The 144,179-nt window shown below is 39.7% G+C and overlaps 6 protein-coding genes across 8 annotated transcripts; 3 read left to right on the top strand and 3 right to left on the bottom strand.

Annotated features, from left to right (window-relative positions):
- Positions 1-13,306: 13,306 nt before the first annotated feature.
- On the bottom strand, positions 13,307-14,445 carry LOC106089996 (uncharacterized). 2 transcript variants are annotated; one of them, XM_013256024.2, is made up of 4 exons: positions 14,366-14,445; positions 13,915-14,298; positions 13,673-13,848; positions 13,307-13,608 (listed from the first exon to the last, which is right to left on the bottom strand). In XM_013256024.2, the coding sequence occupies exons 1-4, from the start codon at positions 14,384-14,386 to the stop codon at positions 13,443-13,445; spliced, it is 747 nt and encodes a 248-aa protein (XP_013111478.2). In that variant the 5' UTR covers positions 14,387-14,445; the 3' UTR covers positions 13,307-13,442. The 2 variants fall into 2 exon arrangements, with proteins under 2 accessions (XP_013111478.2, XP_013111477.2); XM_013256023.2 differs by having other exon boundaries at positions 13,915-14,307; positions 14,366-14,444.
- An 8,682-nt stretch (positions 14,446-23,127) lies between these two features.
- LOC106089995 (uncharacterized) lies at positions 23,128-50,405 on the top strand. 2 transcript variants are annotated; one of them, XM_013256021.2, is made up of 4 exons: positions 23,128-23,236; positions 23,290-23,679; positions 23,753-23,919; positions 50,219-50,405. In XM_013256021.2, the coding sequence occupies exons 1-4, from the start codon at positions 23,210-23,212 to the stop codon at positions 50,340-50,342; spliced, it is 708 nt and encodes a 235-aa protein (XP_013111475.2). In that variant the 5' UTR covers positions 23,128-23,209; the 3' UTR covers positions 50,343-50,405. The 2 variants fall into 2 exon arrangements, with proteins under 2 accessions (XP_013111475.2, XP_013111476.2); XM_013256022.2 differs by lacking the exon at positions 50,219-50,405 and adding an exon at positions 33,898-34,072.
- Positions 50,406-53,373: 2,968 nt separating this feature from the next.
- LOC106089997 (uncharacterized) lies at positions 53,374-62,375 on the bottom strand. Its single transcript, XM_013256025.2, has 4 exons — positions 62,153-62,375; positions 61,898-62,009; positions 61,301-61,826; positions 53,374-53,522 (listed from the first exon to the last, which is right to left on the bottom strand). Exons 1-4 carry the CDS (start codon positions 62,198-62,200, stop codon positions 53,399-53,401), a joined length of 810 nt encoding a protein of 269 aa, XP_013111479.2. The 5' UTR covers positions 62,201-62,375; the 3' UTR covers positions 53,374-53,398.
- An 11,685-nt stretch (positions 62,376-74,060) lies between these two features.
- LOC106089992 (integumentary mucin C.1-like) lies at positions 74,061-88,832 on the bottom strand. Its single transcript, XM_059368161.1, has 4 exons — positions 88,818-88,832; positions 88,634-88,754; positions 81,037-82,252; positions 74,061-74,316 (listed from the first exon to the last, which is right to left on the bottom strand). The coding sequence occupies exons 1-4, from the start codon at positions 88,830-88,832 to the stop codon at positions 74,061-74,063; spliced, it is 1,608 nt and encodes a 535-aa protein (XP_059224144.1).
- Positions 88,833-100,569: 11,737 nt separating this feature from the next.
- LOC106089998 (uncharacterized) lies at positions 100,570-101,305 on the top strand. Its single transcript, XM_013256026.2, has 2 exons — positions 100,570-100,608; positions 100,685-101,305. Exons 1-2 carry the CDS (start codon positions 100,582-100,584, stop codon positions 101,123-101,125), a joined length of 468 nt encoding a protein of 155 aa, XP_013111480.1. The 5' UTR covers positions 100,570-100,581; the 3' UTR covers positions 101,126-101,305.
- A 19,778-nt stretch (positions 101,306-121,083) lies between these two features.
- Positions 121,084-138,133, top strand: LOC106094245 (uncharacterized). The gene is made up of 3 exons (XM_059368163.1): positions 121,084-121,318; positions 137,531-137,625; positions 137,684-138,133. The coding sequence occupies exons 1-3, from the start codon at positions 121,084-121,086 to the stop codon at positions 138,131-138,133; spliced, it is 780 nt and encodes a 259-aa protein (XP_059224146.1).
- Positions 138,134-144,179: the final 6,046 nt, after the last annotated feature.

Here is a 144,179-nt window from a genome sequence, read left to right on the forward strand (position 1 = left end):
TGACATTTTACACAGGTCTCCAACATATAATTTGATTGTGGTCCAAACCGGACCATATCTTGATATCGCTCTAATAGCAGAGCAAATCTTTTCTTACATCCTTTTTTTGCCTAAGAAGAGATGCCGGGAAAAGAACTCGACATATGCGATCCATGGTGGAGGGTATATAAGATTCGGCCCGGCCGAACTTAGCACGCTTTTACTTGTTTTAGACTTATATTGTCGCTTGTTATCATTTCTTGCTTCCGCTGGGCATGTGGTCACATCAAAAGTTGTGTGCTGACTATTAATACACAACGACACTAAATTGCATGTTGCCTCTATCATGAATTCATTGATAAGCTATTGTGTCTGGAACATGTTTGATACCCCAAGCTTTAATGCCCCCCATCGAACACGTTGTGTACAGTTGTAGACAGAAGAATGAAACCACTGGATACAGTAATTGAAATGTATACGGCAGCTTGCCTAACATTTGGTCTGTTTTTGTTTTTGGCTAACTGACAACAAGTCAAGCTAGCTTATGAACAAATAAAACGCACCTCCCGCTAAATGCTTTGGAGTCGAGTGTTGACCAACACTAACACTCATTCAAGTGAAAGCGTGCCGGCCTGAATTTTGGGAACGCACCACCATGGATTCTGCTAAAAATTTATATATTGGGTTGCCCAAAAAGTAATTGCGGATTTTTTAAAAGAAAGTAAATGTATTTTTAATAAAACTTAGAATGAACTTTAATCAAATATACTTTTTGCACACTTTTTTTCTAAAGCAAGCTAAAAGTAACAGCTGATAACTGACAGAAGAAAGAATGCAATTACAGAGTCACAAGCTGTGAAAAAATTTGTCAACGCCGACTATATGAAAAATCCGCAATTACTTTTTGGGCAACCAAAATAAATTTAGTTGAGGGTCATAATTGTACCCTCCACCTTAATTTCGTCAATCCCTTTGTAACACCTCGAAATAGGCGCCCAAGACCCCATAAAGTGTATATATTCTAGATCTTCATGACATTTTAAGTCGATCTAACCATGTCCGTCAGTCCGTCCATCCGTCTGTCGAAAGCACGCTAACTTTCGAAGGAGTAAAGCTAGGCTCTTGAAATTTTGCACAAATATTTCTTATTAGTGTAGGTCGGTTGGAATTGTAAATAGGCCAAATCGGTCTATGTTTTGATATAGCTGCCATATAAACCGATCTTGGATCTTGACTTCTTGAGCCACTAGAGGTCGCAATTCTTATCCGATTTGGCTGAAATTAAGTACGTGGTGTTTCGATGTCACTTCCAACAATTGTGCTAAGTAGAGTCTTAATCGGTTGATAACCTGATATAGATGGGTCTTGAGCGCTTCTATAGAGCGCAATTCATATCCGATTTGGCTGATTGGCGATTTGGCCGTCATATAAACCGATATTTCGATTAGATTTCTAGAGCCTCTAGAGGGTGTTATTCCTTTCCGATTTGGCTGAAATTTTGCATGACGTGTTTCGTTATGACTTCCAATAACTGTGCTTAGTATTGTTCAAATCGGTTCAAAACCTGATATTGCTGTCATTGTAACTGATCTTGGGTCTTGACTTCTGTAGCTTTTAGAGCGCGCAATTCTTACCCGATTTGGTCGAAATTTTGCATGAAGTGTTCTATTTTCCCTACCAACAACTGTGTTAAGTATGGTCCAAATCAGTCAAAAACATGATATAGCCGCCATATAAACCGATCTCCCGATTAGACTTCTTGGGCTTCTAGAGCGCGAAATTCTTATCCAATATGGTTGAAATTTTGCATATGTCATTTTAGTATGACTTCCAACAATTGTTCCAAGCATGGTCTAAATCGGTATATAACCAGATATAGCTGCCATATAAACCGATCTCCCAGTTTGACTTTTTGACCCTCTGGATTGCGCCATTATTACTTGATTTGCCTGTAATTTCGGAGGTGGTGTTTTTCTATTTGAAAAAATCATTCAAAGTCCTTGACAAATGCTAACCATGGTGGGGGGTATATAAGGGTATCATGGTGGGGGATATGAACAAAATTTGTCAAAATTTTGTCGCTGAACAAAATTTGTCAAAATTTGAACACATTTCGAACCGAACACTGATTTCGGTAATAAAATTCAATGATTTGCAAGCGTTGCTCGTTAGTAAGTCTATTCATGATGAAATGTCAAAGCATACTGAGCATCTTTCTCTTTGACACCATGTCTGAAATCCCACGTGATCTGTCAAATACTAATGCATGAAAATCCTAACCTCAAAAAAATCACCCTTTATAAGATTCGGCCTGGCCGAATTTAGCACGCTTTTACTGGTTGCCCAAAAAGTAATTGCGGATTTTTTAAAAGAAAGTAAATGCATTTTTAATAAAACTTAGAATGAACTTTAATCAAATATACTTTTTTTACACTTTTTTTTCTAAAGCAACCTAAAGGAAACAGCTGATAACTGACAGAAGAAAGAATGGAATTACAGAGTCACAAGCTGTAAAAAAATTTGTCAACGCCGACTATATGAAAAATCCGCAATTGCTTTTTGGGCAACCCAATAGTTTTATTGTTCATACAAAACTTCTGTCTATCCAGCAAAAATTAAGGCTTCTAGGAACCGAACAAGGCTAATCGAGAGACCGGTTTATAAAAAAGCTTTACCAGGTTGTAGCCCGTTTTGGACCGTACATGGCACGGATGTTGGAAGTCACAACTTAAGAATATGTGCAAAATTTCAGCCAAATCGGACAAAAATTGAGGTTTGTAAGGGCCCAAGAAGTCAAATCCGGAGAACGGTTTATGTGAAGCTATATCAGGGTATAGACCAATTTGGACCGTACTTGGCACAGTTGTCGCAAGTCTTAACACAACACTATATGCAAAATTTCAATTAAAATGTGGCAAAAATTGAGGCTTGGTTTATATGAAGCTATATCAGGTTATAGACCGATTCGGACCGTACTTGGCACAGTTGGTGGTAGTCATAATAGAACAACCATTACAACTAGAGTAAGTTGTAAAGCACACATGTGGTGTAGGTCACTGCCTATACACAAAACAAGTAAAAGCGTGCTAAGTTCGGCCAGGCCGAATCTTATATACCCTCTACCATGGATCGCATTTGTCGAGTTCTTTTCCCGGCATCTCTTCTTAGGCAAAAAAAGGATATAAGAAAAGATTTGCTCTGCTATTAGAGCGATATCAAGATATGGTCCGGTTTGGACCACAATTAAATTATATGTTGGAGACCTGTGTAAAATGTCAGCCAATTCGAATAAGAATTGCGCCCTTTGTGGGCTCAAGAAGTAAAATAGAGAGATCGATTTATATGGGAGCTGTATCGGCCTATATACCGATTCAGACCATAATAAACACGTTTGTTAATGATCATAAGAGAATCCGTCGTACAAAATTTCAGGCAAATCGGATAATAATTGCGACCTCTAGAGGGTCAAGAAGCCAAGATCCCAGATCGGTTTATATGGCAGCTATATCAGGTTATGAACCGATTTGAACCATATTTGGCACAGTTGTTGGATATCGTAGCAAAATACTACGTGCCAAAATTCAATCAAATTGGATAAGAATTGCGCCCTCTAGAGGCTCAAGAAGTCAAGACCCAAGATCGGTTTATATGGCAGCTATATCAGGTTATGGACCGATTTTAACCATACTTGGCGCAGTTGTTGGATATCATAACAAAACACGTCGTGCAAAATTTCATTCCAATCGGATAAGAATTGCGCACTCTAGAGGCTCAAGAAGTCAAGACCCAAGATCGGTGTATATGGCAGCTATATCAGGTTATGGACCGATTTGGACCATACTTGGCACAGTTGTTGAATATCATAACAAAACACGTCGTGCAAAATTTCATTCCAATCGGATAAGAATTGCGCACTCTAGAGTCTCAAGAAGTCAAGACCCAAGATCGGTTTATATGGCAGCTATATCAGGTTATGGACCGATTTGAACCATACTTGGAACAGTTGTTGGATATCATAACAAAACACGTCGTGCAAAATTTCATCCCAATCGGATAAGAATTGCGCACTTTAGAGGCTCAAGAAGTCAAGACCCAAGATCGGTTTATATGGCAGCTATATCAAAACATGGACCAATATGACCCATTTACAATACCAACCGACCTACACTAATAAGAAGTATTTGTGCAAAAGTTCAAGCGGCTAGCTTTACTCCTTCGGAAGTTAGCGTGCTTTCGACAGACAGACGGACGGACATGCCTAGATCGACATAAAATTTCACGACGATCAAGAATATATATACTTTATGGGGTCTCAGACGAATATTTCGAGTAGTTACAATCAGAATGACGAAATTAGTATACCCCCCATCTTATGGTGGAGGGTATAAAAAGCACTGGCAGCATCAATAGTTCGGCGATCGCCGTGCGAAGAACAAAAATGTTTTGCAAAAGATGTTTGTGTTTGTTGCTATTGGCATCGTTGGATTTAAATAAGGGAGTAAGATTTGAATTTTTTTTCTATTGCGCTTATGAATCAAGTCGTCTTAGAGAGTCCTTTTAGAATTCCGAAGTGTGCTTTACAACTTACTCTAGTTGGAATGGTTGTAAAGCACCATGATCCACTTGACCCCTCCCGCTGATGATATTTCTTGGTTGAAATTGAAATCGCCATACGGGAAACCAGTCATATGCGTCTAGCAACAACATACTTTTACTGACTTTAAATGTTTTTTTGCTATACTATTCTTTGAATAGAAAGCATTAAACAATGATATTAAGCCGGACAATATCCTGCAATAGAATCTCAAAAAGATTTTAAGACCAAAAAAAGAGAGCGCAAACAGGTTTAAAAAATCGGCAATTTCTCCGGTTCAAGAAACCCATCACTTCAACGGTTTGAAAAAACTAGTCTTTACTCCCGTTAAGACAAACATATCACTTCACATGTTTGGACAATTTTTATACCCATCACCATAGGATGGGGGTATACTAATCTAATCATTGCGTTTGTAGCACCTCGAAATATTCGTCTAGGACCCCATAAACGATATAAATATTCTTGAACGTCTCGACACTCTGAATCGATCGATCTGTCCGTCAGTCGAAATCACGATAGCGGTCGAACGCGAAAAGCTAGCCGCTTGAAATTTTGCACAGATACTTAATATTAAATGTAGGTCGTTGGGGATTGCAGATGGGTCTTATCGGTTCAGATTTAGATATAGCTCCCATAGAAACCGATCTCCAGATTTGAATTCTTGAGCCCCTGGAAGCCTAAATTTTCATCCCATTTGCCTGAAATTTTGCATTTTATGTTCTGTTATATCTTCCAACAACTGTGCTAAGTACGTTGCAAATCGGTCTATAACCTGATATAGCAACCGATCTCCCGATTTAACATCTTGAGCCCTTACATGGCGCAATTTTTGTCTGCTTTGGTTAAAATGTTGCATGTGATGTTCTCTTATGACTTCCAACCACAGTGCCAAGTACGGTCTAAATCGATTTATAACCTGATATAGATCCCATACAAACCTCTCTTCCGATTTGACTTCTTGAGCCCTTACTAACCGCAATTTCTGTCCTATATGTCTGAAATTTTACACGTGGTGTTTCGTTGTGACTTACAACAACTGTGGCAAGTACGGTTGAAATCGGTTTTTAACCTGATATATTGTAGCTCCGATATGAGCCGCTCTCCCAGATTTGACTTCTTGAGTCCTTACAAGCCTCAACTTTTGTCTGTGCCAATTACCGCCAAAATCAGCCTATAATCTGGTATAGCTTCCATGTATACCGGTCTCTCGGTCATCCTTGTTCGGTTTCTTTAAGCTTTAATTGTTGCTGGTTTGACAGAAGTTTGGTATGTAGAATAAAATTATGCCCTTCTACTAAATTTATTTTGTAAAAATTTTTAGCACTATCCATGGTGGTGGATATCCAAGATTCGGCCCGGCCGAATTTAGCACCCTTTTACTTGCTTATTAATTGATTATACAGATCATATATTATACCCTATAGCACTACTGTGGTACAGGGCATTATAACTTAGTGCATTTGTTTAAAACACCCAGAAGGAAGGGAGATAGACCCATTATTAAGCATAGCGATCGACTCAGAATCAATTTCTGATTCGATTTAGCTATGTCCGTCTCTCTGTCCGTCTGTCTGCCCGTCTGTCTATCCGTGTGTTTGTCCGTCTGCCTGTCTGTCTGACTGTCCGTCTGGCTGTCTGTCCGTCTGGCTGTCTGCCCGTCTGGCTGTCCGTCTGTCTGTTTGTGTACAAAGTACAGTTCGCAGTTTTCATCCTATCGTCTTAAAATTTGGTACAGGCATGTTATTCGGCCTAGAGACGAAACCAGTTGATGTTGAAAAAAATCGGTTCAGATTTGGATGTACCTCCCATATATAAGTTGTAATTTGTTAACCGATTGTTTTTTTTTTTTTTTTTTTTTATTTATCACTATCCGTGTTACAAAGTTAAAATATAAGATTTTCAATATAACATATTATGAGATTTTACATATAGTATTGCATCAAGTAAGGCTTATAATATAATAGAAAAATAAATACCTAGTAAAAGAGCCATGTAAGGAAAAAGATAGGCAAAACCTTTGATAATCTACAAAATTTAAAGAAATTTTCAGTCAACCACTTTAATCATCTTTTTGTTATAAAAGATGTAAATATGGTTAACCGTACAAATGTCTTATTAAATGGATATGTGAAGATCTGCATCTATCTTCAAATCTTTGTGAAATTTCATTAAATATTTCAGATAACAACTTAAAATTAAATCTTGAATGTAATGTATTCGTTGGAAATCTTCTTGGTAGATTTAAGATACATTTTAGGTTTTTGTTTTGAATGACTTGAAGTTTTTTGAGATTCGTTTGTGTCATCTGTGTTGACCAAATTGGGCAACCGTAAGTAATGATCGGCCGGATACACATTTTATAAATTAGTGTTTTATTTTTGACATTTAGTTTTGATTTTCTGTTTAACAGCGGAAACAATGCTCGTCCGCATTTTATAGCTTTCCCAGAAATATAAGATATGTGGGCATTAAAGTTGAGTTTTTTGTCGAATAACACGCCTAAATATTTCACCGAATCCTCCAGGGGAATGATCTCATTATTCACCGACAACTGAATACTAGGAATTCTTTTTGGCGATTTGTTATAAGGAAAAATTATTGCTTTTGTTTTGGCGGAGTTGATCTTGATTTTCCATCTGTCAAAATATTTTTGAGAAACAGTTATCGCCTTTTTCATGTTCTTGACTAAAGCATTCGAAACTTTTCCTGAAGTGATTAGGGCAGAGTCATCCGCATAAAACGCTGCCTTTTGATTTCTTGGGATACTAAAGTCCGCAGTAAAGATGGAGTATAAGTGGGGCGAGAGAATTGAGCCCTGGGGGACACCTGCTGGAATTGAACGTTCTGTGGATATTCCTTCACCTACTGTTACAATAAATGATCTTCCCAATAGAAAACTTTGTATCATTTTTTGCAAATAAATAGGATATCCAAACTGGTTCATCTTAAAAATAAGTCCATTATGCCAAATAGAATCAAATGCCTTTTCTATATCAAGAAAAACAACACCCGTTGATTTCCGATTTTCCTTGTTAGTTTTAATATAATTTGAAACTCGTTTAAGTTGGTGAATAGTAGAATGATCTCTTCTAAATCCGAATTGCTCCTTATTAATAATACGATTGTTCTCCGAATACTCTACAATTCTGGAGTGTATAACATTCTCAAATACTTTATCTAGACCACATAAAATGCTGATTGGTCTGTAGCTAGCTGCTTGCTTTGCGTCTTTGCCAGCCTTTAAGACTGGAACAATTTTCGCCTTTTTAAATTGCATTGGGAAATAACCGTTTAAAATACACCAGTTGAAAATGATGGCCAGTTTATGAAAAAATATTTCAGGCATTTTTTTCAAAAATATTGCTTTTATGCCATCGACTCCAGCGGCTTTGTTATTTTTTAATTGGCTAACTATTAATTTGATTTCATTACTAGTCGTAAGTGCTTCATTTGCAGTGTTTGGAATTCGTTGTGAATTTAACCATTGAATATGTTTTTCAACCTTACCTTCAACAGAGGAATGTGAACTCAAAGTGGTTTTATGTGCATTTTCAAACGAGTCAGCTATAAGGTTTGCTTTATCTGTGTTGCATAAGACATCAGTTCCGTTTGATTTTAAATTTCCAACTGAGCATTTTTTCCCTTTTATGGCCTTCGTTATTGCCCAAAACTTTTTCCTACCAGGTGGCAACCCTTGTAGAAAATTATTCCAGCTGTTATTTCTGTCTTGACAAGTGTGCCAGCTGATCAGTTTCGACAGCTGTTTCAAGACACATGTAAGGTAGATTCTTTCTTGAACATTATTGGATCTTTGTAACTTTCTGGTATATCTTCGTCTTTGCCCGATTAAATATATAGTTAATCGAGACAATCGTTGCTGCCAAGCTTGTTTTTCGACTTTTGGAACCTTTTCTGCGGCGCCTTGGACAATTTTCGTTATTCGGGATAAGGTAATTTCAATATTTGTTAATGAGATATTTAAAGGCTCTATGCTAAGGTTTTGTATTTTATTTTCAGCCCAGTTTTGTATGGCATTCCAGTCAGCAAGTTTTAGTTGTGGTACTAAAATTCGTCTTTCAGAAACTTGGCCGTATATTTGGCATGTGATGGGAACATGATCCGATTGGAGCTCACCTGGATGTGTCTCAAGCGGTGAAATATTAATGCTGGAATTTGTTAATAAAATGTCAACAACTGAAGGGCGCTTCGCCAATGTTCCCTGTGGATATCTGGTGAATTCTGTAGGCGCATAGATGTAAAAATTCGATTGAAGTTGATTATTGAATAAACAGTTTCCGGCAGAATTGTTGTGGAAACAATTCCAGCTTTTATGATGCGCGTTTAAATCTCCAAAAATTAAATAATCTTCTGATATAGACGTCATTTTATCTATGTCATGAGCAAAATTGGCTGAATATTTCGGGCTATAAGCTGCAATTAATCTTATTGGTCTATGGTCAATGTTAATTAGTATCGAAATGTTTTCCAATTCGTATGTTGGGATATGAGGCAATATTTGATGTGGTATTTTGTTTTTAATTGCAATTAGTACGCCTCCACCGTGCGTTGGTCTGTCGGCTCTGTATATTTTATAGTTGGTTATTTTGAATTTATGATGCTCTTTTAAAAAAGTCTCATTAATTAAGGCTATGTGGATTTGCTTTTGGTGCAAGAAGTGTTCCAATTCAATAACAGAATTTCTATTCGTTATGCCTTGTGAGTTCCAGTGCATAACATTTAATCGATTTATTATATTAGGATTATATGACATGACGAAGCATATTTCCTAGTACTCTCATTTTATCAAATTTATTTGTGCATTTTTCCAATGCATCTATTGCTTCGAAAAATATTTCCATAATTTTATCGTTTGACAAATCGTCATTAGTTCTATTGTTCGAGTTCGATAATGGAACATTTTTACTGTTGTGGTCATTCTTGGGCCAGGAAGGCACTTGAAATTGCGCAGCTTGACGACTTGTAGATGGAAAGTCGTCATTTGACATGCTAAAGTCTTGAGACGGAATAAATTTGTTATATTTTCGGTTTGCAGTTACCTTTTGTCGAATTTCCATATACTCCTTTCGAGAAGGGCAACGTGGGTCATCCGCACGATGGTTTACATGTTTTAAATTCCTCTTAGCACAATTAAAACATTTGTACACAACAGCATCATCCTTGGGGGCTTTTTGTAATTGACATACTGAATAGTCGTGGGGCCCACCACAACCCAAGCACGCATTATCTCTAAAACAGTTTGAGGAACCATGGCCAAACATGGCACATTTGGAGCATTGTGTGGGGCCCCTGGATCTTTTTTGTGGGTTTCGCCAGTAAACGACGATTCCACAAACGTAGCGTATTTTACGAACTTCTCTCTTCGAAATTTTAGTGCGATCAAACTCAAGCATGTATAATGCGTCGTCGACGTTGGAACGAGCGGTTTTAACCTCTGTAACCTTCGTTGGTTGAATGTTGTACTTCGTGTTGAACTCTTCAATTATGAAAGCAGTCTCCAGCTGTGGAAGCCCAAATAAGGCCAGTTTAAAAGCTTTTCTATCCAATACTGGATGAGTATAAAATTTCATTTTCTTTTCTTTCAGATATTTTATGATTTCATCATAATATGCTAGGGTACTCGGCACAAGTTTTGTTCCAATTGACATCCTCTTATAATTGCATTTGGTACCAAAAAGTTTGATAACTGAACTGAAGCTATGGCAATTATCTACAATAATTGGTGGAATCTTATCTTCAATAGAAATGTTTTGGTTTGCATCCATTATGGAACTGTCGTCGTCACTTTCGTCGAGATCAGATAAACAACTGAAACGATTAGAGTTTCTATCCATAGTCTTAGGAACTTTGAATCGTGGGTTGTTTCCCCAATATTGTTTACGTTTATTGTTCATTTTAATGGAAATAAATTCCAACAAATTGGTTTGTTTTATTTATTTTCCTTTTTGTATCAGCTGTTTAATTAACTACCGCACACGTTGATAGTCAATAGTAAACTCTGTTAACCGATTGTCTCAGATTCAGTTCTCATATTTTACCTTCTATAGCCGATTTTACCTTCTAGAGCCACAGCAAGCGCATTTATCGACCAATGTTGCCAAAATTTTCCAAAACGCTTTCCTCGACGACTACCACAATACCTGCGAAATCGGTTCAGATTTAGATATAGCTCCCATATGTATGTTCGTCCAATATTGGGAAATATTGCAATAATGTGGTCATTTGTTAACCGATTCTCTTGAAATTTGGCAGGAAGAATTTTTTAATGACTCATAATATTGTATTGGGTTGCCCAAAAAGTAATTGCGGACTTTTTAAAAGAAAGTAAATGCATTTTTAACAAAACTTAGAATGAACTTTAATCAAATATACTTTTTTTACACTTTTTTTCTAAAGCAAGCTAAAACTAACAGCTGATAACTGACAGAAGAAAGAATGCAATTACAGAGTCACAATCCGTTGAAAAAATTTGTCAACGCCGACTATATGAAAAATCTGCAATTACTTTTTGGGCAACCCAATATTACTATCAAAGAAATCGGTTCATTTCATAAAAACCGATCTCCCGATTATACTTCTTGAGTCCCTATAGAGTTAAATTTTAACCGACTTGGTTGAAATTTTTCACATGGCATGTACTATGGTCACCAACATCCAAGTCAAGTATAGCTCCAAACGGTTCATAACCTGATATAGCGCCAATATCATAGCAGTTGTCATCCATTATCCTTTGTTTGCCTTTAAGGAGATACCGGGCAAAGGATTTGACATGTTTTCAGTTTCAGTTGTTTTCCCGGTAACAACAGTGTTCCCTTATCTTATACATAAAATTCAAATTGTGTTTGCTTGTTTGTTGGTTCCGTATAGAGACTCAAAAACGGCTAAACCGATTACCTTGAAATGTTCACAGATTGTGTAGGTTGGTCTGGAAGGAAACATACGCTATATTATTTTTTGATATCGAGAGGGGGGCGTACCCTCCCCCTTACCCCAAAAGTACTACCCAAAAATAAGAGTGGACCGATCGGGACAATATGTTATTCAAATGAAATGTATTCAAGAGTAGAGTACGAATTTTATAGTAAAAGTTGGGTCCAAGTACTTGGGGGGTCGCCCCAGCCGCAAAACCCCTAAAAATAGGTTTATTTGACGATCATGACAATATGGGACTCAAATGAAAGGTATTCGGGAGTAGATTACGAATATGGTCAGGAATTATGAATAGTGAAATATGAATAATTTGTTGATAACGGAAGCCGGCGGACCCTCCACCCTTACCCCAAAAACACCACCCAAAATCGGACGGACCCTTCTCTTTATGCCGAAAACACGACCAAACCAAAATCTAAAGTGGACCGATCGGGACAATATAGGTATCAAATGAGAGGTATTGAAGAGTAGAATACGAATATGGTATTATAATTTGAGTCTCAGTAATCATGGGTCCGCCCCGAACCCAAAACTCCCCCAAACAGACATATTGCACGTTCATTTCAATATGGGGCTCAAATGGGAGTATATTTCGAATCTGGCATACAAAATCAGATCAAATTATAGGGGGTCACGCCATTTCTCAAAAACGCCATTAGACCCATTATGGCTATAAGATACTTGTCTGAACCGATTTTCATAGATTGTGTACGTTTGTCTGGAAGGAAACATTGGCTATATAATTTTTAGATAGCGAGTGGAGGCGGACCCTCCCCCTAAACCCAAAAATGCCACCCATATCCGAAAGTGGTCCGATGGCCACAATAAGGGTATCAAATGAAAGGTATTGGAGACCAGAAAACGAATTAAAATTTAGGTCCACGTACCCAGCGGCCCCCCCCCCCCCCCCGTCTCCAAAACTCCTCTTAGCAGATATCTTCGAAGTTCATGTCAATATGGGACTCAAATGAAAAGTATTAGGCAGTAGATTACAAATATGGCATAAAACATTAGGTCCAAGTAATGGAAGGTCGCCCAACCCCAAATATCCCCAAGTGAGTCCCATATAGCCGACCACGGCTATATGGGACTCACATGAAAGGTATTAGAGAGTAGATTACGAATATGACATCAAAATTTGCGTTCAAGTCAAGGTGGCGCTTTTCCTCCTAAAGATACATCAAATGGGTTATTTGATCCATTATGACAATATGGGACTCAAATGAAAAGAATTTGAGAGTAGAAGACAAATTTGATATCCAATTTTGGAGCCAAGTGTTTTGGGGTACGCCCTAAAGCACCCCCTAAACTGAACTTCATTTCCGTTGGGAATAAAGAACGAATTTGATATCCATATTAGGGTCGAAATGTCTGAGGTGCCATCCCTCCCCTAAAGAGAACATTACCCTGAAGAAGAAGAAGAGGCAAATTCTCATACATCAATGAGTGCTTTCCGATTCAAGTATAAACTCAATGATAAGGAACCTTTTTTTTATAGCCAAGTCCGAACGGCGTCCCGCCGTGCGACACTTCTTTGGGGAACAATTTTTAAATGACCATGCATGGCATTGTACCTTGCGAATGTCGCTTACAGTAAGAGGAGATAAACACCGCTTTGTACGATGTTCCCGCCAGGATTCGAAAGCGTTCAGCGTCATAGCCTACAATAACACGAATTCGATATCGGGCGAAGTGTCCCCACCCAAAAAAGATATTAGAGAGTTAAAGAAGGCACAGCGGAGCGGGCCCGGTTCGACTAGATCAAAATATTTTTAAGGCAAGTTTTAAAATTTGCTGCATATCTTTTATTTTCAATATATTTTTGAATACTCATAGTAGGCGAAAAAATATTTTAATACTTTAAAATAAGCCCTTACTAGAATGATGAATGAGCTACCCAATCCACCGAATATGCTATCTATTCTAGTAAAATATGACGGAAAGCTAAATGCTTCACTTTTGTGTTGCAAAGTGGTGGTAATGCCGTAACGCAAGTGCGTTTGGCGCTATCATAATAGGTTTGGCCGGGACAATTGTAGAGAGGGCCATACCAATCATCTCCGACTTTAATGCAATTAATGTACCTGGGAATATTTTTGAAAGTTAGTAAAGCCTTATGTGGTTTAACTCATTTTCTTTTAATCTCACTGATGGCAAGTGGTTGCGGGATCTGTTCCAACTGGATAACGGCCCTCTTCTTGAATGTTGCTGCAGAATCCACTGGGGTCTTCCAGAGGTGAGGGGGTGGTGGTCGTAGTCGTAGTTGTTTCCGGAGCTGCGGTAGTGGTTGGTGGATCATCCCTTATGGAACATGTTGGAGGATCCTATGACATAAACATAAGCAGGAAACCTATATTTTGGCATTGCTTAGCCACGGGGGCCATACTTACTTCACCACAAATATAGGGATTATTGATGTTACACTTTGCGTTCTCGGAACATTGGGCCCTTACTTCGGACGGCCGACTATTACCAAGACAAAGCGCAAATTCTGTTGTGCTAATGCAGGCGAAAGTTTTTGTCGCATCACACATTCCACATTCTTTACACTCAGCTAGAGCTTCAACTTCTTCGCAAGCTCCTGTTATGGAACAATATTGACCCTCAGAGCAATTGAATACCTCATTGCCAAAAGGAACATTGTTGAAACAGGGCTTATATTCGGTTTTGGATATGCATGCCGTTCCAGTGCGTGCATTGCAGACATTGCAATCGGCATTGATTGATATGATGAGACCACAGATGAGGAAAACCAAACCCACTGTGGCATGGAGCTGGAAAGGCTTAACAAGGGATTTATTATCCTTTTGACATTCGAACTGTTCAAAAGCGTTGCCTTACCGCTCTTAAGGTAGATGTCATTGTTCCTCTTGGTGTTCTGTATAGCAAAAGTGGACTTACTATTGTTGTTTGGTGTAATTTCACTTACATTTAAATAAGATCCACTATTGCACTAATAGCACTCTATCTAATCTTCATTTGGTTATGTGAACTAATAAAACAAGGTCTGTTGTATGGAAAAGATATTTTTACTTGGAACTGAGGTTGTAACTTGCAGGCAAACATTATTAACCCTTCTCTCAAATATTTGAACTAAACAGAAAGTTGTAAAATTATAAATGACCATAATTGCACTCAAAAAAAATAGGTCCAATAAAAGAAATGGAAAAATCCAATCGCTAATTTTCAATGTTTTAACTAATGTAGAACAAGTGAAATGCTTAGATCGGCCGGGCCGAATCTTGGGTACTCACCACCATGGATTCTGCGCCTTCTTTAGCTCTCTAATATCTTTTTAGGGTGCGGACACTTCGCCCTAAATGTGGATATCGTCCTACTGTAGCCTATGTCCGCCTATGACCTTGCACGCCGGTGTTCGAATCCTGGCGGAACTTCCAACAAAATTTAAAGCGTTGGTTATCCCCTGTAAAAGTTTGCGAAAATTGCGAAATACCATGCCATGTATGGTCATTTGAAAAATCCGTTCGAACTCGGCTATGAAAAAGGTCCCTTATCGTTGATGAACTCAACTTGAATCGAAAAGCACTCATTGATGTATGAAAAGTTTGCCCCAGCTAGGTTCCTGGGCAAACTTTTACTCTACTCCCAAATGACTTTCTTTTGAGTCCCGTATTACCGTATTGTGTAAATCTTTCGGGTTTAGGGGGTATTTCGGGGGTGGTCACTTGGCCACTACTCTGAATATAAGATTTTTGTCCTACTTTCAGAAACATTACGTATGAGTCCCATAATGGCATGATCGGTAAATAAGTTGTGTTTGGACGTGGGGTGGACCCCAGGGTCTTTGTCCCGAAAATGAATATTAATTTCCCGAAAATCAATAAATTTCCACCCCAAATAACTAATAGGCAGGTATTTTGGGGTGGGGCGGCCTCCCAAACACATGGCTCTATATTGTCGTGATTGGTCTATATATCCGGTATGGGCGGTTCCCACTGCACCCGTCTCCAACAATAGAACCCATGTGTTTTTTGGTAACTGTTAGAGTGCAAAAAATTTCGAACTAATCGCATAACTAATCTCCGAGATTTCGTATTTTTGAAATTGAGGTATGAGAAGTGCTTTTAGGGGAGACATTTCGACTAAAATATGGATATAAAATTCGTGTCCACTCCCAAATCTCGTTACTTTGAGCCCCATATTAACATGGTCGGTAAGTATGAACCGTTTGGAGGGTGTTTTGGGGCTGGGGCGACCACCGGCACTTTGCCCTGAAAATAGATATCAAATTCGTTCTTTACTCCCGAATAACGTTGATTTAAGCTCCATATTGCTATAGTCGGAAATAAAGTTCAGTTTAAGGGGTGATTTAGGGCGTACCCCCAAAATTGAATATCAAATTCTTTTTCTACTCTCAAATACCTTTCATTTCAGTCCCATGTTGCCTTAATGGGTCAATTAACCTATTCGACGTATTTCTAGGAGGAAAGCGCCACCTTGACTTGAACGCCAATTTTAATGTCATATTATTAATCTACTCCCAAATGTCTTTTATTTGAATCCTATATAGCCATGGTGGGCTGACATATCCATTTGGGGATATTTGGAGGTGGGGCGACCTCCCATTACTTGGATCTAATTTTTTAGGCCATATTTGTAATCTACTGTCAGATACTTTGCATTTGAGTCCCATATTGATAGGAAGGACGAATATATCTGTTTCGAGGAGTTTTGGGTTCGGGGCGGCCCGCTGGGTACTTGAACCCAAAATTTAATACGATATTCATTTTCTAGTCTCCAATATCTTTCATTTGATACCCTTATTGTGCCTATCAGTTTGTGCCTTTTGGTTTTGGGTGGCGTTTTTGGTGAAAGGGGGAGGGTCAGCCACCATCCGATCTCTAAAAATTATATAACCTATGTTTCCTTTTTTTTGATTATACTTAACAAAATAAAAAAACCCAGTCTCATATAGTCATGATGGGTCATGTGCCCATTTGGGTCGTTTTTGGGGGGTGGTGTGACCCCCTACACTTCGATCGGATTTTGTATACCAGATTCGTAATCTACTCTCAAATACCTTTCATTTAAGCCTCATATTGATATGGACGACCAATTTATCTGCTTTAAGACATTTTGTGGTTAAGGCGACTTCTTGGGTACTTAGACCCAATTTTTAGTGCCATATTCGTATTCTACTCTTCAATACCTTTCATTTGATATCCACATTGTCTTTATTGGCCCACTTGTGATTTTGGGTGGTATTTTTGTGGTAACGGGGGAGGGTCCGCCCCCTTCCGATAACAACAAATTCTAAAGCATATTTCTTCTTCCAGACCATATTCGTAATCTACTCCTGAATACCTTTCATTTGAGTCCCATATGGTCATGCTCGTCCAATAAACCTATTTTAGGGGGCTTTGGAGATGGGGCGGCCCCCCCCCAGTTACTTGGACCCAATTTTGAATATGAAATTCGTATTCTACTCCCGAATACCTTTCAGTTGAGTCCCATATTGTCCTGATCGGTACACTTTTATTTTTGGGTGGTACTTTCGGGGTAAGGGGGAGGATCAGCCCACTTTCAGTTATCAAAAAATTATAAAGCCTATGTTTGCTTCCAGTCCAACCTATACAATATGAGAAAATTTCAAAATAATCGGTTCAGCCGTTTTTGAGTCTATACGGAACAAACAAACAAACCGACAAACAAACACAAATTCATTTTTATACTCCATAGGATGGGGGTATACTAATTTCGTCATTCTGTTTGTAACACCTCGAAATATACGTCTGAGACCCCATAAAGTATATATATTCTTGATCGTCATGTCATTTTAAGTCGATCTAGCCATGTCCGTCCGTCCGTCCGTTTGTCTGTCGAAAGCAAGCTAACTTTCAAATGAGTAAAGCTGGCCACTTGAAATTTTGCAGAAATACTTTTTATTAGTGTAGGTCGGTTGGGATTGAAAATAGGCCAAATTGGTCCATGTTTTGATATTGCTGCCATATAAACCGATCTTGGGTCTTGACTTCTTAAGCCTCTAGAGGGCGCAATTCTCATCCGATTTGGCTGAAATTTTGTAAAACGGCTTCTCTCATGACCTTCAACATACTTGGCTAATATGGTCTGTATCGACCAATAGCTTGATACAGCTCCCATATAAACATTTCTCCCGATTTTGCTTTTTGAGCCCCTACAAGGCGCAATTCTTATCCCAATGAACTGAAATATTACACAATGAATTTTACAATGTTCAGCATTCATTTATGGTCCGAATCGGACTATAACTTGATGTAGCTCCAATAGCATAACGGTTCTTATACAATATTCTTTGTTTGTCTAAGAAGAGATACCGCGCATAGAACTCAACAAATGCTATCCATGGTGCAGGGGAATATAAGATTCGGCCCGGCCGAATTTAGCACGCTCTTACTTGTTATATGTAAGATCTGTACAAAATTTCAAGCGGCTAGCTTCGACAGATGGACGGACGGACATGGCTAGATCGACTCAGAGTGTCGAGACGATCAAGTATATATACACTCTGTGGGGTCTTAGACAAATATTTCGAGGTGTTACGAACGGAAATGTGGGCAATGACCCTAAAGTCTCATAATCTTTCCCACATGCCCTACATAGGCTATCACTTGCTGCACCGATTTTGCGTATGTGTCCCTTTATGATACCGAAAGCTATAGTGACCTTCTTCTACTTCCTTTCAGTAATAGCCTCGTTTTCTCACGATCCGGATTCCCCAAAAGATTTTCCTCATCCTACAACAGCGTTACATCCGTGTTTTTCGACCACGCACTTAACCTATTAACACCTGATCCTTGATTCCCTTGTCCGTTTTTATACCCTCCACCATAAGATGGGGGGTATACTAATTTCGTCATTCTGTTTGTAACTACTCGAAATATTCGTCTGAGACCCCATAAAGTATATATATTCTTGATCGTCGTGACATTTTATGTCGATCTAGCCATGTCCGTCCGTCTGTCCGTCCGTCCGTCCGTCCGTCCGTCCGTCCGTCCGTCCGTCCGTCCGTCCGTCCGTCCGTCCGTCTGTCTGTCGAAAGCACGCTAACTTCCGAAGGAGTAAAGCTAGTCGCTTGAAATTTTGCACAAATACTTCTTATTAGTGTAGGTCGGTTGGTATTGTAAATGGGCCATATCGGTCCATGTTTTGATATAGCTGCCATATAAACCGATCTTGGGTCTTGACTTCTTGAGCCTCTAGAGTGCGCAATTCTTATCCGATTGGAATGAAATTTTGCACGACGTGTTTTGATATGATATCCAACAGCTGTGCCAAGTATGGTTCAAATCGGTTCATAACCTGATATAGCTGCCATATAAACCGATCTTGGGTCTTGACTTCTTGAGCCTCTAGAGTGCGCAATTCTTATCCGATTGAAATGAAATTTTGCACGACGTGTTTTGTTATTATACCCAACAACTGTGCCAAGTATGGTTCAAATCGGCCCATAACCTGATATAGCTGCCATATAAACCGATCTTGGGTCTTGATTTCTTGAGCCTCTAGAGGGCGCAATTCTTATCCGAATGGAATGGAATTTCGCACGAAGTGTTTTGTTATGATACCCAACAACTGTGCCAAGTATGGTTTACATCGGTCCATAACCTGATATAGCTGCCATATAAACCGATCTTGGGTCTTGACTTCTTGAGCCTCTAGAGGGCACAATTCTTATCCGATTTGAATGAATTTTTGCACGAAGTATTTCGTTATGATATCCAACAACTGTGCCAAGTATGGTTGAAATCGGTCCATATCCTGATATAGCTGTCATATAAACAGATCTGGGGATTTGACTTCTTGAGCTTTTAGAGGGCGCAATTCCTATCCGATTTGGCTGAAATTTTGCATGACGTATTTTATTTTTACTTTCAACATCTGTGTCAAATAAGGTTCAAATCGGTTCATAACCTGATATAGCTGCCATATAAACCGATCTGGGATCTTGACTTCTTGACCCCTAGAGGTCGCAATTATTATCCTATATGCCTGAAATTTTGTACGACGTATCCTCTCATGACCATCAACAAACGTGTTTATTATGGTCTGAATCGGTCTATAGTCCGATACAGATCCCATATAAATCGTTCTCTCTATTTTACTTCGTGAGCCCCAATGGGCGCAATTCTTATACGAATTGGCTGAAATTTTACACAGGTCTCCAACATATAATTTAATTGTGGTCCGAACCGGACCATATCTTGATATCGTTTTAATAGCAGAGCAACTCTTTTCTTATATCCTTTTTTGCCTAAGAAGAGATGCCGGGAAAAGAACTCGACAAATGCGATCCATGGTGGAGGGTATATAAGATTCGGCCCGGCCGAACTTAGCACGCTTTTACTTGTTTTTTTTGAAATTTCTCATTTTTATACCCACCACCATAGGACAGGGATAATATTGATCTGCGACCCCATTAAGTATATGTATTTTGAATCGTCTCTACATTCTGAGTTGATTTAGCCATGTCCGCACGTCCGTCTGTCGAAATCACGATCAGGCTCCTAGTGGCTCAAGAAGTCGGATCGGAGGATCAGTCGGATCGGGGGATTGTTTGTATAGACTGACTAGAATCTGACTTGGAATGGATGTTCGAAGTCATAACACAAGTCTTTATTCCAAATTTCAGCCAAATCGGATGAAAATTTAGGCATATAGGGGCTCAATTAGTCAAAACCGGCGGTGAGTTTATATAGGGGCTATATCTGTTTAAAGACGTTTCGGATCATACTTGACATGAATGCTGGAAGTCATAACACAAGTCTTGGTTCCAAAGTTCAGCCAAATCGGATGAGAATGAAGGCTCCCAGGGGCTCAAGAAGTCAAATCGAGGGATCGGTTTATATGGGAGCTATATTCAAGACTGAACCGATATGGCCCATTTGAAATTCCAAACGACCTACATTAGTAGTTAGTATCTGTGCAAACTTCCAAGCTGCTAGTTTTGCGCGTTCGACCGCTATAGTGATTTCGACAGGCGGACGGACGGACAAGGCTAGATCGATTTAGGAGGTTGAGAAGATCCAGAATATATATACTTTATTGAGTCCAAGATCAAAATATCGAGGTGTTACAAACAGAATGACGAAATTATTATACCCCCGTCCTATGGTGGATGGTATAAAAATAAAAGTGTACCGTTTGGGACAATATGGGATTCAAAGGTATTCAAGAGTAGAGTTCGAATTTCATATTAAAGGCCAGTATGGGTATCAAATGAACGGTATTGGAGAGTAGAATACGAATATGGTATTAAAACTTGAGGCTAAGTAGCCATCGGGCCGCCCCAACCCCAAAACTCCCACAAATAGACATATTGGACGTTCATGTCAATATGGGGCTCAAATGAAAGGTATTCGGGAGTAGACTACAAATCTGGCATATAACATCAGATCGAAATGTAGGGGGTCACCCCATCCTCCAAAAATCGCCACAAATGGGCATATAACCCATCATGACTATATGGAACTCGGTTTGTTTGTTCCGTAGAATCTAAAACGGCTGAACCAATTTTCTCAAAATTTTAACAGATTGTGTGCGTTTGACTGGAAGGAAAGATATAGTTTTAGATTTCGGATGGACGCGGACACTCCCTCTTACCCCAAAATCGCCACCCAAAACCAAAAATGGACCGATAGACACAATATGGGTATCAAACGAAAGGTAATGGAGACTACAAAACGAATATCGTATTAAAGCTGTGATACAAGTACCCAGCGGGTCGCCCAAAACTCCTTTAAACAGCTATATTCGACGTTCATGTCAATATGGACTCAAATGAAAAGTATTCGGCAGTATGGCATACAAATATGGCATTAGAAATTAGGTCCAAGTAATGGGAAATCGCTTTACCCCCAAATACCTTCAAATGGGTATATTGGCCGACTATGGCTATATGGGACTCAAATGAATGGTATTTGGGAGTAGATTACGAATATGACATTAACATTTGCGTTCAAGTCTAGGTGGCGCTTTTCTCCTTTCCCCATTATGACAATATGGGACTCAAATGAAAGGTATTTGAGATTAGAAAAGCAATTTGGAGCCAAGTGCTTAAGCAAACTGAACTTAATTTCCGAATATGGCAATATGGAGCTTAAATCAACGGTATCTGGGAGTAAAGAACGAATTTGATATCTATTTTCAGGGCAAAGTGCCGGTGTCCGCCCCAGCCCCAAAACACCCTACAAAAGGTTCATATTTACCGAACATGGCAATATGGGGCTCAAACTAAAGGGATTTGAGAGTGGAACACGATTTGGGAGTGGAACACTTCTCATTGCCCTAATTTTCAAAAACACCAAAATTTGATTGGTTCGAAATATTTTTCCACTCGCTGGGGGTCGGCTGCCCAGGGAGCCGTCCGAAATCCGGCAAATCTATAGACCGATCACGACAATATAGAGCTCAACGGAAACGTGCTTGAGATAAAAAATAAAGAATTTGATATCTAATTGAAGAGTCATGTGTTTGGGGAGTTGCGCCATTCCAAAATATCTCCCAATTATATAAAAACTATTTGGGGTTGCAATTTATTGATTTTCGGGAAATTGATACTGATTTTAGGGACAAAGACCCTGGGGTCCATCACACCCTCAAACTGAATTTATTTACCGATCATGCCACTACGGGGCTCATATAAAATATATATGAAAGTAGAGCACGACTTTTATATTAACTTAAAGGGCCAAGCGTCTGGGCGGCCATACCACCCCCGAAATACCCCCTAAACCGGAAATATTTACCAACACGGTCATATAGGACTCAAAAGAAAGTCATTTTGGGAGTAGAATGAAAATTTTCTCAGACACCGAGAAGCGGCAAACTTCTCACACATCACCCACCTCAGCCCCGAAATACCCCCTAGACCGGAAATATTTACCAATACGGTCATATAGGACTCAAAAGAAAGTCATTTGGGAGTGGAATGGAAATTTCCCCAGGAACCGCGTGCCTCAGTGAGGACACCTCTTTGGGAAAACTTTTTTACATGACCATGCATAGCATGGTACCTCGTAAATGTCGCCAGTATTTAGAGGGGATAACCACGGATTTAAATTTTGTCCGATGGTCTCGCCAGGATTCGAACGCAGGCGAACAGCGTAGTAGGCAGACATAGGCTACAGTTGCACGAATTCGATATCTACATTCAGTGTCCCTACCCTAAAAAGATATTAAAGAGCTAAAAAAGGCGCAGCGACCGCTAAGGCAAGTGTTTTTATACACATAAATTGACATGATTTAGGTGGACATAAATTTTTGCATAAAAATTAGCTTATCTTGGATTCTGATTTTCTGTGTGTAAAAATGTTTGCATGAATTGTTAAAATTTATTGTAGAAGGCTGTTAAACGACCCTTTAAGTTTACAGTTTCGTTCCAAGAAGCTTCAGATTCAAAACTACAAAACTGTTTAATGGTACTAGCTAAGAACTTCGCTTCGAAGAAAAAGGTTTGGCTGATTTAAAGGTTCGATGAAAAGTGTGCTTACACAAATTCTAAGAAGTAGTTCTAATTTATCACAAACAAACAGCAAACTCAAGTTAAATAAATCATAAATGCAAGAAAATTTGTAACTATCCTATTAGAGATTAGATAAAACTTTTTAAAAAAACACATTGCATTAGCAACAATCAAAAGTGCAGTGTGATAGTTAGTTGCAAATTACTTAGCTGGAAAGCAAGATGAGCAATTACATGCGGCTAGCGTTTGTGAGTATCATTTTCTATCAAAAATTCCTAATCTGGTTAATTTTTGTTGGCAGATTTCTGTTCTATTTGCTCTCAATATTGACTCCTTGCGAGCCAATTGCAATGTCTGCTCAGCTGTGACTCAAATGGCATGCGTTTCGGAGACTGAATTTCAAGTTTGTGTAAACAATGTCCCTACAGGAGCGGTGAATAGCTGCCCATCAGGCTTCATTTGCTCTACAGCAACAGCTGTCACATGTCAAGCCAGCGATGCAGGATTTGAGCCCACTTGCAATGAGTGCAACAAGTGCAATGCTGATATGACATTTGCTTGTACCGAAACCAACACCTATGCCCTGTGCTTGGGTACGAATACTCCATCTCCCATTGCTACAGGCAGTTGTGGCGATGGTTTGGTTTGCAACTTTAATTTGCCCGAAATTTGTGCTGATCCTGCTGATGGTGTATGTAGACAAATGAAATTTTAAGGGAAAGAGAATGCTAGCATATTTTTTTTATTTTTTTACAATTCTAAAGACTGCCGCCACATGTCCTACGGCTAATGCAGAGACTACAACCACCACCACAACTACCACTGTTGCCCCAACCTTGGATCCCCCTTCATTTGCCCAGAATCTGTGCGAAACAGTGAAAATAAATGCAAGAATGTCCTTGCCAGCGGATATGAATATGGATTGCAAAAAGTAAGAAAACTATTGAGACAGTGAGTAGAATAATGATCTATAGAGAGCTCAGAAGAAATTTTCTCAAAAGACCAGATTTGAATGAAAGATCATTTAAAGACACAATAACTATACAATATTTTGAAAGATATGATATGATATGATATGATATGATATGATATGATATGATATGAAATGATATGATATGATATGATATGATATGATATGATATGATATGATATGATATGATATGATATGATATGATATGATATGATATGATATGATATGATATGATATGATATGATATGATATGATATGATATGATATGATATGATATGATATGATATGATATGATATGATATGATATGATATGATATGATATGATATGATATGATATGATATGATATGATATGATATGATATGATATGATATGATATGATATGATATGATATGATATGATATGATATGATATGATATGATATGATATGATATGATATGATATGATAGATATGATATGATATGATATGATATGATATGATATGATATGATATGATATGATATGATATGATATGATATGATATGATATGATATGATATGATATGATATGATATGATATGATATGATATGATATGATATATGATATGATATGATATGATATGATATGATATGATATGATATGATATGATAATGATATGATATGATATGATATGATATGATATGATATGATATGATATGATATGATATGATATGATATGATATGATATATATGATATGATATGATATGATATGATATGATATGATATGATATGATATGATATGATATGATATGATATGATATGATATGATATGATATGATATGATATGATATGATATGATATGATATGATATGATATGATATGATATGATATGATATGATATGATATGATATGATATGATATGATATGATATGATATGATATGATATGATATGATATGATATGATATGATATGATATGAATATGATATGATATGATATGATATGATATGATATGATATGATATGATATGATATGATATGATATGATATGATATGATATGATATGATATGATATGATATGATATGATATGATATGATATGATATGATATGATATGATATGATATGATATGATATGATATGATATGATATGATATGATATGATATGATATGATATGATATGATATGATATGATATGATATGATATGATATGATATGATATGATATGATATGATATGATATGATATGATATGATATGATATGATGATATGATATGATTATGATATGATATGATATGATATGATATGATATGATATGATATGATATGATATGATATGATATGATATGATATGATATGATATGATATGATATGATATGATATGATATGATATGATATGATATGATATGATATGATATGATATGATATGATATGATATGATATGATATGATATGATATGATATGATATGATATGATATGATATGATATGATATGATATGATATGATATGATATGATATGATATGATATGATATGATATGATATGATATGATATGATATGATATGATATGATATGATATGATATGATATGATATGATATGATATGATATGATATGATATGATATGATATGATATGATATGATATGATATGATATGATATGATATGATATGATATGATATGATATGATATGATATGATATGATATGATATGATATGATATGATATGATATGATATGATATGATATGATATGATATGATATGATATGATATGATATGATATGATATGATATGATATGATATGATATGATATGATATGATATGATATGATATGATATGATATGATATGATATGATATGATATGATATGATATGATATGATATGATATGATATGATATGATATGATATGATATGATATGATATGATATGATATGATATGATATGATATGATATGATATGATATGATATGATATGATATGATATGATATGATATGATATGATATGATATGATATGATATGATATGATATGATATGATATGATATGATATGATATGATATGATATGATATGATATGATATGATATGATATGATATGATATGATATGATATGATATGATATGATATGATATGATATGATATGATATGATATGATATGATATGATATGATATGATATGATATGATATGATATGATATGATATGATATGATATGATATGATATGATATGATATGATATGATATGATATGATATGATATGATATGATATGATATGATATGATATGATATGATATGATATGATATGATATGATATGATATGATATGATATGATATGATATGATATGATATGATATGATATGATATGATATGATATGATATGATATGATATGATATGATATGATATGATATGATATGATATGATATGATATGATATGATATGATATGATATGATATGATATGATATGATATGATATGATATGATATGATATGATATGATATGATATGATATGATATGATATGATATGATATGATATGATATGATATGATATGATATGATATGATATGATATGATATGATATGATATGATATGATATGATATGATATGATATGATATGATATGATATGATATGATATGATATGATATGATATGATATGATATGATATGATATGATATGATATGATATGATATGATATGATATGATATGATATGATATGATATGATATGATATGATATGATATGATATGATATGATATGATATGATATGATATGATATGATATGATATGATATGATATGATATGATATGATATGATATGATATGATATGATATGATATGATATGATATGATATGATATGATATGATATGATATGATATGATATGATATGATATGATATGATATGATATGATATGATATGATATGATATGATATGATATGATATGATATGATATGATATGATATGATATGATATGATATGATATGATATGATATGATATGATATGATATGATATGATATGATATGATATGATATGATATGATATGATATGATATGATATGATATGATATGATATGATATGATATGATATGATATGATATGATATGATATGATATGATATGATATGATATGATATGATATGATATGATATGATATGATATGATATGATATGATATGATATGATATGATATGATATGATATGATATGATATGATATGATATGATATGATATGATATGATATGATATGATATGATATGATATGATATGATATGATATGATATGATATGATATGATATGATATGATATGATATGATATGATATGATATGATATGATATGATATGATATGATATGATATGATATGATATGATATGATATGATATGATATGATATGATATGATATGATATGATATGATATGATATGATATGATATGATATGATATGATATGATATGATATGATATGATATGATATGATATGATATGATATGATATGATATGATATGATATGATATGATATGATATGATATGATATGATATGATATGATATGATATGATATGATATGATATGATATGATATGATATGATATGATATGATATGATATGATATGATATGATATGATATGATATGATATGATATGATATGATATGATATGATATGATATGATATGATATGATATGATATGATATGATATGATATGATATGATATGATATGATATGATATGATATGATATGATATGATATGATATGATATGATATGATATGATATGATATGATATGATATGATATGATATGATATGATATGATATGATATGATATGATATGATATGATATGATATGATATGATATGATATGATATGATATGATATGATATGATATGATATGATATGATATGATATGATATGATATGATATGATATGATATGATATGATATGATATGATATGATATGATATGATATGATATGATATGATATGATATGATATGATATGATATGATATGATATGATATGATATGATATGATATGATATGATATGATATGATATGATATGATATGATATGATATGATATGATATGATATGATATGATATGATATGATATGATATGATATGATATGATATGATATGATATGATATGATATGATATGATATGATATGATATGATATGATATGATATGATATGATATGATATGATATGATATGATATGATATGATATGATATGATATGATATGATATGATATGATATGATATGATATGATATGATATGATATGATATGATATGATATGATATGATATGATATGATATGATATGATATGATATGATATGATATGATATGATATGATATGATATGATATGATATGATATGATATGATATGATATGATATGATATGATATGATATGATATGATATGATATGATATGATATGATATGATATGATATGATATGATATGATATGATATGATATGATATGATATGATATGATATGATATGATATGATATGATATGATATGATATGATATGATATGATATGATATGATATGATATGATATGATATGATATGATATGATATGATATGAATATGATATGATATGATATGATATGATATGATATGATATGATATGATATGATATGATATGATATGATTGATATGATATGATATGATATGATATGATATGATATGATATGATATGATATGATATGATATGATATGATATGATATGATATGATATGATATGATATGATATGATATGATATGATATGATATGATATGATATGATATGATATGATATGATATGATATGATATGATATGATATGATATGATATGATATGATATGATATGATATGATATGATATGATATGATATGATATGATATGATATGATATGATATGATATGATATGATATGATATGATATGATATGATATGATATGATATGATATGATATGATATGATATGATATGATATGATATGATATGATATGATATGATATGATATGATATGATATGATATGATATGATATGATATGATATGATATGATATGATATGATATGATATGATATGATATGATATGATATGATATGATATGATATGATATGATATGATATGATATGATATGATATGATATGATATGATATGATATGATATGATATGATATGATATGATATGATATGATATGATATGATATGATATGATATGATATGATATGATATGATATGATATGATATGATATGATATGATATGATATGATATGATATGATATGATATGATATGATATGATATGATATGATATGATATGATATGATATGATATGATATGATATGATATGATATGATATGATATGATATGATATGATATGATATGATATGATATGATATGATATGATATGATATGATATGATATGATATGATATGATATGATATGATATGATATGATATGATATGATATGATATGATATGATATGATATGATATGATATGATATGATATGATATGATATGATATGATATGATATGATATGATATGATATGATATGATATGATATGATATGATATGATATGATATGATATGATATGATATGATATGATATGATATGATATGATATGATATGATATGATATGATATGATATGATATGATATGATATGATATGATATGATATGATATGATATGATATGATATGATATGATATGATATGATATGATATGATATGATATGATATGATATGATATGATATGATATGATATGATATGATATGATATGATATGATATGATATGATATGATATGATATGATATGATATGATATGATATGATATGATATATGATATGATATGATATGATATGATATGATATGATATGATATGATATGATATGATATGATATGATATGATATGATATGATATGATATGATATGATATGATATGATATGATATGATATGATATGATATGATATGATATGATATGATATGATATGATATGATATGATATGATATGATATGATATGATATGATATGATATGATATGATATGATATGATATGATATGATATGATATGATATGATATGATATGATATGATATGATATGATATGATATGATATGATATGATATGATATGATATGATATGATATGATATGATATGATATGATATGATATGATATGATATGATATGATATGATATGATATGATATGATATGATATGATATGATATGATATGATATGATATGATATGATATGATATGATATGATATGATATGATATGATATGATATGATATGATATGATATGATATGATATGATATGATATGATATGATATGATATGATATGATATGATATGATATGATATGATATGATATGATATGATATGATATGATATGATATGATATGATATGATATGATATGATATGATATGATATGATATGATATGATATGATATGATATGATATGATATGATATGATATGATATGATATGATATGATATGATATGATATGATATGATATGATATGATATGATATGATATGATATGATATGATATGATATGATATGATATGATATGATATGATATGATATGATATGATATGATATGATATGATATGATATGATATGATATGATATGATATGATATGATATGATATGATATGATATGATATGATATGATATGATATGATATGATATGATATGATATGATATGATATGATATGATATGATATGATATGATATGATATGATATGATATGTTCAAAAATTCCCAATAGCTTCACAAGTTTCACCTTCAAAAGACCGACTTTTATTGTAGCGGTAAAATAGCTAAGTGAATACCTTAAATCTTCCACTATAGACCAAGGTAGTACTAACTCTACTCCAATTAGTCTGCCATTGATTCCAACTTGATAGACGTGTGCCTTGATTATAACCAGGGACCACACATCACAAGTGTCAAACGCATGACTACAGTGGACATGAGGATTACTACTGAATTGATTCATACGATGTTGATGGGTAGTATAATTAGCATACCACTAGCAAAGCGCTTAAATAGGAACATTGTGACTAGAGCTCAATCACCATAAACAGGGGTTTTGTACCCCTTTTTAAGGCTCTTGGATATTTGTGGGATTTTTGGGTCATTTGAAAAGCAAGGGGTCGAAGTTTGTTGGCTACGAGGATGATATTTTTGTCTTGGTGTGTCTTGGCCGTTTAGAGTGCGTATAGATTGGCTTGACGATGTAGCCGAAGTTTGTGACAGTAAGTTATGTTAGGCCCATTTACATTTTTCTTTAATTTGGCTCAGATCGGTCCAGATTTGGATATAGCTGCCATATAGACCGATCTCTATGTTTTAGGTCTTGGGCCCATAAAAGGCGCATTTATTGTCCGATTTCGCCGAGAAAATTGTTCTGCAACTTGGTCCAAATCGGTTCAGATTTGGATATAGCTGCCATATAGACCGATATAAATTTAACACACAGAGGCTTATGTTAGGCTTTTCGACATCCGTGTCGTATATATTGTAGTTCAGATCGGTCTATTTTTAGATATAGCTACTAAAAAGATCAAAATTTTGTTATACACAATTACACAATGACTTGTACTTATTAATATTTGGTTCAAATCGGAACTTATTTCGCTATAGCTGCTATGAGGCATTAGGTATGCATTTTTCATGGGATTTTAACGAAAGGTGGTTTACATACATACCCAAGGTGGTGGGTATCCCTGGCGAACTTAATGCCTTTTTATTTGTTTTGTTTTTTGATACCCCCCACCATCATAGGATGGGGGTATACTAATCTAGTCACTCCGTTTGTAACACCTCGAAGTAGTGATCTAAGACCGTCCCGTCTATTCTTGATCTTCTCGAGATTCTGAGTCGATCGAGCCGTGTCCTTTTATCTGTCGAAATCATATTAGCGGTCAAACGCGTAAAGCTAGCAACTTGGAATTCTGCACAGATACTAAATATTGATGTAGGTCGTTAAAGATTACAAATGGGCAATATCGGTTCAGATTTGGATATAGCTCCCATGTAAACCGATCTCTCGATTTAACTTCTTGAGCCCCTGGAATCCGTAATTTCTGTCCGTTTTGGTTGAAATTGGTAAAGTAAAGTCCAAATCAGTGTATAACCTGGTATGCCTTTGTATACCCTTGTATTGCAATCTGCCAACTGACAGCTCTATCGTAAAGCTTGACATTTTCGATGTTATACGTACTCAGAACGTTGTTACAAATGAGCGCTATTTGTATTGTTTACAGTAACTTAAAAGATTCTTCTCTCACAAAAAATGGAATTAAATCGTTAACATTTTCGTGCGCTTGTTTTTTACAACTTTTGACGTAGATTAACGCAAAAACATTGCATCGATGAACTTTATTAAATTTTTGGCGATGAAGCTCCATCTAGGACCAATGTTTATCGACGGTATGGTAATTTAAACCGATGCCATTGATGCTGTGCGCCAACTGATAATGCAAGATCGCTATGTGACCTATCGTGAGATTGAGGCAACCTTAGGAATTAGTGGGACCAGCATTCGTTCAATATTGCATGAACATTTGACCTCAAAAAATTTTCGCTTTGGATTACACACAATTTGTCGATGGCTCAAAAAAAGACTCGTGTCGATCAATCAAAGAAATGTTCTAAAAATATGATCGCGGTGCTTCGAAACATGTCTGTGACAGGTGATGAATCGTGGATTAACTCGTATGAGCCCGACATGTCGCAATCGTACCACTAGAACAACTCAGGACAGTCAAATCTGAAGAAATCAGGAGAACCAAGCGCCGAAGAAGGATCCCTCTTTACCACGACAATGCGAGCTCTCACACATCGTCTTAAACAATTGAATTTTTTGAGCACTCATACGTCTGTTCTTCCGTATGTCCGGGTGACCATCTGTCGAAAGGACGCTAACTTTCGAAGGAGTAAATGGGTCATATCGGTCCATGATTTGATATAGCTCTCATATAAACCGATTTTGGATCTTGTCTCATAGAGGGCCCAATTCTTATCCGATTTGGCTGAAAGTTTTCCATGTTGGGTGAAATCAGTCTATAACCTGATATAGCTGTCATATAAACCGATCTTGGATCTTGACTTCTTGAGCCACTAAAGGGCGCAATTCTCATCGATAGATCGAAAGAAATGCTCCAAAAATATGATCGCGGTGCTTCAAAACACGTCTGTGACAGATGATGAATCGTGGATTAAGTCGTATGAGCCCGACATGCCGCAATCGTACCACTAGAACAATGCAGGACAGTCAAATCTGAAGAAATCAGGAAAACCAACCGCCGAAGAAGGATCCCTCTTTACCACGACAATGCGAGCTCTCGCACATCGTCTTAAACAATTGAATTTTTTGAGCACTCATACGTCTGTTCTTCCGTATGTCCGGCTGACCATCTGTTGAAAGGACGCTAACTTTCGAAGGAGTAAATGGGTCATATCGGTCCATGATTTGATATAGCTCTCATATAAACCGATTTTGGATCTTGATTCCTAGAGGGCCACTAGAGGGCCCAATTCTTATCCGATTTGGCTGAAAATTTTCCATGTTGGGTGAAATCAGTCTATAACCTGCTGTCATATAAACCGATCTTGGATCTTGACTTCTTGAGCCACTAGAGGGCGCAATTCTCACCGAATAGTTCTGACTTGGCCCCGAATGACTTATTTTTATGAGAGCTCAAAGTTTTTCGACACCTGAAGAAGCGGTTGATGCGTTCAGAATACATGCTTTGGAGATACCTCAATCAGAGTGGCAAAAGTGCTTCGACAATTGGTTCAAACGCATGCAAAAGTCTATGGATCTTAATCGAGAATATTTCGAAAAACAATAAAGCGATTTTCGATGATTAATATTTGTTTCCGTGCTCCCTTATCCCGAAATATAAAAGGCAACCCTCGTATATTATTCTCAACCGCTTAAATCAAGTCCTGAATAATAGTTATCATATTAACTGAAAATGCCACATATCTGTAAACATTTTTTTTCTTTTGCTATACAATTTCAGTTTTCTTTATTGCCATGTAAAAAATGGAAAATGGATTGGTGAAATTCAAACATGTTCGGGTAGGACCTTCTTTAATCCCAGGACTCGGAAATGTGTATGTAAAAGGCCTTCTGAGTGCTGAAATACACATCCATTTTCTGACAATGGACAAGCCAGAATAAAAATTCCAAAAATAAAACAAGCATAAAACAAAATTCTTCATACAACTGTTTTATTGACAAAAACATGTTTGTTAGGGTGGATCATATCGTAATAGAGCAGACAATCTCAGAAGTTTGCCCAAAAAAAAAACCATGGGTCTATAATCGAAATCGTGTTCCTGAAATTTTGGTTTATATGAGAGCTAAAACTGTTTGCCGGAAGCTCGATTTTAACCATACCGTCCTGGTTGTTATTGACCTTATGGCCATTTTACTGTTCTTAAAGGTGTTCACACTCGCGTCATCGCTTTAGTACGACACCACCTCACGCGATCCGTAATTGCCCGCATCTCCGCCTGCAGGACCGTATTATGGTCAGTCAGTCTCAAACAGATCTCAGTACTTGGGTTCTCAATGTAGACCCCCAGGCCCACTCTGTCACCTAGCTTTGATCCATCCGTGTAACATGATCTTCCAGACGGCAATACTTGGGTTCCGTCAGTCCTAGACGGTGCTGATGGCAGCAGTGCCTCGCACTTGACCTCAAGTGTAGTCTCAGGTATCTGATCGGGACCCTCTTCCTTTCACGTTTCCTATCTTTGACTATACCGCCAATCCATTCTCCCATCGCCTAAAGTTTCATAGCCGTAGTAGCTGCCTCACATTTAATCTGTATGTCAATGGGTCGGATACCTAGAATAGTCTCAGTGCTCTAGTAGGCGTGGTCCTCATCGCTCCGCCTATGCCAAGACAACATGTTCTCTGAACTTGTTTTATGGTCCTTATGTTACATTTTTTCTCCATAGCAGTCCACCAAACCAAACTTCCCCATTTCGAGCCTACGCCCCATCTACATAGTGCCCAACATCTATGGGCCTTCTCCGAACGCTCCTGAATGTGATACTTTTAACTAAGCTTTCTATCCAAGATCACTCCTAAGATATCAGATAGCGAAATCTGTTTATTGAGGAAACGTTGTGCGTCAAATTGTCCCACCTTCATATTCCTCGTGAACAGGCATATTTCTGTCTTCTCTGGGTAAACATTGGGAACTCTGCGTCTAGCCCAGCCATATGCCATATGCAAAATCCATTCGGTCCTTTTGCATAGCTGGTTCGGATCCTTACCCCTAGGAAGTATTGTAATATTGTCTGTATAGCCCATCTGCTATACAGACGATGTCAAAGCCCTCCTCAGTCAGCATCCGTAATAGGTTATTTATGGTGGTCACCCATAGGAGTGGAGATAAAATGCCCCTCTATGGCGTTGTCTATGCCGCTTTCTCCCTTATATTTATGTATGTTCTTCAGCATATGGTTTATCCAGTCTCTAAGCACCCGGTCCACCCAGACGGTACTGGTCAAAGAATTTGGATCAATGGGTCGGTCCGCACACTATTAAACGTCCCCACGATGTCAATGCAAACCGCCAATGTGTACGTTTTAGCAACGAAGGATTCTTCTATTTTATGCACAACCTCGTGCAGGGCAGTCTCCACCGACCTTCCCTTGACATAGGCATGCTGATGTATTTAAGCAGTTCGCTGGATGTCCTACTTTTTATCATGGTATCCACAATGCGTTCCATGGTTTTGAGTAGAAAGGGCGGAAGGCTTATAGGCCTATGGGTCTTTGGAGTTGCATAATTTGCCTTGCCGGGCTTGGGTATAAACACCACCTTAACCTCCTACCAGGCTTTCGGAGTATATGCAAGTCCTAGGCATGCTGCGAAAATAGTTGCCAGATGAGGCGCTAGATAGTCGGCCTCCTTTTGTAGTAACGCCGGAAATATTCCATCAGGTCCGGCTGACTTCAATGGTTTGAAGCACCTCGAGGCTTCCTTGAACATAAATTCCGTTGCAATAAACCTTCGATCAACCTCATGATTGATCCGGTGTCTCCGGAATCTTGGAATAATAATAATATGGACCAAGTTTATTTTTCACAAGATAGAGCTACGCTACGCCACACAAGCAATGAAACCATTGCTCTTTTACAGGAAAAGTTTCCGGACTGTATTATCTCTGGAAGAGTTGGTCTCAATTCTCATGGCATTTTAAGTCGATTTAGCCATGTCCGTCCGATAGTCAGTCTGTAAAAAAAACGCTAACTTTCGAAGGAGTAAAGCTGGCCGAAGAAAGATTTAAGTCACTCAAGGATAGCTGCGATAGAGGTATTCATTAGACGGTTGATAATCTGCGTCTGTTTCCAGTGGAGCGGCAGATCTGGAACCCGGGAGTAGGCTTAGAATGGACTGCAAAGACCCAACAGCTGCGATGGTGGTATCAGGCCGTAGCATGTTGTCTGCTACTGAAGGCAGACAGACGACTGGTCAGCAGGGACTTTTGACGAAGACACCTGGTTCGGGTCTTAAGGACAAGGCCGAACCTATTCTTTCTTCGCATGCCTATGATTTGCCTAGGCCATCGGCCTTCCCCGACAAACTAACACGATCATTAAGTGGTTGGAATAATAGAAGACACATCGCTCTCAGGTTTATTGAGAGCCTTGGCGCGAATGATTCTAAGACTCTCATTAGTAGGGAGAGAGACTCCCAAAATTGGGCTGGGGAATTCGCTGCACAGACTACTCCAAATACTACACGTCTAGATTCGGAAAATGCAACGCAGTCAGCCAAAAGGCTGCGGTCAGCTGAAGGGCATCCCATGCCCTAGGGCGAACAACGGTAAGATGGGTCCAAGAACCTTTGCTAGTGTCGCTAGGGACAGTTTGGTGATGACAGTTGTCGACAAGGGAGAAGACAAGGCTGCATACTTAGGAATAATTGGCTTGGGATAGTCAATGAACTATCATCAGTATACTCCGATGTCCTTGCGTACTTTCCTGGGTCTCCCCCATTTTGTGACGATGCAGGCTGGTATCGGGGCCGATACAGACTAATTGCCTTCGGGGATCAACGCTCAATTGAAATGTATCGTTGTGCGCTAACAAAGATTGGTGAGATCTGGCCAGGTGCAGCACTAGATTTAGTCAAGAAGGAAGATATTCCTGCTCGACCAATGGTACATGTTAGGATACCAAGGATTCCCTCAGATCATGGAACGATACTTGGAAGTCTAAGGGAATGCAATCCCAATCTTTTAACCGCCGACTGGAAGATTGGTAGATTGGATGAGGCTGATGGTGACCTGAGACATGCAGTATTCGTACTAAACTCCGGCTGTCTCGCTGACCTCAAAACGTCTGAAGGGGTTGTATTCTACGGAATCAACAAGTTGAAACTGAAGGTCTATAGAAGCGGTGAGGTTGGGGAATCAGGAGACGACTCAGCTGTTGTTACTGAACACTTGCCTGAGGAACTATCGACTACACCGCCACAATCGAGACAGGAGGGGATGGCATCGCTACGGGACCCGACAAGCCCTGTGTGGGTGGGTCACATAGTTGGACTGGTCTCAAAGTGTGCGCAAGCGGGGAAGCACGGAACTCATAAAGTACTTCGACAGCAGCAGTTAGTGAAGCATCTAAGGAGAAATAGTCCACACCGCAAGTGTACAGTGTCCTGAGGAATAGTGGTTCCACAGCTTTCTCACCTGCCCCTGGATGCGTACGGAATCTCGTTATGAGAAGTTCTAACGAATCTTGTGGGGCTGCGCTCCTACGGGAATCAGAGGACAAAGCTAACACAACATTAAAAAAAATTCTGAATCCAGACTATGGTTCGGTTTCAACAGATAAATCTCCACCCTTGTAAGGCCGCTTCGGCGGCACTAAAGGTTCTCTTGATGTCAGGGGGATCGTGGTTCTTATCCAGGAAGCATGGGTGTGTGGGCGAATGGTTCGTGGACTAAGAATTCCGGGATTTAAACTACTAATCCCGTACTCTTGCATACTCTAAATGTTTTTCATCTTCCATCGCTAAGCAATGAAGAATTGAAGATACAGTAGCAGCCAGCCTTGCAATCATTGTAAGAAGTGATGCTAATGCACATCACCAGATATGGGGAAGTTCGGATGTCAGCGAAAAGGGTAAGCTGCTTATCGTATATAATATTATAAGTTGCAATCTGGCGATTTGAAAGAAAGGGGATAAACCGACCTTTATTACCAGGAACAGGTAAGGCAGATCTACATGATCTAGAGCGTGAGGTTCAGCGCCTTTCAGCTAGAAGAGAGAAGCTCTAGATCAAGCAGCATATCAAGCAGGTCTAGACAACATTCATGCAGACATGGTGGCAGATGCGGTAAATAGTTCCCGGTTGAATTTAGTCCTTGGAGAACGACCGCCTCCCATTGCACATGAAGAATTTGACCTCCGCCGGCAGACTAGAGTAGTTCTGGTCCAATTGTGTTCCGGTAGATGCAGCTGCCCCAACTCCAACAGAGCAAGGATTTATGCCGACGTCCAAGATGTATGTCCTGATTGTAACCAATGACCACACAATATATGTCACCTGTTTTACTGCCCAACCAGACCCACTCGATTCAGAACCAGATCCCTGTAGACGCACCGCATCTTAGTCACAGAGTTTCTGGGTCTTGACACTCAACAGAATCAAGCAGAATATAAACATAGTGGTCAAGCGGATCACGAAGGCCCTGAATGACTCGCTTGTTATACCCTCCACCATAAGATGGGGGGTATACTAATTTCGTCATTCTGTTTGTAACTACTCGAAATATTCGTCTGAGACCCCATAAAGTATATATATTCTTGATCGTCGTGACATTTTATGTCGATCTAGCCATGTCCGTCCGTCTGTCCGTCCGTCCGTCCGTCCGTCCGTCTGTCTGTCGAAAGCACGCTAACTTCCGAAGGAGTAAAGCTAGCCGCTTGAAATTTTGCACAAATACTTCTTATGCGTGTAGGTCGGATGATATTGTAAATGAGCCATATCGGTCCATGTTTTGATATAGCTGCCATATAAACCGATCTAGGGTCTTGACTTCTTGAGCCTCTAGAGTGCGCAATTCTTATCCGATTGGAATGAAATTTTGCACGACGTGTTTTGTTATTATATCCAATAACTGTCCCAAGTATGGTTCAAATCGGTTCATAACCTGATATAGCTGCCATATAAACCGATCTTGGGTCTGTTTTGTTGTGATATCCAACAACTTTGCCAAGTATGGTTCAAATGGGTCCATAACCTGATATAGCTGCCATATAAACCGATCTTGGGTCTTGACTTCTTGAGCCTCTAGAGTGCGCAATTCTTATCCGATTGAAATGAAATTTTGCACGACGTGTTTTGCTATGATATCCAACAACTGTGCCAAGTATGGTTCAAATCGGTTCATAACCTGATATAGCTGCCATATAAACCGATCTTGGGTCTTGACTTCTTGAGCCTCTAGAGGGCACAATTCTTATCCGATTGGAATGAAATTTTGCACGACGTGTTTTGTTATGATACCCAACAACTGTGCCAAGTATGGTTTAAATCGGTTCATAACCTGATATAGCTGCCATATAAACCGATCTTGGGTCTTGACTTCTTGAGCCTCTAGAGGGCACAATCATTATCCGATTTGGCTGAAATTTTGCATGACGTATTTTATTTTTACTTTCATCAACTGTTTCAAATAAGGTTCAAATCGGTTCATAACCTGATATAGCTGCCATATTAACCGATCTGGGATCTTGACTTCTTGACCCCTAGAGGTCGCAATTATTATCCGATATGCCTGAAATTTTGTACGACGGATCCTCTCATGACCATCAACAAACGTGTTTATTATGTTCTGAATCGGTCTATAGCCCGATACAGATCCCATATAAATCGTTCTCTCTATTTTACTTCGTAATCCCCAATGGGCGCAATTCTTATACGAATTGGCTGTAATTTTACACAGGTCTCCAATATATAATTTAATTGTGGTCCGAACCGGACCATATCTTGATATCGTTTTAATAGCAGAGCAACTCTTTTCTTATATCCTTTTTAGCCTAAGAAGAGATGCCGGGAAAACAACTCGACAAATGCGATCCATGGTGGAGGGTATATAAGATTCGGCCCGGCCGAACTTAGCACGCTTTTACTTGTTTTAGCATGTCCTAGTGCCATGCTAAGGGGCAAACAGCGACCGCCATGGTGGACCCCAGAGCTGGATGGTCTAAGAAAGGACTGCAGAAAACTCTTCAACAGAGAAAAAATACAAGACCACCACATGATTGGGACATCTATGAGGCTGAGCTAAAAAAATTCTGCAGCCGCGTGGAGGATACATCTGAAGCCTCTAGGCTAAGGAAGATACTGTCCTCGAAACCTATTACGGTGGTGTATATTCAGAAGTCAAAGAATGTATGGACAATGTCTAGTGAGGAAACATTAGAATTACTCGTTGATACACATTTCCCGGGAAATTCTCCAACGGACAACGTGGCGCCAGAAGAGGTTGTGACTGGTATGCATTCGTCGGAGGCTGTTAGGGTAATTGTGTCTGAGAAGTTTCGACTCCTTTAAATCGCCAGGCACTGATGATGTATCACCGGTTGAATTACAAGCTGTGTCTGATAGACTGGTTCTTGGGCTTAGGGAGATATACTCTGCTTGTATCAGCATAGGTCATTTTCATTCCGAAAGCAGGAAAACCCTACCACACGAAGGCGAAAGATTTTCGTCCTTAGGGCAATGATTCCTGGAGATCGCCTGTCTCGTCAGCGGCATGTATAAAGTATGGGCAAATCCACTAAAACAGCCCTTCACGACCTTGTCGGCTACATAGAGTGTTCTCTCAATGTCAAGGAATATACAATGTTAGCATTTCTTGACATTGAACCTGCTTTCAATAAAGTAAAACCGGCGACAATTATGAAGGAGTTGGAGTATCTGGGCATCAAATCTATCGGAAGAAAATTTATAAATAACATATTTACTAAAAGATGCATTACGGCAGGCTTGGGATCTGTAGATCTAAAAAGATGGGTCAGCAGAGGAACACCTCGAGGAGGTGTACCGTCTCCTCTACTTTGAAATATAGCCATTAACAATATATTATTGTCTCTGGAAGAAAAAGGCCTAAAAGTGGTCGCGTATGTTGATGACGTGGCAACTGCGGTTAGGGGAAAGTTTCCCAGGCCTGTAAGAGATATACTTCAGGAAGCTCAACTGAAACAGCAAAGTGAGCTACCGAAAGTGGTCTGGGTGTAAATCCGTAAGACATAAGTAGTTCTTTTCAGCAGGAGATACAAGTTGCCTACAGTGGCACCTATCTTCTTGGGAGGAGAGAATTTTCCATTTATAGAAAGCGCAAAATACCTGGGTGTTTTGCTAGACAGGAAATTGAACTTCAAATCCAACATTTTGGAGAGGTCAAGAAAGGCAACACTTGCCCAATGCACCTGCAAGAGAGCTATTGGCAAAAGTTGTGGGTTAAGACCGCGTATCAAAAGTACTCTACCACTATTCCTGAGAAGTTACATAGACTTCTGTAAGAAAGGTGCCAAACGAAGCGACCAGATGGGCTTTGGAGTGTACTCCAAAGATCTAGAATTGGTTATATCGAAAAGTTTACTCGCCCACTGCAGTGGGTGTCAAGCGGAGATCCTTGTAATAAAGGAAGGGATGGAATGGCTACGATATAATGTCATTACGACGATTGGCATAGATATCTTCTCAAACTGCCAGGTAGCCATTAAATCCCTGGAGAATGACTGTCGCAGATCTCTCAACGAGATGGCTGATTAGTTCAAAATTCACCTGTTCTCGGTGCCGGGCCACAGAGATATCCCAGGGAATTGTAAAGCGGATGAGCTTGCGAGACTAAGAACTACCCTACGAATTCCAGAGATACTGGAATCTGTGGGTATGCCTCTAGCGACATGTAAGCTAAATATAAATCTAAGGAGGCCATAATGGCGCAGAGGGTACTTGGACACAAATTTAAATACCATGTTCGTTTTCGAGCCCATCGGACCACTTTCGGATATGGGTGGCGTTTTTGGGGTTAGGGAGAGTGTCCGCCTCCACCCGATATCTAAAAATTATGTAGCCTATGTTTCCTTCCAGACAAGCGTACACAATCTATGAAAATTTCAAGAAAATCGGTTCAACCAAGTATCATATAGTCATAATGGGTCTAATGGCATTTTTGAGGATTGGCGTGACCCCCAATACTTCGATTCGATTTTGTATGCCAGATTCGAAATCTAATCCCTAATACCTTTCATTTGAGCCCCATATTAAAATGAACGCACAATATGTCTGTATGGGGGAGTTTTGGGGTTGGGTCTGCCCGAGGGGTACTTAGATTCAACTACCTTTCATTTGATACCTATATTGTCCCGATCAGTCCACTTTTGATTTTGGGTTGTGTTTTTGGCATAAGGGGGAGGGTCCGTCACCCTTACGATACCGACAAATTATATAGCCTATGTTTCCTTCCGTTTATTGTGTAGGTCGGTCTACACAATAAACGAAAATTTCGAGAACATCGGTTCTGCCGTTTTTATACCCTCCACCATAGGATGGGGGTATACTAATTTAGTCATTCTGTTTGTAAATCCTCGAAAAATTCGTCTAAGACCCCACAAAATATATATATTCTTGATCGTCATGACATTTTAAGTCGAGCTAGCCATTTCCGACCGTCCGTCCGTCTGTCTGTCGAAAGAAAGCTAACTTTCCAAAAAGTAAAGCTAGCCGCTTGAAATTTTGCACAAACACTTCTTATTAGTGTAGGTCGGTTGGGATTGTAAATGGGCTATATCGGTCCAGGTTTAGATATAGCTGCTATATAAACCGATCTGGGGTCTTGATTTCTTGAGCCGCTAGAGAGCACGATTCTTATCCGATTTGGCTGAAATTTTGCATGAGCTGTTTTATTATGGCTTCCAACAACTGTGCTGAGTATGGTTCAAATCGGTCCATAACCTAATATAGCTGCCATATAAACCGATCTGGGGTCTTGACTTCTTGAGCCACTAGAGGACGCAATTATTATCCGATTTGGTTGAAATTTTGCATGGGGTGTTTTATTATGACTTCCAACAGCTGTGCTGAGTATGGTTTAAATTGGTCTATAACCTGATATAGCTGCCATATAAACCGATCTGGGATATTGACTTCTAGAGCGTCTTCAGGGAGCAATTCCAATCCAATTTGGCTGAAATATTGCATGACGTATTTTGTTATGACTTTAAACAACTGTCCTGAGTATGGTTCAAATCGGTCCATAACCTGATATAGCTGCCATATAAACCGATCTTGGGTCTTGACTTTTTGAGCCACTAGAGGACGCAATTATTATCCGATTTGGTTGAAATTTTGCATGGGGTGTTTTATTATGACTTCCAACAGCTGTGCTGTGTGCTGAGTATGGTTCAAATCGGTGCATAACCTGATATACCTGTCATATAAACCGATCTGGGGTCTTGACTTCTTAAGCCACTAGAGTGCGCAATTATTATCCGATTTGGTTGAAATTTTGCATGAGGTGTTTTGTTATGACTTCCAACAACTGTGCTGAGTATGGTTCAAATCGGTCTATAATCTGATATAGCTGCGATATAAACCGATTTTGGGTCTTGACTTCTTGAGCCTCTTCAGGGAGCAATTCCTATCGTTATCGAATCGTTATCTTCTCCCGCATACTTTTCATTTGATACCCATATTATCCTTATCGGTCCACTTTAGATTTTAGGTGGTGTTTTTGTGGTAACGGGGAGGGACCGCCCCCTTCCCGATATCAAAAAATTACTAAGCCTATGTTTCCTTCCAGACCAACCTATACAGTCTGTGAAAATTTCAAGGTAATCGGTTCAGCCGTTTTTGAGTCTATACGGATCAAACAAACACACACAAATACGACTAGTAAGATCGGAAAAAGGTATTTCGATGTATTGCAAGCGGAATAGCTAAATGAATACACCTCCTATCTTATCCCGGTGGATATATAAAAGAGGTTCATCCCTATCTGGCGCAATAATCTTTGTCTTACTGTTTGCAACACATTGTAATATTCATCATTCCATAAAGAAATAGGTGATACTTCTCTCATTTCAATGAGTGCAGTCCATTCAAGATTAAGCTGAATGAAGGCGCCTCGTTTCTATGCCGTGTCCGAATGGCGTACCGCACAGCGACACCATATGGTAGAGAAGTTTTATACATGACGGGATACCGCACAAATGTAACATGCATTAGTTAGGGGATAACCAAAAATGAGCATTTTTCAGATGTTCATGACTTGATTGCCCTAAATATAGGGTATTTCCAAATTCATGTAGTGAATCTTAATTTAACTCTGCATTATTTGGCATTGAGGTGTTTTGCTCAAAATCTACAAACTTAGAGATAATACAAATAAAAAGCTTAAGTACACCTCTTATCGGTGTTGCAGCATCCGATATAAAATGCGAAGATTTTGAAATTTGGCCAAGATTAGACCCAACATATTTTAAGAAATTAATTCAAATTCGTTCAGACTTTTAGCCAAAATGGTTTTAGTTACTCATATCAATATGGTGCTCGTAAGTGGCTACTTTTTTCTTTAAATGTTGAATTTTTGGATTTCATTACAACCACTTGGTTCTTTAGACCTTGTTAATGTTCTTGTCAATTGGTCTATTGCGACTAATAAATGCCGTACCAGGTTGTAACGATTGCAGTGCTAACTCAGTTTTTGCCTGCACCGGACCCAATTCTTTTGCCCTATGCTTGGGCAAGGACACCGTCTCCTTCAACTTGTTTGGTAGCTGTGGCCCAGATTTGGTATGTAACCACAATTTGCCATATATATGCGGTGATCCAAAGGAAGGAGTAAGTAGCAGTGTTCAAAATGATTTTCTTGTTTAAGTGCTTTAAAGGAGGTGCAATTCGTCCATAGATTACTGCATCTTGCCAATCGATTGAGATACCGCCTCAAATACCTTCGGATATGTCAAAATACGCCAAAGAGTTTTGCCAAATAATTAAAATCAATACTCGATTTGCAGTGCCGTTTGAGCTGGTCAACAATAATAAGAGGTAAATATTTTAAGTTCCATGTGAAGTCGCAACATTGGTGTATGTGGGAGCTATATAATGTTTTACTAAGTTTTGGATCACACTAAATTGAAGCAGTATAGGGTATTTCAATAAGAGTGCTACAAAAGTTTTTTGTACCCTCCACCATAGGAAGGGGGGTATACTAATTTCGTCATTCTGTTTGTAACTACTCGAAATATTCGTCTGAGACCCCATAAAGTATATATATTCTTGATCGTCGCGACATTTTATGTCGATCTCGCCATGTCCGTCCGTCCATCTGTCTGTCGAAAGCACGCTAACTTCCGAAGGAGTAAAGCTAGCCGCTTGAAATTTTGAACAAATACTTCTTATTAGTGTAGGTCGTTTGATATTGTAAATGGGCCATATCGGTCCATGTTTTGATATAGCTGCCATATAAACCGATCTTAGGTCTTGATTTCTTGAGCCTCTAGAGTGCGCAATTCTTATCCGATTGGAAAGAAATTGTGCACGACGTATTTTGTTATGATATCCAACAACTGTGCCAAGTATGATTCAAATCGGTCCATAACCTGATATAGCTGTCATATAAACCGATCTTGGGTCTTGACTTCTTGAGCCTCTAGAGGGCACAATTCTTATCCGATTTGACTGAAATTTTGTACGTAGTATTTTGTTATGATATCCAATAGCTGTACCAAGTATGGTTCAAAACGGTCCATAACCTGATATAGCTGCTATATAAGCCGATCTTGGGTCTTGACTTCTTGAGCCTCTGGAGATCGCAATTATTATCCGATTTGCTTGAAATTTTGTACGACGGATCCTCTCATGACCATCAACATACGTGTTTATTATGGTCTGAATCGGTCTATAGCCCGATACATCCCCCATATAAATCGATCTCTCTATTTTACTTCTTGAGCCCCCAAAGGGCGCAATTCTTATTCGAATTGGCTGACATTTTACACAGGTCTCCAACATATAATTTAATTGTGGTCCAAACCGGACCATATCTTGATATCGCTCTAATAGCAGAGCAAATCTTTCCTTATACCCTGTTTTGCCTAAGAAGAGATGCCGGGAAAACAACTCGACAAATGCGATCCATGGTGGAGGGTATATAAGATTCGGCCCGGCCGAACTTAGTGCGCTTTAACTTCTTTTTAAATAAAACCAAAACGGTAGTGGATATCAATTACTGACAAAGCCATTCAGCCAGAAATGAGCCTCATCGCTAAAGATTGTCTTTCGATGAGGCCACTGACTCGGAATTTCGATAGTAACTTCTAATAACTTTGACCCGTATATCTTTCCATCATAAAATGACAAACCTTACTGAAGAGAAATGTTAAAAAAGCGGCAAAAAATATGGCTTCGCTTGCTGTCCCTATCGGTCTACTTTTGTAGCGTCCCTGCAAAAAAACTCTGTATAGAAAGCCGAAGCGTCTCTCTAACAAAAGGAGTACGCGATGGCGGCCTTCCTGAATATTGAGCGGACATTTTACTATTTGGAGATAATCAACCCTATCTTCATAGAGTTAAGTGTCCGTCTTCGGTTTAGTCTGGGCTTAAAAGATGGATTTTTGTCGTCAAAACCCAGAAGCTTAACTTTGATTCTAGACCTACGGTTTCTTGGTCAAATTTTCTTATTATTCGTTGTAGATCTCAATTTTGATAACCGCTTTGTGGGTCTACAAAAATTGACCCACGGCACGGCATAACTATGAGCACCACATAGGCTGGAACTTTGCGCTTCGATCTGTGTGGTGTTTATTGTTATCACGAGAAGCTAAGCTGCATGCTTCCTGGCGCGTCCACAGGTTGCAGATAGTGGAATGCTCCATACCGAGTAGTTGCAACTGCAGTCGCGGACAAACAGCTGTATGGAGCGGAGGGTCTCAGTAAGAGGCCGGGTGGCGCCGGCTTTTGCGCAAATACTGAGTGCCTATGCGAGTTGTTGGCGCCTTTAAATAACCAATGGCCATAATGGTCCTGAGGCTATCGGTCCTATGGACCGGAGCGAGCTTGCTTACTTATAGCAGCTAGTTGACGATCGCCACCTCCACATATAGATATGTGGCTACAACAACAACAACAACTAAAAAAATCGACCCATTCTAACGTAAATGGCCATTGTGAGACCAAATGCTGACATATGGGGTACTGGTATGGTGTGAAAGGCTGTGGAACAGAGAATACGCTACAGGAAGACAGGCTGTATCGGAATCTTGGGAACGTTAAGGTCCACACCACGCGGGTGGTTTGAAAGCAATGTTGAATAAGCAATTTATTGAGGTCTATTTTCACAACTGTGCCGCCATGGCAAACCAATTAAAGGTGGTCCAATTTGTACAACAACCACAAATCATAGTCATGGGTATGTTGGATAGACTGCCGAACGCGGGTACGGTCAGGCTGAGGTCTGTGCCGTAAAAAAATTCCGAGAAGGTATTTGGAGTCTTCGAAGCTCAGGTTATGTGAATGGCCCTCAAGGCCTCGGGTTAGAGGATAATGAGACCGAAGTGCGTAGTGAAGTGCTTGGGGTCGTTGAATAGAATCTGGCCTCCCGCTATCTTAGATCCAGGACACAAAGGTATTCCGGATAATGAGAAGGCGGGCAAATATGCCAGGAGGGGCATGGGAGTTATAAATGGGTCACTGTGCGATAGGGCATATGACCGCTTGCGTGGGTATTCCGCATTATAATTACTGCAAGCTGTCTTGATGAGGAAGAGAAGGAGACATTCGAGTACTTGCTGTGCTTAAGTCCAGCTCTTAAGGGACACTGGCTTTCCATCAGGTAGTTTTTCTCCGATCTTGCCGATGTGTCGCTGGGATGTCTCCTCAGGTATATGGTAAGACGGAATGGGTAAGATGAAATCGGTCTAAACTTGGCACTATGTTGGAGATCATAGCAGAAATCACTGCGCAAAATTTCAACCAAATCCCATAAGAATTGGGATCTCCGGATGCTTAAGAAGTATAATCGGGCGATCAGTTTATATAGTTAAAGTAAAAGGGTGCTAAATTCGGCCGGGCCCAATCTTGGGAAGCCACCAACATGGATTCTGCAAAAATGTCTTCCAAATAAATTAAGCTGTGGGGCATAAATTTATTCTACATACCAAATTTCAAACCAGCAAAAATTAAAGCTTCTGGCCTTACTTTGCATAGTTGTTGGAAGTCATAACAGATTAGTACGTGAAAAATTTCAGCCAAATCGGACAAAATTTGCGGCTTGTAAAGGCTCAAGAAGTCAAATCGGACGATTGGTTCATATAGGAGCTATATCAGGTTGCAGACCGATTAAGACTGTACTTGACACAGTTGTTGGAAGTCGTAAAACAACATCAAGTGCAAAACTTCAGTCAGATAGGACAAAAGTTGCGCCTTCCAGGGGCTCAAAAAGTCAAATCGCAAGATCGGTCTATTTGGGAGCTATATCAGGTTATAGACCTATTTGGAACGTACTTGGCTCAGATGTTGGAAGTCATAAAAAAACGCTACATGCAAAATTTTCGTTAAAACGGACAAAAATTGCGGCTTTCAGGTGCTCAAGAAATCAAATCAGGAGATCATTTTGTATGGGAGCTATATCTAAATCTGAACAGATATTACCCATTTGCAATCCCCAACGACCTGCATCGATATTAGGTTAGCTTAGGTTAGGTTGAATGGGTTGCCCACCAAAGGTGAGTTCACTCAGAGGCCAGTTTGGCCCATTGTGGTACCCTAGAGAGAGAAAGGGAAGAAAAAGAAAATGTGAAACCTCGTTCTAGAGGTTATACACGAATAAAAGAAAAAGACAAGAGGAGTGGAGAAACCCGATCGGGGGGTGAAGAACCGCCCGTTCCTACGCAAGCACGGATCTGCCTACGCCGCAGCTTCTGGCACGCCCTCGTAGAAACCATTCTGTTCCCTCAATAAACCTCAGGAGAGATACCAGAGATAAGTTTGCAAGTTCACTCAGATCACAGAAGAAACGGCTCCCCAGAAAGAAGAGCCTCCGTCTCTGTAGACCCGGACAAGAACACAACAAGTGCTCAATAGTCTCCTCTTTATCCTCATCGAGGCAACTTCTACAGAAGTCATTGTGCGGTATCCCCGTGCGGCCTATGTCACAGTGTCTGGTAATGACCTCTGTCAAAGTACTCATCAACCTCTTAACGAACGCCAGCAACTCTCTCGTCTTCCTTCTGTCGATGACCGGCCATTGCGACTTCGCAGTCCGGCAACCATCTACCGAGTCCCACCTTGCCACTAACGCCGCCCTGGCCATCCCATCTACTGTGTTCAGTATCTCGACAAATGGCACGTAGGCATGGCCGATGACTGGTCCGCCCGTCGCAAACGAACCCCTGCTGGCACCCTCGTCCGCCCCCTCATTTCCTGGTATCCCTTATGCCCAGGAACCCACATCGTGGGTCCGGAGCCTAACCAGGCATTGCGCCACGCATCTCGACCTCACCATCTTCGACCCCAAGACCTTGAGAGCCGCCATACTGTCCACATAAATTCTGAATTTCGAGGGCGGTAAGCCTCTTACCAGAATTTCTCTTGCGGCCACTGCAATGGCACATACCTCTGCCTGAAAGACCATACACTCGTCCGGCAGTCTCAGAGACATACTGATATTGAGTGCATCAGAGTAGACCCCCAATCCAGTCCCTGACTCCATTTTGGAGCTCTGTGTAGATCGAGGTCTCATCTTCCTCAAGTACACCATCCGCCCCACATTCGTCCCTCTCAGGAAAACGAACCTGGAATGCCCCCACTCCAGTCGGCACTGGTGGTAGGTAGTCGGACTCCTCAGTCTTTCTCAGTCTACCCTTCGTATCCATGATACCCAGAGTCGAACTGTGGCCGCAACCATCTACCTTCAGAATGCCGAGCTTTCTCAACCTAAGCGCGACCCTGGCGGCGCAGTTCCAAATATTGGCCCCCATGGGCTTCATCGATATTAAGTATCTGTGCAACATTTCAAGCGGCTAGCTTCACACGTTCGACCTCAATCGTGATTTCGACAGACAGACATGGATAGATCGATTCTGAACGATGAGACGATCAAGAATATTTGTACTTTCTGGGGTCTTAGATGAATATTTCGAGGTGTAAAAACCGGAATGAGTAGATTAGTATGCCGCCATCCTATGTTGGAGGGTATACAAAAATGAATATTTTTTTTGTTTAACTTTTCTACATATTTTTCATATATTTTGCCTTAGTTTTTTGGCGAGTCTAATATTTTTCTTTTTTTTATTTGCAGTTACGTTTACTGTTTCCTGACAGCCAATGGCACGTGGTCTGGCCAGATATATACATGTGCAGGTAGTACTTACTTCGATGATCAAACCAAATACTGCATGGTTAATAAACCCCCAGGATGTTAAACTAAGACAATTTGTTGCAAATGTATGCCATATTCCATATTCCATGGAAATTGTCAAATTGTTGTTGAAAATATAATTTTCTTTCTTTGTTCTATATTAATAAAGTGTTAAGCTTAGCAAAAATAGATAAAAAGTTTTCTCAAATGCATAACTTTCAAAATCATTGCATACTTCTGGGAGTGGGAACTAAACCGTTCCTATTTCAGACTTTAGCTTTGCTTAGGTTAGGTTTTTGTAACAGTCTCCAATTAGGCTCACTTAGACATTTCAATCCGTTGTGATATCACAGCAAAATGAGAACCAAAGAAATGAACTTCTTCTGACTGCCAGTGAGAGACACACGCACACACAGCAGACTTCGACGTCAACGTCCTCACAGCTTCTCCAAAAGTCGTTACTTGCAAGCTTGCAAGCAAGTGACCTGTCTTGGTAGACACAATGTCTGAGACGCCTGTTCTAGCCAGCGTCCGCAAAGCGGTAGACCTCTTCAAGTCTAGATTAGACCACATGATTTTAAAATGTTCACAATCCTCCGTTGTGACCATCTGTCATTCTTTGCACTAAAGACATACCCACAGATTCCAGTTCCCCTCGCATATGAAAGGTAGTTCCTAGTCTCACTCATCTGCTCTGCAATTCTCTGGGACATCTGGCCCAGCCCCCAAAACAGTTGAATTTTGAACTGTTCAGCCATCTCATTGGGAAATCCGTGGCAGTCGAGGGTAGGAGATACAAGTTACCTACAGTTGCACCAGTCTCCTTGGGAGGAAAGAATGTTCCCATTACTGAAAGCGCATAATGCCTGGGTGTTTTCCTGGACAGTAAATTGAACTTCAAATCAAACATTTTGAGAAGGGTCAAGAAAGGCAACTCTTGTCCTACACACTTGGGGGCTTAATCACATGTCATTTACTGGGTATATACTGCAGTTATCAGACTTAAAATGCTCTATAGTGTTGTGGTCTGTTGGACGGCGCTTCAAAAATCCACCTATAGCACTCGATATATTTCGATTCCTTCGGTAACTGCGAAGTGGTCCCATCCAATGACGGGATTCCTGGAATCATTATTTTTTATACCCACCACCTTAGGATGGCGGGATACTAATCTAGTTATTCTAGTTTGTAACACCACGAAATATTGATCTAGGACCCTATAAAGTATATATATTTTTGATCGTCTCGACATCCTGAGTCGATCTAGCCATGTCCGTCCGTCTGTCGAAATCATAATAGCGGTCGAACACGTAAAGCTAGCCGCTTGAAATTTTGCACATATACTTAATATCGATGTAGGTCGTTCGGGATTGCAAATGGGCGATATCGGTTCAGATTTGGATATAGCTCCCATACAAACCGATGTCCCGATTTGACTTCTTCAGCCCCTGGAAGTCTTAATATTCATCCGATTTGGCTGAAATTAGACACATAAAGTTCTTTTATAACTTCTAACAACTGGGCCTAGTACGGTCCAAATCGGTCAAGAACCAGATATAGCTCCCGATATAAACCGATTTTCCGATTTGATTTGTTGAGCCTATGGAAGTCTCAATTTTCGTCCGACTTGGCTAAAATTTTGCAAGAAGTATTCCGCCGTATTCACGTCTTCCAACAACTGTGCCAAGTATGTTCCAAATCGGTCTATAACCTGATATAGCTCTTATAGAAACCGATCTCTCGACTTGACTTTTTGAGCCCCTACAAGCCCCACTTTTTGTCCGATTTCGCTGAAATTGGGCACGTAGTGTTCTGTTATGATTTTCATCAACTGTGCCAGATACGGTCCAAATCGGTGAAGAACCTGATATCGATTCCATACAGACCGATCACACGATTTGATTTCTTAGGCCCCCGAAAGCCGCAATTTTTCTCCGATTTGGCTGAAATTTTGCATATAGTATTCTGGTATGACTTACAACAGCTGTGTCATGTACGGTTCAAATCGGCCAGGAACCTAATATAGCTCCCATATTAACCGATCCTCCGATTTGATTTCTTGAGCCTCTGGAAGCCACAATTTTTGTTCGATTTGGCTAAAATTTTGCAAAAAGTATTCCGTCACGTCTTCCAACAAATGTGCCAAGTATGTTCCAAATCGATGTATAACCTGATATAGCTCTCATATAAATCGATCTCCCGGTTTGAGGTCTTGAGCCCTTACAAGCCCCAAATTTCGTCCGATTTCGCTGAAATTGTGCACGTAGTGTTCTGTTATGACTTTCAACAGCTGTGCCAGATACGGTCCAAATCGGTGAAGAACCTGATATAGCTTCCATATAAACCGATCTCCCTATTTCACTTCTTGAGCCCCTGGAGGCCTCAGTTTTCATCCGACTTGGTTGGAATTTTGCATGTAGTGTTCTGTTCTGACTTCTAACAACTGTGGCAAGTTTGCTTTAAATCGATGAAGAACCTGATATAGCTCCCATATAAACCGATCTTCCGATTTGACTTCTTGAGCCAACTCCTGTCTGGGTTCTAATGTACCGTCAACGAATGCGTTTGGAAGCTGTGGTCATAATTTCGTGTGCAATAGAAATTATCGATTTATATGTGTGGACCCCCAGAAGAGGGGTATGTTGTTTTGAACAAAGGAGTTGCTTTTGTTTTGAGAAAGCAAAATTCTCTTTCTAAATATTTCAGCCACCTGTTAAACCTCCATGTCCTGATGGTCGAAGCATAGTTTGCAACAACACAAAACGTCATTGTTTTAAATATTTTTCAATGAACACAAGATAAAATTTGTGATAATAATTTTATTTATTTTAATTTATTATCATCAAAATATTATTGGGTTGCCCAAAAAGTAATTGCGGATTTTTCATATAGTCGGCGTTGACAAATTTTTTCACAGCTTGTGACTCTGTAATTGCATTCTTTCTTCTGTCAGTTATCAGCTGTTACTTTTAGCTTGCTTTAGAAAAAAAGTGTAAAAAAAGTATATTTGATTAGAGTTCATTCTAAGTTGTATTAAAAATGCATTTACTTTCTTTTAAAAAATCCGCAATTACTTTTTGGGCAACCCAATATATACATACATATATACCATTTCAAATGTTACAAACAATACGAGGGTTTATTAAATACACATTTTTTCTGCTGGATATGATAGTATGCACCCGATGAGCATAAGTATTCCATTCCTTTAATAGAACCATTTGCCTTATAGCAATGCACATATCTGAAAAGAAGGTAAAACATTAGGTTAGGTTGAAAAGAGGGTGCTGGGGTTAATCCGCCCTATGCCACTATGGACATACATCTAAACTAGTTATCGGCTTGCTGCGCTCTCTGAAAACTAACAAGTAAAAGCGTGCTAAGTTCGGCCGGGCCGAATCTTATACACCCTCCACCATTGATCGCATTTGTCGTGTTCTTTGTGCGGTATCTCTTTTTAGGCAAACAAAGAATATTGATTAGGAACTGTTATGCTATCGGAGCTTTAACGAGTTACTAGCTGACCCGGGCGCGTTCCGTTGCGCCTTCTTTTACTTTACATGGAACAAAAGTTTCCTTGGAACATTTATTTTCGACAATTAAAGAGGTTTAAGTGAAAAAACATGCTACGAATATAGTATATCGCTTGACTTCGATGTAAGGTGTACTCCATTCTTAAAATACTTTATTTCAGCCCGCTACTCCAATGAAATCTGATTTAGGGGTGTTTTCGGGGGTGAGGTGGTCCCCCAGGCACTTGGCCCTGAAAAAATATCACCATAGTGCTTTTTTTTTCAAAAACCATTTATTTAAACCCCATATTGCCATTGGTTTAGGGGAGTTTACACGATGAGGCGTCCCCCAAACACATGGTCCAAAATAGTTTATTAAATTCGTTTTCTAATCTTAATTACCACATAATGGCATGGTCGAAAAATTTTTACCCTTTGCGGGGTGTTTTGGGGAGGGGGTGATGCCCCAAAATCATGGTCCTAAATTTGGATATCAAATTCGTATTCTACTCCCAAATACCTTTATTTGAGCCACATTTTGCAATGGTCACTAAAAAAAATCATTTAAACTCCTTATTGCAAAAGTCAGGAAATATGTCCGGTTTGGGGTATTGGCCCTAAAAACTATAAATATTTAGTTCCAATCTCTTTAAGACCAAACTTATCTTGGTGAGCAAATACGTCCTACTTGGGGTTTGTTATGGTAGTGGGACGTCCCTTAGACAGTTGGTCCCTTATGTTGATATCAGATACGTGGTCTACTCCCAAATACCTTTAATTTGAGCCCCATATTTCCATAGTCGGCAAACATGACCGGCTTGGGGGATGGACGGCCACTAAGTGAGTTGGCCTTGAAAATATATATCGGATTCGTGTTCCACTCTAAAAACCCTCTTATTTGAGCCTCATATTGCATAAGTCAGCTAATACTTACTATTTGGGTGGTGTTGTCGGGGTGGGGTGGCCCCATAGACACTTTTCCCAAATATTGATATCAAATTCGTGCTTTACTCCCAAAGACCTTTCATTTGAGCCCCATATGGCTATGGTCGTAAATTTGTCCTCTTTGGGGGATGTTTTTGGGGAGAGGCGGCCCCCCAAATACTTGGTCCCATATTTGGATATCAGATTCTAATTCTACACTCAAATACCTTTTATTTAAGCCCCATATTGATATGGTCAGTAAATAAGTCCTGTTTGGGGGGTGTTTTGGGGAAGGGGTGGACGCACAGAAACGTGGTCCCACATTTGGACCACAGATTCGTATTTAACTCGCAAATACCTTTCATTTGAGTCCTATATTGCCATGGTCGGTAAATATGTCCGATTTGGAGGTGTTTTGAGGGTTGGGGTGGTCCCCCTCAAACTTGGTCCGACAATTGAATATCAGATACGTTTTCTTATCCTAAATACCTTTCATTTGAGTCCCATATTGTCGTGATTGGTCTAAATATATGTTTGGTAGGTTTTAGGGTGGATCGGCCCCCCTAGGTACCCCATCCGAAATTTGGATACCAAATTTTTATTTTTAGGGTACTATATGAGAGCACACAAAATTTCGCTTAAATCGCACCACCCATCTCCGAGATCTGGCGTTTCTGAAAATTAGGTTAAGGGGGAGGGTCCGCCCCCCCCTTCAGATATCAAAAAATTTAGTACCCTATTTTCACCACGGGGTCATGATGCACCATCTTTGAAAATTTCAAGAAAATCGGTTCAGCCGTTTCTGAGTCTATAAGGAACACACAAACATACAAACAAACAAACCTACAAACAAACACAAATTGATTTTTATATATAAGATAGTCCCATTCGGACCATAAATGAATGCTGAACATTGTAGAAGTCATTGCGTAATATTTCAGGTCATTCGGATAAGAATTGCGACTGTTAAGGGCTCAAGAAGCAAAATCGGGAGATCGGTTCGTATGGGAGCTGTATCAAGCTATTGAACTATTCAGAACATATTAGACACGTATGTTGAAGGTCATGAGAGAAGCCGTTATCCAAAATCAGAGAAGAATTGCGCCCTCTAGTGACTCAAGAAGTCACGATCCAAGATCGGTTTATAAGGCAGCTATATCAAAGCATGGACCGATATGGCGCATTTACAATCCCAACCGACCTACACTAATAAGAAGCATTTGTGTAAAATTTCAAGCGGCTAGCTTTACTCCATCGAAAGTTAGCGTGCTTTCGACAGTCAGACGGACGGACAGACGGACGGACAGACGGACGGGCATGGCTAGATCGACTTAAAATGACATTACGATCAAGAATATATGTACTTTATGGGGTCTCAGAGGACTATTTGGAGGAGTTACAAACAGAATGACGAAATTAGCGTACCTCCATCCTATGGTGGAGGGTATAATAAGTGTCCTTGAAAACGAAAATTTTAAGTTTGGAATTCCGTGCTACTTACAAAATTCTTGCTGTTTTCTATATCACTCTCTGGTATTGTGTCCCCACCTAAGTACCGGTGTCTGTTAGCCGCGAAAGCCGGGCAATGACATACGAAATGCTCCAACGTTTCATCATCTTTCCCACAAGCCCCGCACATGCCATCACTTTTGCATAAGTGGTCTCGTAGTCCTATGTGACTCGTTATGACACCTGCTTACTTCCTTCGGATCCGGATGACCCCATAGGATTTTCGCCGTCCTACCCTTAAATCGGACTGCGTCGACCCGAAAGGCTTCGGGTTAACCAAATTTATCAACGGCAGCTCTCTGGCCTTCACTACCAAATCGTCTGCCCTTTCATTCTACCTTACTCTGTTATGGCCTGGCACCCAAACGATGCGGATTGTGCCACCCTCAGAGAAGGTGTTAATCTACTTGTTACACTGCAAGACTGTTCGTAATTTTACCCTCCTGGATGTTATTACCCTTATGGTCATTTTACTGTTCGTAGAGATGTTCACACTCGACGTCCTCGTGTTAGTACCACACTATCTCACACACCAAGTAAAGCATTAAGTCTTGCTATAAATATAACTAGCCGGACAGGGCCCGCTCCGCTGCACCTTCTTTCAGTCACTTATTTTTTCAGGAAAAAGTCCTGTTTGGAAGTGGTGGTATGGCCTTTCAGATATTTCGCCCCAATGTGGATATTATATTGGTGAACTACTACCAAATTTCTTTCATTTGAGTCTGATAATGATATGGTCGGTATATATGTCCAGTATGGGGGTGTTTTTGGGGGTGGGGCGGACCCCTTTGTATCGGATTCATGCTCTAGTCTCAAATACCTCTCATTTTAAACTAAATTCAAATTTCCATTTGGCTGGCTTTAGAGGTGGGGGCCGCCCTAGATATCCCACCCTAAATAAGGATGCCAAATTTCTGTTTCTGGGTTATTATAAACAAACTAAAATTCGCTTAAATCGCACCACCCATCTCCTAGATCCGGCATTTTTGAAAATAGCGTAAGGGGAGGGTCCGGCCTTAAAGTTTAGATGTTAGATCGACTTCATTCCCTTGGTTTTGGTGATGGATTAGAGTCGTCAAAACTTTTGCCCCGAAAGTAGATATCAGATTCATACTCTATTCCCAAATACCACATTTGAGCTATCAATTGCTACAGTCGGTATATATGTGTGGTTCAAGGGGAGTTTATGAGATGAGTCATCCCCGAAACACTTGGCCATAAAACGGATATCAGATTTGAGCCCCTTTTTACCATAATCCACATATATGTCTAGTTTGGGGCATCCAAAATAGAGGGTGATTTTTTTGAGGTTAGGATTTTCATGCATTAGTATTTGACAGATCATGTGGGATTTCAGACATGGTGTCAAAGAGAAAGATGCTCAGTATGCTTTGACATTTCATCATGAATAGACTTACTAACGAGCAACGCTTGCAAATCATTGAATTTTATTACCAAAATCAGTGTTCGGTTCGAAATGTGTTCAAATTTTGTTCAGCGATGAGGCTCATTTCTGGTTGAATGGCTACGTAAATAAGCAAAATTGCCGCATTTGGAGTGAAGAGCCCTACTCTCAAATTCCTTTTTTTTTTAAGCCGAAATTGCAATTCCAAACACTTGGCCTCAAAAATTGGATATCAAATTCGTTTTCTACTGTCAAATACCTATCATTTGAGCCCTTATTTTGCCATAGTAGGCAAACATGGACGGCTTGAAGATAGTTTAGGGGGCGGAATCCTGAAATGATATCAGCATAGTAGGCAAACATGGACGGTTTGAAGGGAATTTAGGGGGCGTATTCTGAAATGATATCAGCATCGTGCTAGAGCACGATTTTGTTTGAGCCCCATAATGTCAAGCATATTTGTACAAACTATAAGTCGCAGTTTTCATCCGATCGTCTTCAAATTTGGTACGGTCATGTTTTTCCTTACCTAGAGACGAAGCCTATTTAAATTGGAAAAATTGGTTCAGATTTGGATATAGCTTCTATATATATGTTCTTCCGATTTGCTGTAATAATGCAATAAAATGGTCATTTGTTAACCGACTCTCTCAATATTTGTCAGGAAGGATTTTCTTATAACTCTTGACCACTGATTCCCACGACACTTAAGGTGACATTTCATTTGATACACACATATTGCCCAAAGCGGTGCAAGTGTCCTGTTGGGTGGTGTTATTGGGGGTGCGGGACCCCTCGACACTAAGGGTGACATGTGTATGCCAAGTTCGTACTCTACTCTTAAGTACATTTCATTTGATATCCATATTGTCCCAGTCGGAAAACATGACCGTTCGGGTGGGTTTTGGGATGGGGCGTCCCCCCAGGTTATTTAACCCCAAAGTTTCATATTGGTGGTACCATAGGGTGTTTTTGGGGTACCATGGGGTGGTATACAAAATTTCGCTTAAATTGGTACACCCATATCCGAGATCAGGCGTTTTAGAAAATTGGAGTAAAGGGGAGGGTCCGCCCACCCTTCGGAAATCAAAAATGTACTCTATCCTCATAAAGTATATATATTCTTGATCGTCATGACATTTTAAGTCGATCTAGCCATATCCGGTCGTCTGTCGAAGCACGCAAACTTTCGAGGGAGTAAAGCTAGGCACTTGAAATTTTCCAGAAATACTTCTTATTAGTGTAGGTCGGTAGGTATTGTAAATGGGCCAAATCGGTCTATGTTTTGATATAGCTGCCATATAAGCCGACCTTGGGTCTTGACTTTTAGAGCTTCTAGAGGGCGCAATTCTTATCTGATTTGACTGAAATTTTGCATGAAGAGTTCTGGTGTAAATCCCAACAACTTTGCTAAGTATAGTCTAAATCAGTCCATAACCTGATATAGCCGCCGTATAAACCGATCTCCCAATTAGGCTTCTTGAGCCTCTTGAGGGCGCAATTCGCATTCGATTTGACTGAAATTGTGAATGACGTGTTTCGTTATGACTTCCAACAACTGTGCTTAGTATGGTTTAAATCGTTCCATAATATGATATAGCTGCCAAATATGACTTCTTGAGATTCTAGAGGGCGCAATTTCAATCCAATTTGGCTGACATTTTGCATGAAGTGTTCTGGTATGACTCCTAACAACTGTTCGAAGTATGGTCGTAACCTGATATAGCCGCCATATTAACCGATCTCCCGTTTAGAGTTCTTGACCCTCTAGGGGGCGCAATTGCTGCTCGATTTGGCTAAAATTTGGCATGACGTGTTTTGTTGTAACTTTTAACCACTGTACTAAGAATGGTTCAAATCGGTCCATAACCCGATATAGCTGCCATAAAAACCGATCTTGCGTCTTGACTTCTTGAGCTTCTAGAGGGCGCAATTCTTAGCCGATTTGGTTGAAAGTTTGCATGAAGTGTTTTGTTTTGACTTCCAACAACTGTGTCAGTCCATATCGTGATATAGAAGCCATATAAACCGATCTCCTGATTAGTATACTTGGGCTTCTGGAGGGCGCAATCCTTATCCAATACGGTTGAAATTTTGCATATGTCATTTTGATATGACTATCCCAAATATGATCTAAATCGGTTTATAACGTGATATAGCTACCATATAAACCGATCTCCCAGTTTGACTTTTAAGCATCTGGGGGGCGCAATTATTACCCGATTTGCCTGAAATTTGTAGGTGGTGTTTTTCTATTTGAAAAAGTCATTCAAAGAACTTAGGCCCATAAAAGCCACATTCCTTTCCGATTTTGCTGAAATTCGGGACAGTTAGTTGTGATAGGCCCTTCGACATTCTTCGTCAATTTGGCCCAGATCGGTTCAGATTTGGATATAGCTGCCATATAGACCGATCCGCCGATTTAAGGTTCGACATACTTTTGCAAAATGGCACAGATCGGTTCAGATTTGGATATTGCTGCCATATAGACCTATCTCTCGATTTAAGGTTTTGGGCCCATTAAAGGCTAATTTTTTGTCCGATGTCGCCAAAATTTTGGACAGCGTGTAAGGTTAAGCCCCTCGATATACTTCTGCAATATGGCACAAATCGGTTCAGATTTTTATATAGTTGCCATATAGACCGATCTCTCGATTAAGGGTTTTGGGTCCATACAAGGCTCATTTATTGTCCGATATCGCCGAAATTAGGGACAGTTAGTTAGGTTAAGCCCCTCGACATAGTTCTGCAATATGGCATTGATCGGTTCAGATTTGGATATAGCTGCCATATAGACCCATCTCTCGATTAACGGTTTTGGGCCCATAAAAGGCTCATTTATTGTCCGATTTTGCCAAAATTTGGGTCAGTGGATTCTGTTAGGTCCTTCAACATTCCTCTTTAATTTGGTCTAGATCGATCAAGATTTGCATATAGCTGCCATGTAGACCGATCCTCCGATTAAGGGTCTTAGGCCCATACAATCCACATTTATTATCCGATTTTGCTAAAATTTGGGACAGTGAGTTGTGTTAGACCCCTCGACATGCTTTGTCAATTTGCCCCAGATCGGTCCAGATTTGGATATAGCCCCCATATAGACCGATCTCTCGATTTAGGGTTTTTGGGCCATAAAAATCGCATTTATTGTGCGATTTCGCCGAAATATGTGAAAGTGAGTTGTGTAAGGCCCTTCAACATTTTTCTGCAACTTGGCCCAAATCGGTCCAGACTTGGATATAGCTGCCATATAGAACCATATCTCGATTTTAAGTATTGGCCCCTTAAAAGGCGCATTATAAATTCGATTTCAGTAGGCTTTTCGACATCCGTGTCGTATATGGTTGAGATCGGTTTAGTTTTAGATATAACTACTAAAAAGACCAATATTTTGTTATACACAATTGAACAATGTCTTGTACTTATAGCTGATATGGGGGCATAAATTATACATTTTTCGCCGGATTATGACGAAAGATGGTTTACATATACACCCGAGGTGGTGGGTATCCAAAGTTCGGCCCGGCCGAACTTAACGCCTTTTTACTTGTTTTTCATCCAATATCGACGATATTTGGCTAAGATACACATATGCTTGTGATGGTGGATATCCTTAAGTTCAGTCTGGTCAAATTTAAAGCAAGTTTACTTGTTACTACACAATTGTCATACCTCTTGCAATAGGGATCCGTCGGTGAAGTTTCATACAACCCGATTTGGTTGATTTGTTCACAAACTTGCTGGGCGGTTAGATTCTCATTTGGCTTTGGCGTTGAAGTTGTTTCATTCTCGCCACCTTCACCTGTGCTGGGAGGTGTTGTTGTTGTTGTAGTAGTAGTTGTTGGCGTTTGACCACCACCATTTCCGTTTCCTTCCTCTTCTGCCACCATGTCGCAGGTGACTTCGTTCGCCAAATTTTGGGGTACGCAAACAGTATTGCTTTTTGCATCACAAACATAACCCTCAGGGCAATATCCAGTTGGTCCTATAGGTCGTAGAGCGCCATAACACATTCGAAATGTTGTCCGACTCATACAGGCAAACACATGATTGCGGTGGGCACTACACAGGCCACACAATGATGTGTCACCACAACTGGGTCGACGTTGGGAGGAGCTCTGAACACATATCGCATTTAAATCGGTGCAATCGAAACCATTCTGGCAATGGTACAGCTCGTCCATGACGGGCGTATCACCTGCAATGGAAAATGGGCCAAAATTTTGTTGGTCAATAAGGCAGAGCGGTGGGTCATGGTGGTCCTCTTACCACCAAAACACAAATAATAGGATGTTGTGTTAATACAGGCCGCCTGATTTGATTGGCATACGTTGCACTCAGCGGCAGCATAATGAGAATGCTTCAGGATGACATATGACACCTGGTATGGGGAAGGAGAAAATTAGTGAATTATTTATGAAGAGAACAAAAATAGTTAAAGAATTTTGTGATATTGTAAAATGTACAAATAAACTTTTTACAGTCCATTTATTTGTGATTCAGTTCATATTCTTTAATACTCACTTGCCAAATGAATACAGAAATCCACCTTTTATGGTTTATATCAAACATTACACTACTTTTGATTACAAAACTCTTAATGTCTGCCAGTGAATTGCTTCACAAAATATATATTTTTTTTTTTTTGTTATAGCTACTCTTTTGGTTCGTGCGTTACGCTTCAGTGCTTGTGAGCAACTATTTGTTATTACTTATGATATCAAGATTTATGGATATCTTTAAGAAAAAAAAAGCGCTCCCATAGAAAAATGTTACTTTCGCCACATGGCGAGTGGTTAAATGACAAACCTCAATGTTGGTGAAATGCCATTTATTTACCATTCTAGTTACTTAAGTAGGTGCTAATTTCATCTTATTTGCATTTATTCTCCCAAAAATATTTAATGGGCCCAATAAGTATTCAAGCACCTAAAAATAGTGCCTGCGTGATAATTGTGTTTAGTTTGAGAGATTTTAATGATTATCTGGGCAATAAAGATTATTTACATGGCCTTATCTTTCTCTTTATAACGTTCAACTCTTTAGCAGAATAGCTTGGTATTTGACAAAATCTTTTTATACCCTACACCACTACTGTGGTACAGGGTTTTATACCGTAGTCGATTTTTTTGCAACGCTTTGCAGGAGAAGAGCTAGACTCATTGTTAAGTATACCGATAGGCTTTGAATCACTTTCTAATACGATTTAGCTAAGTCCGCCTGTCTGTCTGTCGATGTAGTCTGGTGAAAGAGGTAAATGTCGCTTTAGTTGCCCGACAGTCATGGAGTTGTGTTCATCTAATTTGGCTCAAGGACAAACATTATATTTTTGTAAAAAATGGTTTTAGATGTAGGTATAGCTCCCACATATATAATAGAGTGTCCCACAACACCAAAACCAAATCCGATCCAAACCATATTTGGGGCGGATGTGGGGAGACCTAAAACTACCAACTGTTCCACATTTTAGCGAAATCGAATAATAAATAATGCTTTTATGGGCTTCAGACCATTTATCGGGAGATCGGTCTATAGGGCAGCTATATCTTAATATAGTCCGATCTGAACTATATTTGGGTCAGATGTTGGTAGGCCTAAAACTACTCACAGTTTTAAATTTCAGCAAAATCGGTTAAAAAATAAAGCTTTTATGGCCTTCAGACCCCCTATCGGGAGATCGGTCTATATGGCAGCTATATCTAAGTATAGTCCGATCTGAACCATATTTAGGTCAGATGTCGGGAGGCTTAAAATAACCCACTGTTTTAAATTTTAGCGAAATTGGGAAATAAATATAGCTTTTATGGGCTTTAGACCCTTTATCGGGAGATCGGTCTATATGGCAGCTATATCTTAATATAGTCCGATCTGAACCATATTTGGGTCCTATATTAGGAGGCCTAAAACTACTCACTGTTTCAAATTTCAGCGAAATCGGATAAAAAAATAAAGCTTTTATGGGCTTCAGACCCTTTATCGGCAGATCGGTCTATATGGCAGCTATATCTTAATATAGGCCGATCTGAACCATATTTGGGTCCTATGTTAGGAGGCCTAAAACTGCTCACTGTTTCAAATTTCAGCGAAATCGGATAAAAAATAAAGCTTTTATGGGCTTCAGACCCTTTATCGGGAGATGGGACTATATGGCAGCTATATCTTAATATAGGCCTATCTGAACTATATTTGGGTCAGATGTTGGAAGGCCTAAAACTACTCACTGTTTTCAATTTCAGCAAAATCGGATAAAAAATAAAGCTTTTATGAGCTTCAGACCCTTTATCGGGAGATTGGTCTATATGGCAGCTATATCTTAATATAGGCCGATCTGAACCATATTTAGGTCAGATGTCGGGAGGCTTAAAATAACCCACTGTTTTAAATTTTAGCGAAATTGGGAAATAAATATAGCTTTTATGGGCTTTAGACCCATTATCGGGAGATCGGTCTATATGACAGCTATATCTAAATATAGTCCGATGAGAACTATATTTGGATCCTACGTTAGGAGGCCTAAAACTGCTCACTGTTTCAAATTTCAGCGAAATCGGATAAAAAATAAAGCTTTTATGGGCTTCAGACCCTTTATCGGGAGATCGGTCCACATGGCAGCTATATCTAAATATAGTCCGATCTGAACCATATTTAGGTCAGTTGTCGGGAGGATTAAAATAACCTACTGCTTCAAATTTCAGCAAAATCGGATAAAAAATAAAGCTTTTGTGGGATTCAGACCCGTTATCGGGAGATCGGTCTATATGGCAGCTATATAGATACTAGCTGGTCAGGGTCCGCTCCGCTGAGCCTTCTTTCACTCTTGTATTTTATCTGAGTCCTATACTGTAACGTCCGGAAATAAGTCATATTTAGGGGTGCTGCTACGACACTTCAGATATTTCGGGCCAATGTGGACATTATTTTAAGGCTCTTCTCTGATATCCAAATACCATTCATTTGGGCCTTATATTGCTATGGTCGGTAAATATGTTCAATATGTGGGTGTTTTTGGGGGTGAGGCGGATCCCCATATATCAGATTCGTGCTCTGGTCTCAAATACCTTTCATTTGAGTCCCATATTGTCATTATTAGTTTATATTCCATTTGGCTGGCCTTGGAGGTGGGGCGTCCCCCCTAGACATCCCACCTTAAATAAGTATACCATATTTCTGTTTTTTAGTTTTTATAAACAAACTAAATTTCGCTTAAATCGTCCCACCCATCTCCGTGATCTGGTGATTTTATACCCACCACCATAGGATGGGGGTATACTAATCTAGTCATTCCGTTTGTAACTCCTCGAAATATTGGTCTAGGAACCCACAAAGTATATACATTCTTGATCGTCTTGACATCCTGAGCCGATCTAATCATGTCCGCCATCCATCCATCCGTCCGTTCGTCCGTCCGTCCATCCATCTATTTGTCGAAATCACGATAGCAGTCGAACACGTAAAGATAGCCGCTTGAAATTTTCCACAGATACTAACTGTCGATGTAGATCGTTGGAAAATGCATATGGGCCATATCGGTTCAGATTTGGATATAGCACCCATATAAACCGATCTCCCGATTTAACTTCTTGAGCCCCTTGAAGCCTCAATTTTTGTTTTAGCTGAAATTTTGAACATAGTTTTCTGTTTTGACTTCTAAAAACTGTGTTTAGTTCCATCCAAATCGGCCAAGAACCTAATATAGCTCCCATATAAACCGATCTCCTGATATAATTTCTTGAGCCCTTACAAGCCACAATTTTTGTTCGATTTGGTTGAAATTTTGCAGGTCGTGTTTTGTTGTGACTTCCAACAACTGTTCCAAGTACGGTCCAAATCGGTGTGTAACCTGATATAGCTGCTATATAAACCTATCTCCCTTTGACTTCTTGATTCCTTACAAGCGTCAATTTTTGTCCGATTAGGCTGACATTTTGCATGCCATGTTTTGTTTCGACTTCCAACAGTTGCGCCAAATACGGTCCAGATCAGTCTATAACCTGATATAGCTCCCATGTGAACCGGTCTCTTGATCATCCTTGCTCGGTTTCCATAAGCTTTAAAATTAGTAGACAGAAGTTTGGTATGGTAAATAAAATCAGACACCAAAAACTATTTTTTATGTCAGATTTGTATTCTACTTTTAAATATCTTTTATTTGATACCCATATTACCCAAAGCGGTTAAAGTTTCCTGTTGGGTGGTGTTTTTGGGGGTGGAAGGCCCCCCCCCCACTTAGGATGATATTTTAATGGCAAGTTCGTACTCTACTCTTAAACACCTTTCATTTGATTCCCATATTGTCCCTATCGGTAAATATGTCCGTTCGGGAGGGTTTTGGGATGGAGCGTCCCCCCAGGTCATTTTACCCCAACATTTTATACCAATTTCGTGTTTTCGGGGTACCATAAGGTGGCATACAAAATTTCGCTTATCGGTGATGGGGCGACCATCAATTACTCGGACTTAATTTTTTATGTCATATTCGTAGTCTACTCCCGAATACCTTTCATTTGAGTCCTTTATTGATATGTACGTCCAATATGTCTGTAGGGAACAGTTTTTGGGGTTGGGCGACCCTTTTGAAATGTGAACCCAACTTTTTTTTTTACCATATTCGTATTCTAGTCTCCAATATTTTTCGTTTAATACCCATATTGTCCCTATCGGTCCACTTTTGATTTTGGGTGGCGTTTTTGGCATAACGGAGGAAGGCCCCTGACCCTTCCAATATCAATTAATTAATAAGTCTATACCTCTTTCCTGAGCATATTCGTAATCTACTCCCGACTACCTTTCATTCGAGCCTGCAGTGTTCGAATCGATTCAGAAATTCTTCATGGTTCAGTTCAAAAGTACCCTTTTTAGTGAGGGATAATCTAATACATGATTATTACATCCGATATGCACTGCTATCCTAGCTTATATATATTTGAAAAAGTCATTTAAAGAACTTGACAAATGCAATCCATGATGGAGGGTATATAAGATTCGGCCCTGCCGAACTTGGCACGCTTTCATTTGTTTTTATATATTTTTGTGACAAATATTTTGATGTTTAGAAAATACTCAATGTCAATGTCAATGCCAACGTTATTATACCCGCCACCATAGGATGGGGTATACTAAATTCGTCATTTTGTTTGTTACGCCTCGAAATATGCGTCTAAGACCCCATAAAGTATATATATTCTTGATCGTCGTGACATTTTAAGTTGAACTAGCCATGTCCGTCCGTCCGTCTGTCTGTCGAAAGCACGCTAACTTTTGAAGGAGTAAAGCTAGTAGCTTGAAATTTTGCACAAATACTTCTTATTATTAGTGTAGGTCGGTTGGGATTGTAAATGGGCCAAATCGGTCCATGTTTTGATATAGCTGCCATATAAGCCCATCTTGGGTATTGACTTCCTGAGCCTCTAGAGGGCGCAATTCCTATCCGATTTGGCTCGAATTTTGCACATAGTGTTTTGATATCACTTCCAACAACTGTGCTTAGTCTGCTTCAAATCGGTCTATAACCTGATATAGCTGCCATATAAACTGATCTGGGGTCTTGACTTCTTGAGCTTCTAGAGGGCGCAATTCTCCTCCGATTTGACTGAAATTTTGCACATAGTGTTTTGATATCATTTTCAACAACTGTGAGTAGTATGGTCTTAATCGGTAAATAACCTGATATAGTTGCCATATAAACCCATCTTGGGTATTGACTTCCTGAGCCTCTAGAGGGCGCAATTCCTATCCGATTTGGCTCGAATTTTGTACATAGTGTTTTGATATCACTTTCAACAACTGTGCTAAGTATGCTTCAAATCGGTTGATAACCTGATATAGCTGCCATATAAACCGATCTTGGGTCTTGACTTCTTGAGCCTCTAGAGGGCGCAATTCTCCTCCGATTTGGCACAAATTTTGTACAACGCTTCTCCCATGGCCTTCAACATATGTGTGCAATATGGTCAGAATCGATCTATAGCTTGATACAGCTCCCATATAAACCGATCTCACGATTTCGCTTCTTGAGCCACGAATTGGACTATAACTTGATATAGCTACTCCTCCGTCCTTATTCATTATTCTTTGTTTGCCTAAAAACAGATACTGCGCAAAGAACTTGAAAGATGCGACCATGGTGGAGGGTATATAAGATTCGGCCCGGCCGAACTAAGCACGCTCTAACTTGTTGATGTTAGAAAAGGTCTTGTCTTTTAATACTTTGGCTTACTTAAGTTAAGACCACTAGATAATCAGTTGTATGATATTCGGTGGAGGAACATGTGCATTTCTGCAAATAAAGGGTAATGTTTTAAGAGCTATAGGAAAGTTTTTCAAAAAAAAAAACATATAAAATTCAGAAAAATGCATGAAATCTTTATTTGAATCGATAGTACGGCCCATGTAATTTAATGTTTGAAGATAATTTCATGCAAATGTTGACCGCTACTGCGCCTTAAATGGTCCATACGCCTAGTCCAATTTTGTCGTACTCCTTCCAACATTTCGGCCGGTATCTCACGAATAAAGTCCAAAATAGAATGACCGCGTTGAGCTTTGGTTTTGAGCGTCGCGTTGCAAAAATGCAACTCTGCACACAAATTCCACATAAAATCAACACCCAAAAGTTAAAAAATGTTTAGCTTTGACCGTTTAGTGCTGCCACATGTAGATAGTGTTTCTACTATCTACATGTGGCAGCACTAAACGGCGCTCATTTCCAAGCGTAAAAAATTAAAAATTTTTAACTTTACCGCGTTGCTATTGTGGGATTTGTGTGCAGCGTTGAATTTTTGCAACGTGACACTTAACAAGTAAAATCGTGCTGCGTTCGGCCGGGCCGAATCATGGGAACCAACCACCATGGATTCTGCCGATTTAGACCGTTCTTGGTACAGTTTTTGGAAATAGTCACAAAACACAACGTGCTTAGATTCAGCCAAATCAAATAAAAATTGGGGCTTGCCAGGGCTCAAGAAAACAAATCGGGAGATTGGTTTATATGGGTGCAATATCAGGTTATGGACCGATTTGGACCGTACTTGGCGCAGTTGTTGAAAGTCTTAACAGAACGCTACATTCAACAATTCAGCCAAATCGGACAAAAATTGCGGCTTCCAGGGCTCAAGAAGTCAAATCGGGAGATCGGTTTATATGGGAGCTATATCAGCTTATAGACCGATTACCATACGTAGCACAGCTTTTGGAAGTCATAACGCAATACCACGTACAAAATTTCAGTCAAGTCGCACAAAAATTGTTGCTTCCAGGGGCTCAAGAAGTCAAATCGGGAGATCGGTTTATCCCATATAAACCGTTATATCTGAATCTGAACCGATATGACCCATTTGCATTCCCCAATGACCTACATCAATATTAAGTATCTGTACAAAATTTCAAGCGGCTAGCTTTACGCGTTTGACAGCGTGATTTCGACTGTCGGACGGACATGTCTATTTCGAATCAGAACGTCGAGAGTATCAAGAATATGTATACTTTATGGGATCTTTGACGAATATTTTGAGGTGTTACAAACGGAATGATTAGATCAGTATACCCCCATTCTATGGTGGTGGGTATAAAAACAAAGCACAACGCGCTCATTCTGTTTTGGCCTTATATGCTTTAAAGTTAAAGGAGGCCACTGTAGCGCAGAGGTTAGCATGTCCGCCTACGACGCTGAATGCCTGTGTTCGAATCCTGGAGAGACCATCGAAAAAATTTTTCAGCGATGGTTTCCTCCCTCTAATGTTGGCAACATTTGTGAGGTACTGTGCCCATGTAAAACTTTTATCCATAGAGGTGTCGCAACGCGGCATGTCGTTCGAATTCGGCATTAAAAATGAGGTCCACCATCCCTACCGCACAACACCCCCCAAACAGGACTTATTTACTAACCATGACAATATAGGGCTCATATAAAAGGTATTTGCGAGTAGTATACAAATCTGATATGCAAATATGGGGGTGTTTGGGGGCCATCACCTTCCCAAAAACGCCCTCAAAGGGGACAAATTTATGACAATAGCAGTATGGGGCTCAAATGAATGGTCTTTGAAGGTAGAAAGCGAATCTGATGTATTGTATATTTTCAGGGTCAAGTCACTGCGTGAACGCCCCATCCCCCAAAACACCCCTCATAGGATATGTTTGCCGTCTATAGAAATAAGGGACTTAAATAAAAGGTCTTTGGGAGTAAAGCCCGAATCAGATATCAATATTCGGGAAAAGTGTCTATGGGGCCACCCCACACCCATAATACCACCCAAATGGGATGGTATTTTAGAAGTATTTTAGAGTATAACACGAATCTTATATATATTTTCAAGGCCAAAAAAATCTCGCCAGGATTCGAACCCAGGCGTTCATGCTAACGTCTGTGCTACGGTGGCCTCCAATCCAACACACTGTTCCAAATTTCAGAGAAATCGGATAATAAATGCGCTGTTTTTAAGCGCTATAAGTCCAAATGTGGTCCGATGTGGACTATACGCGGTTCCGATATTGAAAGGGCTTGTCTAATTCACTGTTCCAAATTTTAGAGAAATCGCATGATAAACGCAGGTTTTATAGGCTTAAGTTTCTAAGTCCGCAGATCGGTCTATGTGGCAACTATTTCCAAATATGGTACCATATCGATCATACTCCGTTTGGATATCGGGTGCCCTACTGCAACTCACTGTTTAAAGAAATTGGGTGAAAAAGTCGCCTGCAGATCGGTATATATGACACCTATATCCAAATCTGGTCTGATGTGGACCATAGTCGGTTCAGATATTGGGTGGCCCAATACAACTCACTGTTCCAAATTGCAGAAAAATAGGATAAGAAATGCGCCCTTTACGCGACTAGGAACCTTAGTCTTCAGACCCCTCTTCATGGCAACTATATCCAAATGTGAATATACTCGGTTCGGATATCGAATGGCCTTGTCCAACTCACTGTTTCAAATTTCAGAGAAATCTCGTGATAAACGATCCCGACCATTCACGGTTCGGATATCGGGTGCTCTACTGTGACTCACTGTTTCAAATTTCGGCAAAATGGAATAATAATCGTAAATTCACCTTTTATGCACTTAAGACCCTAAATCAGCAGATCGGTCTATATAGCAGCTATATCCAAATGTGATCCGTTGTGCACCATACTTCGAGTGGTCTTGTCCAGCTCACTTTTCCAAATTTCAGAGAAAACGAGTGATAAATGCAACTTTCATTGGCTTAGACCCTGAATCCGCAGATCGGTCTAAATGGCAGCTATATCCAAATATACTCCGATCTCGACCATTGTCCGTTCGAATATAGAGTACTTTTTGAAATCTGTCCTTCCCCACTGGAGCACACTTTGAGCCCAATCCAACCGGATGACCCACCCACACAAAACTTGTTAGGTCCCGTTTCGACGCTTTCGCCACCTGTTTTGACCGTGACAGGGTGATTTTCAATCTCTTGCAATCCGCCAGTCTTTAGAGATGTGTTCGATAGTTCTACAGGCAAGTGTTCAGCAACAACTACTGAGTCGTCTGCTGATTACCCAACCCCACCGCTTCTATACACCTTCAGTTTCAACTTGTTGCATCCGTAACATACTACTCCTTCAGACATTTTGAGGTCTGCGAGACAGTCTGATTTTAGTACGAATACTGCACGTCTCCGATCACCATCAGCCTCATCCAATCTACCAATCTTTTAGTCAGTGCTTGAAAGATAGGGATTATTGTCCCTTAGACTCCTAAGTATGGATTCAGGATCTGAGGTAATTCTTGGTACCCAAGCGTTAAATTACATGGACCGTATTATCGATGCAAATAAAGATTTCATGCATTTTTCTGAAGTTTATATGCTTTTTTTTGTAAAACTTTCCTATAGCTCTAAAAAAATCACCCTTTATATAGCGTCAAACATCTATGATCCTTTTCAGTATGCTGCTGAAAGGGACACTTCCAATTCAGTTGCACGTCCTAGATCACTCCTAAGTATTTGACCTTGTCGGATATCGAAATCGTTCTATTAAAGAAACGTAATCTAGCCCAGTCGTATGCTTTCTGCAAGACCCTTTCGGTTTTTCGGCATAGCTGGTTCGGAGTATAGATGTCCCCTCTGTATGCGCAGCTCAACATTTGTATAGGTGGACCCTTCTCTTAGAACCGATAATCTGGTGAAATTTTACCGGATCCACTGCCGATATCGATGACTGCATAATTCAGTCATCTGTTGTGCTTCGTTGCCACTATGGCAAAAGTGGGCGGCTCTTTACTTTTTCAGCAAGCATCTTCCCCTTCCGTAATGGCTGTGGCGTCCTTTTGGAAGTCACAGTCCTCCATGAAGTCTCAGGGATCCGGCCGGTAAAGCTGTAAACACCACACAGGCTGGAACATTGAGATCCGATCTGTGTGGTGTTCATTGCTGGCACGAGAAGCATAGGCGCGTCCACAGGTTGCGGATAGTGGAATGCTCCATACGAAGTAGCTGCAACGGCAGTCGCGTACAATCAGCGGTATCGAGCGGAGAGTCTCATTGAGAGGTCGGGTGCCACCGGCTCTTGCACAAATACTGAGTGCCTATGATGCTCGATATCACAAGGCGAGTTATTGGAGCCTTTAAATAACCTATGTCCACCTTGCTCCCGCGGCGATCGGTCCTTTGGACCGGAACGAGCTTCAGCGTTTTAGCTCTTCGGGAGATCTGATTCTCTTTCCAGCTTCTGTAGAAGTGCTTGGAATGGCAGTACTTTCCCTTACAGCATCCTGCACTTTCGCCCGATTGCGCTGCCGGTGCATACTCCTCAATCGCCTCCTTCGTCATGCCCTGAATTATTTTCTCGGTCTTCTTGTGAGCTTTGCAAAGCGCTCGCTCAATACTGCCGTCACCCGCAAGATCTCATCCCTCGATTCGTCTGCAATGATTATTGCATTGCCGCTGTTGCTGTCTGAGTCTGAATCGGAAACACCACCTTTATTTAAAGACTGGGTACGAGCTGTGCATCCCCCGGTTGGTTTTACTGATTTCTTGGAAGACAACTGGCTAACAATTGGTTGTGTACCACTCGGAATTATCGGTTCTGCGTTGTTCTAGTGGTACGATTGCGACATGTCCAGATTTTCCAAAAAAAAAAAAAAAACAAGTAAAAAGGCGTTAAGTTCGGCCGGGCCGATCTCAAATTGAAGAAATATGTCAAACGACCTAACACAACTCACTGTCCCAAATTTCAGCAAAATCGGGTAATGAATGTGGCTATTATGGGTCTTACACCATAAATCGGAGGATCGATCTATATGGCAGCTATATCCAAATCTGGACTGATCTGAGCCAAATTAACGAGGGACGTCGATGGGTCTTACACAATTCACTGTCCCGAATTTCATCAAAATCGGATAATAAATGTGGCTTTTGTGAGTCTAAGACCCTAAACCGGAGGATCGGTCTATATGGCAGCTATATCCAAATCTGAACCGATCTGGACCAAATTGAAGAAACATGTCAAAGGGCCTAAGATAACTCACTGTCCCAAATTTCAGCGAAATCGGACCATAAATGTGGCTTTTATGGGCCTAAGACCCTAAATCGGCGGATCGGTCTATATGGGGGCTATATCAAGATATAGTCCGATATAGCCCATCTTCGAACTTAACCTGCTTATGGACAAAAAAAGAATCTGCGCAAAATTTCAGCTCAATATCTCTATTTTTAAAGACTGTAGCGTGATTTCAACAGACAGACGGACAGACGGACGGACATGGCTAGATCGTCTTAGATTTTTACGCTGATCAAGAATATATATACTTTATAGGGTCGGAAATGGATATTTCGATGTGTTGCAAATGGAATGACAAAATGAATATACCCCCATCCTTCGGTGGTGGGTATAAAAATAGGAGATCATGGTTGGAAGTGCTTCATGCGCGAGCAACTTTTTTTGGATATGACTCATCTTGAAACACCCATTCAGTCAACTGCTGTTTTCTTTCGGGCTTAAACGCCATGATTCATCACCTGTGACGATGTAATAGACGTGCTTCCTAGCATCGCGATCGTATTTTTGGAACATTTATTTCGGCCAATCGACACCAGTCTTGTGTGGGATCCAACGCCAACAAAATTCTTTGACGGTCCCATTAATGCCCAAGGTTGTCTCAATCTTACAATAGGTCACATGACGATCTTGAAAATCAATTGGCGCACTGCATCAATGGTTTTTGTAACAACAACCGATTTTGAACGACCTTCACGAAATTCGTCTTGGAGTCAACTACGGCCTCGGTTGAATTCACCATACCTTCGATAAACTCTGGTCCTTGATGGAGCTTCATGGCCAAAAATAGAATAAAGATCATCGATGCACGAAAATATTCACGATTTCATTCCATATTTTGGGCGAGATGAATTCACCATACCTTCGATAAACACTGGTCCTTGATGGAGCTTCATGGCCAAAAATAGAATAAATATCATCGATGCAAGAAAATGTCAGTCCTTGATTTTCCCCGTTGCAGAGCGTTGCGTAGAAGTTTCCAGTGTTTTATTTCCCATGGTTTTTGGGATTGTCGAGCAATGGCTATGATATAGGTGGCCGTCTCCGTACATGGTGCTGTTATGTCGGCCCATGTATGGGTGTTATTTCGTAGCTTCTCCGTTAATGTTGCCCAAACGTTTTCGGGGTGTTTTTGAGGTTGAACTTTGTGCTTTTTGTTTGAGTCCTTTTCACTACGGCGGGGCGTAGAAGTAAAGTGGCCATTAAGAGCATGTGGTCACTATCGATATTGGCTCCTCGTCTAGCTGTCACATTCATCTGTGCACCCACAAAGAGTTTGCTGATAAGTACGTGGTCAATTTGATTACAGGTGTATCCATCTGGTGATTTCCAAGTACATTTGTGTGTATTTTTATGGGGGAATTATGTGCCTCCAATAAAGAGCCGGTTTCTTGCGCAGAAATCAACCAATCTGTTGCCATTGTCATTCCTGGTATCGCCACCTCCTTGCGTTTCCATGATTGATTGTAGATTATTGTTGTTATTTTCCATCAATAAAGAGCCGGTTTCTTGCGCAGAAGTCAACCAATCGGTTGGCATTGTCATTCCTGGTATCGCCAAGTCCTTACATTCCCATGATTGAATGTAGATTATTGTGGTTATTGTCCACCTTGGCATTAAAATCTCTCAAAACAAATTTAATCTCTCCTTTGGGTGCAGTGTCACTGGGGTTCGGTGGGCGAGTAGCATTGTACCATGGATATTTTGAGGATTCTAGAATTTAATCTTGGCGTCATGATGCGTTCGGCGAAAGTGGATTCGATGAATTTCATTGCCTGAAAAAATTAATTGGTAGCCAGCTTGAAGATCCATAGTTCCGGACTCCATAGCCATCGTACTTCACATAGGTTAGGTTAGGATAGGTTTAAGTGGCAGTCTTCCATCAGACTCACTTAGACGTTTTCATCCATTGTACTACCACAGGAACAGAAGAAGGAAGATGCCTTCTAGTTCCTACTGTTGAACCAGGAACTTTAAAAAGCCCAATAACTTGCGAATGTTCACATACGCTAAATCAGACAGGTTCTCAAAGAAATGAGAACCTAAAGTGGGACTCCTTCTGACTGACCGTGCGGGATACACACATAAAAGGTGTTCAATAGTCTCTTCCTCTTTGATATCCTCACAGCTTCTGCAAAAGTCATTGCAGGCAATCTTCAGTCTGTCAGCATGTTTTCCGATTACACAGTGTCCTGTCATGGCGGACACAATGACTCAGACGTAGGTAGACCTCTTCATGTCTAGATTAGGTCACATAGTTTTGGAATGCTCACAGCCGCCTCTTTGTGACCATCTATCATTCGTTGCCCTTCGGGCCAGTCCTGAAAATTTAGCTTACATGTCGCTAGAGGCTTACCAACAGATTTCAGAATGCCTGGAATGTGTAGCGTAGTCCCTAGTCTCACAAGCTCGTCCGCTTTACAATTTTCTGGGATATCTCTGTGGCCTGGCACCCAGAACAGGTGAATTTTAAACTGTTCAGCCATCTCATGGAGAGATCTGCGACAGTCGAGGACGGTTTTTGTGTGTAGACGTTCTCCAAGGATTTAATGGCTGCCTGACTGGCTAAGAAAAGATCTTAATGCCAATCGTCGTAATGACATTATATCCTAGCCATTTCCCCATATCCTTAATTGCAAGGATCAACGCTTGATTCAAACTGCAGTGATCGGGTAATCTTTTCGATGTGATCAGTTCTAGATCTTTAGAGTACAGCCCAAAGCCCACCTGGTCGTTGAGTTTGGAACCATCCGTACAGAAGTCAATGTAACTTCTGTTACCAGGGATATCGTAGTTCCAATCGGTTCTATCAGGAATGGTGGTACAGTACTTTTTATCAAAAGTGGCTCAGGTAGGGTGTTATCCACTCTGCCTGGAACATCGGATATTGTACAGTGTTCGTAGCCGCCACATGACCAAAGAGAAAGCTCCCTTAACCACACGTCATTGGTTGCAACAATTTGTATAGACACAATGACCAGATGTAGCATTAAATTCAGTGTATCAGATGGTGTCGTCCTAAGTCCGGCTGTGATGCACAAATAAGCCATCCTTTGGATCCGGTTAAAAATTGAGCAGTAGGTGGACTTTTGAAGCACTGTCCATCAGACCGCAACACCATATAGAATTATAGGTCTGACAACTGCTGTATATGCTCAATGCATGACACGCGGTCTAAACTCCCCATTTTGCCAATGGCTCTCTTATAGGTGTATAGGGCAAGATTTGCCTTTCTTGCCCTTTCAAAAATGTTGGATTTGAAAATCAATTTCGTGTCCAGCCAAACACACAGGTATTTTGCGCTTTCTGTAAATACAATAGAACATTCTTCCCTCCCAAGGAAACAGGTTCCACTGCATGCAACTTGTATCTCCTGCTGAAAAGAACTACTTCTGTCTTGCACATGGATTTATACCTAGACCACTTTCGGTAGCCCACTTTGCTGTTGCACATAGATCTTCCTGAAGTATATATCTTAGAGTGATGGGAAACTTTCTCCTAATAGCAATTGCCACTCTATGTAGCCGACTAAGTCGTGAAGGGCTGTTTCAGTGTTTTCGCCTTTACTATATTCATGCTGCCGCCGCGACTGGCGATCTCCAGGAATCTCTGTCCTATGTTATGTGTCTATCAACCTCTCAAGAGTCTTTAGCCTAAAGGATGACAGACTAATAGGACGCAAATCTTTCGCCTTCGTGTGGTAGGGTTCTTCTGCTTTCGGAATGAAAATGACCTTGGTGTCCCTTCATCCCACAGGTATATATGACATTCTGATACAAGCAGAGTATATCTCCCTAAGCCAGGGAACCAGTCTATCAGACGCAGCTTGTTACAGGCCTGGCGACTTAAAGGAGTCGAAACTTCTTATCCCCCTAAGGATTTTCGTCTCAGACACAATTTCTCTAATAACCTCCGACGAATGCATACCAGTGACAACCTCTTCTGGCGCCACATTGTCCGTTGGAGAATTTCCCTGAAAATGTGTATCAACGAATAGTTCTAATGTTTCCTCACTAGTCATTGTCCATACATTCTCTGACTTCTGAATATACCCCACTGTAATCGGTTTCGAGGACAGAATCCTCCTTAGCCTAGAGGCCTCAGGTGTAACCTCCACGGAGCAGCAGAATTTTACCCAGTATTTGTTCTGAGCCTTTCTCAGCTCGCCCTTATATTTTCTTAGCTCAGCCCTAAAGATGTCCTAATCTTGTGGTGCCCTCGTGGTTTTTACTCTGTTAAAGGGTTTTCTGCAGTCCTTCCTTTGACCACCCAGCTCTGGGGTCCACCATGGCGGTCGCTGTTTGCCCCTTGGCGTGGCACAAGGACATGCTGACACAAGCGAGTCATTCATGGGCCTTCGTGATCCGCTTGACCACTATGTCTATATCCTCCGTAGTTTCCACTTCCTTTTCTGATCAAGAAGGGATAGACGTGCAGAATTTGTGCCGAAATTTATCCCAATCTGACTTTCTTCTGCAGTATTTTTTCCAAGGCTGAAACTAGTATAACGATGATCAGAGAAGCTGTGGTCATCCAACACATCCCAGTCCAATATTCTTCCCTTCAGTAGGTAGCGTAGTTTAAATCCCGGAATTCTTAGTCCACTAACCATTCCTCCACACACCCATGGATCTTGGATAACAATCACGCCAAATCCTCCTGCCATCAAGAGGATCTTTAGTGCCCCCGATGCGGCCTTACAATGGTGCAGATTTATCTGTAGAAACCGGACCATAGTCAGGATTCAGAACTTCCACCACTGTTGTGTTAGCCTCGTCTTCTGATTCCACCAGGAGCTCATTCTCATAAGATTCGTTAGATCTTGTCATGATGAGCTTTCGTACGCTTCCAGGGGCAGGTGAGAAAGCTGTGGAACTACTCTTCTTTAGGACACTGGACGATTCCTCCTTAGATGCTTCACTAGCTGCTGCTGTCGAAGTACTTTCTGAGTTCCGTGCATCTCCGCTGGCGCGCACCTTGATCCCAGTCCAGCTTGGTGACCCACCCACGCTGGGCTTGTCGGGTCCCGTTTCTATGTCATCTCCTCCTGTCTCGATTGCGGCAGGGGGATTTTCAGTCTCCTGCAAACCGCCAGACTTTAGCGATGTGATCGATAGTTTCTCGTACTTCACTTAAACTAGGCTGTAGTTTGACATCTCGTTCTGATCTTGGTAAAGTCTCAATGCTTTTGAGAGAGTTCAAACGTCCCATGTTTCAATCACAAACCGTGTTCTGAATCCATAGGTCGTCATCGGTTGGTTGTCATTATTTCTTGTAGCTGTTTCTGTAATCACGATTTTTTATATGGATGATAGGTTGTGCCATCGCATCGGTGTCTAGTGCTCGAGCTGCCACCGACCCACTAGGCCGGGCTTTCTTGATGGTGAATCTTCTGAAGATCTGCCAGCGCCACCGTTGGCCATTTCCACTGGCTCATCCGCTGCCGAACCTATTGCACGAACCCATCGTGATCGTTTTCGTATTCGTGCAAGGGGAAGACCCCCTGCGTGTGCTAACTTGTTGGTTCGCCCCGCAAATTTTATTTGTGCGGCACTCGTCATATCTGAGGAGCTTTCCTCTATACACCACCAGGGGAGTCACCCGAAGGAAGAAGTAGCGTGGAACTGCTTATATAAGCAAAAATTTTAATTTTTGGGAAAAATATGTAGCATTTATTTGTTTCAAGGGGACCTCAAATATAAATATTTTGTTTTTTTTTATACCCACCACCGGTCCCGATGGTTTGAGATGGTTTGATAGCTAGATCGACTATGTCCATCCGTCCGTCTGTCGCAATCACGATAGAGGTCGAACGCGTAAAGCTAGTATCAATGTACGTCATTGGGGGTTGAAAATGAGCCATATCGGTTCAGATTTGGATATAGCTCCCATATAAACCGATCTACCGATTTGACTTCTTGAGCCCCTGGAAGGTCCAATTTTTGACCGATTTAGCTAAAATTTTGCATGTAGTGTTTCGTCATGACTTCCAATAACTGTGTGAAGTACGGTTCAAATCGGTCTATAACCTGATATAGCTCCCATATAAACCGATCTCCCGATTTGACTTTTTGAGCCCCTATGGGCACAATTTTTGCCCGATTCAGCTGAAATTTAGCATGTGGTGTTCTTTTATGACTTCTAACAACCGTGTTAAGTACGGTTTAAATTGGTCAAGAACTTGATATAGCTCCCATATAAACCGATCTGTCGATTTGACTTCTTGAGCCCTTACAAGCAGCAACTTCTGTCCTATTTGTGTGAAATTGAGCATGTGGTGCTCCGTTATGACTTTCATTAACTGTTCCAAATCATTCTTTAACCTCATATAGCTCCCATGCAAACCGGTCTCTCGATCATCCATATTCGGTTCCTAGAAACCTTAGGTTTTGCTGGTTGGATAGGAGTCTGGTATGCACAATAAAATTACGCCCTTCAACTAAATTTAGTTTGTACACATTTTAAGCAGAATCCATGGTGGTGGGTTCCCAAGATTCGGTCCAGCCCGAAATTAGCACACTTTTACTTATTTTAAAGTCTTTCTATTTGAAGTGTTTTTAAAAGATTGGTAATAGATTTCTTAATAATTTTCATTTTCGATGTTTGTCCACCGGGGCAACACTGTTCGCCGGGGTTTGAAACCAGTCGAGATGGCTAAGCGATGTTTATACCTCCAATAATTATGTCAAAATTCAGCCATGTAACGGCAAAGAGGTGTCGCTAAAATGGGCATGAACGAAAGAAAAGTTTATTATATGTAAAGGGTGATTTTTTAAGAGCTATAGGAAAGCTTTCCAAAAAAAAACTCATAAAATTCAGAAATATGCATGAAACCTTTATTTGTATCGATAGTACGGTCTATATAATTTAATGTTTGAAGATTATTTCATGCAAATGTTGACCGTGACTGAGCCTCAAATGGTCCATCCGCTTAGTCCAATTTTGGCATACTCTTTCCATCATTTCGGCTGGTATCTCACGAACAAATGCTTCAATGTTGTCTTACAATGCGTCAATTGAAGTGGGCTTGTCTGTATGGACATGAACTTTAACAAAGCCCCACCAAAAATAGTCTTAAGGCACTATCTAGGCAGCTAATTGACCGTTCCCAAACGTGAAGTAAAATGTTCTCCGAACCTGCCTCGTAATAAGTCCATGGTGCTATGTGGCATGTGGCACCGTTTTGTTGAAACCACATGTCATGCAAGTCAAGCTCTTGCATTTTGAGCAAAAAAAAAAGTTGGATATCATCTCATGATAGCGTTCACCATTCACAGTTACGTGACGATTCCCATCGTCTCTGAAGAAGTACGGTCCAATGATGCCACCAGCCCATTAACCGCACCAAAGTGTGACTTTTTCTGGATGCATTGGTAGATGTTGCAATGTATCTAGCTGATCTTCACTCCAAAATCGAGAATTCTGCTTAACAAAGCACGCATTTTGATAATAAAATTCAATAATTGCCAAGCGTTGGTCAAATTACTGATGTTTGACAGTGAAACAAAACATGGAACGTGGTTGTACTGTTTAAACCAGTGTTGCCAAAAAAAATAATGGCTAAAAAGTCTCCTTTTATAAGGGTTTATTATGGATCATATCACGACTTCATTTAAATTTATTTATATGCATTAAAAAAAATTATCAAACACAAAAATCTATTAGGTAAAATTATTTGTCTTCACTTTAAAATATTTTAAATACAGCTCAGATGAGGCTTGAGTTCTTGACACAGTCTGGTCGCAGCGTTATAGTATGGTTTGTTTTGTGGACACCACATTGTGGTGGCCAACATCTGATCACCTCTCATATAACAGTTGATATACCTGCAATTAGATCGGGGACAATGGTGATAATGTCGCTGATAACAGGAATATTAAATTGAAACTTACATCGTGCAGGTCAAGTCGTTGGGATAGGGATAACGTCCAACAATAGTTTGTTGTGCGCAAAATGCATCAGCAGGGTCTTGAGTAGTTGTCGGTTCGGTGGTTGTAGGAGTTGTAGTTGTGGTAGGTTCTTCTGTAGTTGTGGTTGTTTCAGTAGTTGTGGTTGTGGTGGGTTCAGTAGTTGTGGTTGTTTCAGTAGTTGTGGTTGTTTCGGTAGTTGTGGTTGTGGTGGGTTCAGTAGTTGTGGTGGGTTCAGTAGTCGTAGTAGTTTCTTTAGTTGTGGTAGATTCTGTAGTTGTTGTAGTTTCTGGAGTTGTGGTAGTTTCTGGAGTTGTGGTAGTTTCTGTAGTTGTGGTAGGCTCAGTAGTTGTGGTAGGTTCAGTAGTTGTGGTTGTTTCTGTAGTTGTAGTAGTTTCTGTAGTTGTGGTAGTTTCTGTAGTTGTGGTAGGTTCAGTAGTTGTGGTCGTTTCTGTAGTTGTGGTAGGTTCAGTAGTTGTGGTAGTTTCTGTAGTTGTGGTACTGTCTGTAGTTGTGGTAGATTCCGCAGTTGTAGTAGGTTCGGTAGTTGTGGTAGAAGCTTCAGTAGTTGTGGTAGAAGGTTCAGTAGTTGTGGTAGAAGGTTCTGCAGTTGTGGTAGGAACTTCTGTAGTTGTGGTAGAGACTTCTGTCGTTGTGGTAGAAGCCTCTGTAGTTGTGGTAGAAGCTTCAGTTGTTGTTGAAGGCTCGGTTGAAGTTGAAGTTTCTGTTGTGGTAGTTTCATCTGTAGTTGTGGTACTATCATCACTTTCGGTTGTAGTTGTTGGTGTCGGCGCAAAAGTAGTTGTTGTCGTGTCCTCAGTAGTTGTTGTTGTCGCTGGTGTTGTAATTGCGGGATCATCGATTGGATCCCGTAGATCACAAACTTTTGTATCGTCCTTATAACATTCTGCAACACAGGGATATTCACCATTGAATGCTTTTGTAACATCACAAATTTGTGCATCAGGACAGTGCACACGAATTTCTGTCAATTCATCATCCATGCACATGGTATATGTCGTGAGACTGGTACAGGTATAACCACCATCTGCAACACCATTGCATTTGCCACAATTCGAGGTATCTTGACAGATGGGTTTCACATCCGGAGACAAGGCGCTACTCATACAAATGGGACCGAACTTGGTGCAATAATCATCGACACCAGGACATTGAAAAACATTCGTGGTATCCGGGACACCTAGAAAGAAGGTAACATAATATCCGCATGAAATTTTGCACTGGTATTCCTTATTGATGTAGGTAGGAGGATTGCAAATGGGCCATATCGCTTCAGATTTGAATGTGGCCCCCACATAAATCGATCCCAGCTTTTGACTTCTTGCGCCCTTAGAGGCGCTAGTTTTCATCCGATATGGCTCAAATTTGGTTCAAGGACTTCTGTTTGGACCAATGTTTTCAACCTCCGAGCCAAGTATGATCTGCATCGGTCAATAAACTGATACAGTCGCCATCTAAAACCATCACCCGTTTTGACTTCTAAAGGCACTAGAAGCCTCAAACTTCCTTTGATTTGGTTGAAATTTGGCACATGGACTTGGACATGGACTTCCAACATCTGTGCCAAGTATGATTTGAATCAGTCTATAAACTGATATAGCAATGTAAACCGATGCCCGTGTTTGACTTCTTGAGCCCCTAGAGGCCTCAATCTTCACTTGATTTGACTGACATTTGGCACACAGACTTCCGTTCTGAGTTACAACATCTGTCTGAAGTATGATCCGAATCGGTACATAAACTCATGCAGTCCTTATGCAAACCGATCATCGGATATGGCTTCTTGAGCCTCTAAAAGCCATAATTTGCATCCCATTTGGCATTGGCACCAAATGAAATGACACATGAAACAATACTAGCGCCAAATCGCACCCACGTAGGATCATAAATACATGGAAGCCTCCTAGCAGCCTTAGTTTTGGCTGAAATTTAGTACTTGGAGTACACTTGCGTCCTCCAATACTCACTATGAATCCTACCTTGATAAGTACTTAAATGGATATAGGCCCCTTAAAACCCGAAGCCCCCATAACCAATTGTTATAAAATAATTCATATACAAAATGAGTTAATCAGGGTTAGTTTAAAGCAGAATCCATGGTGGTGGATACCAAATATTCGGCCAGGCTAAACTTTACACACTTTTAATTGTTTTATGTTACTTGATTGTATAACTGCTCATCTTTCGCGAGATTGGCTTTGAATTTATAAACATTTCTCTATTGTCAATACCATTCAAAAAGAGTTTGCATGCCAACTAAACGTATCAAACTCAAATTTGCCTAAGGAACAGTGTCTTAACTTTTCACACATATATGAAAGCTGTTCGATTCAAATATAAGCTCAATGATAAGAGACCTCCTGTTTATACCGGATCTGAAAGGCGACACCTCTTTGGAAATATTTTTATTTTGCAAATATGGCAACGCATCTCACAAATGTTGCCAGCATTTGGTAGAGATAACCGAAAATGCTAATATGATCATTGACATTCGATTAAGGAACAGAGAGCAAAATTCGGACACATCAATAAGTATAGTTCGATTAAAGTTTAAGCTCAATGATTAGAAATGTCCTTTTAAAAGCCCAGTTTGGACGGCATCCAGAAGGGCACTTCTTCGGGGAGAAGCCTTTAACATGGCTTCTATGCATGGCACTGTACATCACAAATGGCTCCAGTATTAAAAGGACACAACCAAACGCTTAAATTTTTTCTGATGTTCCTTTGCGAAAGGGTAGTTTTAGTACCCTTACTTTTGGGGAAGGGTAGTTTTAGCACCCTTTCCATTGGAAAAGAATGGTTTTAGTACAACGTCCTTTGGGAAAGGGTAGTTTTAGTACCCTTACTTTTGGGGAAGGGTAGTTTTAGCACCCTTTCTTTTGGGAAAGGTTAGTTTTAGTACCACGTATTTTGGGAAAGGGTAACTTTAGTGCCCTTTCGTTAGGAAAAGAGTAGTTTTAGTACCCTTTTTAGGGAAAGGGTAGTTTTTGTACCTTTTCCCTGAAGAAGTTCCAGCAACTTGATGTTTATTTCGGCAAGGAAGGGAAACATTTAAAATTTTGATAGCATTTTTAGTAGTTTGTAAAATTTTAGTCGATTTCGAACTAAAACCAAATTCATAATTAACCATTTTAGTCAATCTAAAAACTCGACAAAAATATCGATTTTTCTCTTTGGGAAGTACTTTTACCTTTGGGAGAACGAAGTTTTAATAAGCTTTCCTTTGGGAAAAGGTAGTGTCAGTACACTTTTCTTTGAGAAAGGGTAGTTTTAGTACCCTTTCCCTAGGGAGCGGGTAATTTTAGTACCCTTTTCTTTCAGAAAGGTTAGTTTTAGTACAATTTCCTTGGGAACGGGTAGTTTTGGTACTCTTTTCTTTGAGAAATGGTAGATTTAGTACCCTTTCCTTTGGTTACTTTTAGTATCCTTCCCTTTAGGAACGGGTAGTTTTAGTATCATTTCATTTGGAAAAGGGTATTTTTAGTACCATTTTCTTTGGAAAATAACAGTCTTAGTACCCCTTTCTTTGGGAACTGGTGGCTTTAGTACACTTTTCTTTGAGAAAGTGTAGTTTTAGTATCCTTTGTTTTGGGAAATGGTAGTTTTAGTAACCTTTCCTTTGGAAAAGAGTAGTTTCACTACCCTTTCCTTAGCGAACGGGTAGTTTTAGTACCACTTCTTTCTAGACCGTGTAGTTTTAGTTCCCTTTCCTTTGGGAACGGGTAGTTTTAGTACTCTTTTCTTTGAGAAAGGGTAGTTTTAGTTCCCTTTTCTTTAAGAAAGGGTAGTTTTAGTACCCTTTTATTAGAGAAAGGGTAGTTTTAGTACCCCTTCCTTTAAAAAGAGTAGTTTTAGTACCCTCTCCTTTGGGAATTAGTAACCTTTCCTTTAGAAAAGGGTAGTTTTAGTACCCCGTCCTTTGGGAAAGGGTAGTTTTAGTACATTTTTCTTCTTGAAAGGGTGGTTTTAGTACCCTTTTCTTTGGTAAAGGGTAGTTTTAGTGCCCTTCTCTCTAGGAAAGGTTAGTTTTAGTAACCTTTCCTTATGGAACGGGTAGTTTAAGTACTACGTCCTTCGGGAGCTGGTAGTTTAAGTACCCTCTCCCTAGGGAACGGGTAGTTTTAGTACACTTTTCTTTCAGAAAGGTTAGTTTTAGTACAATTTCCTTGGGAACGGGTAGTTTTGGTACACTTTTCTTTGAGAAAGGGTAGATTTAGTATCCTTTCCTTTGGTTACTTTTAGTACCCTTCCCTTTGGGAACGGGTAGTTTTAGTACCATTTCATTTGTGAAAGGGTATTTTTAGTACCATTTTCTTTGGAAAATGACAGTCTTAGTACCCCTTTCTTTGGGAACTGGTAGCTTTAGTATACTTTTCTTTGAGAAACGGGTAGTTTTTGTACCACTTCCTTCTAAAACGTGTAGTTTCAGTTCCCTTTCCTTTGGAAACGGGTAGTTTTTGTACTCTTTTCTTTGGAAAAGGGTAGTTTTAGTACCACTTCCTTCTGGAGCGGGTAGTTTTAGTTCCCTTTCCTTTGGGAACGGGTGGTTTTAGTACTCTTCTTTTTGGGAAAGGGTAGTTTTAGTATCCTTTTCTTTAAGAAAGGGTAGTTTTAGTACCCTTTTATTAGAGAAAGGGTAGTTTTAGTAACCTTTGCTTTAGAAAAGGGTAGTTTTAGTACCCTGTCCTTAGGGAAAGGGTAGTTTTAGTAATCTTTTCTTTCGGAAAGGGTAGTTTTAGTACCCTTTTCTTTTTGAAAGGATGGTTTTAGTACCCTTTTCTTTGGTAAAGGGTAGTTTTAGTGCCCTTCTCTCTAGGAAAGGTTAGTTTTAGTAACCTTTCCTTATGGAACGGGTAGTTTAAGTACTACGTCCTTCGGGAGCTGGTAGTTTAAGTACCCTCTCCCTAGGGAACGAGTAGCTTTAGTACCCTTTTCTCTCAGAAATGTTAGTTTTAGTACAATTTCCTTGGGAACGGGTAGTTTTGGTACACTTTTCTTTGAGAAAGGGTAGATTTAGTACCCTTTCCTTTGGTTACTTTTAGTACCCTTCCCTTTGGGAACGGGTAGATTTAGTTCCATTTCATTTGGGAAAGGGTGTTTTTAATACCATTTTCTTTGGAAAATGACAGTCTTAGTACCCCTTCCTTTGGGAACTGGTAGCTTTAGTACACTTTTCTTTGAGAAAAGGTAGTTTTAGTATCCTTTGTTTTAGGAAATGGTAGTTTTAGTAACCGTTCCTTTGGAAAAGGGTAGTTTCCTTAGGGAACGGATAGTTTTAGTACCACTTCTTTCTAGAACGTGTAGTTTTAGTTCCCTTTCCTTTGGGAACGGGTAGTTTTAGTACCCTTTTCTTTGGGAAAGGGTAGTTTTAGTTCCCTTTTCTTTAAGTAAGGGTAGTTTTAGTACCCTTTTATTAGAGGTAGTTTTAGTATCCTTTGTTTTGGGAAATGGTAGTTTTAGTAACCTTTCCTTTGGAAAAGGGTAGTTTTGGTACCCTTTCCTTAGGGAACGAGTAGTTTTAGTACCACTTCCTTCTGGAGCTGGTAGTTTTAGTACCCTCTCTTATGGGAAAGGGTAGATTTAGTGCTCCTTGCTTTGGGAAATGGTAATTTTAGTACCCTTTTCTTTAGGAAAGGGTGGTTTTAGTACCATTTCATGTGGGAAAGGCTAGGTTTACTACCCTTTCCTTTGGAAAATGAGAGTTTTAGTACCCTTTCCTTTGGGAACAGGTAGTTTAGTACCCTTTTCTTTAAGAAAGGGCAGTTTTAATATCCGTTGTTTTGGGAAAGTGTAGTTTTAGTAACCTTTCCTTTGGAAAAGGGTAGTTTTAATACGCTTTCCTTAGGGAACGGGTAATTTTAGTACCATTTCCTTGGGGAACGGTTGGTTTTAGTTCCCTTTCCTTTGGGAGCGGGTAGTTTTAGTAATCTTTTCTTTCGGAAAGGGTAGTTTTAGTACCCTTTTCATTGGGGAAGGGTAGTTTTAGCACCCTTTCTTTTGGGAAAGGGTAGTTTTAATACCTTTAATTTGAGAGAGGGTAGTTTTAGTACCCCTTCCTTTAAAAAGGATAGTTTTAGTACCCTCTCCTTTGGGAGAGAGTAGTTTTAGTAACCTTTCCTTTAGAAAAGGGTAGTTTTAGTACACCTTCCTTTGAAAAAGTGTAATTTTAGTATCTTTTGTTTTGGAAAAGTATAGTTTTAGTAATATTTCCTTTGGAAAAGGGTCGTTTTAATACCCTTTCCTTAGGGAACGGGTAGTTTTAGTACCATTTTCTTCGGGAACGGGTAGTTTTAGTACTCTTTTTTTCGGAAAGGGTGGTTTTAGTACCCTTTTCTTTGGTAAAGGGTAGTTTTAGTACAATTTTCTTTAGGAATGGGGAGTTTTAGTACCCTCTCCTTTAGAAAAGTGTAGTTTTATTAACCTTTCCTATAGGAAAGGGTAATTTTAGTATTCTTTCCTTTTGGAAAGGGTAGTTTCCTTTCCTATGGGAATGGGTAGATTTAGTACCCTTTGATTTTGGAAATGTTAATTTTAGTACCCTTTCCTTTGGAAAATGAGAGTTTAAGTACTCTTTCCTTTGGGAACACGTAGATTTAGTAGCCTTTTCTTTTTGAAAGGGTAGTTTTACTACCCAGTCCTTTGAAAGATGGTAGTTTTAGTCCTCTTTCCGTTTGGAGGGGGTAATTTTATGAATCTTTCCTATGGGAAAGTGTAGTTTTTTTACCCATTCATTCGGGAAAAAGGTAGTTTTTGTACCCTCTCCTTTGGGAAATTGTAGTTTTAGTACTCTTTCCTTTGGGAAAGGGTAGTTTTAGTACTTTTAGTTCTTTAGTACTAATTATGAATTTTTTACCGGATTATGACGAGATGTGGTTTGCAAATATATGCCCGAGGTGGTGAGTATCCAAAGTTAGGCCCAGCCGAACTTAACGCCTTTTAACTTGTTCTGAATTATATGTGTTGTTTTTTTTTTCTCTTTTTGAAAAACTTTCCTATAGCTCAAATTTTACTATAATGCTTATGCTGTAAAAAAAGTTACCCCTTAAATTGGCAATTTTTTATCAATATATAACAAATGCCCCAATTATTGTTTAGAAGATTGGAATTTTTGAATAGATTTTGTCAAAAGTTAATAAGTTTTAATTTAATATCAGCTGAGAGTGTGTGTTGAAATTAGCAGACAAATTTTTCTGAGTGTAGCACATTCGGAACAAAATAGGACTCCTATGAAATGCCTTTGGTAGTAAAGTAAAATTTTCCCCCTGAAATTTTGGTAGAAGTGGACATGGAAAGGATTAGACTAAAACACCGAACCATTTAATGTATGATCTGAGAAGGTGAAACATCCATATCTCAGTCATAGGAAAATGCTACGTAGCAAATATTATTTAAGAAATGCGAATGGTATTACAATGTTGGGAAAATTTGCGCTGTCCTCTGCATTTTCTTCTCTTCATATCCAATGTTCGATGCCTATATAAGTTTCTTCAGGACAACAATCCTAGCCGCTATGATCCTTAGCCACATCTTATGCTTAAACTAATGATTGATGGTAGCTTACCTCCAATGCACAACATGAATTTATTTTCACTAACACAGGCCACACCATTATTTGCATTGCACTCCCCACAAAAGGCATCCGCTTGACGACTGCAAAGTGCCCCAATTACAACAATGATAATCTAAAATCATAATGATAATAATTACATTTAACTATGGCAGGGAGCTGAACACATTTCACTTACCGCTAACATAGACATGACGTACACAGTTTACAAATGTTGAAATTTTGGTTGGTGCGTATCACGCCAGGTGATCTCTCCTACTATGGCTATATGAAATACAAATGATTGTTTTTATAAGCTTGGTGGAGATGCTTAATTTCTCTTTCTTAAAAATAGAAGCAAAGACTGTCGTTATCGTCTCCTTCAATTTCAGATGAAATGATGTCCATATCTCCCATATTTACCCACTATAATTTTCAAGGACAACATGTGATTAAACATCATTAGTGTTGAGATGTGAAAACACGAATTTCTTCAGCACCTTTCAAAAAATATTACGATTAATTCTAAAGCTTTATGGCCACCACATAAGCGTTCTGACGAACTGTCTATCTATGGCCGATAAGATGACATCTTTTATCACTTAGAGATTAGCGAGACAATGGCAAATTACTTTGCTTCAATAGAGATTTATAAAATTATGGACATCATAATTTAGGTAATGGTAATTCTTCATTTCATAGAAGAGGGGGGACAAATGTAGGCGGGTCAATTGCGGCGTGGCCGAACTTTGGATACCCTTCACCATTGATATATTTTTAAGTTTTAATAGAGCACCACAGACGCTGGAACTATGAGCCCCGATTTGTGTGGTGTCCATCGTTACCACAGGAAGCTTAGCTGAAACCTACCGGACGCTTCCACAGGTACCGGATGCTGCAAAGCTCCGTTTTAAAGCGAAGTAGCTGCAATGAGGCCGCGGGCAGTCAGCGATTTCGAGAGGAAAGTCTCAGTGAGGAGTCAGGTTGCACTGGCTCTTAATTAAATACTGAGGGCCAATGATACTCGAGATGACAAGGCGAGTTATTGGCGCCTTCAAAAAACCAATGGCCAACATCAGCGTCTTTTCCCAGGTTAGGCGCGGCTAGAGGCGAGCGTCCGATCTGTGAGCAAGAGGCACGCCATAATGAGGGATACATGTGCAATCCCACAAAACCCATGCGGTTGGGGCACTGGACCAGTAACCCGCCCCCGGAAAACTATGAGAAAGAAAGGAAAAGTAACAAGAGCGTGCTAAGTTCGGCCGGGCCGAATCTTATATACCCTCCACCATGGATCGCATTTGTCGAGTTCTATGCGCGGTATCTCTTTTTAGGCAAAGAAAAAATATTGAATAAGAACTGTTTTGCTATTGGACCTATAACTAGTTATAATCCGATTCGGACCATAAATGAATTCTGAACATTGTAGAAGTCATTGTGTAATGTCTCAGTTCATTTGGATAAGAATTGCGCCTTGTAGGGGCTCAAGAAGCAAAATCGGGAGATCCGATTATATGGGAGCTGTATCAAGCTATAAATCGATTCAGACCATATTGGACACGTATGTTGAAGGTCATGGGAGAAGCTGCCAAATCGGATAAGAATTGCGCCCCCTAGAGGTTCAAGAAGTCAAGATCCCAGATCGGTTTATATGAGAGCTATATCAGGTTATGGAACGATTTCAACTATTCTTACCACAGTTATTGAAAGTCATAACAAAACACCTCATGCAAAATTTCAGCCAAATCCGATAAGAATTGTGCCCCTAAAAGATGAAGAAGTCAATACCCCATATGGGTTTATATGGCAGCTATATCAGGTTATAAACCGATTTGAATCATACTTAGCATAGTTATTGGAAGTTATATCTTCCAATCAGCCAAATCGAATAAGAATTGTGCCCCCTAAAATCTGAAGAAGTCAAGACCCCAGATCGGTTTATATGGCAGCTATACCAGGTTATAAACCGATTTGAATCATACTTAGCACAGTTATTGGTAGTCATAACAAAACACCTCATGCAAAATTTCAGCCAAATCGGATAAGAATTGTGCCCCCTAAAAGCTGAAGAAGTCAAAACCCCAGATGGGTTTATATGGCAGCTATATCAGGTTATGCTCCGATTTAGATCATACTTAGCACAGGGGTTGGAAGTGATACCAAAACACTACGTGCAAATCAGGTGAGAATTGCGCCCTCTAGAAGTTCAAGAAGTCAAAACCCAAGATCGGTTTATATGGCAGCTATATCAAAACATGGACCGATTTGGCCCATTTACAATCCCAACCGACGTACACTAATAAGAAGTATATGTGTAAAATTTCAAGCGGCTAGCTTTACTCCTTCGAAAGTTAAAGTGCTTTCGACAGACGGACGGACATGGCTTGATCGACATAACATGTCAAGTCGATCGAGGAGTTACAAACCGAATGACTAAATTAGTATACCCACATCCTATGGTGGAGGGTATAAAAACAGACCCCCTAAAATCATTGCTGGCAACCTTCAGTCTGTGAGTGTGTTTTCCGATTAGACAGTGACCTGTCATGACGGACACAATGACTGAGACGTATGTTATAGCCAATGACATCAAAGCAGAAGACCTCTTCAAATCTAGATTAGGCTCACAGCCCACTCTTTGTGACCATCAATCATTCGTTGTCCTACGAGCCTGGTGCTGAAAACTTAGCTTACATTTCGCTAGAGGCATACCCACAGATTCCAGTGTCCCTGGAGTGTGTAAGATAGTTCCTAATCCTGGAAGCTCGTCTGCTGTAGAATTCCCTGGGATATCTCTGTGGCCCGGCACCCAGAACAGGTGAATTTTGAATTGTTTTGCCATCTCGTTGAGAGATCTGCGACAGTCGAGGGCGGTATTTGTGTTCTGAAAAACTTTCTCTAAGGATTTAATGGCTGCCTGGGAAGATTTTTATGCCAATCGTCATAATGACATTATTTTTTAACCATTCCACCACTTCTACAATTGCAAGGATCTCCGCTTGATACACACTGCACTAGTCGGATAACCTTTACGATATGATCAGTTCTAGATCTTTAGAGTACACCCCAAATCCCATCTGGTCTAGTTTGGAACGATCCTCATAGGAGCCTATGTAACTTCTGTTACCAGGGATATCGTAATTCCAATAGGTTATATCAGGAATAGTGGTACAGTACCGTCCATCAGACCACAGCACCATATACCATCATAGGTCTGACAATTTTAGTATCTACCCAATGCATGATACGCGCTCTCTTGCAGGTGTATGGGCAAGATTTGCCTTTCTTGCCCTTTCAAAAATGTTGGATTTGAAAATCAATTTCCTGTCCAGCAAAACATCCAGGTATTTCGCGCTTTCTGTAAATGGAACATTCTCTCCTCCCAAGGCGACAGATTCCACTGTAGGCAACTTGTATCTCCTGCTAAAAAGAACTACTTCTGTCTTGCACATGGATTTATACCTAGACCACTTTCGGTAGCCCACTTTGCTGTTGCACATAGAGCTTCCTAAAGTATATCTCTTACAGTGCTGGCAAACTTTCGCCTCACCGCAACTGCCACGTGATCAGCATACGTGACCACTTTACACCTTTTTCTTCCACAGTGGTCGAATATCCTTTACGATATGATCAGTTGTAAATCTTTAGAGTACACCCCAAAGCCCACCTGGTCGTTTAGTTTGGAACCAACCGTAAAGAAATCTATGTAACTTCTGTTACCAGGATTAGTGGTACAGTACCGTCCACCAGACCACAACACCATATAGCATTATAGGTCTGATAACTGCAGTATATACCCAATGCATGACACACGGTCGAAACCCCTAACTTTTGCCAATTGCTCTCTTGCAGGTGTATAGGGCAAGACAAGAAAATGTTGGATTTGAAAATCAATTGCATGTACAGCAATACAATCCAGGTATTTTTCGCTTTCTATAAATGGAACATTCTCTCCTTCCAAGGAGACAGGTTCCACTGCAGCCAACTTTTATCTCCTGCTGCTAAGAACTACTTCTGTCTTGCACGGATTTATAACCAGACCACTTTCGGTAGTCCACTTTGCTGTTGCACGTACAGCTTCCTGAAGTATATCTCTTAGAGTGCTGGGTAACTTTCCCCTAACCGCAATTGTCACGTCATCAGCATACACGATCACTTTTACACTGTTTGCTTCCACAGTGGTCGGGTAACCTATTCGATATGACCAGTTCTAAATCTTTAGAGTACACCTCAAAGCCCATCTGGTCGCCTACTTTGAAACCATTCGTATGGAAGTCTATGTGAATTCTGTTACCAGGGATATCGTAGTTCCAATCGGTTCCTTCAGGAATATTGGTACAGTACAGTCCACCAGACCACAGCACCATATAGCATTATAGGCCTGACAATTGCAGTATATACCCAATGAAATGACACGCGGGCGAAACCCCGAAAGAACTACTTCTTTCTTGCACGGATTTATAACTAGACCACTTTCGGTAGCCCACTTTGCTGTTGCATATAAAGCTTCCTGAAGTATATCTCTAAGAGTACTGGGAAACGTTCCCCTAACCGCAATTGCCACGTCGTCAGCATACGCGACCACTTTTATGCCTTTTTCCACCAGAGACAGTAGAGGATACAGTACACTTCCTTGAGGTGTTCCTCTGCTGGCCCATCTTTTTAGATCCTCAGATTTCAAGCCTGTCGTAATGCATCTTTTAGTAAGTAAGTTATTAATAAACGTTCTTACAGTAGAGTAAGAAACTCCAACTCCTTTATGATTGACGTGGGTTTTACATTATTGAAAGCACCATCAATGTCAAGAAATGCTACCATTTTATATTCAGTGACAGCGAGAGAACCCTCTATGTAACCGACTAGGTCGAGAAGGGCTGTTTTAGTGGATTTGCCTTTAGCATATGCATGCTGCTGCCGCAACAGGCGATCACCAGTGATCTTTGTCCTAAGATATGTTATTATCAACCTCTCAAAAGTCTTCAGCATAAAGGATGACAGACTAATAGGACGAAAATCCTTCGCCTTCGAAGTGAAAATCACCTCCGTGTCCCTCCATCCCACTGGTATATATGACATGATGATACCAGCAGAGTATATCTCCCTAAGCCAAGGAACCAGTCTATCAGACACAGCGTGTAATTAAACCGGTGGTACATCATCAGGGCCTGGCGACTAAAAGGAGTCGAAACTTCTTATCGCCCAAAGGATTTTCTTCTCATACACAATTTCCCTAATAACCTCCGACGAATGCATAGCAGTGACAACCTCTTTTGGTGCCACGTTGTCCGTTGGAGAATTTCTCGCGAAATGTGTATCAACGAGCTGTTCTAATGTTTCCTTACTGGACATTATCCATACATTCTCTGACTTCTGCATATACCCACCGTAATAGGTCTCGAGGACAGAATCTTCCTTAGCCTAGAGGCCTCAGATGTATCCTCCACGGAGCTGCTGAATTCCACCCATGATTGTTCTGAGCTTTTCTCACATCGCCCTTATATTTTTTAGCTCAGCCTTGTAGATGTCCCAATCGTATGGTGCTCTTGTGGCTTTTGCTCTATTGAAGAGTTTTCTGCAGTCCTTCCTTAGACCAACCAGCTCTGGGGTGGGTCGCTGTTTGCCCCTTTTCTTGGCACTAGGACAAACAGAGACAAGCCAGTCATATAGGGCCTTTGTAATCCGCTTGACCATTATGTCTATATCCTCCACATTTTCCACTTCCTTTTCTGGCCTAGAAGGGATAGACGTGCAGAATTTGTACTATATTTTCTCCAAGGCTGAAACTAGTATAACGATGATCAGAGAAGCTGGGGTCATCCAATTCTTCCCAGTCGCATATTCTTCCACTTATGTCTTCCGATACAAAGGTAATATCTAGTACCTCCTGCCTGTTCCTTGTTGTTGTAGCAGTTTATTGTGTTTTATGTTTCGTCTGCTTGATTCTGTTGAGTGTCAAGACCCAAAAACTCTGCGACTAAGATGGGGTGAGTCGATAGGGGTCTGGTTCTGAGTCGAGGTCTGACTGGGCTGTTAAGCAATTGACGTGTATCGTGCGGTCCCTGGTTACAATCGGAACATACATTGCTCTGTAGAAGTTGAGGCGGCTGCATCTGCCGGAAGGTAATTGAGCCGGAACTACTCTGGTTTGCCGTAGGAGGTCAATTTCTTCTGGTGCAATGGAAGGCGGTCGTTCTCCAAGGACTGTATTCACCCGGTAGCTATTTACCGCATCTGCTACCGTGTCTGTATGAATGTTGTCTAGACCTGCTTGATATGCTGCTTAATCTAGATGTTCTCTCTTGTAGCGCTAACCCTTACGCTTTAGATCATGTAGATCTACCTTAGCTGTTCCTGGCTATAAAGGTCGGTTTATCTCCTTTATTACAAATCGCCAGATTGCAACTTATAATATATTCGATAAGCAGCTTACACCTTTCGTTGACATCCGAACTTCCCCAAATCTGGTGAGGCTTCTCTTCCCTACCGAAGCGGCTTCACCCAGCGACTTAAGGTCTGAAGGCGGTATCTCTGAATAGTGTGCCATATATAGGGAAGCCAGCTAGTAATGCAATGCAAATTTGCCTATGAACAATCCATTAAGCAACTGGGCCAAATTTCCCACCGATTTAATTTTAAGCTCAATGATAATTGACCTCCTTTTTATAGCCTAGTCCGAACAGCAACACCTCTTTGGGGTGAAGTTTTTACATGGCAAAGTACCTCACAAATGTCGCCAGCGTTAGGAGGGGATAATCACCGCTGAACAAATTTTTGATGTTTCTGCCAGGATTCGAACCCAGGCGTTCAGCGTCATGGATGGACATGCTAAACTCTGCGCTACGATGGCCTCCGCCAGCCTGTAATGAGACTTATTCATATCAAGGCTGGCTACTACTAAATCTTCAGTGCTTAGCGACGGAAGAAGAAAAACATTTGGACTACTCTTTGCAAGAATACAGACTCTGCTCATTCCCCGTACCCTAGAGTAGTTTAAATCATGGAATTCCTAATCCACGAACCATTTCCCCACACACCCGTTATTCCTGGATAAGAACTACGTCAAATCCCCCAGCCATCAGGAGGACCTTTAGTGCCGCCGAAGCGGCCTTACAATGGTGAAGATTTATCTGTAAAAGCCGTACCATAGTCAGGTCCAGGTCCATAAAAGCAACATTTCTTATCCGACTTTGCAGAAATTTAAATCAATGAGTTGTGTTAGGCCACTCAAGATCCTTCATCAGTTTGGTCCAGATTGGTCCAGATTTGGATATAGTTGCCATATAGTCCGATCTCCCGATTTAAGATCTTGGGGCTATAAAAGGCTAATTTTTTGTCGGATTTCGCTGAAATTTAGGACAGTGGGTTCTTTGAGGCTCCTCGATACACTTCTTTAAAACGGTCCAGACTTGGATATAGCTGCCATACAGACCGATCTCTCGGTTTAAGGTCGTGGCCCCATAAAGGGCTCATTTATTATCCGATTTCGCTTGAATTTGACACATTGACTTACGTTTCGACATCCGGTCCTATATGCTTCAAATCGATCTATATTTAGATATAGCTGCCAAAAAGACCAATACTGAACCACGTTTTTTATTAGACCACTCAATGTTCCTACCGAATTTGGTCCAAATTGGACCATATTTGGATATAGCTGCTATGGGTGCACAAGTAATGCGTTCAGCTAAATCGGATGAAAATTGAGGTCTCAGGCTGTTCAAGACGTTAAAACTAGGGAACGGTTTTTGTGGGGGCTGTATCCAAATCTTAACCGATATGACCCATTTGCAATCCTTAACGACCGGCAAAATTTTTATCCGATATCTTTATTCGTTCGAACGCTATAGTGATTTCAACAGACGAGCTGACGAACATGGCTAGATGGACTCAGTATGTCAAGACGATCAAGAATAAATAAATTTTATAGGGCCTAAGGTGAATATTTCGAGGTTGTACGAACAAAAGGACTAGATTAGTATTTTCCCCACTCAGATAAAAATAGTTTTGAAAAACAACAACTTTGGTCGAAAAAACACCTACGAAAGTTGTTAATTTTTCTGCAACAATTTATTTTGAATCTCAACGGCTCAAAATACAAATTTGTTGTTGAGAGGCACTATGTCCATAAGCAAGATAAAAAACCATCCAAACAGCTAACACATGGTGCTTTGCTTCGGGTGGAGGTGTTCTTATTTTTTTTTTTGTTCGGCTCGCGCTGCTTTGTCTCGTTCGTTTCGCTGCAGCTCTTGGGTTTTTCTTTGTCACCCTCTCTCTACTATTACCTTAAAAATGTTAATAATTTTGGTGTCGCGGAGTATTGAACTCATGATCTCATGTTTGGTAGTCTTGCACGCATCCTCTAGCCTACCGACATCATCTTCTTTATGATGAAATAAATCAATAAGTACTGCTGCAGAGTAATAAGTGTCTCAATTAATTATATTTAAAAAAAAAAGTAAAAAAGCATTAAGTTCGGCCGGGCCGAACTTTGGATATCCACCACCACGATGTCGCCTGGGTCGGATGTCGGGAGGCGAAATCGGGTAATAAACAAGTAAGAGCGTGCTAAGTTCGGCCGGGCCGAATCTTATACATGCTCCACCATGGATCGCATCGAGTCGAGTTCTTTGCGCAGTATCTCTTTTTAGGCAAGCAAAGAATAATGAATAGGGACGAAGGAGGAGCTATATCAAGTTATAGTCCGATTCGGGGCTCAAGAAGCAAAATCGGGAGATCGCTTTATATGGGAGCTGTATCAAGCTATAGATCAATTTAGACCATATTGCAAATGTATGTTGAAGGCAATGGGAGAAGCCGTTGTACAAAATTTGTGCCAAATCGGATGAGAATTGCGCTCTCTAGAAGCTCAAGATCCCAGATCGGTGTATATGGTTATGGACCAGGTTATGAACCGATTTGGACCATACTTCGCACAAATGTTGGAAGTGGTACCAAAACACCATTTGCAAAATTACGCCCAAATCGGATAAGAACTGCACCTTCTAAAAGCTCAAGAAGTCAAGACCCAAGATCGATTTATATGGCAGCTATATCAGGTTATGAACCGATTTGAACCATACTTGGCTCAGTTAATGGAAGTAATATCAAAACATCACGTGCAAAACTTCAATAAAATAGGATAAGAATTGCGCCGTCTAGAGGCTCAAGAAGTCAAGACCCAAGATCGGTTTATATGGCAGCTATATCAAAACATGGACCGATTTGGCCCATTTACAATCCCAACCGACCAATCCCAGATGTACGGACGGAGGGACGGACATTGCAAATTCGACTTAAAATGTGACGACGATCACTTTATGGGGTCTTAAACGCATATTTCGAGTAGTTGCAAACAGAATGACGAAATTAGTATACCTCCACCCCATGATGGAGGGTTCAATAAAGCTTTTATGAGCTTCAGACCATTTAACGGCAGGTCTATATGGCAGCTATATCTAAATACAGTCCGATCTTTACCATATTTCAGCGAAATCTAGTAATAAATAAAGCTTTTATGGTCTTTAGACCCCATATCGGGATATCGCTCTATATGGCAGCTATATCTAAATATAGTCCGATGAGAACCATATTTAGGTCGAATATTGGGAGGCCTTTACCTACTCACTGTTTTAAATTTTAGCGAAATCGGATAAAAAATAAAGCTTTAATGGGCTTCAGACCCTTTATCGGTAGATCGGTCTACGTGGCAGCTATACCTAAATATAGTCCGATCTCAACCTTATTCAGGCCAGGTGTCGGGAGGCTTTAAATAACCCACTTTTTGTACGCTCCACCATAGGATGGGGGTAAACTAATTTCGTCATTCTGTTTGTAACACCTCGAAATATGCCCCCAAGACCCCATAAAGTATATATATTCTTGATCTTCATGTCATTCTAAGTCGATCTAGCCATGTCCGTCCGTCTATCCGTCCGTCTGTCTGTCGAAAGCACGCTAACTTTCGATGGAGTACAGCTAGCCGCTTGAAATTTTGCACAAATACTTTTTATTAGTGTAGATCGGTTGGTATTGTAAATGGGCCAAATCGGTCCATGTTTTGATATAGCTGTCATATAAACCGACCTGTGATCTTGACTTCTTGAGCCTATAGAGGGCGCAATTCTTATCCGATCATATTGAAATTTTAAAAGTAGTGTTTTGATATCACTTCCAACAACTGCGCTAAATATGGTTTAAATCGGTCTATAACCTGATATAGCTGCCATATAAACCGATCTTGGGTCTTGACATCTTGAGCCTCTAGAGGGCGCAATTCTTAACCGATTTTAGTGAAATTTTGCACGTCGTATTTTGGTAGCACTTCCAACAACTACGCTAAGTATTGTTTAAAGCGGTCCTTGTTTTGATATAGCTGCCATATAAACCGATCTTGGGTCTTGATTCTTGAGCTTCTAGAGGGCGCAATTCTTAACCGATTTTATTGAAATTTTGCACGTCTTATTTTGGTAGCACTTCCAACAACTATGCTAAGTATGGTTTGAATCGGTCCATGTTTTGATATAGCTGCCATATAAACCTATCTTGGGTCTTGACATCTTGAGCCTCTAGAGGGCGCAATTCTTAACCGATTTTAGTGAAATTTTGCACGTCGTATTTTGGTAGCACTTCCAACAACTACGCTAAGTATTGTTTATGCTAAGTATGGTTTTAATCGGTACATGTTTTGATATAGCCGCCATATAAACCGATCTTGGGTCTTGACCTCTTGAATCTCTAGAGGGCGCAATTCTCGTCCGATTTAACTGAAATTTTGCACTTAGTGTTTTGGTATCACTTCTAACAACTGTGCTAAGTATGATTCAAATCGGTTCATAATCTGGTATAGCTGTCATATAAACCGATCTTGGATCTTGATTTCTTGAGCCCATAGAGCGCGCTATTCTCATCCGATTTGGCTAAAATTTAATATGATGCGTTTTGTTATGACTTCCAGTAACTGTGCTAAGTATGGCGTAAATCGGTGTATAACCTGATATAGCTGCCATATAAACCATAAGTCGCAATTCTTATCCGAATGAACTGAAATATTAAACAATGACTTTTACAGTGTTCAGCACGCATTTATGGTTCGAATCGGACTATAACTTGATATAGCTCCAATAGCATTACAGTTCTTATTCAATATTTTTTCTTTGCCTAAAAAGAGATACCGCGCATAGAACTCGACAAATGGGATCAAAGGTGGAGGGTATATAAGATTCGGCCCGGCCGAACTTAGAACGCTCTTACTTGTTACAACTACCTCAATTAAAGGATTTATTGAATGTTAACAAAATTTCAATAACTTGGTCTGTCAAGTCTCTTGCAGAGACTTACGTACATGCTTCAACAAATAATGTCTTCGATTCAATGCTAAAATTCGTTGAGAATTGGTAGTTGGTTTTTTCTAAGAGTTATTTTTTTCTGTGCATCTTATGGTTGTGCCAACAGGCCAAGTCTCAAAATTTCGCCAAATTATCTCATAAGCGTACTCAGAGTTTACTTTCATAAGTGGCGTAGCGAAAAATTTTAAATTTGTACATCGTAAGAAAAAATCGAATGAGTTAAATATTCGCCATATTTGTAATTTAAGAATTTCCGCAATTAACTTCAAGAACTACGTTTTATTATAACACGCTTTTCGGATATTTACTCTTAAGCTATAAACGAATTTGCAGTAAGTACCTTAGCATATAAAGAGTGTTTAAAACTGTGCAGACCTTGGCTGTGATGATCGCATTTTCCTCGAAAAACAAAAAGAGTTGAACGATCTTAGGGTGAATAAGCATTTTGGAGAGGGACGTGTTATAAAGATAATTACTTTCTTAACAATCTGACATATCATTAAATGATGTTCTAGTTTCCAGATAAGACAAAAACATGTAAAAACTTTCATATAAAATGTCCGAGCATTTGATATTTTAGTGATATTCACTGTTGAAAAGTGCGTGGAGCTAAAGAAAATGTTTTCACAATTTTACAAGCAAGTTGTAAGTTTCTGTTCTGCTTAACAATTTTCTATTAAACGAAAATGGTTTAATTTGTTATTTGTTTGCCTCCTTTTAGTGTGTGGCCCTGATAATAGGCTTGATTTTGGTGATACACCAGACGGACGCCAAATGCGGTGAATGTGGTACCAATGGCATTGCCTGCATTAACAGCACAAACTTCCATATTTGCTTTGGTGCCGATCCTGACAAGAGTTTAAATTTTCAGTGTCCAACGAATAAAATATGCACACGCCTTGGTATGAAATGTGTTGAACCTGGCATGGGAGTGGAACCTGATTGTGGATCTGGCTTGGGTTGTGCTACCTGTGACGGCGATCAATTGTTCACATGCACAAGTCGCACCACATACGCCATGTGCCAGGGGGCCCAAGTGAGCAAAACGCACTATTCATGTCCCTCACACATGACATGTGATACAAGGACCAAGGAAATATGTGTTGATGAGTGCCATCGAGGTGGAGATGAACCAGTGTGTAATTTGGATAAGCCGATGTAAAAAAAATACAAAGGCTATGTTAAAAATGGTTAAAAATTAATTCTATGCACAAAATATCTACAAAATATTCTACATTTTATAAAACTAAATTTCAAAAGAATCACTGAATATTGTTGAAATGTTTTATACAGATAACTAGCTGACCCGGGCCCGCTCCGCTGCGCCTTCTTTTACTTTATATGGAACAAAAATTTTCCTTGAAATATTTATTTTCGACAATTAAAGAGCTTTAAGTGAAATACCATGCAAACTTGACTAACAGTTTAACAATAAAAGTGCCTTTATCTGAATCCAACATGATCTTTATTGGTCTACGAATTTAAGTTTGGTTGTAGGATGTACTCCATTCTTTAAATACTTCACTTCAGCCCGATATTCTCATGATGTCTGATTTAGTGGTGTTTTCGGGGGAGAAGTGGTCCCCCAGATACTTGGCCCTGAAAAAATATCAGCATCGTGCTCTTCTCTCAAATACCATTTATTTAAACCCCATATTGCCATTGGCTTAAGAGAAGTTTACAGGATGAGGCGTCCCTCAAACACGTGGTCCCAAAATAGGTTATCAAATTCGTTTTCTAGTCTCAAATACCTTTCATTTGAGTCACATATTGGCATGGTCGAAAAATGTTTACCCTTTGTGGGGTGTTTTGGGGAAGGGGTGATGCCTTAAATACATGGTCCTAGTTTTGGATATCAAATTCGTATTCTACTCCCAAATACCTTTATTTGAGCCCCATATTGCGATGGTCACTAAAAAATTGCTGTTTGTGGGGTATTTTGGGAAAGGGGTAGACCCCCAGAAAATTGGTCCCGAAAGTGGGTATCAATTCTTGCTCTACCCTCCAATACCTTTTATTTAAGCTGCACATTGCCATGGTCGGTAAATATGCCCGATTTAGGGGTGTTTTTTGGGGATTGGGGTGGTCCCCCCAACCACTCAGCCTGGAAAATATATCAGCAACGTGCTCTATTCTCATATATCTATATATGATTTATTTGAATTGGAATATCAAATTCGTTATCTAATCTCATTTAAACCCCTTATTGAAAAAGTCAGCAAATATGTCCGGTTTGGGTTATTGGCCCTAAAAACTATAAATATTTAGTTCCACTCTCTTTACGACCCAAATTGTCTTGGTGAACAAATACGTCCTATTTGGGGGTTTTTATGGTGGTGGGACGTCCCCTCTTGACAGTTGGTCCCTAATGTTGATATCAGATACGTGGTCTACTCCCACATACCTTTAATTTGAGCCCCATATTTCCATAGTCGGCAAACATGAGCGGCTTGGGGGATGGACCGTCACTAAGTGAGTTGGCCTTGAAAATATATATCGGATTCGTGTTCCACTCTAAAAACCCTCTTATTTGAGCCTCATATTGCATAAGTCAGCTAATACTTACTATTTGGGTGGTGTTGTGGGGTTGGGGTGGCCCCATAGACACTTTTCCCAAATATTGATATCAAATTCGTGCTTTACTCCCAAAGACCTTTCATTTGAGCCCCATGTGGCTATGGTCGTAAATGTGTCCCCTTTGGGCCCTTTGGGGGAGGTTTTTGGGGAGAGGCGTCCCCCCAAACACTTGGTCTCATATTTGGATATCAGATTCTAATTCTACACTCAAATGCCTCTTATTTAAGCCCCATATTCCCATGGTCAGTAAATAAGTCCTGTTTGGGGGTTGTTTTGGGGAAAGGGTGGACCCCCAGAAACGTGGTCCCACATTTGGATATCAGATTCGTATTCTACTCGCAAATACCTTTCATTTGAGTCCCATATTGCCATGGTCGGTAAATATGTCCGATTTAGGGGTGTTTTGGGGGTTTGGGGTGGTCCTCCTAGCACTTGGTCCGACAATTGGATATCAGATACGTTTTCTTATCCTAAATACCTTTCATTTGAGATCCATATTGTCGTGATTGGTCTAAATATATGTTTGGTAGGTTTTAGGGTGGGGCAGCCCCCCTAGGTATCCCATCCGAAATTTGGATACCAAATTTTTATTTTTAGGGTACTAGATGAGAGCACACAAAATTTCGCTTAAATCGCACCACTCATCTCCGAGATCAGGCGTTTCTGATAATTAGGGTAAGGGGGAGAGTCCGCCCCCCCTTCAGATATCGAAAAATCTAGTACCCTATTTTCACCACGGGGTCATTATGCACCATCTGTGAAGTTTTTCAAGAAAATCGTTTCAGCCGTTTCTGAGTCTATAAGGAACACACAAACAAACACAAATTGATTTTTATTCATAAGATATATATATAAGACTAGCCGAACCGGGCCCGCTCCGCTGCGCCTTCTTGAACTCTCTAATATCTTTTTAGGGTGGGAACACTTTGCCCTGAATTCGTATATCGAATTCGTGCCATTGTAGCCTATGACGATGAACGCGTTCGAATCATGGCGAGAACATCGAACAAAGCGATTTAATGTTGACGACATTTGCAAGGTACAATGCCATGCATGGTCATTTAAAAAATTTTCCTCAAAGAAGCGTTGCACTGTGGGACGCCGTTCGGACTTGGCTTTCACTTGAGTCCCATATTGTCATAATGGGTCAAATAACCTATTTGACGTATCTTTAGGGGGAAAAGCGCCACCTAGACTTGAACGCAAATTTTGATGTCATATTCGTAATCTACTCCCAAATACCTTTCATTTGAGTTCCATATAGCCATGATCTGCTAATATGCTCATTGGGGGGTATTTGTGGGTGGTCGACCTCCCATTACTTGGACCTATTGTTTTATGCCATATTTGTAATCAAATACCTAATACTTTTCATTTGAGTCCTATATTGACATGAACTTCGAATATATCTGTTTAGAGGATTTTTGGGGTTTGGGGCAGCTCGCCAGATACTTGAACCCCAATTTTAATACCATATTCGTTTTCTGGTCTCCAATACTTTTCATTTGATACCTTTATTGTGCCCATCGGACCAGTTTCGGATATGGGTGGCGTTTTTGCGGTAAAGGGGAGGGTCCACCTCCACCCGATATCTAAAAATTATATAGCCTATGTTTCTTTCCAGACAAACGTACACAATCTATAACAGTTTTAAGAAAATCGGTTCAGCCAAGTATCATATAGTCATAATGGGTCTAATGGCGTTTTTGAGAAATGGCGTGACCCCCTATAATTCGATCAGATTCGAAATCTACTCCCGAATATCTTCCAATTGAGCCTCATATTGAAATGAACGTCACATATGTCTGTTTGGGGGAGTTTTGGGGTTGGGGCGGCCCGATTGGTACTTAGACTCAAATTTTAATACCATATTCGTATTCTACTCTCCAATACATTTCATTTGATACCTATATTGTCCCGATCGGTCCACTTTTGATTTTGTGTTGTGTTTTTGGGATAAGGGGGACGGTCCGTCCCCATTCTGGTACCGAAAAATTATATAGCCTATGTTGCCTACCAGACCAACCTACATAATATGCCAACAATTTTGAGAAAATCGGTTCTGCCGTTTTTCAGTCTATACGGAAAAAGCAAACCGAGTCCCATGTATCCGTGATTGGCTAATGTGCCCATTTTGGTCGTTTTTGTGGGGGTGAGGTGATCCCCTATACTTTGACATGAATTTGTATGGCAGATTCGTTATCTACTCCCGCATACTTTTCATTTGATACCCATATTGTCCTTATCGGTCCATTTTTGATTTTGGGGTAACGGTGGAGGGTCCGCCCCCTTCCGTTATCAGTAAATTATAAAGCCTATTTCTACTTCCTGACCATATTCGTAATCTACTCCCAAATACCTTTCATTTGAGTTCCATATTGTCATGATCGTCAAATAAACCTATTTTAAAGGGTTTTTGGGCTGGGGCCCAGGTACTTGAACCCCCCAGGTACTTGGACCCAACTTTTATTACGAAATTCGTACTCTACTCTTGAATACCTTTCATTGGAATGCCATATTGTCCCAATCGGTCCACTTTTATTTTTGGGTAGTACTATTGGGGTAAAGGGAAGGGTCCTCCTGATATCAAAAAATTATATAGCCTATGTTTCTTCCAGACCAACCTACACAATCTGTGAAAATTTCAAGGTAATCGGTTCAGCCGTTTTTGAGTCTATAGGGAACAAACAAACAAATTGAATTTTATGTATAAGATGAAGTTGATATACACTGCCGCTCATTTGTATAGGTTTAAATTGGATGCAACAATAAATATCGATCTTTATAAGATGTGCTAAGTTAAGAGAGCGTTCTCTTGGGCTAAGCAGTGGCAAAGAAAATAATCCTTGATATAATTCCCTGTTCCCTGGTTCAAAGTCGGGCTAAAGAGATATTCCTTCAATTTGTAGAGTAGTAATTCTAGGACCTACCTTATACATTCCAGTCGAACCGGAATCTGTTGGTATGCCTTTAGCGACATGCCAGCGAATCCCTATCGTTAATGACCAAAGGACAACAGATTACAGTTCAGGGCACATATTGCGCACTATAAACACTCTAGGGCTACATGACCCAATCTTGGCATAAATAGATTTAACATTTTTCTACCGTTAGCTAGAACCGAAGTCTGATTGGAGAATATGCTGATATACTGAAGGTTGCATTTTAAGTTTTCCGCAGAAGCTGTGAGAACGTCAAGGCAGAGATACTTACTTTACAGAAAAACTATTCCATTAGCCGATCTTGGAGCAGCTTTCAAGCGCCTCGATCTTCTGAGCTCTTTCTGCAACCTCAGACACCCAATCTCAATATGACTTTCACTACTTGGCCTTTCCATGGGAGTTTACTTTGTGTTAGTTGTTGTTGTTGTTGTAGCAGTATATTGTACACTGAGGCGGCAGCCCTTGCCGATTAAGGACTTTATCGGGTCAATCCCGTTCGTAAAACCGGCTGCAATGAGATTGATGGGAGTGTTCGTCGTCGCCTTTTGCGTATTCCATTATGGTTACCTTTAAAAGACTTGTTAGCCAGAGCTTCTTCATTCATTCTTAGAGATAGATTTATTCCGGGTAAATACCCAATACTTAGGTATTTATTGGGAAAATACCCAATAAATACCTTTCTTGGGTATTTGTTTGGATAGCTGCCATATAGACCGATCTTCCGATATCGATAATTGAGCCCATAACATAAGCATTTTTTATCCGATTTTGATGAAATTTGAAATAGTGAGTTTTGATGGACCTCTGCACATTTTTATTGAGCATCGTCTATATCAAAATATGGTCCAACCTGGACGATATTCAACAAAAAAGTGTAGAGGTCTATCAGAACTCACTGTTCCAAATTTCATCAAAATCGGATAAAAAATGCTCATTATATGGGCTCAATATTCTATATCGGCAGCTATATGCGAATATTGCCCGATCTGGACCACATTCAACAAATAGATGTAGGGGTCTACCAGAACTCATTATTTCAAATTTCATCAAAATCGGATGAAACATACTCCTTTTATAGGCCCAATACACTATATCGGGTAATTGGTCTATATGGCAGCCATATCCAAATATGGTCCGATCTGGACGATACTCAACAAGAAGATGTAGAGGGGTGCTACCTGAGCCAAAAAATTTGCAAAATTTTGCCCATGAACATTCTACTAAGGAACAGGGGCAAATTGCTCACATATCAATGAGTGCAGTCCGATTTAAGATTTAAGCTCATGATAAGGGACATCCTTTTTATCGCCGAGTCTGAACGGCGTGCCGCAGTGCGATATCTCTTTGGAGAGAAGTTTTACATGGCATAGTACCTCACAAATGTTGCCAGCATCAGGAGGGGAAAACCACCGCTGAAAATTTTTTCTGATGGTATCGCCAGGATTCGAACCCAGGCGTTCAGCGTCATAGGCTGAGCCTACCTGCGCTGCGTTTTCATAACAAGTACTACGCAATGGACGAAAACGTCTAAGTGAGTCTAATGGCAGACTGCCACTTAAACCTAACCAAACCTAACAACTCGTGGTTCATATGACGTGGTTCATCATATGAACCATCTCCATCAACACTGACTGGTCTATATATTTTCCGTTCGACCTTTCTCTCAAAACACTCCAAGTACTGTCTCATCTGTTTGCGCAAGTACCCATGCTTCGGAGTCGTACAACAACACTGGTAGTGTGATTTTGGTTTCTCGAGAGGTGGCTTTGGTACGCCTGCCAGATGGTCGGGGCTATTAATGAAAGGAAGTATGAAGGAGGCCAGTATAGCTTTCGGTATCATTATGCAAAATCGGTGCGGCAAGTGATAGTATGTGTAGGGCATGTGGGGAAGATGATGAGTGGTTGTAGCATTTCCTATGTCATTGCCCGGCTTTCGAGGCTAATAGATACCGGAACTTAAGTGCGGGACACACAATACCAGACATAATCCAACTTAGGAGAAGTGGCAGGGAAAATAATTAAGGATTCGCCAGGATTCGAAGCCAGGCGTTCATCGTCATAGGCGGACATGCTAACCTCTGCGCTACGATGTCCTCCATTGGGAGGTGGGGATTGTAAATGGGCCAAATCGGTCCATGTTTTGGTAAAGCTGGCATATAAATCGATTTCGGATCCTAACTTCTTGCGGCACTAGAGGGCTGAATTCTTTTCCGGTTTTTGCTGAAATTTTGCATCACGTGTGTTGTTATGACTTTCAATAACTGTCATAAGTATGGTTTAAATCGGTCCATACTCTGATGTAGCTCCCATATAAACCAATCTTGGATCTTGAATTTTTGAGCCCATTTTTTGCACAAAGTGTTTGTTTTGACTTTCAACAACTGTGCTAAGTATGTTCCAAATTGGTACATGACCTGATGTAGCTTCTATATAAACCGATCTCGGATCTTGACTTCTTGATCCGATAGAGGGCGTACTTTTTACCTGATTTGGCTGCAATTTTGCATGAAGTATTTTAGTTTGACCATCAACAACTGTGCCAAAGACGGTTGAAATCGGTTCATAACCTGATATAGCTCACATATAAACCGATTTCGAATTTGGACTTCTAGAGCCGCTAGAGGGAGCAATTATTATCCGATCTGTCTAAAATTTTGCATGAAGTGTTTTGGTTTGACCGTAAACAACCTTGCCTAGTACGGTCCAAATCGGTTGATAACCTTATATAGCTCCCATAAAAATCAATCTCGGATCTTGACTTCTTGAGCCTCTAGAGTGCACAATTAATAATCGATTTGGCTAACATTTTGCACGAAATGTCTTGCTGTAACTCTCAACAACTATGCTAGGTATGGCTCAAATAGGTTTATAACCTGGTATAGCTCCCTTATAACCCGATCTCCCGATTATAGTTCTTGAGCCTCTAGAGTGCGCAATTCTTATCGAATTTTGCTGAAACGGCTTCCCCAAAGACCTTTAACATACGTGCCAAATATAGTCTGAATCGGTTCCTTGGCCCATATAAACCGATTTGCCGATATTATACATCTTGAGCCTCTACAGAACGCAATTCTTATCCGATTTGGCTGATATATTGCACAATGTCTTGTGCTATAGTCTCAAATATACAAACCAAGTATTGTCGAAATCGGTTCCAAACCTGATTTAGCTCTCATATAAACCGATCTCCCGATTGCCCTTCTTGAGCCCCTAGATTGTGCATTTCTTGTCTGATTTGACTGAAACTTTGCACAGTGACTTCTTGAGCCCCTAAGATGCGCGATTCTTATCCGATTTGGCAGAATTTTTTCGCAACGATCTAGCCATGTCCGTCTGTCTGTTGAAATCACACTACATTCTTTAAAAATAGAGGTATTGAGCTGAGACTTTGCGCAGAATCTTTTTATTGTTCCTAAGCAGGTTAAGTTCAGAGATAGGCAATATCGGACTATATCTTGATATTGTCCCCATATAGACCGATCCGCCGATTTAATGTCATAGGCCCATAAAAGCCACATTTTTCATACGATTTTGCTAAATTTTGGAACAGTACGTTGTGCTAGGCCACCCGAGTTCATTCTTCAATTTGGTTCCGATCGGTCTAGATTTGGATATAGTTGCCATATACATCGATCTCTGGATGTAAACTCTTGGGCTCTTAAATAGTCCAATCTCACCGAAATTTGGGACAGTGCGTTGCGTTAGGCCCCTCAACACCTTTCTGCGATGTGGCCCAGATCGGTTCAGATTTGGATATAGCTGCCATATAGACCGATCTCTTGATTTAAGGTTTTGGGGCAATAAAAGGCGCATTTATTGTCCGATGTAACCGAAATTTGGGACAGTGATTTGTCCCGTCGACATCCTTCTTCAATTTGGCTCAGATCGGTTCAGATTTGGATATAGCTGCCATATAGACCGATCTCTCGATGTAAAGTCTTGGGCTCATAAAAGGTCCGATCTCACCGAAATTTGGGACAGTGCGTATTGTTAGGCCCCTCGACACCTTTCTGCGATGTGGTCCAGATCGGTTCAGATTTGGATAGAGCTGCTATATAGACCGATCTCTCGATTTAAAGTTTTGGTCCCGTAACAGGCGCATTTACTCTCCGATATCGCATTTACTCTCCGATATCTTACTTTGATTATCTGGCAAGCCTTGGCTTGGCTCCTGGACTTCTTGGTAAGACCAAAGTATCACCTGTTAGCCAATTTTATCCTTCGATTTATTTCCAAACTGGAGATGGATAAAATTGTTGACTATCTGAAAGTCGTATTTCCCAACTTTCATCATTTCCTTTATCTGATCGGGTGTACAGGGATTTGTGGGAGATGATAACATCTACTTTGTCTTATCTTCATTTAATGCCAGACACCTCTACTGTGGTACAGGGTATTACAGATTTTTGCATTTGTTTGCAACGCTAAGAAGGAGAAGAGCTAAACTCATCGATAAGTATACGGATTGGCTTAGAATCACTTCCTGATTCGATTTAGCTATGTCCGTCTGTCCATGTATTCTTGTAATCAAGGTACAGGTCGCATTTGATGTCCGATTTTCACAAAATTTTGCATTAGTGTCTGTTTTGGTTCAAGGACGAACGCTATTCATTTTGAAAAAAATTGGTCCAGATTTAGATATAGCTCCCATATATATCTTTCATCCGATTTGCCCTTTTAAAGCTGTAGGAGCCACAATTTTGGTGCGATCTCTACAAAATTTGGCACGAAGTCTTTTTTTTAACGACTTAAAATGCTTGAAAAATTTTATTGAAATCGGTCCAGAATTAGATATAGCTTCCATATATATCTTTCATCCGATATGCCCTTTTAAAGCTGTAGGAGCCACAATTTTGATGCGATCTCTATAAATTTTGGCGCGAAGTGCTTTTTGTGACGTTCCAATATGTGTACAAAATTTTATCTAAATCGGTTCAGATTTAGATATAGCTCCCATATATGTCTTTCATCCGATATGATCTTTTAAGGTTGTAGCAAGCTCAATTTTAGTCCGATCTTTACAAAATTTGGCATGGGCCGTTTTATTCAACGTCCGCATATGTGTGCAAAGTTCCATAACAATCGGTCCAGATTTAGATATAGCTCCCATATATATCTTTCATCCGATGTGCCCTTTTAAAGCTGTAAAAGCCACAATTTTGGTCCGATCTTTACAAAATTTGGCGCGAAATCTTTTTTTTAACGACCTAAAATACTTGAAAAATTTTATTGAAATCAGTCCAGAATTAGATATAGCTCCCATATATATCGTTCATCCGATATGCCCTTTTAAAGCTGTAGGAGCCACAATTTTGGTGCGATCTCTATAAAATTTGGCGCGAAGTGCTTTTTGTGACGTCCCAATATGTGTGCAAAATTTCATCTAAATCGGTTCAGATTCAGATATAGCTCCCAGATATATCTCAAAGTATTATGTATACTCGGTGGTGTAGGGTAATATATAGTCGGCTCCGCCCGACTTGTGCCTTTCCTTACTAGACCGATCCATAACATCGATGTCGTTGGCATAGGCGAGTAGCATGTGTTCACATATGAGTAGCGTGTTTTGTTTATTCACACCTGTATCTCGTGTATATTCACCAGAAGGATATTTAAGAAAATCACTCGATAAACTGTTTCCCAGTCTGAATCCTCGATTGATCGGTTACGAAGAGCTTCATTCCTGTTTTGATTGCTAAAAGTGTATCTGTAAGCGTCATACTGCAGAGTCTTATCAATTTAGCAGGGATACCAAACTCAGACATTGCTTGAAACAACTTTTAACCTATAAGGCAGTCTAAGACAGTCATGTCTTAGAAAATGTCAATGAAAATATGGCGAAAATTGATCTATCTCTGTTTGCTCTTTCCCAGTATTTGGGGTAGGGTGAATAAGTATGCAGAGTTTCCACGCTTAGGGTAAGCTTTAAATTAGATTGCGTACACGAGCTAGTCTTACGAATCATCAGCATGTCAAGTGTGGTCTTTAATATATAACCATGTAACAATCGGCTCCTGCTGCCTTGTTGGTCATTACCCTGGTTACTGCTAGTCTGGCCACATTCAGACTAGATAACATAATGTATATACCGTCTAGTCAGAATACCGCCGCCGCTATTGGGTACTTGGAACAGCCGAAAATGTTTTTTTCCATTTTCTTAGCATTTGTATATGATTCCAGATGCTTCCATACCAGGGGCCTCTACCAAACCCATTGGTTTGACATTTAAATCTTTGGGGGAGTTTCAAGTCTTCATTTTGACCCTCTAATATCCCTATTCTCTCACACTCATGGTTTTTCTTTTTATACCCACCACCATAGGGGTATGCTAATCTAGTCATTCCGTTTGTAACACCTCGAAATATTGATCTGCCATCCCATAAGGCATATAAATTCTGCATCGTCACGACATTCTGGGTCTATCTAGCCCGTCCGTCCGTCTTTCGAAATCACAATAACAGTCGAACGCATATCGCTAGCCGCTTTAAATTTTGCGCAGATACTTTCTATTGATGTAGGTCATTCGGGATTGCAAATGGTCCATATCGGTTCAGATTTGAATATAGCCCCCATATAAACCTAAACCCCGATTAGTCTTCTTGAACCTCTGGAAGATTAAAATTTCATCCGATTTGGATAAAACTTGGACCACAGGCTTGCGCTATGACTTTCAACATCCATGCCAAATATGATACGAGTCAGTCTATAAACAGACATAGCCCTCATATAAACCAATCAACCGAATTTGACTTCTTGAGTCCCTAGAAGATTCACTTTTCATCCGATTTGGCTGAAATTTGGAACAAACTCTTAAGTTATGACTTCCAAAATCCACGGAAAGTATGATCCGAATCAGTCTATAAAATGATATAGCCCCCATATAAACCGATCCCCGGACTTGACTCCTGAGCCCTAAATTTCATCAAATTTGGCTGAAATTTGGAACAATGCCTTGAGTTACGACTTCCACCATCTTTGCCAAATATGATTCAATTCGGTTAAATAAACAGATATAGCCCCCATATATACCTATACCCGGATTTGACTTTTGAGCCCTTAGAAGCCTCAATTTTCATCCGATTTGGCTAAGATTAGGAACGAGGACTTAAGTTATGACAAGAATCCTAAATGTTTTACCTGATTTGGCCCAATAACCTATGTTAAAGACTTGCAATATTAGTGCCCACTTGCCGCAACGATTTTATATAAGTGAGCTCATAGTCCTATGTGTCCCGTTATGATGCCAATAGCTATACTGACCTATTTCTTGCTTCCTTTCAGTAATAGCCTCGTCTTCTCACTATCTGGATCCTCCCATAGGATTTTCGCCGTCCTACCGACCGTTTCGCTGTTCCACAATGTTGCATGCGCATTCGTCGCCCACTTAACCTTAACTCGGACTGCGTCGACCCGAAAGGCTTCGGGTTAAGCAAGCTTATTGACGGCAGTCCTCTAGCCTTCACTAACAAATCATCTGCCCTTTTCATTTCCCCTTACTCCGTTATGACCCGGCACCCAAACAATGTGGATTTTGCCAACCTCTCCTTCTTACACTGCAAGACTGGTCGTGACCTTACCGTCCTGGTTGTTATTGCCCTTATGGCATATTTTACTATCTGTAAAGATGTTCACACTCGACGTCCTCGCGTTAGCACCACACCACCTCACGCATTCCGTGATCGCCCGGATCTCCGCCTGCATGACCATATTATGGTCAGGCAGTCTACAACAGATCTCAGTCCCTGGGTACTCAATGTAAACCCCCAGGCCCACTATGTCCTCGAGCTTTGATCCATCCGTGTTACATGATCTTTCAGATGGCAATACTAGGGTTTCATCAATCCAAGACTGTGCCGATGGCAGCAGTGCCTCGAACTTGACTTCAAGTTTCATCTCAAGTATCCGATGGGAAACCTCTTCCCTTCCATCCAGGTGTCTTATCGTCGCTTCGATTATACCTCGATGGTATGAGCTCCTGCCATCCTCAATCCATTCTCCCATCGTCTTAAGTCTCATGGCTGCCTCACACGTAATCTGTATGTCAATGGGTCGGATATTTAGAATAGTCTCCAATACCCTAGTGGGCCTATGCCAAGACAACATGTTCTCGAAACCTGTTGTATGGTCCTTATATTGCATTTTTTCTCCATATTGAGGCGTAATTATGTATTGTTCTAATCACGCTCCTGTAGAGTAAGTGGACTATCCTAGGATTCAGGCCCCATTTCGAGCCTACGGCCCGTCTACATAGTGCCCAACATCTGTGAACCTTCTCAGTACGCTCTTAATGTGACACTTCCAATTCATTTTCCTGTCCAAGATCACACCCAAGTATTTGACCTTGTCAGGTATCGAAATCGTTTCGTTGAGGAAACGTGGTGCGTTAAATTGGCCCACCTTCGTCTTCCTCGTGAACAGGCATATTTCTGACTTTTCTGGGTTAATATTGAGACCTTTGGGTCTAGCCCAGTCATATGCCATATGCAAGACCCTTTCCGTGCTTCTGTATAGCTCGTTCGGATCCTTACCCCTTAGAAGTATTATAACATCGTCTTCGTAGCAGACGGGTTCAAATCCCTCTTCAGTCAGCATCCGTAATAGGTCATTTATGGTGGTCATAGGAGTGGCGTTAAAATGCCACCATGTGGCATGCTTTGTGCCACTTTCTCCCTTATATCTGTGCCATGGGACACACAATTTATCCACCTGTTCCTTAGCATATGGTTTATCCAGTCTCTAAGGACCGGGTCCGCCCGGTACTGGTCTAAGGATTGGATCAGTGTGTCGGTCCGCACATTGTTAAAACCCCCTCGATGTCAATGCATACCGCCATTTGTGTACGTTTTGGCATCGAAGGATTCTTCTGTTTTATGCACAACCTCGTGCAGAGCAATCTCCACCGACCTTCCCTTGACATAGGCATGCTGTTTGTATTTGAGCAATTCGCTGGATGTCATACTCTTTATCATGGTGTCCACAATACGTTCCATGGTTTTGAGTAGAAAGTATATAAGGCTTATGGGTCTGTAGGCCTTTGGTGTAGCATAACTTACCTTGGGTATAAACACCGCCCTTGCCTCCTGCCAGGCTTTGGGAGTATATGAAAGTCCTAAGCACGCTGTGAAAATTTTTGCCAGACAGTCTGCCTCTTTCTGTAGTAACACCGGAAATATTCCATCAGGTCCGGGTGACTTAAATGGTTTAAAGCTTCTCAAGGCTGTCTTCATCATAAATTCCGTTATTGTAAACCTTCGATCAACGTCATTATTCCAAGAGTCCAGTGTCTCCGTAAGTCCCTTCGTATCCCGTGGAAAATGGGTTTTCATCAAAAACCTCAACATGTCCTCCGTTGTCTCTGCTCTCACTCCCATGTCGTCTACTAAAGTTTCAGTTTGGACATGGGTTTTTGAGAGAAACTTTTTTATCTTGGCGGGGGTCATTGACGCTATCGACCTGTTCGCAGAAAAGCTTCCAGGAGGCGAGTTTTGCCTCTCTGGTAGTCTTATTGTATTCTCTGAGCCATGTGTGATACACATCCCAATAAATTTCCGCCTTTTTACGACGTGCTCTGTTAAAAAGTCTGCCGACCTCTTTCCCAATATTGCGAATCTCCCCGGTAATCTAGGGTTTTTCTTGGGCTGATTTCCTTTCCCGAAGAGGTCAACTATCTGTTGACCCTCCAATCCTGTTGACCCTCCAATCCTGAACCTCTTCGATTAGATTTTCCCAACATATCGTCACATCTAATACCTCCTCCCTAATCCTATGAACAAAGGTAGCGGTGTTACCAATACTAAGTGTTATTAGGTCGTGAGAATTCAAGAACTCTGCCAGGGCTTGGCCCTGCTTTTTAGTGTTCGTACTACCCCACGAAATGTGGTGAGCTGCCATATAGACCGATCTGCCGATTAAGGGTTTTAAGCCCATAAAAGCCGCATTTGTTATCCGATTCGTCTGAAATTTGAAACAGAGAGTTGTTTTAAGCCTCCCAACATCCGACCTAAATATGGTTAAGATCTACACTTAGATTAGAAGCTTTATTTATTATCAGATTTCATTGAAATTTGAAATAGTGAGTTGTTTAAAGCTTCCCGACATCCAATCCAAATATGATCCAGATAAGACTATGTAGATATAACTGTCATATAGACCAATGTTGCTGTTAAGGGTCTTAATCCCACAAACAGCTGATTTGTTGCTTGATTTCGCTGAAACTGATATAACTATGGATATGGTAGTGGAGTTATAATAACCTAGGCTGAATAAAATATCCATGGTGGGGGGTATCCACAGTGCGGCGCAGCCGAACTTAGTACGTTTTTACTTGTTTTTATTTGTGTTTGTATAAAAATTTGTCTGCAATATAGCTATCTTCAAAATCAAATAAAAGTGTCAGTTTAATTTTCTAACCAATTTTCACTACAAATTATCTTTCTTTCAAGACTTGCAGAATCGAGTGCATTCGCTAAGATATAAATAGCAATGCTCATAGCGATAACATAAAATAATATTTAAATAAAAAGTTATTTGGACCATTACACTGTGGAACACAACCACAAAAAATTAAGAAAACAAGTAAAAAGGCGTTAAGTTCGGTCGGGCCGAACTTTGGATACCCACCACCTCGGGTATATATGAAAACCACCTTTCATAAAAATCCGGTGTAAACTGCATACCTTATGTCCCATAGCAGTTATATTGTTCCGATGTTCCGATTTGGACCAAATACTAATCGGTACAAGTCATTGTTCAATTGTGTATAACAAAATATTAGCCTTTTTAGAAGCTATAACTAAATATAAACCCATCTGAACCGTATGCGACAGGGATGTCGAAAAGCCTAACACAACGAACTGTCCCAAATCTCGGCGTAATCGGACAATAAATGCGCCTTTTATGGGCCCAAAACCGTAAATCATGAGATCGGTCCATATGACAGCTATATTCAAATCTGCACCGATCTGGGCCAAATTAAAGAAGGACGTCGAAGAGCCTAACACAACGAACTGTCCCAAATTTCAATAAAATCAGATAATAAATGTGACTTTTATGAGCCCAAGACCCTAAATCGGAGGATTTAGGGTCTTGGGCTCAAGACCCGATCTAAGGGTCTTGGGCTCAAGACCCGATGGATGTCGAAGGGCCTAACACAACTCACTGTCCCAGGCATTCGGCATCATTCTTCAACTTGACCCAGATCGGTTCAGATTTGAATATAACTGCCATATAGACCGATCTCTTGAGATTATTCTTCAATTTGGTTCAAATCGGATTACATTTGGATATAACTGCCATAGACCGATCATTCGATTAAAGGTTTTGGGGCCATAAAAGGCGTCTTTATTGTCCAATGTCGTTGGAATTTGGGACAGTGAGTTGTGTTAGGCTCTTCGACATTTTTCTGCAACTAATCTAATCATACCGTTTATAACACCTCGAAATATTGATCCGCGACCCCATAAAGAAGAATATATATTCTGGATCGTTGCGATATTCTGAGTCGAAATAACCATGTCCGTCCGTCTTTCGAAATCACGATAGCAGTCGAATGCGAAGAGCTAGCTGCTTGAAATTTTGCACAGATACTTTGTAGTGATGTAGGTCGTTGGGGATTGCAAATGGGTCACATCGGTTTAGAGTTGGATATAGCCCCCATATAAACCGATCACCCGATTTGACTTCTTGAGCCCCTAGAAGCCTCAATTTTCATCCGATTTGGCTGAAAAAAAACTTGAGTTATAACTTCCAACATTCATGTTAAGCATGATCCGGTCAACAAACGGATATAGCCCCCATATAAACCGATGCCCGGATTTGACTTCCTGAGACCCTAGCATGCTCAATTTTCATTCCATTTGGCTGAAATTTGGAACAATGATTTGCGTTATGACTTCCAACATTCATGTTAGGTATGATCCGAATCGGTCTATAAACAGATATAGCCCCATATAAACAGATCCCCCGATTTGACTTCTCGAACCCCTGGAAAGCTCAATTTTCATCCGATTTGGCTGAAATTTGGAAGAAAGACTTGCGTGATGACTTTAAACATCCATGCCAAGTATTTTCCGAATCGATCTACAAACAGATATATCCATTATATAAACCGATCCTGGGATGTGACATCTTGAGCCCCTAGAAACCTCAGTTCTCATTCGACTTGTCTGAAGTTTGGAGCAAAAACTTGCGTGATGACTTCCAATATCCATGCTTAGTATGATCCTTATCGGTCTACAGACAGATGTGCATATTGCAAATTTTGCCCATGAACATTCCACTAAGGAACAGGGGCAAACTTTTCACATATCAAAGAGTGCAATCCGATTCAAGTTTTTAAGCTCAATGATAAACAGATATAGCGCCCATATAAACCAATCCCCGGATTTTACTTCTTGAGCCCCTAGAAGCCTCAATTTTCATCTGATTTGGTTCGAATTTGGCCCAAAACGATATCTTATGGCTTTCAAGATCAATGCCAAGTTTTATGCGAATAGGTCAATATGGTGATACAGGCCCCCTAAGTACCGTTATCCCGATATGACTTCTTGAGACCAAAATAATGCATATACAAACTCAGTTAATTAGGGTACATTTTTAGCGGAACCCATGGTGGTGGGTACCCAAGATTCGGCCCGGCCGAATTTAGCACGCTTTTACTTGTTATACCCACCACCGAAGGATGGGGTATATTCATTTTGTCATTCCGTTTGCTACCCATTGAAATATCCATTCCCGACCCTATAAAGTATATATATTCTTGATCAGCGTAAAAATCTAAGACGATCTAGACATGTCCGTCCGTCTCTCCGTCTGCCTGTTGAAATCACGCTACAGTCTTCAAAAATAGAGATATTGAGCTAAAAATTTGCACAGATTCTATTTTTGTCCATAAGCAGGTTAAGTTCGAAGATGGGCTATATCGGACTATATCTTGATATAGCCCCCATATAGACCGATCCGCCGATTTAGGGTCTTAGGCCCATAAAAGCCACATTTATTAACCGATTTTGCTGAAATTTGGGACAGTGAGTGGTGTTAGGCCCTTCGATATCCCTCGTCAATTTGGCTCAGATTGGTCCACATTTGGATATAGCTGCCATATAGACCGATACTCCGATTTAAGGTCTAAGGCCCGTAAAAGCCACATTTATTTTCCGAATTCGCTGAAATTTAGGACAGTGACTTGTGTTAGGCCCTTCGACTTCGTTCGTTAATTTGGCACAGATCGGTTCAGATTTGGATATAGCTGCCATATAGCCCGTTTCGCCGATTTAGGGTCTTAGGCCCATAAAAGCCACATTTATTATCCGATTTTGCTGAAATTTGGGACAGTGAATTGTGTTAGGCCCTTCGATATCCTTCGTCAATTTGGCTCAGATCTGCCCAGATTTGGATATAGCTGCCATATAGACCGATCCTCCGATTTATGGTTTTGGGGCCATAAAAGGCCCATTTATTGTTCGATGTCGCCGAAATTTGGGACAGTGAGTTGCGTTAAGCACTTTGACATACTTCTGCCTTATGGCACAGATCCGTCCGGATTTGGATATAGCTGCCATATAGACCGATCTCTCGATTTATTGTTTTGGGCTCTTAAAAGGCCCATTTATTGTCCGATGTTGCCGAAATTTAGGACAGAGAGTTAAGTTAAGCCCCTCCACATTTTTCTGCAATATGGTCTAGATCGATTAAGATTTGCATATAGCTGCCATATAGACCGATATCGCGATTTAAATTCTTGGCCCCAAAAACGGCGCACTTATAATCCGATTTAACTGAAATTTGACACATTGACTTATGTTAGGCTTTTCGACATTCATATTGTATATGGTTCAGATTGGTTTATTTTTAGATATAGCTACTAAAAAGACCAATATTTTGTTATACACAATTGAACTACGACTTGTACTCAGTAGTATTTGGTCCAAATCGGATCATATTTCGATATAACTGCTATGAGACATAAGGTATGCAATTTTCACCGGATTTTGATGAAAGGTGGTTTACATATATGCCCGAGGTGGTGGGTATCCAGAGTTTGAACCGGCCGAACTTAACGCCTTTTTACTTGTTTTTCTAACAAGTGAATTTTTATACCCTCCACCATAAGATGGGGGGTATACTAATTTCGTCATTCTGTTTGTAACTACTCGAAATATTCGTCTGAGACCCCATAAAGTATATATATTCTTGATCGTTGCGACATTTTATGTCGATCTAGCCATATCCGTCCGTCTGTCCGTCCGTCCATCCGTCTGTCTGTCGAAAGCACGCTAACTTCCGAAGGAGTACAGCTAGCCGCTTGAAATTTTGCACAAATACTTCTTATTAGTGTAGGTCAGTTGGTATTGTAAATGGGCCATATCGGTCCAAGTTTTGATATAGCTGCCATATAAACCGATCTTGGGTCTTGACTGCTTGAGCCTCTAGAGTGCGCAATTCTTATCCGATTGGAATGAAATTTTGCACGACGTGTTTTGTTATGATATGCAACAACTGTGCCAAGTATGGTTCACATCGGTCCATAACCTGATATAGCTGTCATATAAACCGGTCTTGGGTCTTGACTTCTTGAATCTCCAGAGGGCGCAATTCTTATCCGATTTAAAAGAATTTTGGTACGGCGAGTTTTGTTATGATGTCCAACAACTGTGTCAAGTATGGTTCAAATCGGTTCATAACCTGATATAGCTGTCATATAAACCGATCTTGGGTCTTGACTTCTTGAGCCTCTAGAGAGCGCAATTCTTACCCGATTGGAATGGAATTTTGCACGACGTGTTTTGTTATGATATCCAACAACTGTGCTAAGTATGGTTCAAATCGGTTCATAACCTGATATAGCTGCCATATAAACCGATCTTGGGTCTTGACTTCTTGAGCCTCTAGAGTGCGCAATTCTTATCCGATTTGAATGAAATTATGGACGACGTGTTTTGTCATGATATCCAACAACTGTGCCATGAATGGTTCAAATCGGTTCATAACCTGATATAGCTGTCATATAAACCGATCTGGGATCTTGACTTCTTGAGCATGTAGAGGTCGCAATTATTATGCGATTTGCCTGAAATTTTGTACTACGTATTCTCTCATAACCATCAACATACGTATTTACTATGGTCTGAATCGGTCTATAGCCCGATACAGCTCCCATATAAATCGATATCTCTATTTTACTTCTTGAGACCCCAAAGGGCGCAATTCTTATACGAATTGGCTGACATTTTACACAGGTCTCCAACATATAATTTAATTGTGGTCCAAACCAGACCATATTTTGATATCGCTCTAATAGCAGAGCAAATCTTTTCTTATATCCGGCCCGGCCCGGCCGAACTTAGCACGCTTTTACTTGTTTCCTGTTATTTTAGGAAAAGTTTAATTTTGTTACATAGTGTTTTCATATCATAACAACATTATTTCAGTTCTTTAAACATTTTCACCTTGCAATAGTCAGTGCTGAACACTTCGAAGGGGTAACAACTATGGTTCGCTTTTTCTTTAAATATTTGGTAAATATAAAAATCCATCCAAATTACACAAACAAAAAGACTATTCACTTTATTTTATTTCACTTGTAGTCCTTTGCCCTAGTAATGTATGTGATTAATTTGGGCGCACATCAAACAGAAGCTCTTTGCCTTGTATGTGGATCAAATGGTGCTGCCTGTGTCACAGAATCAACCTTCTTCATTTGTATTGATGACTTACCTAATACAAGTACAATGTTTACTTGTCCTCATGGTACAATATGTACTTCGGCAAGAAATATATGTGTCAATCGTACAGTGCAGCAACCCGATTGTGTCCCTATAAAAAACTGTTCCACCTGTAATGGAACCCAAATGTTCACTTGTACTAGTCGCCGAACATATGCCCTTTGCTCGGGGGATAAAATTGGAGAAAACCATTATTGGTGCCCTTCCGAACTATTCTGCAATGCAAATGATTCTAATATGTGCCAGACAGGAAGGCCAGAATGCGAGCTTGATCCAACATTAATTGCGTGCACTTAGAAAAAAGTGCTTATTCCAATTGAGTAAACCAATTTTAATATAATTTGGTTAAATTTCGTATAAAACAAGGAAAAATTCCAAGTGTTGAAAAAATTTTACTCATTTTTAGTTAATTGCAAATCTTTATACATAAAATTCAATTTGTGTTTGTTTGTCGGTTCATTTGTTTGTTCCGTATAGACTCAAAAACGGCTGAACTGATAATCTTGAAATTGTCACAGGTTGGTCTAGAAGGAAACATAGGCTATATAATTCGTTCATATCGGAAAGTACTACCCAAAAATAAAAGTGGATCGATCGGGACAATACGGGATTCAAATGAAAGGTATTCAGGAGTGGAGTACGAATTTCATAATAAAAGTTGGGTCCAAGTACCTGGGGGGCCGACCCAGCCCCAAAACCCCTTAAAATAGGTTTATTTTACGATCATGACAGTAAGGGAATCAAATGAAAGGTATTCGGGAGTAGATTACGAATATGGCCAGGAAGTAGGAAAAGGCTTTATAATTTATTGATAACGGAAGGGGGCAGACCCACCACCGTTACCCCAAAAACACCACCCAAAATCAAAAGTGGACCAATAAGAACAATATGGGTATCAAATGAAATGTATGCAGGAGTAGATAACGAATCTGGCATACACATTCATGTCGAAGTATGTCACCCACACCCACAAAAACGCCCAAAATGGACACATTAGCCAATCACGGATATATGGGACTCGGTTTGTTTGTTCCGTATAGACTGAATAACGGCAGAACCGATTTTCTCGAAATTTTCGCATATTGTGCAGGTTGGTCTGAAAGGAAACACAGGCTATATAATTTTTATACACTCCACCATGGTATGGGGGTATACTAATTTCGTCATTCTGTTTGTAACTCCTTAAAATATTCGTCTAAGACCCCATAAAGTATATATTCTTGATCGTCATGACATTTCAAGTCGAACTAGCCATGTCCGTCCGTCCGTCTCTCTGTCGAAAGCACGCCAACTTTCGAAGGAGTAAAGCTAGCCGCTTGAAATTTTGCGCAAATACTTTTTATTACTGTTGGGATTGTAAATGGGCTATATCGGTCCACGTTTTGATATAGCTGCCATATAAACCGATCTGGGACCTTGACTTCTTGAGCCTCTAGAGTGCGCAATTTTTATTCGATTTGGCTGAAATTTTGCACAACTTGTTTTGTTATGACTTTCAACAACTGTGCTAAGAATAGTTCAAATCGGTTAATAACCTGATATAGCTGCTATATAAACCGATTTGGGGTCTTGACTTCTTGAGCCACTAGAGGACGCAATTATTATCCGATTTGGATGAAATTTTTCACGACGCGTTTTGTTATGACTTTCAACAACTGTGCTAAGAATAGGTGAAATCGGTCCATAACCTGATATAGCTGCTATATAAACCGATCTGGGGTCTTGACTTTTCGAGCCTCTACAGGGAGCAATTCCTATCCGATTTGGCTGAAATTGCGCATGACGTATTTTGTTATGACTTCCAACAATTGTGCTAAGTATGGTTCAAATCGGTCCATTACCTGATATAGCTGCCACATAAACCGATCTGGGGTCTTGACTTCTTGAGCCTCTAAAGGGCGCAAGTATTATCCGATTTGGCTGAAATTTTGTACAACGGCTTTTCTCAGGACCTTTAACAAACGTGTCGAATATGGCATAAATCGGTTTATATCCTAATACAGCTCTCCTATAAACCGATCTCTCTATTTTTCTTCTTCGGCCTCAAAAGTGCGCAATTCTTACTAGATTTTTCTGAAATTTTAAACAATGACTTCTACTGTGGTCTCCAATATTCAGTTCAATTATGGTCCGAAATGAACCATAACTTGACCATGTTCCAATAACACAGCAATTCTTTTCTTTTATTATTTGTTTGCCTAAAAAGAGCCACCATGCGATCCATGGTGGAGGGTATGTAAGATTCGGTCAGACCGAACTTAGCACGCTCTTACTTGTTTGGTATCGGAAGGTTGACGGACCCTCCCCCCTATGCCAAAAACACAACACAAAATCAAAAATGGACCGATCGGGACAATATAGATATCAAATGAAAGTTAATAGAGTGTAGAATTAGAATATGGTATTAAAATTTGAGTCTCAGTACCCATCGGTCTGCCCCAACTCCAAAACTCTCCCAAACAGACATATTGGACGTTCATTTCAATATGGGGCTCAAATGGAAGATATTCGGGAGAAGATTTCGAATCTGGCATACAAAATCAGATGGAATTATAGGGGGTCACGCCACTCCTCAAAAACGCCATTAGAACCATTTATCTATATGATACATGGTTGAACCGATATTCTTAAAATGTTCGTAGATTGTGTACATTTGTCTGCAAGCAGGCGGGTTGAGACGGACCGTCCTCCTTACCCCAAAATTCCCACCCATATCCGAAAGTGGTCCGGATGGCACAGTAACGGTATCAAATGAATGGTATTGGAGACCAAAAAACGAATATGGCATTAAATTTTGGGTCCAAGTACTCAGCGGGCACCCCCAACCCTAAACTCCTCTAAACAGATATATTCGAAGTTCATGTCAATATGCGACTCAAATGAAAAGTATTAGGTATTTGATTACAAATATGGCATAAAACATTAGGTCCAATGGGCATATTAGCAGATCATGGCTATATGGAACTCAAATGAAAGGCATTTGGGAGTAGATTACGAATATGACATCAAAATTTGCGTTCAAGTCTAGGTGGCGCTTTTCCCCCTAAAGATACGTCAAATAGGTTATTTGACCCATTATGACAATATGGGACTCAAATGAAAGGTATTTGAGAGTAGAAAACGAATTTGATATCCAATTTTGGAGCCAAGTGTTTTGGGGTACGCTCTAAAGCATCCCCTAAACTGAACTTTCTCGCCAGGATTCGATATAGCTCCCATATAGACCGATCTCTCGATTTTAGGTCTTAGGCCTATAAAAGGCGCATTTATTGTCCGATTTTTGCCAAAATTTAAGACAGTGTGTTGTGTTAGGCCCTTAAACATTCTTCTTTTGTTGGGCTCAGATCGGTCCAGATTTGGATATAGCTGCCATTTAGACCGATCTCTCCATTTAAGGTCTTGCACCCATTAAAGGCGTATTTACTGTCCGATTTTGCCAAAATTTGAGGCAGTGAGTTGTGTTAGGCTCTTTAACATTCTTCTTTCATTGGGCTCAGGTCGGTCCAGATTTTGATATAGCTGCCATATAGACCGATTTCTCGGTTTAAGGTCTTGGGCCCATAAACGGCGTATTTATTATCCGATTTTACCAAAATTTGAGGCAGCGAGTTGTGTTAGGCTCTTTAACATTCTTCTTTTATTGGGCTCAGATCAGTCCAGATTTGGATATAGCTGCCATATAGACCAATCTCTCGATTTAAGTCTTAGGCCCATAAAAGGCGCTTTTATTTTCCGATTTTGCCAAAATTTGTTACAGAGAGTGAAGTTAGGCCCGTCGACATATTTCCGGAATATGAGACAGATCGGTTCAGATTTGGATATAGCTGACACATAGACCGTTCTCTCGATTTAAGGTCTTGGGCCCATAAAAGGCGCATTTATCGCCCGTGTCGCCAAAATTCCGGACAGTGAGTTGTGTTGGGCCCTTCAACATTGTTTTTTAATTTGGCTCAGATCGGTTCAGATTTGGATGTAGCTGCCATATAGACCGATCTCTCGTTTTAAGGTTTTGGGTCAAAAAAAGGCACATTCATTGTTCGATTTCGCCGAAATTTGGAACAGTGAGTTGTGTTGGGCCCTTCGGATATGGCTACCAATAAGACAAATATTTTGTCTTTAATATTGAACAATGACTTGTACTTATTAGACCTCTTAATATGCGTGTCGAATTTTTTCCAAATCGAACCATATTTCGATAAAGCCGCTATGGGGGCATAAATTATGTATTTTTCACCGGTTTATGACAAAAGGTGATTTACATGTATACCCGTGGAGGTGGGCATCCAAAGTTCGGTCCGGCCGAACTTAACGCCTTTTTACTTATTTGCTAAATTCAAAACAGGTTTGCCATAAGTTCATAAGAAATTGATTTGTATGTTATTCAATATTAGGATAATTTTAACACTTAAAGAGAAATTATATATGTACAGATTAATATATCAATTGCTCGCTTCTTCGTTAAAGTTGATTTCCTCAAAACTGCATATATATATATGGATCTGAAGATATGAGCAATCTGTGTAATAAGCCGGTGTTTGTTTTATATTTTTGACGTTTTCCGAGTATGGAGTTCACGATAATTGCTTGCATCCTTGATTCTTGAGCTTCCTCTGAAAGCTGACCAACAATTATTTCCTTTCTATGAAAAATAATTTTGTATACCCTCACTGGCATCATGTACCTGGGATATTCGGAGAAATAAAGTTCTCTTGTCTCTCGTGCATAGTTATCAAAAGCAACATGATTTATTTCGAACCCACATCCGATGCAAGAAAGTATAGTATGAAACCTTTTTAAAAGATTTTCATTTAAGCCAGTTATGCTTGCAGTAGTTTTAGGATCTCCGAAAAATCTTCACGCAGAATTTCACATTTTTGCTTGGGCATATTCACTAACAAACCAACTTCATTTCTAAATCTATTTTGGATGTATTTCTTTCTATTCTCAATAATCTCTTTATTTTCTTTGCCCCGTGCACACCAAGTTTTTACTTCGATTCTATTAGCGATGTGCAGCATACACTCCATACATCTTATCCACGCAGGTAATGGCTAAATACCAAAAGTAAGCATATTTGAGTCAACACTACGATTTGACAATGCATCCAAGCTGGTTATATCTTTGGAAGAAGCTCCGCATATATAGCAGACTTGCGATGATGTATATGCGGACAGTGCATTGCAGACTTTGCCGTCAATCATGCACAATATAAGCTTAGAGTTTTCACATCTATCTGGAGGTTTTCGGTTTGAATATGTGTTGGCTGAAAAGTCGAAATTTCAAGTTGGACACATTCTACTTCTCTTATGGTAACATCTCGAGTTTCTTTTGTAAATAAAAAATTTATTAGGTCGACAATGCTTGGTAGAAGATGGAGTCGTAACTTTTTAATGTGCCTTTTGGCGGAGAAGCTGTGCCTTAATCATGCTTAAAATGACGCTTTCCAAAGCAGTTTTATCTTTACTGTTTTTAAGCCACTCATCAAAAAGCTCGGCCCGCGGCACAGACATCTTCGGAAACTGAATAAAAAAATTTCGGGCACAAACGGGGAGATGTTTTCAGATTCTGAAACAGGAGGAATTATTTATTATTTTGGTTAAAAACACTTGACGCAATTCGACAAAATTCACAAGATTTACTCCATTGAAAACAAATTTCAATGAATTAAATTGTATGAGTTCAAATTTGTTCTGTAAGTACTTACCAGAAATTACTGTACCACTATTCCTGATAGAACAGATTGCAACTACGATATCCCTGGTAACAGAAGTTACATAGACTTCTATGAGAATGGTTCCAAACTAAACGACCAGGTGGGCTTTTGGGGTGTACTCTAAAGATCTAGAACTGATCATATCGAAAAGGTTACCCGACCACTGCAGTGTGTAGCAAGCACAGATCCTTGCAATTAAGGAAGTGGTGGAATGGCTAAGATATAATGTCACCAGGCATCCATTAAATCCCTGGAGAACGCATTTCTGAACACAAAAACCGCCCTCGACTGCCGCAGACCTCTCAACGAACTAGCAGAACAGTTCAAAATTCACCTGTTCTGGGTGCCGGGCCACAGAGATATCCCAGGAAGTTGTAAAGCGGATGACCTTGCGAAGCTAGGAACTACCCTACACATTCCAGGGACACTGGAATCTATGGGTATGCCTCTAGCGACATGTAAGCTAAGTCTTCAGGACCAGGCCCGAAGGACAGCGAATGATAGATGGTCACAAAAAGGGGACTGTGAGCATTCCAAAACTATGTGGCCTCATCTAGACTTGAATTGGTCTACTGCTTTGCTGTCATTGGCTAGAATAAGCGTCTCAGTCATTTTGTCCGTCATGACAGGTCACTGTCTAATCAGAAAACATGCTGCAGGTTGAAGGTTGCCAGCAATGACTTTTGCAGAAGCTGTAGGGATATCGAAGAAGAAGAGACTATAGAACAATTTCTGTGTGTGTGTCCCGCACAGGCATTTAGAAGGAGTTCCACTTTGATTTAGCGGATGTGAACATTCGCAAGTGGTTGTGATTTTTAAAGCGATCTGGATGGTTCAAAGGTAGGAACTAGAAGGCATCTTCCTTCTTCTTTTCCTGTGGTATTACAATGGACGAAAACGTCTGAGTGAGTCTGAAGGCAGACTGACACTTAAACCTAACTTACCAGAATTGTTGAGGATTGTCCAAAATTCAATAAAACTGAAGAAATTTATTCAAAAAAGTTTTTAAAACCAAATTTTGATTATTTCAAACATACACCAATATTTTCAAATGCGACACGACTTTTAACATTTGTCACAATGTTACATATATAATAACGGTTCTTATTCGTAATGTTTTGAATACATTTTCGTAACATTAGTACTCCTGACTACCATATGCTAAAAATTCATAGCGATCGGGGAATTTTTTATTTTAACTTTTGGCACCCTAAATGTGGAGAATGTCACACAGTGCGCCGTTCGGACTCGTCTATAAAAAGGAGGCCCCTTATCATTGAACTTAAAAAAAAACTTGCGTCGGACAGTACTCTTTGATATATGAGAAGTTTACCCCTATTCCTTAATGAAATGTTCATGGGCAAATTTGCGTTTGCAGAAAAATTAACTTGTGCTGCGAAAAAAAATCAGTATGTGGCAAATTGTCGTATATATGTTTGGGGAAAAGTACAAACACGTGTAGTTGGGCTTCATTTCACAGCTGAAAGGTTGTGTAGAGATTCTTCAAAAACTATTTATACCAAAAACTATTTATACTTATTGATGTATCGCCTCGAAGAATATGCAATTTTTTAAGATACTTTGGTAATTCTTTTCCTTTATTTTTACCAATTATCACTATTAAATAAGTTTAGATTAACCATAAATTTGTTTTGTGAAATCGTTTTACATTAGTCAGCTTTTAATGAAATATATTAATAATATGGAGCGAAAATCGGATAAAGTACCTATTACGGTTTTTATACCCTCCACCATAGGATGGGGGTATACTAATTTCGTCATTCTGTTTGTAACTCCTAGAAATATTCGTCTAAGACCCCATAAAATTTATATATTCTTGATGGTCTTCACATTTTAGGATTTTAGTTATATATAGCAGCTATATAGACCGATCTGCAGGCTTAAAGTCTTGAGGCAATAAATTGGCCATTTTCCATCTGATTTCGATGAAATTTGGCACAGTGCGCTCCGGTAGACCGCTTCTTATTTCTGTTCAGATCGGACTATAGTGCGGTTCAGATAGGACTATATTTGGATATGGCTGCCCTATAGGGTATTGAGGCCATAAAAGATCCATTTATTACCCGAATTCTATGAAATTTGGCACAGTGTGTTCTGGTAGACCCCTACCTACCTGTAAAACGTGGTATAGATCGGACCATATTTGAATATAGCTGCCATATATACCGAACTCCCCCAAATCGAATGAAAAAAATGCTCATTCTATGGGCTCAATACTCTATATCAGAAGATCGGTCTATATGGCAGCTATATCCAAATATGTTTGGATCTGGACGAAATTCAACAAACAGGTGTAGAGATCTATCAAAACGCACTGTTTCACATTTCATTCAAATCATATGAAAAATGTTCTTTTTATGGGCTCAACACTCTATATCGGGAGATCGGTCTATATGGCAGCTATGACCAAATGTGGTCCGATGTGGACGATATTCTACAAAAAGGTTTAGAGTGGTATTGGAACTTGCTGTGCCGAATTTCATCGAAATAGAATGAAAAAACGCTTCTTTTATGTTCTTATCGGGAGATCGGTATATATGTTGGCTATATCCAAATATGGTCCAATCTGTACCATCTCTAGCCATGTCCGTCCGTCTGTCTGTCGAAAGCACGATAACTTTCGTAGGAGTAAAGCTAGCAGCTTCATAAAAACATGAACCGATATGGCCCATTTACAATCCCAACCGACCTACACCTATAAGAAGTATTTGTGCAAAATTTCAAGCGGCTAGCTTTACTCCTTCGAAAGTGAGCGTGCTTTCGATAGACAGACGGACGGACGGACATGGCTACATCGACATAAAATGTCACGACGATCATGGAATCTCAGACGAATATTTCGAGTAGTTACAAACAGAATGACGAAATTAGTATACCCCCATCCTATGGTGGAGGGTATAATAAACCGTAATACAAAAACCTTGCATCTTGAAAATAGTGTGGACCTGGAAAATCTAAATCAAATGATACTGTGAAGCAGAGAATCCAAGGAACTTCTTGATATGGCGGAAACGGTTATAATCCTTTACGACGTATCTAAAAATAGAAAAGCTTATCTAAATCGAATAGCAAACAACATACAAGTATAGTGAAGGCTGAATTTAAAATACAATTTGCTTACGCAATTGCTTGTCATATGCTCGGAATAGCGAAATATTTCTTGTAACTTAGTTAAAATTGGACCAAGTAGAAAGCCAGATTTTATAAAATGTTTATGCATTTTAATTTATTATACCCTCCACCATAGGATGGGGGGGTATACTAATTTCGTCATTCTGTTTGTAACTACTCGAAATATTCGTCTGAGACCCCATAAAGTATATATATTCTTGATCGTCGCGACATTCTATGTCGATCTACCCATGTCCGTCCGTCTGTCCGTCCGTCTGTCTGTCGAAAGCACGCTAACTTCCGAAGGAGTAAAGCTAGCCGCTTAAAATGTTGCGCAAGTACTTCTTATTAGTGTAGGTCGGTTGGTATTTGTAAATGGGCCATATCGGTCTATGTTTTGATATAGCTACCATATAAACCGATCTTGGGTCTTAACTTCTTGAGCCTGTAGAGTGCGCAATTCTTATCCGATTGGGATGAAATTTTGCACGACGTGTTTTGTTATGATATCCAATAACTGTGCCAAGTATTGTTCGCATCGGTCCATAACCTGATATAGCTGCCATATAAACCGATCTTGGGTCTTGACTTCTTGAGCCTCTAGAGGGCGCAATTCTTATCCGATTGGAATGGAATTTCGCACGACGTGTTTTGTTATGATACCCAACAACTGTGCCAAGTATGGTTTAAATCGGTTTAACCTGATATAGCTGCCATATAAACCAATCTTGGGTCTTGACTTCTTGAGACTCTAGAGGGCACAATTCTTATCTGATTTGAATGAGTTTTTGCACGAAGTATTTCGTCATGATATCCAACAACTGTGCCAAGTATGGTTGAAATCGGTCCATAACCTGATATAGCTGTCATATAAACAGATCTGGGGATTTGATTTCTTGAGCTTCTAGAGGGCGCAATTCTTATCCGATTTGGCTGAAATTTTGCATGACGTATTTTATTTTTACTTTCAACAACTGTGTCAAATAAGGTTCAAATCGGTTCATAACCTGATATAGTTGCCATATAAACCGATCTGGGATCTTGACTTCTTGACCCCTAGAGGTCGCAATTATTATCCGATATGCCTGAAATTTTGTACGATGGATCCTCTCATGACCATCAACAAACGTGTTTATTATGTTCTGAATCGGTCTATAGCCCGATACAGATCCCATATAAATCGTTCTCTCTATTTTACTTCGTGAGCCCCAAAGGGCGCAATTCTTATACGAATTGGCTGAAATTTTACACAGGTCTCCAACATATAATTTAATTGTGGTCCGAACCGGACCATATCTTGATATCGCTCTAATAGCAGAGCAAATTTTTTTTTTTGCCTAAGAAAAGATGCCGGGAAAAGAACTGACAAATGCGATCCATGTTGGAGGGTATATAAGATTCGGGCCGGCCGAACTAAGCATGCTTTTACTTGTTTTTTACTGAAAATTTTAATCATTTTATTCCAACTATTAATGTCAAATGAGTTGAAATTGTCATACACGATAGTTTACCAATGTACAGAATGAAGAAAAAATTAACTTGTTCAAATTATCGTTAAACTAACCAGAAGTTCATATGATTTCGCTATTTTTAGCAACAACATAAACTAAAATCGAATAAAAATGTCTTCAGAGCTGTATGAAGTTCAATTTTATTGAGAATTAGTTCGCTTTAACTGAACCATGGCCTAAATTTTTTTGGAGTGGCTTAGCTACATACTAATTAATAGACATCGGTAAGAAACTCTCCGGTCTTTTATACACACATAAGTATAAAACATTTAAATAAAATACATATGTATGTTAACAACACTATATTGAGTCTAACATGTAAGGGAGCATTAAGTTCGGATGGGCGCTATCTTATAAACTCTACGCAATGCATACCATTTATCAATTTCCTTGCACGTGATCTATTTTAAGTTAGTTGCACGATATAACCACTAAGGGAAATGCTTATCGTGGGTTTACCTCTCTTCCTTTTGGGTGTTACAAACAAATGCACAAAGTTATAATACCCTGTAGCACAGTAGTGGAGTAGGGTATAAAAATATATTGGTGACACTTCGTGTCAGCTACCCTCTGGTTGTGCATAGCATATCTTCACTGAACAAGGTCGTTTCTTTCCATTGCGAAGAATAAATGTATGGTTCATAAAACTTCATAGCTATGATAGCAACAATTTATGATTATGATGAATGATAGTAAGAGAACACAGAATGTTTTTAAAACATTCTATAAGCTATTTAATAAGCTATATAATAAACAAGTAAAAGCGTGCTAAGTTCAGCCGGACCGAATCTTATATACCCTCGACCATGGATCGCACTTGTCGAGCTCTTTTCCCGGTATCTCTTTTTGGGCAAACATAGGATAAAAGAAACGAATTGCTATGATATTGGAACTATATCAAGTTATGGCTCATTTCGGACCATCATTGAATTGAATATTGGAGACCGTAGTAGAAGTCATTGTGTATAATTTCAGCCAAATCTAGAAATACTTGCCCCTTTTAGGAGCTGAAGAAGTAAAATAGGAAGATCGGTTTATAGGGGAGCTGCATTAGGCTATAAGTCATGATTCAGATCTTATTCGACACAAAATATTCGTTGTACAAAATTTCAGCCAAATAGGATAATAATTGCTCCCTTTAGAGGCTCAAGAAATCAAGATCTCAGATCGGTTAAAAAGGCAGCTATATCAGGTTATGGGCCGATTTGGACCATGCTTAGAACAGTTGTTGAAAGTCATAACCAAATACCATGTGCAAAATTTCAGCTAAATCGGATAATAATTGCGCCCTTTAGTGGCTCCAGAAATCAAAACCCTAGATCGGCTCATATGACAGCTATATCAGGTTATAAACCGATTTGAACCTTACTAAGTGCACTTGTTGGAAGTCATAACAAAACACGTCATGCAAAATTTCAGCAAAATCGGACAAGAATTGCGCTTGAAGTGGTTCAAGAAGTCAAGATCCAAGATCGGTTTATATGACAGCTATATCAGGTTATGCACCGATTTGAACCATACTAAGCACAGTTGTTGGCAGTCATAACAAAACACGTCGTGCAGCCAGATGGGTTTATATGGCAGCTAGATCAAAACATGGACCAATACGGCCCATTCACAATCCCAACGGGCATACACTAATAAGAAGTATTTGTGCAAAATTTAAGCGGATATCTCTTCTCCTTCGAAAGTTTTTGTGCTTTCTACAGACAGACGGACGGACATGTCTAGATCGACTTAAAATGTCATGACGATCAAGAATATATATACTTTATGGGGTCTTAGACGAATATTTTGAGGAGTTACAATCAGAATGACGAAATTAGTATACCCCATCCTATGGTGGAGGGTTGAATCTTATATACCCTCGACCATGGATTGCATTTATCACGTTCTTTGCCCGGTATCTCTTTATAGACAAGATTAAGGGTAAAATTTGCTATGTTATTAAAGCTATATCAGGTTTTGGTCCGATTCGAACCATACTTGTTTTGAATATTGGAAACCATAGTAGAAGTCATTGTACAGACATCGGTTTATATGACAGCTGTATCAGGTTATGAAACGGTCTATATGGCAGCTATATCCAAATATGGCCCGAGCTGGATCACATGAAAAATGCTTCATTTATAGGCTAATTACACTATATCAGGAGATTGGTCTATATAGCAGCTATATCCAAATATGGTCCGATGTGGACCACACTTGACAGGAAAGGGTCACTATGCCAATTTCTATCGAGATCGTATAATAAATGGATATTTAATAGCCTTAACACCCTATATCGAAAGATCGGGTGATCGGTCTAAGGGCAGTTATATCCCAATTTTGTCCGATCTGAACCGCACTTCACAGAAATGGGTAGGGGTCTACAAAAACTCAGTGTGAAAAATTTCATCGAAATCGGATGGAACATAACCAATTTATTGCCTCAAGACTTTAAGTCGGTAGATCGGTCTATATATCGGCTATATATAAGTTCCGATTTTATGAGATCAAAAGTTCGATTTATATACAGAAAATGCGAAATCATCAAAAAAATTTTGGAAAATGATTTCATCATCAAAATATCTGAAAATTTATAAATATCCAAATAAATACCAAAGAAGTAAAAGCGTGCTAAGTTCGGCCCAGTCGAATCTTGGGAACCCACCACAATGGATTCTGTTATAATATGGGAGCTATATTGAGTGTCATAACAGAACACTATATGCAAAATTTCAGCCAAATCAGATAAAAATCGCTGCTTGTAAGGGCCCAAGAAGTCCAATCGGAAGATTGGTATATATGGGAGCTATATCATGTTCTTAACCGATTTGAACCGTACTTGGCATAGTTGTTGGGAGTCATAAGTCATAACAGAACATGTCAAAATTTCAGCCAAATCGGGCAAAAATTGTGGCTTCCATGGGCTCAAGATGTCAAATCAGGAGATCGGTTTATATTGGGGCTATATCAGGTTCTTGACCGGTTTTGGCCGTACTTGGCAAAGTTGTTGAAAGCCATAACAGAACACTATGTGCAAAATTTCAGCCAAATCGGACAAAAGTTGTGGCTTCCATGGTCTCAAGAAGTCAAATCGAGAGATATAGCCCATTTGCAATCCCCTACGATCTGCGCAAAATTTTAATCGTCTAGCTCTTGGCGTTCGACTCCTATCGTGATTTCGACAGACGGACGGACATGACTAGTTCAAATCAGTATTTCGAGAATATATGTACTTTATGGGGTCCTAGATTAATATATCGAGGTGTTGCAAACGGAATGGCTAGATTAGTATACCCCCATCCTATGGTGGTGGGTATAAAAAAGGTATTCATTGGGTTTGATATTTACCCGGTAGAAACGCATCTCAAAACATTTGACATTTTGTAGGATTAGTTCCAATATCGAAACAAAGCATATTCAGAATGGCATGTGGTTGAGTTCAATCTATGCTAAACATATTCCCCCCTGTCCAAAATCTGATATAGCTTCCTTATAAACCGATATTCCGATTTTACTTCTTCAACATCTACAGGAAGTTATTCTTCGAGACAAAATTGTTAACTAACCGTGTGGCAAAAACTTACAATGTTTCGCGCCATGGTAATCTATGAGAACAGTGAGCAAAATCTGGACATTTTATTTTTAACCAGCCGAACCTGGCCCGCTCAGCTGCGCCTTCTTTAACTCTCTAATATCTTTTTTCGCCCTGAATGCGGATGTCGTGTTCGTGCCATTGTAGCCTATGACGCTGAAAGCGTTCGAATCCTGGTGAGAACATCGGAGAAAGCGGTGTTTATCCCCTCTTAATGTTGGCGACATTTGCGAGGTACGATGCCATGCATGGTCATTTAAAAAAGTTTCCCCAAAGAGGTGTCGCAATGCGGGACGCCGTTCGAACTCGGCTAAAAAAAAGGTCCCTTATCATAGAGTTTTAACTTGAATCGGAAAGCACTCATTGATGTGTGGGAAAATTGCCCCTTTTCGGTTCCTGGTGGTATTGTTCTTCCTCAGGGTAATGTTCTCATTAGGTGAGGTTTGGCACCTCAGACATTTGGACACAACTGTGGATATCAACTACGTGCTGCACTTCCAAGTCTCTTTAATTTGAGCCCCATATTGCCATGGCCGGAAAATATGAATCGTTTGGAATGTGTTTTGGGGCTGGGGCGGCCACCGGCACTTTGCACTGAAAATTGATATCAAATTCGTTCTTTATTCCCAACGGAAATGAAGTTCAGTTTAGGGGGTGCTTTAGGGCGTACCCCAAAACATTTGGCGGCAGAATTTGATATCAAATTGGTTTTCTACTCTCAAATACCTTTCACTTGAGTCCCATATTGTCATAATGGGTCAAATTACCCATTTGATGTATCTTTAGGAGGAAAAACGCCAGCTAGACTTGAATGCAAATTTTGATGTCATATTCGTAATCTACTCCTTAAGAGCTTTCATTTGAGTCCCATATAGCCATTATCGGCTAATATGCCCATTGGGGGGTATTTGGGGGTGGGCGACTTCCCATAACTTGGACCTAATGCTTTATGCCATATTTGTAATCTACTGCCTATTACTTTTCATTTGAGTCCCATGTTGATATGATCTTCAAATATATCTGTTTAGAGGAGTTTTGGGGTTGGGGGCCTGCTGGGTACTTGGACCGAAAATTTAATACCATATTCGTTTTCTGGTTTCCTATACAGTTCATTTGGATCCTTTATTGTGCCCATCGGACCACTTTCGGATATGGGTGGCCGCCTCCACCCGATATTTAAAAATTATTTCGCCTATGTTTCCTTCCAGACAAACGAACACAATCTATGAAAATTTTAAGAAAATCAGTTCAGCCAAGTATCATATAATCATAATGGGTCTAATGTCGTTTTAGAGGGGTAGCGTGACCCCCTTTATTTCGCTCTGCTTTTGTATGCAAGATTCGAAATCTACTCCCGAATACCTTTCATTTCAGCCCCATGTTGAAATGAACGTCCAATATATCTGTTTGGGGGAGTTTTGGGTTTTGTAAATACCATATTCGTATACTACTCTCCAATACCTTTCATTTGATACCTATATTGTTCCGATCGGTCCACTTTTGATTTTGGGTTATGTTTTTGGCATAAGGGGGAGGGTCCGTCCCCCTTCCCATAACGAAAAATTATATAGCTTATGTTTCCTTCCAGACCAACGTACACAATATGCGAATATTTTGAGAAAATCGGCTCTGCAGTTTTCCAGTCTATACGGAATAAACAAACCGAGTCCCATATACCCGTGATTGGTTAATGTGCCCGTTTTGGGCGTTTTTGTGGGGGTGGAGTGACCTCCTACACTTCGACATGAATGTGTATGTCAGATTCGTTATCTACTCCCGCATACTTTTCATTTGATACCCATATTGTACTTATTGGTCCGCTTTTGATTTTGGGTGGTGTTTTTGGGGTAGCGGTGGAGAGTCCGCCCCCTTCCGTTATCAATAAATTATAAAGCCTATTCCTACTTCCTGACCATATTCGTAATCTACTCCCGAATACCTTTCATTTGAGTCCCATATTGTAGTGATAGTCAAATAAACCTATTTTATGGTGTTTTGGGGCTGGGGCGGCCCCCCAGATACTTGGACCAACTTTTATTATGAGATTCGTACTCTACTTTTGAATACCTTTCATTAGAATCCCATATTGTCCCGATCGGTCCACTTTTGTTTTTGGCTAGTACTTTTGTGGTAAGGGGGAGGGTCCGCTCCCCCTCCCGATATGAAAAAATTATACAGCCTATGTTTCCTTCCAGACCAACCTATACAGCTTTTTTTGAGTCTATACGAAACAAACAAACACAAATTGAATTTTTTTATATAAGAAGATGTGGCGTACTTCACATATAAATACCAACCATCGTTGTGGTTATCAGCGTAATGATGTGTGGTAAAAATCTGGCTTCCAGATAAAGTGTGTTTACTACCTATTAATATAAAAACCAACAGTACGTTCTTCCAAACATTTTCACATTGAAATAGTTTGTGAGAAAAATTCATACGAGACAGCGGCCATGACTGCTGCACGGTTCTTCAAATATTTGGTCAGAATAAAAATCTGAAATCGTAAACAATCCTAATTTTTGATTATCTCACTTGCAGAGCATGGCCATTGCAGTGACTGTGATTTTCGGCATACAGCAAACAGTTGCTGAATGCGGTAAATGTGGACCCAATGGCGTTGCCTGCATTTCGAGCACAACTTACTACGATTGTTTGGGCGATGTACCGGTCACAAGTTACACGACTCATTGTCCTGAGGCAACAATATGTGTTAGCTCAGGTGCGATATGCATTGATGCAGCAATGGGAGTTCAACCGGAATGTGATCATACTGGTGGCTGTTCCAAATGTGATGGAAACCGTTTGTTCACTTGTACGAGTCGCACCACTTTTGCCATGTGCATTGGTGATGAGGTGAAAAATGTTCATCACTCGTGCCCACCGCACCTATTTTGTGATTCGAGGAATGCTGAAATTTGCGTTGATGAGTGTCATCTTACATTCGATAAGCCAGAATGTGGTTTGGTTGAACCACCATCGTGGTCATAAAAAAATAAAAATAATTTTAAAGACTCCATTTTATATATATAATAATATTAAAAACCTAAAATATGAATCCCAACTTTTTTACACACAAATTTCTAATTTAAACTTGACAAAAAAAAAAAAACTTTGTCATAGCTCAAAACCATTTCCATTGTAATTTAATATACAAATATTGTAAACTAATGTAATAAACATACACTGTTAAGGACATTTACGAAAAACAAGTAAAAGCGTGCCAAGTTCGGCAGGCCAAGTTCGGCTAGGCCAAGTTCGGCTATAGGCGCCCTCTATAGGCTGAAGAAATCAAGATCCCAGATTAGTTTATATAGCAGCCTTATCAGGTTATGGACCTATTTGAACCACATTTGGCGCATTTTGTTGGAAGTCACAACAAAACACGTCATGCCGAATTTCAGCCAAATCGGATAAGAATAGCGCCCTCTTGTGGCTCAAGAAGTCAAGACCCAAAATCGATTCATATGGCAACTTTAACAAACGACGGATCGATATGGCCCATTTACAATGCCCACCGACTAACACTAATAAAAAGTGTTTCTTCAAAATTTCAAGCGGCTAGCTTTACTCCTTCGAAAGTTAGCGTGCTTTCGACAGACAGACGGACGAAATGGCTAGATCGACTTAAAATGTCGTGACTATTTTCTTCTTTGTGTTTGTTTGTAGGTTTGTTTGTCTGTGTGTTCCTTATGGACTCAGAAATGGCTGAACCGATTTTCTTGAAATTTTCACAGATGGTGCATATAGATCCCGTGGTGAAAATATGGCACTAAATTTGTTGATATCTGAAGAGGGGGTGGACCCTCCCCCTTACCCTAATTTTAAGAAACACCAGATCTCGGAGATGGGCGATTTACAGTAACCTGCAAACAAAAATTTGGTATCTAAATTTCGGATGGGATACCTAGGGGGACGCCCCACCCCCAAAACCTACCAAATATATATATACACCAATCACGACGATATGGGACTCAAATGAAAGGTATTTAAGATTCGAAAACGATTCTGATATCCAATTGTCCGACCAAGTGTTTGGGGGACCGCCTCAACTCCCAAAACACCTCAAAATCGGACATATTTACCGACCATGGCAATATGGGACTCAGATGAAAGATATTTGCGAATAAATTACGAATCTGATATCCCAATATGGGACCAAGATTCTGGGGGTCCACCCCTTTCCCAAAACACCCCCCAAACAGGACTTATTTACCAACCATGGCAATATGGGACTCAAATAAAAGTTATTTAAGATTAGAAAACGAATCTGATATCCAATTGTCTGAGCAAGTGTTTGGGGGACCACCCCAATCCCCAAAACACCCCTAAATCGGACAAATTTACGACTATAGCAATATGGAGCTCAAATGAAAGGACTTTGGAAACCAAAAACGAATCTGATATCAATATTGGGGTAAGGTTCTATGGGGCCACCCTCCCCACCCCATTACACCACCCAAATAGGATGTATTTGCTGACCATTGCAATATGAGGCTCAAAAAAGAGGGTTCTTAGAATAGAACACGAAACTGATATATATTCTCAAATCCAAGTCACTGAGTGGCCGCCCCATCCCCAAAAACACCCGCCAAGCCGGTCATGTTTGCCGACTATGGAAAAATGGGGCTCAAATAAAAGGTATTTGCGAGTAGACCATGAATCTGAAATCAATATTCGGGACCAACTGTCTAGGGGACTTCCCACCACCATAACAACCCCCAAATAGGACGTATTTGCTCACGTTGTCAAGTTGTTATGTAGCAGCGGTTAGCACATCAACACTTGTCTTGCGCAGTTGTTCTTCGACGCTTGCTCCTCCATTACGCAACCTTTTCAACATTGCCTACCATGCGGGAGTCTTCCCGGCGCGTTGGTAGATTGCGAACGTGCAGCCAATGCCAAAGAGGGGTAAGGCAAACAATCCTGCGAATTATCGCCCAAATCGGCGATATGCTCCACTCTCTCCAAGGTCATGGAGAGCATTGCTTATCGCCATTTTGTGAGGTATTTAGAGTCTAATGGCCTTCTTAGCGACCAACAGTATGGGTTCCGCAGAAATCGCTCTACGGGCGACCTCATGGCACCTCTGTCCGAACGAGGGAGTCGCCCAATCTACTAGTTTTGGCTCTGGATATCTCCAAGGCATTAGATAGGGTCTGGCACTGTGCACTACTATCAAAGCTTGTCGCATTTGATATCGGTATTGGCTTCGTTCGATTTATTTCGAGCTTTCTCAGAGATCGCACCATTCGAGCCTTTATAGATGGGTTCTCATCCAATAAGCATAAATTGACCGCAGGTGTACCCCAGGGCTCTGTTCTTTCTCTTTCTCATTCTCTTTGTCTTATTTTTTATCAACGATATATTGGGTCTCAGACATCGCATCCAATCTACTCATTTGCGGATGACAGTAATCTCTGCCATTCATACTCATTCCACCATAGGCCGAGTCTTCGAGAGATTAGGGACAATAGGCAGGTTATGGATGATACACTATGCCAGGATTTGCTGGCCATTTCTGAGTGGGGTCGAATGAATCGAGTAGATTTTAATGCACGGAAGATTCATTGCTGCTTGCTGTCGCACAAACGATTCGCTGACCCATTACGATCACCTTTGTCTATTAACGGTATAGATGTTGAGCAATCAGAAGCTCTTGATGTTCTGCGCATGAAAGTACAAAGTGATGCCCTTTGGGCTAAACTTGTATTTGAAGTGTCGAAAGAAGCATTCAAGTGTTTAGGCTTCCTTAAACGGTATAAGAATTACTTCACTCCGTCTGATCTTCTTAACATTTACACCACTTTCAAAAGGCCGAAAATGGAGTACAACTCACTTGTATGGGCTGGAGCTTCCAAATTATCCTTGGGGCTCCTGGACCGTGTACAGAGAAGAGCGATGGCGTTGATTGGGCACAGTAGGGTATCCAATTCTATTGCCTCCCTTGAATATCGTCATAATGTGAGTTGTTTGGCGCTGTTCTATCCCTACTTTCATGGTGTGTGTTTGTCTGATATTCGTCTTCTTACTCCTAATGTAAGTATGTTTGTCAGGGATACTAGACATTCCACGAACTCACACCCGTTCGTAGTTGATCGGCCAGCGGACTGCACAATGCATTATAGAGAGAATTCTTATATCGCCCGAACCGTTCGTAAGTGGAATTGACTTCCGGCTAATGTTTTTCCCACCCACTTTCACATCTAGAGATTAAAGACAAATGTCAATAAACTGTCCATCCTTGATGTAGGTCATCGGGGATTGTAAATGGGCCATATCAGTACAGATTTAGATATAGCATCCATATAAACCGATCTCCCGATTTGTCTTCTGGAGCCACTAGCAGCCGCAATTTTTGTCCGATTTGGCTGAACTTTTGCATGTGGTGTTCAGTTACTATTTCCAACAACTGTTCCAAGTACGGTCCAAATCGGTGTATAACCTGATATAGCTCCCATTTTTTTAGCAGAATCCATGGTGGTGGGTTCGCAAGATTCGGGCCGGCCGAACTGAGCACGCTTTTACTTGTTATACCCTACTAAACCACTGTGGTACAGGGTACTATAATTTTGTGCACTTATTTGCAACTCTTAGAAGGAGAAGATTTAGAACTATTATACGTATACCAATCAGCTTAGAATCACTTCCTGATTCTGCCTGCCCATGTCCGTCTGTCTGCCCATGTATTCTTTTGATCAAGATACAGGTCGCATTTAATGTCTGATTGTCATGAAATATTGCACAAGTCTCTTTTTTGGCCCAAGGACGAACGCTATTGACTTTTATACCCTCCACCATAGGATGGGGGGTATACTAATTTCGTCATTCTGTTTGTAACTACTCGAATTATTCGTCTGAGACCCCATAAAGTATATATATATTCTTGATCGTCGCGACATTTTATGTCGATCTAGCCATGTCCGTCCGTCTGTCCGTCCGTCCGTCTGTCTGTCGAAAGCACGCTAACTTCCGAAGGAGTAAAGCTAGCCGCTTGAAATTTTGCACAAGTACTTCTTATTAGTGTAGGTCGGTTGGTATTGTAAATGGGCCATATCGGTCCATAACCTGATATAGCTGCCATATAAACCGATCTTGGGTCTTGACTTCTTGAGCCTCTAGAGGGCGTAATTCTTATCCGATTTAAATGAATTTTGGCACAACGTGTTTTGTTATGATATCCAACAACTGTGCCAAGTATGGTTCAAATCGGTTCATAACCTGATATAGCTGTCATATAAACCGATCTGGGATCTTGACTTCTTGAGCCTGTAGAGGTCGCAATTGTTATTCGATTTGCCTGAAATTTTGTACGACGGATTCTCTCATGACCATCAACATACGTATATATTATGGTCTGAATCGGTCTATAGCCCGATACAGCTCCAATATAAATCCAAACCGGACCATATCTTGATAACGCTCTAATAGCAGCGCAAATCTTTTCTTATATCCTGTTTTGCCTAAGAAGAGAGGCCGGGAAAAGAACTCGAAAATGCGATCCATGGTGAAGGGTATATAAGATTCGGCCCGGCCGAACTTAGCACGCTTTTACTTGTTTGAACAAAGTCGGTTCAGATTTGCATATAGCTCCCATATAAATCTTTCATCCGATATGGACTTTTAAAGCTATAGAAGCCACAATTTTAGTCCGATCCTTAAGAAATTTGGCATGAGGTTTTTTTATTGGAGGTCCTCATACGTGTGAACAATTTCGTCTAAATCGGTCAAAATTTAGATGTAGCTCCTATATATATCTTTTATCTGATATGGAGTTTTAAGGCTGTACCAGCCACAATTTTGGTCCAATTTTTACAATATTTGAGTCCTAATTTTTGTACAAAATTTTTTAACATTCGGTCCAGATTTAGATATAGATCCTATATAAAGGGTGATTTTTTTGAGGTTAGGATTTTCATGCATTAGTATTTGACAGATCACGTGGGATTTCAGACATGGTGTCAAAGAGAAAGATGCTCAGTATGCTTTGACATTTCATCATGAATAGACTTACTAACGAGCAACGCTTGCAAATCATTGAATTTTATTACCAAAATCAGTGTTCGGTTCGAAATGTGTTCAAATTTTGACAAATTTTGTTCAGCGATGAGGCTCATTTCTGGTTCAATGGCTACGTAAATAAGCAAAATTGCCGCATTTGGAGTGAAGAGCAACCAGAAGCCGTTCAAAAACTGCCCATGCATCCCGAAAAATGCACTGTTTGGTGTGGTTTGTACGCTGGTGGAATCATTGGACCGTATTTTTTCAAAGATGCTGTTGGACGCAACGTTACGGTGAATGAACACATTTCGAACCGAACACTGATTTTGGTAATAAAATTCAATGATTTGCAAGCGTTGCTCGTTAGTAAGTCTATTCATGATGAAATGTCAAAGCATACTGAGCATCTTTCTCTTTGACACCATGTCTGAAATCCCACGTGATCTGTCAAATACTAATGCATGAAAATCCTAACCTCAAAAAAATCACCCTTTATATATTTCATCTGATATGGACATTTAAGGCTGTAGAAACCAAAATATTGACCCGAAAAACTACGGCTGAACATTTTTTCCGATGTTCTTGCCAGGATTCGCATCCAAGCTTTCAGCGTCATAGGCGGAATGTGACACCTCCAATTAAGCTTCCTGTCCAAAATCATTTCTAAGTACTTAACTTTGTCAGCTATCGAAATCGTTCTATTGAGGAAATTTGGTGCGTCAAATTGGCACACGTTGGCCTTTCTCCTGAACAGGCGGATTTTAGTTTTCTCTGCGTTAACACTGAGGCCGCTAGGTCTAGTCCAGTCGAACACCGTCTACAAGAACCTTTCGGCCCTTCTGCAAAGATTATTCGGATCCTTACCTCTTAGAAGTATTAAATATAACATAGTCTGCTTAGCAGACGGGTTCAAATACCTTTTCAACCAGCATCCGTAATAGGTTATTTATGGTGGTTACCCAAAGGAGTGGCGATAAAATGCCCCCCTGCTGCGTGACCTGTGCCAGCTTCCCTCTTATATTTATGTCATGGGACC

The sequence above is a fragment of the Stomoxys calcitrans genome, chromosome 1, assembly GCF_963082655.1.
Source record: "Stomoxys calcitrans chromosome 1, idStoCalc2.1, whole genome shotgun sequence".
Taxonomy (NCBI): Eukaryota; Metazoa; Arthropoda; class Insecta; order Diptera; family Muscidae; genus Stomoxys; species Stomoxys calcitrans.

Coding starts and splice junctions, on each gene's coding strand:
- LOC106089998 (XM_013256026.2), top strand. CDS start 100,582: ATGTTTTCACAATTTTACAAGCAAGTT. Junction 100,609..100,684: donor CACAATTTTACAAGCAAGTT/GTAAGTTTCTGT, acceptor GCCTCCTTTTAG/TGTGTGGCCCTGATAATAGG.
- LOC106089996 (XM_013256023.2), bottom strand. CDS start 14,386: ATGACATCTACCTTAAGAGCG. Junction 13,849..13,914: donor ATCCCTATATTTGTGGTGAA/GTAAGTATGGCC, acceptor TTTATGTCATAG/GATCCTCCAACATGTTCCAT. Junction 13,609..13,672: donor CCCGCAACCACTTGCCATCA/GTGAGATTAAAA, acceptor AAATATTCCCAG/GTACATTAATTGCATTAAAG.
- LOC106089997 (XM_013256025.2), bottom strand. CDS start 62,200: ATGTTTGATATAAACCATAAAAGGTGGATTTCTGTATTCATTTGGCAA. Junction 62,010..62,152: donor TTTCTGTATTCATTTGGCAA/GTGAGTATTAAA, acceptor TCCCCATACCAG/GTGTCATATGTCATCCTGAA. Junction 61,827..61,897: donor CTATTATTTGTGTTTTGGTG/GTAAGAGGACCA, acceptor TTTCCATTGCAG/GTGATACGCCCGTCATGGAC.
- LOC106089992 (XM_059368161.1), bottom strand. Junction 82,253..88,633: donor ATTCATGTTGTGCATTGGAG/GTAAGCTACCAT, acceptor CCTTCTTTCTAG/GTGTCCCGGATACCACGAAT. Junction 74,317..81,036: donor AACGACTTGACCTGCACGAT/GTAAGTTTCAAT, acceptor GCCCCGCCGTAG/TGAAAAGGACTCAAACAAAA.
- LOC106094245 (XM_059368163.1), top strand. CDS start 121,084: ATGTATGTGATTAATTTGGGCGCACATCAAACAGAAGCTCTTTGCCTT. Junction 121,319..137,530: donor TATAAAAAACTGTTCCACCT/GTAATGGAACCC, acceptor AAAAACCAACAG/TACGTTCTTCCAAACATTTT. Junction 137,626..137,683: donor CACGGTTCTTCAAATATTTG/GTCAGAATAAAA, acceptor TCTCACTTGCAG/AGCATGGCCATTGCAGTGAC.
- LOC106089995 (XM_013256021.2), top strand. CDS start 23,210: ATGAGCAATTACATGCGGCTAGCGTTT. Junction 23,237..23,289: donor ATTACATGCGGCTAGCGTTT/GTGAGTATCATT, acceptor TTTTGTTGGCAG/ATTTCTGTTCTATTTGCTCT. Junction 23,920..50,218: donor ATGAATATGGATTGCAAAAA/GTAAGAAAACTA, acceptor TTTTATTTGCAG/TTACGTTTACTGTTTCCTGA.